Source organism: Moschus berezovskii, chromosome 15 (genome assembly GCF_049115385.1).
Source record: "Moschus berezovskii isolate FMDL1 chromosome 15, NW_MosBer_1.0, whole genome shotgun sequence".
NCBI lineage: Eukaryota > Metazoa > Chordata > Mammalia > Artiodactyla > Moschidae > Moschus > Moschus berezovskii.
The window spans coordinates 10,141,526-10,263,231 of NC_142474.1; the positions used below are offsets into that span (position 1 = coordinate 10,141,526).

The following is a 121,706-nucleotide window of genomic DNA, read 5'->3' on the forward strand; positions in this document are numbered from 1 at the left end:
AACTATCACAGTGGCTTAAGTCAGGGCCGCATCCTCAGTCTCTTATTACGGATCAGAAAACAAAGACCCAGGGAGGTCCACAGTCATACTTGAGTTTGTGTGGAGATGAGCTTTTTAGCTCAAATAAGGACCAATACAGGGTGTTCATGGGCTTTCCTGGTGGCTCAGATGGTAAAGAATCTGCCTGCAATGCAGCAGACCCAGGTTCAATCCCTGGGTTGGGAAGATCCCCTGGAGAAGAAAAATGGCTACCCACTTCATTATTCTTGCCTGGAGAATCTCATGGACAGAAGAGCCTGGTGGGCTACAGTCCATGGGGATGTAAAGAGTTGGACTGAACGACAAACACACACACACACACACAGACACGCACACACAGACACACACACACACACACAGACACACACAGTGTTCATACTGGAAAGTGGAGGTGGAAGGGACGCTGGTTGACTCATAAGGTACTTTTTGAGGCTCTCAAGAGTAAAGATCATCCCTGGTGGCTCAGACGGTAAAGTGTCTGCCTACAAAGCAGGAGACCTGGTTTGATCCCTGGCTCGGGAAGATCCCCTGGAGAAGGAAATGGCCACCCACTCCAGTACTTTTGCCTGGAAAATCCCGTGGACAGAGGAACCTGGTAGGCTACAGTCGATGGGGTCGCAAAGAGTAGGACACGACTGAGCGATTCACTTCTTATGGACTAATAATAACCATCCTTCATGTGTCTGGCACACTACAGTTAAAGTGATTTCACATCCTTTATCTCATATACTTCTCACAATAACCCTGCAAGAAAGCAGCAACAGTAATAAAATAGTGTAATGATTACTGGGCAGATTCAGGAAACTAGTCATAGTCAAAAAGTAGTGAATAAAAAAGAGCAGTGAGTCAGGGATTCGGACTCGGGCTTCCTAATACTGTAGTGCTCTCACCTGGCATCACATCCCACTGTCATCACTTTCTCTGCCAAACTTAACTCCCCAGGGATCGCTGGAGGAAGTGACTTTGAAATGTGGGTCCTGTTATGAATTTCTTCTTTCCTCCGGATTCTGGGCGCTGTGCTTAGGTGCTGGCTGGGATGGTCCTTGATGACTACCAGCCCTCTTATTTCAGGCCAACTAAGTCCTGTGCCTGAGTGTAGAAAGAATTTTCCAGAAAGTTTTAATAAGCTGAGAAGCTAACCTCATATGGCAGGAGCCTTTGAGATGAAAGGGACAGTGTCTTTCAGAATCATGACTGCTAGAAACGAGGAGTAGGACAAGGACAGATGTTGACTGGTGCTCTTGTTCCGCAGGAATAGGTTCAGAACCTTCAGGAAATCCGTGCATGGAGGAGGGACTGGGCACAGCTTGCTCGTGGAGTCAGATCTGGTCCGGATATTGGCCCTGCCACTTACCAGTTGCATGACCTTGGATGGGACCTGTTGGTCTCCAAGAAGCCCATCTCAGGGTCAACCTCCAACTGGGTTGGTAGCCAAAGCCCAGTTCTTCCTCCTTTCTTGGCTTGGTAAAACTCTTTCAGTTACGAGGGACAGAAACTGAACAAGGTGTCCTAAGTACAGGGGTTCCAGAGATTCAACTGAGGTCACCAGCTCCTCTCTGCCTGTTCTGCTTTCCTATGTTGGCTTGTTCTCAGGTGGGAAGGTATGAAAATTATTTGTATATGATGGGAGACTATGAGCATTACCATGTGGTTCAGAGGAAAGAATATGGGTTCTGAGGCCAGAGAGCCTTGGGCTTGAATCTCTTCTACTAGGAGCTGTGTGGTCTTAGTTGGATTTTTTTGCCTCTCTGAGCCTGTTCTTCACTTGTCTTGATCTAATAAACTCCTACAACTCAGAGTATTAATATCAAGTTCATGTGAAAATGCCTGGTACTGTAATATATTAACCCTCAAAATATACTTAGGAAAGAGAGCTCAGCAATTCCCTTCGGAGCTCGTGTTCTCCTTAGTAAAGCAACTCTGCACAGAGGGCACTAGGAAAGAAAGTAATTGCATGTCCAGAGATCACAAGTCAGGCTCATTCTTCTACTTGAGGCCCCAGCTGGGGTCAAGAAAACCCGAACAAGAACAGTGGGGTCAAGAAACCCAAATTTGAGTTCAGATTCAATGTGGCCGAATCTGGGGCCTCAGGTACATCATTCATCAAAGCAGGATGCTGGCTGAGACAAATGCTGAGGGATAAAGAGTAGCTACCCCGTACACATGCACGGGGCTGGGTGGTGACCCTCTGACGGCCTCTGTCTTATCGGGAATAAACACCCAAACCCCATCCCATTGACCACATGGCCCTGCATGCCCTTGTCTCACCCCTCTGACACCACTGCCACCTACCCTGTCCTTCGAACACTCTGTTCCAGGAACAGCGACTGTCCTTCTAGCAAGTCAAGCTTTTGTTCTTGCCTCAGGGTCTTAGGTCTTGTTCCTTCAGCTTGGAATGGGTATCGTTCATGCCTTCCACCTGGCTGGCTTCTTGTCATTCGTTTCAAAAGTCATCTTTTCCGGGGCAGGTGTAGATCCCTCTATGTAGAGCTGTATCTCCCTGCACCGCCATACCACACTGCTCTCAGCCTCATTACTCTGCTTTATCTTCTTTTTTTAAAATGAATTTTTTTTTTTTTTTTGCTGCATCAAGTCTTAGTTGCAGCACGTGGGCTCTTCCTTGAGGTGCACAGGCTTTTCTAACTAGAAAGAAGTTGCTTAGTTGCTCTGGGGCATGTAGGATCTTAGTTCCCGGACTAGGAATCAAACTCATGCCCCCTGCAGTGGAAGCATGGAGTCTTAACCTCTGGATCACCAGGGAAATCCCTTCTTTTTCATTTTGTATTAGTAAGTTCGGGATGTTATTACCTTCTCCAGAAAAGCTTCCTTGGACATTCTGGAAGAACTGATTGTGCCTCCTACCTCCTGTGTCTACAGGCTGTGTACTTCCTTCTGCCATAATATTTTCAATGTTGTGTGCTCGTGGGCTGGACCCACTCCCCGAGTGGCCTGCCAGAGCTGTGTCTGGTTCCATCCTTAAACCTCTGACAACTAGCTCAGTACCTGGCACGTGGCAGGTGTCCAACAAAAATTTACTCCCTACGCCACCTGCCTCTCCCCTAGCTTTGGATTCTAGAATAAACACAGCACAGAGTCAATGGTTCATAATACCATCCAGGCTACAGATGGAGGATGTTGTTTTTAAAAAAGAGAACAGTGTCTGGTCCAAAGGACAGTTTATTTAAAACAAAGGTGAGAAAGTGGAGGAAGGAGGGAGAACAATTCTAACAGAAGAGCACATAGGAAGCATCTCAATTAAAAGAAAAGGGCAAAGGAGGAGGCTTTATCTCATACATATACAAACTGCTGACCTCGATTGATTATTTACATCCCAACTTTACAAAATAGCATTTCAAGTCAGCACTTAAGCCAGTGTTATTAGTTTTTGTTACAAAAAGTTAAAGCTACAAACTTCACATTTTTAAGTTGTACGTCTGCAACAGCATTTAAGCTTTTTTTTTTTTCCCAAGTTGGTCCGAGTGCAAGCTGGTGGAAGAGATTTTCTTTCCCCCCCAAACACAAAAAAGTACATCAATTCCAAATACAATGACTATAATCCTGATGAAAACACAGACACAGTGCTTAAGAAGGGATGGGATGATAGGATGTGAACTGGGCAGGAACAATTTTCACGTAAAAAAAAGGAGCTGCAGTCTTTAGAGGCAACATGGTATGCTAGAAAGGGCACTGGAAGAAAAGACCTGGATATGAACTCTGGCTCTGCTGTATCCTAGTTACCTGACCTTGAGCAACAGACTTTACCTCTCAGAGCCTCAGTTTCCTTTTCTGTAAAATGAGGACAAAGATACCTGTATCTCTCAGAGATATTAAGTTTTAGTAGATGTTGGGCTGTTCAGATTATCTCCTTCTTCTTGAGTGAGATTTGGTACTTTGTATCTTTCAAGGAATTTGTCCGTTTTATTTAAGTTGTTCATAAAATTGTTATTAGCCTTTTAATATCTGGAGGGTCTATACTGGTGTCACCTCTCTCATTCCTGATACCAGTTAAGTGCTATTGAGTTTGAAATGGTATGATAAATTTCTGGCAGCAGGTGCTAAGTAAATGTTTCCCGGACCAGAAACCTACAGTTTCAAGGAATCAAGGCCATAGTTCTTAAGTTGCTTCAGAGTATTGGTTCTGTCTGTGTATATCTATTTATCCATCATACCAAACATTTATCCACCAGTCCATGTGTCTATCAACTGGTGGCTGGGAGAACAGACAAGGAAAATTAAAAAATAGAAACCTGTTGCAAAGTTACTGATGAAGCAATAAGGATATTCCTAGAGGATCTGAGATTTTTAAAAGACACAGTTAGGTCTGGGTCATTGTTTATTAGGGGAGAATAAGTGAGAGGCCCAGAGTCCCGTGGAAGCTGGAGTCACAAATAATTGAAGCTCAGGGCTCTACAGGAAGCCAGATGACCTATCATGAATTTAGTATCCAAGGAGAAAAATGACTAGGATTGACTTCTCTGCCTTCTTGGCATAAGAAAACAAACACACCTTGTCAGAAAATCTATCTCATCCAAAATAAATTGACTTCCGGCCAAAGGGCTCTGTCTAGCTCAACTGGAGAGCAATGCACTTTTTGGACCAGCATGTTGGATGCACGTAAGGAGCTGAAACGAAATAAACTTCAGATCAAGACTCATCACCCAAGAATATTTATGGGGAAAAACTGAACCTTCTTTTACTCGGATCCAGCTTAGGAAGGGAGAAAATGGGCATTCCCCTCCTGTCTGGCCAAGTACAAAATCCTTTAAAAAACAACAAGAAACAGAGACAGCGAGGGGGAGGAAAGGAGGGAGAGAGGGAACAGGCAGGACCGTTCGTGAGCACAGCAGACGGCGCAGGAAATTCACGCGCCATACTTTTTAACTCACTGAACTGTCAGACGACTGACTCAGTGGTTTCCCAACCTAAAAATGCCAGCTAGGGTTTTTCAGTCTGTGCAAGAAAAGTGGTCACTTCATTTTTAAGAAGGCTTGTTGGATAAACAACAGGGTCTCACTGTATAGCACAGGGAACTATATTCAATATCCTGTGATAAAATATAATGGGAAAGAGTATGAAAAAGGATGTGTAACTGAGTCACTTTACTATACAGCAGAAACTAACAAAACACTGTGTATCACCTATATGTGAATAAAATAAAATCTTAAAAAAGACTTGTGATTTTCCTATTCCCTGTAAATACTGGTCCTACGTGGTGATGCTATGAATCCTGATGCTATCACTTACGAGCTGTACCACCTAGGGAAAGAACTTATTTTCTCTCTGAACTTGCTTCATCCTCTATGAAATGGAGGTAAAATACTTAATTCAGAGAGTTACTGGGGAGGTTGGAGCTGACATAAAGAGCCTACCTACCTAGCTCAGTGCCTGGCATATAGTAAGTGGTCATGATTGCCAGCTGCCCTTTATTATTATAGCAGGATCCTCAAATTGTCCTCTGTTCTCTGTATCTGCCAAGTTGCTGCATAACTGGCCAAGCCCTGCAGACCAGCAATGGCCTCTTGCATTTTCAATAACTTGCTGTCATTGCAAAGAACAGAATCTGGCCACAGAAGAGGAACATCCCTGACTCTCCACTGATTCCCAGGTTTGGGCAGCAAGAGCAATTATGGGGTCAAATTACAGTATCCTTAGGTGCAACCCAGTCATGGCTCCCCTATCTGAGGGGAAGAGGTTCTAAAAAATAAAAAGGCAGTTGCCTTTCCCAACTGTCTGCTCTCAGCCGTGTGACTAAGTGACACGGGGCCTAGAGCCAAAGCTGCAGAGGGATGGCTCAGTGCTGTCTGCTGCAAAGCCCTCTGAGCTGCTTTAGGCTCTGCGTCTACCTGTGTGATGCTCGTGTGCTAGCCGGCAAATGCCGCAGAGCTGGTGGGATGGCTGAAATGGAATGATCTTGGTTCCCCGTGGGAATCTCTTCACAGCCAGTCGCCTACTGGAGACAAAGCCAGGCAGGTTCCGATTAGCAGGGGTCCCTGGAACAACTTTACCAGAACGGACATGAGAAGGGGCTGCTCAGCCCAGTGAAGCGGGAGTGAGGGGCCCCACCATCCAATTCCAGCGCTTCCTTTCATTTGCTTCGTGATGTGGGCCATGTCATTTCCCTGCTCTGGGCTGCCATCAGGCCAGATGTTATCTATATGGTCCCTTCCAGCTTTGGCATCCTACACATCTGGGTTGAGTCTCCTGGAAGACAAGTCTTAGTCTGATATTCATTTACCCTTTCCAGACCCCAAGCAGTAAAATGAAAAAAGAAAACAGTCACGTGTTTGAATGTGGGTCACAAAAGCAATGCCCCCTACCCCTGTCTGTAAGGAACGTGGAGCAAAATGCCATGGGTGTCATCTTCACGTGAATGACGAGAACTTGGAAAGCCTTTTCCCCTTTTGCGAACTGAATGCAGCCCCACTTTGCCGGGAGTTCCGGGTAGGCCTGTGCCCTTGCTTGGATCACGTCTCCTCTTAAGGCACTGGGCAGTGTCTGTGCTGTGACTCTAGGCAGTTGAGAGAGCAGAGGTGGATGAAGGGTGTTGAAACTGCAAAGGCCGAGCTCGCAAGGAGGGCGCCAGGCCTCTCCTGGGACTCAGAAAGCCAATGCAAACTGTCTTTCCCAGGACACCACCAACAGCTCTGGAAGCCAGGGGTGGCCCGCATAAGGCTGAAAGTGTGGTGAAGGAACTGGCCCCGACCTCGTCTGTTCAGCACAGCCCGGCCAGAAGGTGAGGCCGGCTCCAGGGGTGGAGGGCCCCCCGCAGCCTCCTGGTGTCCTCTGCCCTCGTGTTCCACAGTACCGTCATCTTACAGAAAAGAGGCAACTGTTTTAAAACTGTACCTGTACAGAGATGCCACCACACCACGTGGGGAATCTAGTTATAATTTATATATATATATGTGCATATTTATATATTTTTTTAAAAAAAGTCTTCCAGAAAGAACCACTGAAAGCTACTGGGAGAAGAAAAACAGACCACATGACACTTTCCCAGCTCTCACTCAACGAGGAGTCTCTGGTTCTGGGGTGGGAAAGTCTGAGGTTCAAAGTGCCCACATGAGTCCTGGGAAATGATATATACCTGTTCACTTCAAATACACACGGCGGGGCAGCGTGCTGACTGGCTCCGCAGCCCTGGCCGCTGGCGCACTTTCTTGGTTCCTGAGTTCACAGAGGGGGCTCTGGAGAGATGAGGGAGGCGAGCTGGAGGGGTGAGCGAGCCAGAGTTCACTGGCGGCCTGGAGCCGGGCCACCCTCAGAAGTTCTGCTGCCGCCGCTTCTTGGCCTCAATGGCATCCAGGATTGGCTGCCGCTTTGACTGGTACTTCTGCCGGATCTCCTCAATCTCCTGCTCCATCATGGGGTCCAGGGCCAGGAGCCTCTTCTGAAGGTCTTCCACCGTCCAACTCTTCAGCTATGAGAGAGGCAGACAGCATAGTCACAACAAGGCCCGGGTCAGTGGCTTCTGGAGACAACCTATCCTAGGAAGAGGTCTTCTTTTTTTCTTGGGCCACACCACTTGGCTTGTGGAATCTTAGTTCCCTGACCAGGGACTGACCAGCACCCTCGGCTTTGAACATTGGAACACCAGGGAAATCCCCCCAGGAAAGGATTCTAAGTGCTAATCTCTTTGATTTACTGTTCCTTGACCAGGAACCTAATGAGTAAGCCTTTCACCTCCCCTCTCTTGTAAGTTAATTACACTGGATTCATGGTCAGGGCACTAATATAACAGTAATTTCGTATATAATCAGCAGAATGGCTCCCTCCTAGTTCTCATCCTACCCATGAGATGAGTGTGTGCATGGTGGCCATGTCTCCCAGATGCTACACCAGGAGGACGGATGCTCTCCCCACCGTCCGCCTCCACACACTGTCTTGGCAGTGGCACACTGGTCATCGCTGGCATTTACTGGGGGCACCACTCTAAGTAAGCACTTTATAGGGATCATCTACTTAAGTGTCTCAGGAATACAGACACAAACCCTGAGTGTGGGTGGGGGGTGGGGGGTAGTTGGAGAAGCCCTGAAACTTCTAAGATGAACTTTCCATCAGGCAGAAAGGAAAAAAAAAAAAAGAGGACCTGACATTTACATTAATAACAAAGGTAAGTGTTTCCCCAGTGCTCTCCATGCACCAGACAGCGAGTGCTTGATGTATATCAATATTATACAACCATTAATTCAATCCTCAGGACAATCCTGTGATTTCAGTGTATTATTACCCCTACGTTACAGATGAACAAGCCAAGGAAGAGGGTGGCTCGACGACCTGCCCAATGTCTCATGGGCAAGAAGTGGCAAAGTTAAGGGACTTTCCTGGTCATCCAGGGGTTGGGACTTTGCTTCCAGTATAGTGGGGTGAGGGTTCGATCCCTGGCTGGGGAACTAGAATCCCACATGTTTCTCAACTAAAAAACCAAAACATATATTTTGGAAGCAACATTATAACAACTTCAATAAAGGCTTAAAAAAAACAGATGGTCCACATCAAAAAAATCTTTGGAAAAAAAGAAAAGAAGTGGCAGAGTCAAGATTCAAACCCAGAGTCCCTACTCTTAAGCAGCACTGGAAGAAGGCAGATTTGCAAAGCACAGGCTTGAGAACCCACTCCACCTGTGTTGGAAACGTGGTTCTGCCTTGTGCAGATGCTGTGGGACTCCGGCCAGTGACCAGTCTCTCCAGGGCTTCCTCCTCTACGGGAGTGGGACCACAGGGCCTCACCATGTTTATTGTAAGAATTAAATGAGACCGGGGTTGCTGGGTTACTGGCACAGCGCCCAGAGCCCTGTGTGCTTCAAGACGGCAGTGCGTGTGACAACACACACTCCTGGCCACGGCCGGGGGGCGGGGGGCACCATCTTCCACCTGCGTCTGCAGCTGTCAGGCACGTGCCCTTGCGGCTGTGGCTGTCCATGTGGAGCGTTCACTGCACCCGAGCGAGGCCAGGCCAGGCGGGCAGGGGCGGGAATGAATGCCAACATTCTCCACAGCAGGTGGTGAGAAATTCTGTGAGCTCACGGCCGGTTGACAGGCGCTGTGTTTCAGGAACTCAAAAGGTTCACTCAGGCGTCACAGGAGATTTATACACTCATCAGCTGCCCCGGCCCCTTCCTGAGGCCTCACCAGGGGAGGGGGGTCGAAAGGTGGCTGAAGGAGCCTCTTTCTGTCCCCTCTCCCTTTAGAGGGTGGAGTGGGAAGCGCTCCACTGGCCTCGGCAGAAATGGCTTAATGACCAGTCACCACAGGAATGTCCCTTGGCCCACTTCAGGGAGGTGGTCTGAGATGTGAGAAAAGCCTCATAGTTCAAGACGAAAGGTTCTTTGTGAGGCGAGAATGGAAAGACTTGAGAGGGTGGGGGAATGCTGGAAAGTCGGGCTGAAAAACTCCATCTTGCTTCCAGCCTCTGTGGCTTTATACCATCTCGGAGGTTGGTATTCTTGGCCCAGGGACACCCCAGAGAGTGATGCTTGCCTGATCTTTAGCTTTCTTGAGCCCTTCTCCAAAGAGAGGACACCTCAGACCTAAAACTGGATGTTACTAATAGCTCAGGACAGATCCTGACTCTGCACTGGCTGTGTCGCCTTGGACAAATAACTTGACCTCTTTGAGCCTCACTTTTCTCCTCTGGAAAACAAACAATACCAGTTCCTCCACCCTTGGGCTGAAATGAGAATTAGATGAGTTCATAATAGGTGTGGCGCTCACAGTGCAGGACTTCATTGTCACATGCATCTGGTGGATAGTTAGCATGTCACAAATGGAAGCTATCGATGTGATTAATAACTGTGACTGTTGCTGCTGTTATTATTATCATTATTATTCACAATATTATTAGAAAGTCTCTAACTTCCCATTGGTGACTAAACAACAAATCTCCTATCAACGAGCTGTTCCTACAATCTCTGATCCAAACCAGAGTCAAACGAGTGAAAATGAAACTATACTACTCTATTTTGCATTAACAGTGCCTAAAGGGCTGGGACTTCCCCACCATGCCTGTTAAAACAAGTCTTTATAGTTTAACAAAATAGTTTTCATCCATCCATTTACCAAACATTCACTGAATACCTACTATGGGCTAGGCACTGTCCAAGGCACAGAGGATAGATACTTCAGTGAAAAGAAAAACAATAACTCCCCAAACCACTGCCCTTGTGAAGCTTACATTTTAGTGAAGTGAGGCAGACATACGGCAAGTAACACAGTAAATTAGTAAATGACTCAGATTAGAAGGTGATACAAAAAAGAAAAGAAAAACATACGGTGAAGGAAGGGGAGTTGGGAACTGGGGTGGGAGGCTTACTTCTGGTCCATCCATTCGGACCCAGTGGCAGGACTTCCCTGGTGGTCCAGGGGCTAAGCCTGAGCTCCCAACGCAGGAGGCCCAGATTCAACCCCTGGTCAGGGAACTAGATCCCACATGCTGAAACTAAGACTGAAGATTCCTCATACGCTAAGACCCAGAGCAGCCAAGTAAATAAAAACAAACAAGTATTGAAAAGAAATGGAAAAGAAAAAAAGAAAGTTGTGGAACTGCACTGGCTTGCCAGCTTGTCCTGCCGCTTCAGGCAGCCCCTCCTTCCTCCAGGCCTCAGTTTCCCCACTTGTAAGAAAGGGCTGCCTAGACAATCTTAAAGGTCTTTTGAAATTCAGTGTTTCTCAAAGTACAACCCATGGGCCACCTGCATCATAGTCACTTGTTGAAAATATAGAATCCTGAGTCCACAGTCAGAGCTACTTCATCGGGCTCCCTGGGAGGGGAGGGGCAGGGCTTCAGACGCTAAAGATGCTCTTCAGGTGTTTCTTATAAGCCCTCAAGTGGGATAAACCCGATCCTACATCTCCCTTCTCGTTTTCCTGGCAGCAAAATTCTCAGTCATTGATGTGTGTCTCTGGTCGAGGCTTCTTCTAGATTTCCAATGTCTATGGGGATCTTTTGATCCTTGATTCTAATCTTTGGGCAACAACAAACACCCTGACTTTATCTCAGCCACCTTCAGTTGCTCTAATCCCCTTGGAGCTTAAAGCTACACCTGACCTATTAGAACACAGCCGGCCAGTCACACCATCCAGATACGGATTTTTCTGAAAATGAGCTCAAGAGAATGGCTTTATGGCCCGAGTATAGCATTTCACTGTCATGGTCCTTGGTGGCATAAATAAATTTCAAATGGATTTCCTGCAGTAAAAGAGCTGTGGCTCTACAGTTCTGCTGCAGCCAGCATCCTGAGAGAGTAAATGCTCACACTGACCACACAGGCAGCTTGAGGGGTTTTCACTAGCTAAACGGAGGGTCACCATTTAGCATCTCCTCTCTACCCTGCAACCCCCACAATTCTACCTTTGGACCAGAATTCTCCTCTGAACTCCAGACTCACACACCCCAATCAGATCCTGCCAGCAATCTCAGTCCCTCAACACATCCAGACCAAAAGTCTTGAGACCTACCCTTCCCTCATCTCCAAACCTCTTCTCCTTCTTCCCCAATCTTCCCCATCTCAGGAATGGTGCCTCCATCCTCCCAGGTCCCCAAAATCATCCCCGATTCCCCCATTTCTGTCACTACCTCTCTGCACACATCCAATCCTTCGATCTCTGAAATACTCGTATGACTCAAATCCAACCATTTTTTTCATCTCTGCCTTCAACCCTTCAATTCAGACCACCACCGTCTCCTAGCCACAAACAATTAAAAATACAGAAATGAGCTGCCCTTATGTTGCCTACTGCACTTAGAAAAAAATCCAACAATTCGCCAGGGTCTACAATGGCCCTACACCTCTGGCCTATCATCCCCTCCAACTTCCTTAGCTGCTGCTGCTCAGGACTGTCTAGCTAAGCTTTATTTCAGATTGTCAGATACACTTTTCTGGCCTCAAAGGCTATGCAGCTAATGATCCTTCTGCCTGGATGGCTTGTGCCCAGTTCTTCCTTATCCTTTAGGCAAAAGCTCAGGAGTGAAGTCCTCAGAGAACTCAAGCAAGCCTTCTTTGACCATCTCATCCGGAAAGGCTGCTGGAGGAGTGGGTGGGTTTAGGGGAAGGGCAGTGGCTTTGAGTGAGGTGGCCCTGGTTCCACGCGAGCTGTGCCCGTGTGAGCTGGACGGCCCTGGACAAGTCTCTACTACGTGTCTCACTTGTCTGCTTTCTCAAAGGAGGACAACAGGATGTCCCTGAGGGCAGCTGTGAGGCTCAGAGGGGCTGGTCAAGCGCAGAACATCATGTCTGCTGCACGGAAAGAAAGTGGGAGCCCACCTTAAATCCTTTTTTTTTTTTTCAAATGGACCAAATAGGTTAGTAAAAGAAATAGTGGCTGCTGTTGTAAGAACGGAGCTTGGTGAGCTCAGTGTGGTACAGGACACACACCCAACTCACAGACGCGTCTCCAGTGAACTCGGTGCATGCGTGCGTGCGATTCAGTCGCACGATTCACGACGATTTTCAGTCGTGTTCGACTCTTTGTGACCCTAATGGACTGCAGCCTGCTAGGCTCCTCTGTCCAAGGGATTCTCTAGGCAAGAATACTGGAGTGGGCTGCCACGCCCTCCTCCAGGGGATCTTCCTGACCCAGGGATGGAACATGAGTCTCTTGTGTCTCCGGCATTGGCAAACAGGCTCATTATCACTAGCACCACCTGGGAAGTCCAAACTCTGTGGGAAAATCCCAAATCAGATGGGCCTGGCTTGTTTTTTCAGGGCCAGAGGACAGCCAAGTCCTCAGCTCCGCAGCATCAGGACGGATCCATGAGGCTGACGGGAAGTGACTTCTTCTCAAATGGCCCTGGCAACTCTGAGATTCTGAACAACACCGTGTCGACGTCAGTTGCACAAGTGGCCTCGAGAACAACCGAGAAGATCCGGCTGGTGTTTCACACGCAACAAGTCACAGAGATTACAATGACAATGAGCAGAGTCATTGCAATCAGCAGAGTCAGGCGAAACTAAACATATCAGCATGTACGGCAGATTCTTCCTGCCTTCGCAATGAGGCCCACAGTGAACACACAACCCAAGGTATAGGGTTTAGACTTATTTCTAAGTCCTCCTCTGTGGCTACTAGAAACTCTCACCTCAGAAATCTATCGTGAGAATGGTGTCACAATACGTCCCTAAAAAAGAAACTCAAGCACATCATCCTTTCAGGACAGGTAAGTCAGGCTGATGTCCTGGCACAGATGATGTTTTACTGCGGCCAAGAACCACAAAAGAACACACCTTCGGAATTTGCCAGAAGACAAGGAAGCTTGACGGAGGCTAAAAGTTGGAGGAAGCTATCAGGATACCACTTCATACTTTTTAAAAAAAAAAATTAATTTATTTATTTGGTTGTGCTGGGTCTTAGTTGTGAAAGGTGGGTCTTCGATCACTGCGGCATGTGGGATCTAGTTCTCTGACGGGGGATGGAACCCAGGCCTCCTACAACGGGAGTGCAGAGTATCAGCCACTGGACTGCAAGGGAAGCCCCTACTCCATATCTTTAACACCCTCCCCTAGATGGTTAGCCAAAGTGCAACAGAGGAAACGTATAAACATAAGGCAAAAGGCATTGAAGACACTGATTTAGGTCCACAGGTATCCTTTCTTCATGCGACCTTGTCTCCATCTAGAGGTGGATTTAAGACTGGGGACTGGGGACTTTGGTAAGATAAGATTTCTGGGTGATGCAGTCACCTCCTAGCAGGTGAGTGAGAAGATAGTGATGCACAAGAGCAAGGATGCTAACAAGCAAATGACAGCTTGTGTGGATTACGTAAGCACTGGGCCATTCAATTTCAAAAGATCTTGCTCCTTAAATAAGCCTTGTGAGAATTTTAATGACTGACTGCCTCTGATGCAAATTTCTGTCATGCCAAATCACACTTCCACCTTATAAAATCTTCCTCATGCCTCTCCAATAAGGAAGAAAAGTGGCGAAACTGTTACCAGTAAATTATTTCTGCAATCCCATTCTGAGTTTATGATGACTTCGAATCAATACGTGGAACTGTTACCAGAATTCTAACCAAAGAAGATATGACTGCACGTGTATAAAATATTTACTAAGATGACTGGAATGAAATGCAGACTTTGAGCCTGGGTGAAACAAAGAAATCTGGCTCCATGCAGGGATGGTGATATAATGACAAGAGCTTTGATAGGGGTCGGAAGACTGGCCTCAGATAACCCGTGGATTGCATCCAAAGAGCCTCCCACTCAGAGAGGGCTCAGTATGAACTGTGTGTGTGCGAGTGAAGGATGTAATTTGACGAACGGTATAAACAAAAAGTGGGCTTTCCAGGTGGCTCAGCGGTAAAGAATCTGCCTGTAATACAGGAGATCTGGGCTTGATCCCTGGATCAGGACGATTCCCCTGGAGAAGGAACTGGCAACCCACTCCAGTATTCTTGCCTGGAGAATTCCATGGACCGAGAAGCCTGGTGGGCTACCGTCCATAGGGTTGCAAAGAGTTGGATATGACTTAGAGACTAAACAATAACAAAATAAAAAGTTAATGTTTCTTTAAATAATGGGGTTTTACTATAGTATACAGTACTTGCATTCTCTTAGTTATTTGTGATTTACTCAGTCTCTCTTAAACTTCCATGACAAAATGGAATTTTGAAGTAGTACTTTCACATGCTTAGAACTTATCCCAACTCTGTTCTGGCATGAACTTTCACAGCTTACTCTGAAAATCATAGTGCACCTGCTTTTTCTTGTTGTTTTGGTTTGGTTTTGTGAGTTTTATAATAGCTGTTGGCCAAAGGTAGTCAGGTTTTGACCAAACCCAGATTTCCCCCGGACTTTATAAATGGGGCTTTTCACAGCAAAAACCCAAAAAGAAATTTCATACCCCAAATATAAAAGAATAATGGCTCTCAAGAGGCACTGCATTGCTAATATTTAACATTATAACTTTATAAAGATGCAGTGAGTACCAGCTCTGTGTCAGACAGTTGTGCTTGGCTTGGACTGGGCAGGAATGCGGGTGATAGAGGGATATGACCAAGGAAGGGTATACACAGGACAAAAAGTATACGGCAGGGTCCCTTCACACAAGAAGCAGAAATAAACGAGGTAGGTAAGTCACAGAACCAAGCTACAATATGAGGCATTACCGAGCAAGTGCCCAGTGACTGCTAATGAGAGCTGCTTCGAGTTCAGTGCTGTGTGCTCAGCCCTTTACATGCATCACCTCATGGGAGCCTCAGACAAGTCCACAGAATAAGGATCCATTTTACAGAGGTGGAAACTGAGACTGAGGGAATTTCTCCCCTGACCCCAGAACCAATAAATGTAAGTGATCAGGTTAGGACATGAACTCTTGCTTGTCTGAGGGCAAAGCCAAGCCAACTCGGCATCAAGGCAACATGTACTCCAGTTAAGAGAAGGAAGAATCCCCGTGGACAGGGTCTCTGAAAGACTTTGTCTTTATACATTTATTGTGCACAGAAAGGGCACTAACTGAATTGCAGAACTTTCAAAACTGAAATGCAAATCTTATTTCAAGTCACTATCACACCTGAGGTAAAGGGAGCTAATAAAATTAGGTTGAGTAAATGAAGGGATGAGTGAGTCCCTGTGTCAGTATCACTAATAGCTACTGAAAATTCCTTCGGGTACCACAGTCTTTCAAGCCTCCAGTCTTCTGCAGAACAGAATTCTGTCTTCAGTTTAGGGAATGCCCATTCAACCTTGCAGACCAGCTCAACCCCCTATGCGTGTCTCTCTCCAATTCCCTTTTTCTTTTACTAAAGTGAGAGCTGTTTAAGAGTGGGAACTACATCTATTTTCAGAGAGTCAGGACAGCATAAGAGAGTTCTCAATGAATATTTAATAAAGAAACAGATCCTTCAATCTTGAAGCTTTTGCATGAAAATGATACTGACTTTTTACTGGGTTCCAGCAATTACTAGTAAGACACTGGGCTTTTCAGAAGCCTTGAAAATGTGGAATCAATAAATAAGCCTGAGTATAATGTAAGAGTGTTAAATAAGGTTATGTCGATTATTCCAGACTGAGTCAATGCAGGCCGAAATCAAAATGAACAGTTCATCCACTCTCATGATTGTAGTAAAGTTACAAGAGAAAATGGACAGAAAAACCCACGCTGGTCTTGATTGCTAATGACTGCTCTTTTAAGAAAAACTCTACTTTCAGAGTATATTGAGACATATACATTACCATATGTAAAAGAGATAACCGATGCGAGTTTGATGCATAACGTAGGGCACCCAAAACCAGTGCTCTGTGACAACCTGGTGGGATAGGGTCGGGGGGGAGGTGGGAGGGGGGCTCACAGGACAGAGGGGATGCATGTATACCCATGGCCAATTCATACTCTTGTATGGCAGAAACTATTACAATATTGTAAAGTAATCATCCTCCAATTAAAACAAATAAATATATTTTTTAAAAGAGTAGCTCTAAATTGATTTATAGATTGCACACTGAAGGAAGCCAAACTATAAAAGGGAAACTTTCAGGAAGTTAGCAAACAAATAGCCTTCTGGAATAATGAAATGTTATAACTGTCGATGTCTAAAGGAGGAAGAGTACAGGAACAGAGCTCAATACGATGCCCCTGATGTTTGAAAGCACTGAAGGGAGACATCAACAGCACCATCATTCTTGTGAGGCTATGAATCTTTCAGAGAATACGAAAACAAGCACCGACTGCACCGAGCAGCTGCTGTTTTAATGCAGCTGAATAATCCGGGAAAGGAGCCAGCGAGTCACACGAGAATCCCTACTGGTTGTGCCTTTGGACACTTTTTGGGGCTGGAAATTTCCAAGGTAACAAAAAGTCCAGGCTATTTTTCTCTCTTATCTTGCCAAATAAAAGAAGCTCAAAGAATCCTAAAGCAAACTCTGAAGACTGAAATATAAATTAATCTCACTTTATTTCATAAAGGTAGTCTCCAAAGGTATCTTCAGAGATAAATAAGACCCAATCTAAATACACCAAAATAACAACATTTACAGAAAACTGGTAAAGAAGGAAAGTAAAAGCTCTCTGGGTAAGCTACTTTGCAGGCCTGAGTGTTTTCAGCGTGGGCTTTCTCAAAGTGGGAAAACTTATAAGTGAACAGCACTCAATTTCTGAAAACCTCCATGAGCCTTACTGCTGGGTGCTCCCCTATAATGAAGGATCAGAGATTTATAACCCAAATACCCACAAGCAAAGAAAGTGAAGTCGCTCAGTCGTGTCCGACTATTTGCAACCCCATGGACTGTACCCCGCCAGGGGCCTCTGTCCATGGAATTTTCCAGGCAAGAGTACTGGAGTGGGTTGCCATTTCCTTCTCCAGGGGATCTTCCTGACCCAGGGATCAAACCCGGGTCTCCCGCATTGCAGGCAGATGCTTTACCATCTGAGTCACGAAGGAAGCCCACCCACAAGGAAACACTCTCTCAATATCCTTTGATAAAAGGACTCTGCAACAAAAGCAGTTAAGTTCTATCTGCAAGGCATGTCAGCATCTTTCTGCAATGGCCATCCAGTTTTGGAACCTAAATTCCTTGCAAAATTCTTGTCAAAAAGAAAAAAATTAGGTCTAGATAGATAGAGATGTGTCTGTGTGTGTGTGTGTGTAAAATACTTTTTTATTCTGCCAAACCACAAAACTGCTAAACAGGGATTTTTACCATTTTCTTTTCTTTTTCTGATTTAAGACTTTTTTTTACAAAGTCATCTTTTTTTAGAAAACTTAAATCAGAAAAATAAGAGTATTAATATGTATGTGTCCCAGATGCTTTGAGACAGTCCTTTATTCTTCTCCACCAGTTTAATCATTATGGATAATCAAATGTGATTTAATTTATGCCATGGTAATACTTTTCAAATGTGTATAAATTCAGAAACCAGAAAGCACTCTTTGTAAAGACCATGTGTCCTAGTTTTTTGGTTCAGAAATAGTGATCACCATATTCTTAGCAGTAAGCTCATCCAAGCTCAGAGTTAAAAACCACTTAACTCCTCTGGTGTAAAACTGTTCTTTAAACTGTGTGTCCTAAATATTTTCTATAATGAGCAAGCAGCATAAAGAAAGAAACTATCTCCAACCTGGGGTCTGGCATAAAATTTGGAATCATTAATGACAGGGAGCGGGGAGAATGGTGCTAATACCATGATGTACAGGCTAATATGCTTCCCTTGTGGCTCCGCTGGTAAAGAAACTGTCTGCAATGCAGGAGACCTGGGTACGATCCCTGGGTTGGGAAGATCTCCTGGAGAAGGGAAAGGCTACCCACTCCAGTATTCTGGCCTGGAGAATCCCATGGACTGTATAGTCCACGGGGTCACAAAGAGTCAGACACACTCTGACATTCACTCACTATACAACATACGCTAATGTGGCATGGGAAAGTCTATTTCATGATTCAGATGATGCTGACAGGTGTCTATAAACGGAGTCTTTGTACATCCGCATTTTCTTAAACTTTTTTCCCCTGGTGAAATAGATCTGACTGTTAATAGCACAAGTACATGGTTAGTACTGCTTTTGACTTGATAGTATTTCTTTGAAAAAGAACAGGGAAAGTGTATCAGTTACCAATTTACTGCCTCTCAGCTCCGAAAGCACCCTTCTCTGCCATAAACAAATGCACTTAAAGCACTTCTCTCCTTTCAAGCATGTGTGATGTTAAGCTTTCCCAGGAGAGGCTGGAGGGACAGTGCAAGCAGGAGGCGGCTCCCCTGAGTGCCCAGCACTGGGGCAGGCCGTGTGGACGGGAGGTCAGTTAGTGGAGTGTGGCTCACTCACAGCGCAGGACCTGGATCCTGTGTTACCTTGCAGCCTCAGCCTGGCCATAATCTTTTGGCAGTCTGTCAATGTGGACACCAGTGCCTCCACTGGCTCTGAAGGTCTCGTGGTCCCTCTGGTACCCAGACCCCCAGTGTACATCCACGGCACTGGCTGCCGCTTGCCTGCTCCTTGCCTGCACTCCGGAGGGCCATCTATGGCTTTCCCAGAGCTCAGGCACCAGCTTGGGTCTAGCTAAACCAGCAAACTGCTCTGCTATGCCACGGGCTGAACCCTGCCTTCTCTCCCGAGGTCTGAACCCCTGGTAGTTTGTCCTTCCTTGGCAACACTCCCTCAGCCTGTGAACCACAGAGAGTTTTCTTACACCTTGCAGTTTCTCATTTGTCACAGGTAGCAACTCTTTGTATTTTTTCCTAATTCTTACTGGAGTATAGTTGATTTATTAATACAGTGCTGTGCGTTTCAGGTGTATGGCAAAGTGAATCAGTTATACATATATAAACACAGACACACACACACACACACACTTTTTTAGATTCTTTTCCCATATAGGTCATTACACCGTACTGAGTCGAGTTCCCAGTGCTCTACAGTAGGTCCTTACTAGTTATCTATTTTATATACAGCAGTGTCTATACATCAATCCCAATCTCCCAATTTATCCCTCCCTTCTTGGTGCCCTGGTAACCATAAGGTTGTTTTCTGTAAGTCTATTTCTGTTTTGTAGACAAGTTCATTTTTACTGTGTTTTAGAGGGATGAGTCCTGGTATTAAACCTCCCCTGTGAAACCTACTATGTGGCTCCTGCTCCTAACTGGACCCAGGCTGCCACCGGGAGGAAGGGCGTCGCTGAGGACAACACAAGCACGCGCCGGCCCACAGATGGAAAAACGCCCGCAATGCCAACCCCAGAGAAAAATTTCCATGTGAAAAATGCCCAGACAATTTCAAATCCACAAGAGCCAAGTATGCTTATTTACAGCCCAGATGAGGAACTAAAACACTCTCACTTCCTCCCACTGAAAACTGTGCTAATGATGAATAGGAAAACAATCTGTGGTTTAGCCAGACAACTGAAAGCTACTCAGTGGCCCAAAGGAGTGACTCCAGGTACGTGCAGCCACGTGGATGGATCGCAAAAAGGAATGCTCAGTCAAAGAACCCAACACAGAAGACTGCACACGGAATGACTCCACCCAGACAGTGTCACAGAAAAGATAAAACTAGCAGGACAAAAGACGGGGCGCGAGGGAAACTCCTGGAGGCGATGGAAGTGTTCCATGTCCTGATATGGTTGTGTTTACACCGCTGTATACATCTGTCACAACTCTGCAAACTGCACACTGACAAACCAGTTTTATGGTATAGCCTCAATAAACCTGATCTTATAAAGCAAAAAACTAAATACATATAAAGAACTGTGGGGGACTTCCTTGGCAGTCCAGTGGTTAAGACTCTGCATTTCCAATGCAGAGAGCATGGATTCAATCACTGGTTGGGGAACTAAGATCCCACATCTACACAGAGTGGCCAAAAAAAAAAAAATTTTTTTAATTAAAAAAAAAAAAAACAAAACTGTGGAAGGTAGTTCATATAATACTTACAGGGAATTTTATACCTTACATGGATAGATTACAGAGATGATTTAAAATTATTACATTTAATTATCCAGTTAGAGAATAAAAAGCCCATGAAAAAACCACAGAAAGTAGATACAGGTAATATAAAATTATGAATTCAAAAGTTAAAGCTGAACGACAAGGATCTCCCAAACCAAAAGCTGATTCTTTCAAAAGACTAAAAGAAAAAAAAAAAAACAAAAACCAAAGAAAACTGCTGACAAGTTTAATCAAAAAAAAAAGAGGGAACAAAACTACTGGGAATGAAAAGCAAGCTGGACTACGGATTCTATAAATTTTTAAATCTAAACCTTTATGTCAAAAAATCCAAAAACTTATACTAAACCAAGATTTCCAGGTGGGGAAAAAAAATACCATAGATTTACCTGGAATCAAACCAAAAAGACCATGGACTAAGAAATCTGGACTGCAAGGATACAGGATGAACTGAATTCCAGTTCTCCCAACAAGGCAGATTACTGGCAGAACTCCTGAAACTTCCTCCTATGAAAGAAGGGAAATCTCCAGGGGTCAGAATCATTGTTATATTAATAACACTAATCCTATCTTCTCATAATACTAACAGTGCAGTTTCTGGTAAATCAAGAAAATATAAAGGACAATAGAATAGAAGGATAAACAGAAGTCCCCACCACCCACCCGCCCTGGTTGCCTTGGTGAGAGGGTAGGATATAAGGAAACTAGTATATAATGATTATAGTAATAATTACAACTATATAAGCCAGTATTTTTAAAACATTATTCTTAGCTTGTCACTGTATCAAAAAAGTGTATTGTCTCATTTGATTGTCACTAAATCTTACAGTTGTGATTATACAGCTGTATCTTATACCTGATTGTATAGATAATCTGAGGTATGCAGAATGACATACTTTGTCTGAGGTTACAGTCAGCAGGGGACAGAGACCCAGACTGACTGGCTTTCTCCATCTGTAAAATGGAAAATCCAGATAATCCCAACTAACCTCTTGGAAAGGTTTTGCGAGGAATAACCAAAATGAATACGTGGGTAGAAGTCACCTGAGGACAAAATTCTGGCCGAAATAAAAAACACAGCATCTTCGGGGGGACCTTTTAAAGCAACAGTATGTATATTTTCCAACTATGAAACCCTCTCTTCTCAGAAATGACCAGAAATGGTCAAAAAGGGACTTCCCTGGTGGCCCAGCGGTTAAGACTCCATGCTCCCAATGCAGGGGGCATGGGTTCAATCAATGGTCAGAGAACTAGCTCCCACATGCGGCAACTAAGACCCAGCACAGCCAAATAAATAAAAGTTAAAAAATCAAGGAAAAGACAACCCACAGAATAGAGAATAAAATTAAAAAAAGAAAAAAAAGCAGGCAAGAAAACGCCAGATGATGTCTCTTGTTGGAGACGTGGTAGGACTAGCACACATGCCCTTTAAGGCCCCTTCCCATTCCGAAAGCCCAACACTCTTCCAGCTGACACGGGGCCAGAAGAGCTTATGGAGGGAGACACGGCTTCCAGGAATTCAAGACACAGGCCATTTGTTGCCTGCACTTTCAGTGAAGACCAGTGGACATGACCTCAAGACAGCCCTTCCTAGAGCCTGACATTGTCAATACACTGTTCATGGGTCTTAGGATCTGTTTCTGCTCTTCTGTTCTAAGTCATCGAGATCTAAATTATTTCTTACTCCTGTTCTCACTGCCACTACCCAAGTTCATGGAACCCATGGTCTGGACTCTGCTCTTTGGCTCACCATGTGGCTGAGATAAAAAACCATCCTATGTTGTGATAGCTGAAAATAACTGGCCATGAAGACTGAACTTAAAAGAAAGAAGTGCCAAGCAGACAGGGCTCAGGCCATCTCACAATCAAAGGCAATGAGAAGCAGTGTCAAGCTCACACAGGCTGATATCATTCTTTATGTGTGTATGTGTGTGTGTACAGCCACTCAGTCAGTCATGTCCGACTCTGTGCGACCCCAGGGACTGTAGCCCACCAGGTTCCTCTGTCCATGGGATTTTCCAGGCAAGAATACTGGAGTGGGTTGTCATCTCCTACTCCAGGGGCTCTTCCCAACGCAGCGATTGAAACTGCATCTTTTGTATCATATATACATATCCCCTCTTTTTTGGATTTCCTTCCCACTTAGGTCATCACAGAGCACGGAATTCCCTGTGCTACACAGTAGGTTCTCACTAGTTATCTATTTTATACATAGTAGTGTATATATGTCAATCCCAATCTCCCAGTTCATCCCACCACCCGCCATCCCCCCACCCCAGGCTGAGAGCATTCTAAGTAACTCTCTGGGGTCACAAGCCACAGTGCTGAAGCCTTGCTCTTGGAGCCATGTCAATAACCAAGTTAAAACCAAGCTTCCCTCAGCTGCACGATTCCCCAGCAGAACAAGGCCGCTGTGACTCAAGACAAAGACGACATTCATCTGCCATGTGGTTTCTCAAAGCATATCTAAACAGCAGGTTGCCTGGGCAATTTTGGATACATATTTCTTTTTCCGACTGCTGTTCTTGGCTGGTTTTCTGACAGTAAAAAGTACAAGATCTCATTATATTCCCGTGTACAAATGAATTCAGCCTTAACATACTTTAAGCCCAGCTTTACAGGAAAAATAAGAAATCTGAAACAAAAATAGTATACCTTGTCAGGAACAATTTAGGACAGTCTTCTCACCAGGAGCTTCTCAGCATGGTTACCCCAGTAAAGACCATTAACGTGCAACTGGTGTTTATCCTGGCTGGCTCCGGGCACTCACACAGCACTGCAGGGTAGGAGGCCAGAGTACTAATCACGGTGTCCCTTCACCTTTCTTTCAGCACAGGATTATGAACAGAAGGTCATCAGAGGAAGGTTATCAAGCACACAAGCATGGAGTCAGTCCAGGACAGAGAGATGGCGGCAAGAGATGGCGCTACACAGAGAGCAGCATCCGAGGCTTAAAATCCTGGCTTCACTCACACACTCCCCAGACACACCACCACCAACAAAAGCAAACAGGAAGCCTCAATTCCTAAACCTCTCACTGACAAGAAGGAAGCCTGGCTTAGTAAGTTCGAATGATCTCAAAGCAACCTGTGTGCGTGCGAAGGCGCTTCCGTCCTGTGTCTGTGTGACCTCAGGGACTGTACGCCGCCAGGCTTCTCTGTCCATGGGATTCTCTAGACAGGAATACTGGGGTGGGTAGCCATTCCCTTCTCCCGGGAATCTTCCCGACCCAGGGACTGAACCTGGGTCTCTTATGTCTCCTGCATTGTCAGTTGGGTTATCACTAGTGCCACCTGGGAAGCTCCTCAAAGCAACCTAACTTCAACCAAAAAAGCTCCCAATACTGAACATCAAATGAAAGGAGAATGAGGAAGTTAATCAAAATAGCATGCGGGGGACTTCCCTGGCGTTTCAGTGGCTAAGACTCCATGCTCCCCATACAGGGGGTCTGGGTGCAAACCCTGGTCAGGGAACTAGATCCCACATGCTGTAACTGAGAGCTCACATTCTGTAATGAAGACTGATGATCCCAGGTGCTACACAGCCAAGTAACTAAATAAATATTTCAAAAAATAAATAAATCACAAGAAGTGGTGAACTATCACATAACCATCAGAATGATAATTTTATAGGTGTGTCTAATGATACAAAAAAGTGTCTGAGATGTTAAGGGGAAAAAAATCAAGATGCAATATTATATACACAAAATGATTTCAGCTGTGTACAATATGTAAGTATAAGAAACTGGAAACAAATACATTAAAATGTGAACTGGGATTATTGCTGGGGGTGGTGGAACCATGGAAGAAATTTCCTTCTCTAAGCTTTTCAAGTTCTAAACGTTATACAATGGGCATGTATTCTTTTTATACCTTAAAGGCAGGAAAACCACATAGCAACATCCAGAAGAGCAAACCAGCACTAAAACAGAAGATAAGAAATAGCATTTATTAAGGGCTTAGTACAGGCCAGGCAGCTGTCCTCAGGGCTTCACGTGCATTAGCACATTTGCTTTTACAACAAGCCTATGAGATGAGTATGGCTTCTATCCACATCTGATAAGGAGACTGAGGGTTAGCCAGGTGGCGTAATAGATGGGTAAGACAGGACATGAAGCCGTACAGCATGGCTGGTGGTTTTAACCAAGACTTACACTACCTCTCGAACACAACAGCAGAATCTGCCCTTTGGTGTGCAAGCTGGACCCAAGAACAAGGCATCGATGATAAAAAGCTTCTTGGAAAGACAGTATCATAAAGGAGGTGAATGACTACAGAAGAGGAATCTGCCCAGAGGCCAAGATCCTTGGGTTTGAGTTTTCAAACTGGAAGAACTAAAAGCACTTTCCAATTAAAGTTTTAAAGAGAACTGATGTGAAAGAGTGAATCATCACTGTAGGTGAAAATAAACCAGCACAACAAATCCAACCCACAGCTGAGCTCTACAGGAGAGAGCTGGGACCGCCGTCAAAGAAAGACCTCAGGCAGCTACCCATCAAACTGATTAAACAAACAAACAAACGCATTTTCAGTTGGTGCTAGCTGGCCCCAGTGTTGTGACTGTGTCGATCACAACAAACTGGAGAATTCTTCAAGAGATGGGAATACCAGACCATCTTATCTGCCTCCTGAGAAATCTGTATGCAGGTCAAGAAGCAACAGTTAGAACTGGACATGGAACTATGGACTGGTTCCAAATTGGGAAAGGAGTACAACAAGGCTGTATATAGCCACTGTGCTTATTTAACTTAGATGCAGAGTATATCATGAGAAATACTGAGCTGGATGAAGCACAAGCTGGAATCAAGATTGCTGGGAGAAATATCAATAACCTCAGAAATGCAGATGACACTACCCTTACGGCAGAAAGAGAAGAGGAGATGAAGAGCCTCTTGCTGAAAGTGAAAGAGGAGAGTGAAAAAGCTGGATTAAAACTCAACATTCAGAAAACTAAGATCATGGCATCCAGTCCCATCACCTCATGGCAAATAGATGGGGAAACAGTGACAGACTTTATTTTCTTGGGCTCCAAAATCACTGCAGATGGTGACTGTGGCCATGAAATTAAAAGACACTTGCTCCTTGGCAGAAAGGCTATGACAAATGTAGACAGCATATTAAAATGCAGAGACATTACTTTGCTGACAAAGTTCCATCTAGTCAAAGCTATGGTTTTTCCAGTAGTCATGTATGGATGCGAGAGTTGGACTATAAATAAAGCTGAGCACCAAAAAATTGATGCTTCTGAACTGTGGTGTTGGAGAAGACTCCTGAGAGCCCCTTGAACCACAAGGAGATCCAACCAGTCCATCCTAAAGGAGATCAGTCCTGGGTGTTCATTGGAAGGACTGATGTTGAAGCTGAAGCTCCAATACTTTGGCCACCTCATGCAAAGAGCTGACTCATTTGAAAAGACCCTGATGCTGGGAAAGACTGAAGGCAGGAGAAGAAGGGGACAACAGAGGATGAGATGGTTGGATGGCATCACTGACTTGATGGACGTAAGTTTGAGCAAGCTCCGGGAGTTGGTGATGAACAGGGAGGCCTGATGCTGCAGTCCATGAGGTTGCAAAGCGTTCACTGAGAAACTGAACTGATAGTGGTAGAGAACCCACCTGCCAATGCAGGAGACGTAAGAGATGTGGGTTCAAACCCCGGGTCAGGAAGATCCTCTGGAGGAGGGCATGGCAACCCACTCCAGTATTCTTACCTGGAGAATCCCACAGACAGAGAAGCCTGGAAGGCTGCGGTATGTGGGGTTGCAAAGAGTCGGAAATGACTGAAGCGACTTAGCACCCTTAAGTTATAATTACTAAAGTTTGGACAAAGAGGACCTGAATTTGCACTCCAAATATGAAGTACCTAGCAACAAGGGGCAATGACTCTTAAAGACTAGAGAATAGAAAGAAACTTAAGAGAAAAAGAAAAAAGCATTGTACTTGATGCCAAATTATATAACCTGCAACCAGCCTAAGAGGATCCCGACTCTTTTTTCAGTCCAGCACTGAAGGCCTTTTGGTCAGAAATAATCAGTTTTGCTTGGCAAAAAAGGCATCAAGACACAGAAGTGCTCTGGATCAAATTCTGTAGAATCAGCCTCTTTGAGATGCATTAAAGTTAATGCCAAAACCAATATGGTGTTCTGTTCACAGCTCCTTTCTAGAGACTTTAAAAGCAGAAAAATATTTAAACTCAAAGTCTGAAGTGGAAACTTGCTATCTGTAGAAACAAAGCCACTTCAAGAGCTATGAGACAGCATTGAGATTTGGTAATTCCAAATTCACCATGTATAATAAAAATATTGGTTGTTAGGGAAATTGGCTACTGTTTAGAAAAACATGAAACTGGACTGCAACCTTAGTCTTCATACCAAGACACACCCTGACAAGAGAAATACTGAAAAAGAAAAATGTATACATTCTAAAATATTTTTATAATGCTGGTGTCTGAAAAACTTCTGAACACGGCATTAAATTCCAGAAACCACAAAGGAAAAGCTGCTAAATGAAAATACATAGAATTAAAAATACCCGAACAGACACCTTACATAAAGTTTTTTAAAACTAGGAAAATATCTTTATTTAAAAATTCATAACTCACTTGATATATGAAGAACTCTTTGGAATCAATAGGAAAATAAAAACTCTACTGAGAAATAACACAGTGACAATTTAGACACCAAAACGATAGGGGAATGTGCCCATCTGTATCACAATCTCAAATTTATAAGGTTTGACGCTCAAGTGTTCTACTTGTAAGAATTACTTCTAAGGATATACATATCGTGCAAAGAGGTTCATTAAAGCACGCTTCATTTCAAAAAGCTGGAAGCTACTTCGAGGTCCGTGATTTATTTAGGGATTACTTAAATCAGAGGTTACAAACGCAGCTGTTTTCAGAAGCCAGTACAGCCAAAGAATATTACCTCAATGGGCCAGTTTTAACACAAGGAAGCAGGAAGTGGTGAGATCCGGGGTGAACTGGAGAGTGCAGACCCTTTTGGGTAATCGAAATGGTAAAAATTTGGATTTTTTTTATTGGCTCTCCCTTCCCCAGTCTCCACGGCCCCTCGGGGTCCGATGTCTGATCCACGGCACGTACAGCAGCCTGGTCTCTCTGAGACACACCCAGGAGGATCCCCTCACTGTAAATGTGGGATGCTCCTCTACCCCATCACACTGGAGAGGCCACTAAAGAATTCACTGATGCAGCATCCCTGGCTCCCAGAAGCAGATAAAACCCTGAAGGTCACTGTCTACACGTTTCCTTGAGGCTATGGTCAGTTCTGCCTTGTTCAACAGTCCCAGGTACAGAAGGAAGACAGGGGGAGGGGAAGGCAGGGATGGGGGGAAGGCCAGTAGTCAGGGAAGAAGGCTTTCTTGTGGGATTTTCATTTTTCATAAGAAGAAAACAGACGGGAGGAGAGGTCGTGCGAATGAAAAAAAGGCGAAGTCCTCCGAATCACATACCTTCTATGGAAGTGTCCCTAAAACTGCACACACTAATCAAATACCAGGAAATCAGGCACGATTTCTGAAAATTCTTGCACGAAGTGCTGAGTTCACAGCACCACTGTTACGTGCTCCTTCAGCCATAAACTTCTGGGCGGCTGTTGTCCTCATTAACCAAGCTGGCACAGGAAAGGGCTGCCACGGATAATATGACATGATGTGTGGTATTTTTCTCTCAAGATCTTAATTCATCCCAGGAACCGGTTTAACTAAACTCATCCCAGAACGGTTGCAGATTATAATTTCAGTCTTGGCAGACATAGAAAACATCCACCTGAATGTGGAATGGAACATTTCTTCCCAGAGAAAATAACCTACCGCTTGGTCCTGCCCCATCTGGGGTAAGAACCCTTGGGAGGGGACAGCCAATTCCTTGATTTTACTGCATTTCAAATACCACTTCCTTAAGATCTGTTAAATTCCCAAAGAGGTACATCAAATGGAGATGAGTGGCTGCCACGTTGTTAGGGAACGGTGTGGGGAGGGTGTACCTGTAAAAGCCAACAGGAGCGATCCTTGCGGTGACAGAACTGTTCTTTCATCCCTGACGGATGCTCGTCTCTCGTCTGGATGGATGAATCTAGATATCCTCATCGTGAAACTGTGCTACGGTTTTTCAAAATGTTACCACCGGGGAAACTGGTAGAGAGAAGGAGCAGGGGTCCCCAGCCTTTTTGGCACCAGGAAGTGCCAGAAAGTGCTTCCTGATTTCGTGGAAGACAAGCTTTTCATGGACCAGGAGGGGTGGGATATGGTTTGGGGATGATTCAGTTACATTACATTTATTGTGCACTTTGTTCCTATTTTTATTATATCAACCACACCTCAGATTATCAACCATGAGATCTCAGTGGTGGTTGGGGAGTCCTGGTATAGAGTACACAGGATCTCCCTGTATTATTTCACGGAACTGTCTGTGAATCTACAGTTATCTCAAAATAAAACTCTCTATTCCTTTTTAAAAAGGGACATCCAACTCTGACGGCTACAAAATCCTAGAACAGTCTTTACTGCGACTGTGCTTAGTAAAGAGTGAACCGAAGTGATGGGTGGGTCTGTAAAGTCGATCTGAGTTTGCTCTTCCTCCCGCAGCTGCCCACCTGCTGATCTGACGTGTGCAGTCTGAACTCAGGTGACAGATTCCAGAAACGGCTCTGGGTCTCTCTTTATCTCATTCATTCTCTCTCACACTCACTCACACACACATACACGTTCACGTGAGCTATTTCATATGAACAACCACACCCATCCGGATTAAAACTGTCCTGAAAAAGAACACCGAAGTGAGAACTTTCTAGGTTCTACAGCTTCCAGGCAGGCACAGAAAGGGAGTGATCTCATCAGAGAAGACATACAAGGTCTGTAGGAATTGGTTAAGTTTGATATTCAAACCCCGTGCACAACAGAGTTTCAACAGAATTAAGCTCATTTCAGGTGTTAAGCAGGGCTTCCCTAATAGCTCAGTTGGTTAAGAATCTGCCTGCAGTGCGGGAGACCTGGGTTCGATCCCTGGGTTGGGATGATCCCCTGGAAAAGGGAAAGGCTACCCACTCCAGTATTCTGGCCTGGAGAATTCCATGGACAGTCCAAGGGTCGCAAACAGTCAGACACGAATGAATGACTTTCACACAGATGTTAAGTAAATACTTCAAGGCAAACCCCATTTAACTAGGAGGCGGAAACTGCAGCAGCAAGGCCCTGGACAGAACTGTGAGGTGAGTTTGGGGCAACATACCTCATCGTCTTTAATGCTTTCCCTCTGGTAGTTCATCTCTCCCACCAACGTCTTACAAATCAATATAAAATTTACTAAATGCCTACTATGTGTGAAGCATTCATTTAAACAGTTTAAAAGCCTTTTCTAATTTAATCCTCCCAATAACCCTGAGGTAAACATGATTAGTGATTTGAGGTTAAGAGACTTGCCCAGAGCTACAGATCTCATCAATAGTGAAGCCAGGATTGAATCCAGGTGTGTCTGGCTCTCGGTCCGTATGTTATCCTGCTTCCTGGTTTCATGTTGGTCTCCAGAGTATCCAGAGCACCTCCACGCAAAAGGACAGGAGGGACAAAAGCCTGACATATACTGAGCATCTTTTATATGCCTTACACAGACTCCCTCTTTCTGGCTCAAATAACCCCTTCAACAGGTATTCGTTATCTCAGTTTTCAAGATTAGCAAGCAAAGCCTGAGAGAATCTGAGGGCTCTTGAAGACTTTTTCATCTCACTTTTACTTAGCAGATGAAGAAACAAGAGCCCCAGAAAGATTAGGTGGCTTGCTGAAGGACACAAAGCGGGTTACTGTCACAGCCGAGGTCTGGCTGCCAACCCACCGCTCTCTTTCACCACATCGAAGCTCTCACTCTGAAAGGAACCGACATTATTAATAATAGAGCAGGAATGCCAGGCACTTTGCTAGATGCTTTACACGCTCTCTCCAACTCTGAGGGAGGGGTTTCCCAACACTGCTGTTCCAATCAATGCTTTCTACTAACATGGGCCACAGAGGGGGACCTCGACTTAAATGTCACACATCAGTTTTACAAGGTGGTTAACATGATCCTCTACACACAGACAAATGGATATCACAGGAAGAAAGTACGAAAAGACTTGGAAATCTGTCACAGAAGGCACAAAGGGTCTAAACAATGTGATCAAATGATGCTTTCTGAGGGCCTGAGTGCACCGACAGTTTGCCAAGGGCTGGGCCCCACCGAGAAAGACAATTCAGCCCCTGAATCAATGAACACTCACCACCCACACCTGTGTGATGCTTCTTGCCACAGAAGCCTGTTATTCTGAAAAAAGCAATGGTCTTGACATCAGAAAATCTAAACTGATAGCCTAACTTCACCAACCATGAATCAGGTGCCCTGGGTGGGGGGAGGGGGAGAGGGAGGGGGAGGCACATTAGTGAGAGTGTCTGGGCCTCTCTATCAACGAGGGGGAAGAGCTGGCATCTTCTGGGCCAAGGTGCTGTGAGAGGCGAATGGACCAAGACACCTGAGGGACCTGACATGGGATAAACACCCAGTTACTGCTATTATCAGTTCTTCTCAAATTCTACAACTTGAAGAGAGCACATGTCCCTGACAGTAAAACTGAAAAGGAGACAAACAGGGAAATGGGGAGGTATTAGTCCAAGGGCGCCAAGCTCAGGTATACAAGATAAGTATGCCTTACAAACCTACTACCAGGCTCCAACAGTGCCCACAGCGAACAATCTTGATACACCGAAAAATGTGCCAAGACGGCAGTTCCTCCATTAGGCGTTCGTATCGAAAACACAAAGATTATACAATAAAGTAAATTCAGAAGGTGGGAAGGAAAAGAAGACAAAATGATGAACAGCCAATATGATTATTAGAGTGGGAGGCACAAACTGTTGGGTGTTAAAACAGGCTACTAGGAGGTATTACACAACCTGGGGATATAGCCAACATTTTCTAATAACTGTAAATGCAGTGGAACTTTTAATAACTGCATTAAAATCTTTTAATTAATAAAAAGTTAGTAAAAATATTCAGTCTCTACCACTAAGGTAAGAAGAGTAAATTTACAGAAAAGTTAACACTGAAGAGATAACAGGGTTATGAGGGAGGAAAAATTTGGGAATAAGTGCTTGAGTGAGACCGAAAGGCACCGGAGGGCATATCAACTGTTTGCTGTAGCCATTAAGACTCCTCTACAATTGATACCTTTGTTTTCACAGAGGTTATATTTTGTCAAAACTCAATAACAATGTCTTTTTATAGTTAGCATGACATTTCCTGAACAACAGCATGATTACTGTAACACTCACAGTTACAAAGTAAATAATAAAGAACATCAAGAGAAGGGAAAAATCACACTGTCCTGACAAGGGGAATTAGTTATGTAAATAATGAAATGCAAAGCTTGTCAATCTGCATGCACTCTGAATAAGCAAGAAAAAAATTCAAGTCAAGAATAAATACTCTTCTAATATTACAAAATTCCCAGTAAGATGTGATAGATCTGAAACCATTCTTCCTGGTCACTAGAACCTCCATCAGGTATTATTTGAAAGAGGATTCTTTCACCTGCTTTGTAAAGCTAAGTAAGTACGTAGTATGTCATTGGGTAAAGAAGCCGCCTGCCAACACAGGAGACGCAGGTTCAGTCCCCAGGTTGGGAAGATCCCCTGGTGGAGGAAATGGCACCCCACTCCATTGCCTGGAAATGTATTATTGCCTGGAAAATTCTAAGGACAGAGAAGCCTGGTAGCTTACAGTCCTTGGGGTCACAAAGAGTCAGACATGACTGAGCATGCATGCATGCATGTCCGTGGAGCTCACAATTAGCTTGTTTTGTTTCCTGTAAGAAAATACCCAAGAGTAAACAGAGGGATGGAGAAGGCAATGGCAACCCACTCCAGTACTCTTGCCTGGAGAAACCCATGGACGGAGGAGCCTGGTGGGCTGCAGTCCATGGGGTCTCTAAGAGTAGGACATGACTGAGCAACTTCACTTTCACTTGTCACTTTCATGCGTTGGAGAAGGAAGTGGCAACCCACTCCAGTCTTCTTGCTTGGAGAATCCCAGGGACGGCAGAGCCTGGTGGGCTGCTGTCTATGGGGTCGCATAGAGTCGGACACGACTGAAGCAACTTAGCAGCAGCAGCAGCAGCAAACAGAGGGAGGAAGCAACCTGGGAGTTTTGGTTCGAGACTTGATTTTGGCATTAAGTAGGAAAGCTGTCTTTTAGAGTCTGGATTTCAGATATTCAAACTACAACAAGAATAAAAAAAAACTTATCTTGCCCCCTCAGAGGTACCCTGAAAGAATTGCCAAGTTAAAGAGGAAAATATGAATGCACCTTCAACTGTATTAAATGTTGTATTAACAAAAGTGATGATAATATTACCGTTATGAGCAATAGATGCATTCCAGAAGTCTGGGCTTAACTGCCTCTTTGGTCTTCTCTCTGCATTATCTTTTTTTATTCAAAGACATAGCTTTTTTTACAAAGATAAACAGTAAAATAATAACAATAATCACTAACAGCAATATACAATGAACCAAAAGCAAACATAAACAACCTTACAATCCTCTGCTAATAGAATTCTATCACTGTTCTAAAAATAAACATGATTCAAAAACCCCAACAGACAGTCATGTGATCCTTCCTCTAACCCTGGAGGAAAAGCAGGACAGGTGAAATTACATTTGATTTTTACAGACTGCAATCCTGAAACACAAGCCTGAAAGAGAAAACTCACCCATCCTAGTTCCCAGCTAAAGCCAGGGCCATTCAACCCTCTTCTGACATACTTTGCTATTCATTCTCCTGGACTAGGAGAGTTACAAGGCACACTTATTTTCAAGGAATCTCACTTCACATAATGTCCAACTTCCAGGCTGATGAAATAATGGTATCAGTAATTTGACACAGCTGGCAACCTCTCAGTATCATAAGGCAATTCTTCCACCCAGGAAGCTGGGCACACAAGCAGAGACACGGTGACATCTACTGGTGAAAGTGTGCACTGCAGTGGAAGCTGAGTGCTTCAAGATTTGAAAAAGATCAGTAATGTTAATAGCGGTGGGTACAAAGCAAAAAACACATGGAATAGAGAAGTAGGGGAAAGCCAGCAAGCACTGGGATGTTCTAAAAATGTGACTCATGACCACTTTGGGTAATCACTTTTGGTAAAAATTCTGACTCCTTTCTTTTAGAGCAGTTTTAAATCAGTCTCTTTGGGAGCAAGTTTTCTTTGGGAATGTATCTCTGGTTTAATAATGAAAGTCAATGGTAAATCACTGGGGAAAGGAGTTTAGGTCACTGAAATATACTCCATGGGTGATGTTTCAAGAAAGGAGGGGAGAAGGGAGGTAAAGAGAAGGAAGTTAACATTTATGAAATGCCGATTGTGTTGAAGGCACTTTATAAGCATTACCATGCTTAATTCTCACTGCCACATGAAAGTTATCCTATAGATAATAGTATTATCTCCGTTTTACAGTGAGGAAACTGAGGCACAGAGAGAAGAAACTAGCCCCAAACTACTCAATAAATGGTAAAGTCAGGGTTAGAAACCTAAAGGTCTGACCGTATGATTTGAACACTCCAGGCAGGCACACCACCTCAACCAAAATCATCACCTACTACCCACAGGCATAATACATTTCCTTAGAAACAGACACCATTTCACATCTAAATGCATGTGAAGTCTAACACTTTCCCTGTCCAAAAACTTGGATGTCGAGAGCAATCAATAACACACAATGAGTTGTGTCTTTACAATACAATAAACTGCCATTGATCAGCCTTCTCCTCCCTCACTGAATCATCTTCTCAATGCTGTCAATATTTCCTTATGCCGTCAGCTCACATCTCAATATCATTAGCATCGAATTCCAATGGTGAGATGAAGAAAGGAAAAGAAAGACACGCTTTCTACTCAGAATTATTGGGGCTTGGAGAGAACATGTCATCAAAGACAAAACATTCTCAATTCTGTTGTATTTTGCTTGAGTGATGAAAAAGCACCGGGATTTTTACGTAAATGTGGTCATATCTGGGGAGGGAAATGATATAAGTACTACATCTCAGGGAATGAGAAAAGTCCTGCATTATCTTCCTTCTTTCAAAGGCACTAGGCTACAAAAGCAAATACTACGTTCAGAATTCTAACAGAGTGTCTTTGGATGGGGGTGAGAAAACTGGCATAAACCTTTTCCCTGTCTTTCTCAACATTTCATGTCCCAGGAATATAGATTACTGACCTGCTGAGAGTCCATGTGAGAAAAAAATGGGAGGGGAAGTGGAGAAGACAGACTGAAGAAAAGATCTGACAGTTCAAAGGAAGAAGAGTGAAAAAAGATAGGTCCAAGTACACAAGACCACAATTCAATGTCATGGCTGTGCATTCAGCAGAAGAAAAAAAAAAAGATTTACACTCAACTGAAAATAGAAAACTCTAGTTTCTAGGTTAATAACTAATTCCCATTTTTAAGTATTTGAAAGCTTCTGATTGAGGACAAGTAAATGATACTAAACTTATAGTTGTTTTTCTTTTCTGACTTCAGACTTAGCAACATTAAAGTAACTAACCAAATCTGGCTTCAGGTGTATTGAGATTCAAACTAAAGAAATTTCAGGTTCTGATTACAGCAAGTGGGAATCCCAGACCTCCGGGAATTCCTTCAGTTCTTAATACCAACCTGGCAACATTCAATGTTTGCTGGGACACTGATTATGCACGCTCCTGTGACACAGGTGTTATGACTAAATTAGAATTTCATTAGTTTATATCACCAGCCCCTGACTGTAGCAGAGAGATATCACCGAATCAATCTATTCACTGTTAGTAAAAGACAACATAACTACAAAAGAGAAAAAAAAAGTTACAGAGATTTAAAGTATGTGACTTGCTTCTCAAACCTGAAAGGCTACAGCTATTAAATACCTTAAAAAACAAAGGTAGCAATTATAAAAAGTTTTGATCTCTGTTTATGAACAGGTTTACAAAGTGATCAACTTGAAAACCACTACAAACAACCTAAATGTCTAGCAACAGAGGACTGGCTGGATAAACTATGGTACCTCTTCACAATATAATGCTAAAACATCAGGAAAACCGAAATAAGGACTATCCCTATATACTGCTGTGCAGTGATTCCTAGGACACAGATTTTAGGGAAAACAGAGGCAGATGACACTGTGTATCTTTATCTAAGACTGGGATATCTTATGTGCATCTACTTATCTAAGAATGGAAGTACAAATATCCATGTATTTGTATACAGCTGGCCCTCAGGGGATCACCCATGGACACAGAACTCAGAGATACAGAGTGTGGACTCTAGGACATCGGCATCCTCGGATTTTGCCATCAGCACCTAGGGACCAATCCCCCACTGATGCTGAGAGATGACTCTGTGTGTGTGTCTGTGTGTCTGCGTGTGTCTGCGTGTATGTGTCCGTGTGTGTCTGTGTGTGTGTCCGTGTGTGTGTGTGTGTGTAACTTAAATGAAACAACTGAAAGGAGACAATAAACTAGAGAGGATGGGGACAGAAGCCAAATCTGAGTAATTCTGTTTTGTAGTTTGTCTTTGGAACCAATTAGTTTGTGTAATTATAAAGTGAAACAATAAAAAACAATCTAAAAACAGAAAGCAAATGAGAAAATAGCATGAGATGACTGAGGAAAACTGAACACCGGCAAGGTATTATAGCTTTAGAGAATTATTGTTCTCAATTTTAAAAATGCAACAAGAATTCAGTTGCAGATGAAAATAAGTTTTTTTGTCAGTATCAAATTCTGCCACTTTTGACTGATTAAATTACTTCCCATTTGCCACGTCTGGGTAAAATAATTCATTTCAAAATAGCAATTGCCTTCACAGGAAGAAAGAGAATATCTTCTTTATAACTAAATACTGCCTTCTGGGAAATCAGAAAATCTCTGAAAGACCACTGAGGGGAACATGGCAGCTTGTCTGACATCATCATGGTTATGTTTTTTTAAAGAGATCTTTTATAGATTCATATGGAAGAATTTAAAAATGAAATATGCCTGGAATTTGCTTCAGAATAACCATGCAGCAGGGGTGATGAATAATAGAAGAGGAGGATTAGAGGAAATAAGAAGAGCCAGGAGTTGATGGCTGTTACAGCCGAGTGACAGGAGCTTCATTAGAGCCTGTCTTACCAATGGAGGCAGGGGTATTTGAGGATATGCATTTGCCTGTCTTACCAATGGAGGCAGGGGTATTTGAGGATATGCACTTTAAAAACTCATCTTGAAACAAATGGACAATAAATCCAAAGATAGAAAGTTTTAGGAGTGTTTCTTTTATTTCCATAAAATGGCAGATAAAGTTTCAACTTGTAGACACTTGGGTTCCCAGAAGACATTAAGAAGCATCGTTAGGAGTATTAATTTAAACATGAGTAAATCAAACATTTCTGCCACCACATCAATCATGACTTTAAATTATAAATAAGACAGCAATAATTCTCATCGCTCACCAAATGGCTAATTTCTAAAGCGTGCAGTCAAAAGAAAAAAGTGCCACCCAATAAACATGTGTAACTGACTACATCCTGACCGTTCAGGAAAGCTTAATAGAAGCCCAAAGAGATCTCTACTCAACAATCTGATCTGAAGGCCTGAGCCAGGAAAGAATGCTTAAGACAGTCTCATAAAATCAGAGGTTTTTGACCCCCCCAGGGAAAAAGTCAGGGCTAAAATGTATCCTTCACTACCACAGAAAGCCATCCAAATGGTTTATAACTATGCTCAGAACCCAAACAATCAATCTTGTTCAGGTTCTGTTGATCAAATTAATTTTGAATTAACAGTCTGGTGGTTTTGTATCCTGCTGGACCCATTATCAGACAACGTCAGAGGCTGTTAGCTCTTAGTGCTGCGTTGGATTCTATTTTTAATTTTCCTGATACATCAAGGAAAAAAATCGAAGAGGGTGCTAAGTATTTCCAGAAAAACAAAAAGGGGGCACACTGGGCACTAATTTTCTTCACCTGAAGGGCACACCATTGCCCCCCGGCCCCTTCCTCACACACCCACACCTGCGTTCTGAACATCACGACTTATGACTTCTGTCCATTCCACACCCCTTCGGCCTCCACACACACACACTTCCCTCCCTCTCTGTGTGTCTCAGCCTGCAGGGCCCTCTCCCTCCTCCAGCTGCAGAATTCCTATTCATCTCTCAAAACACACTTCAAATGAGATTTCTTGATGCTGTCCTTAGTTCTTTTTCCTGAGGTTCTTGCTCCCTCTTCTGGGCTCCTACAGCATTTTTTTATAAGTACTTTATGAACAGAGTCCCTTGGACTGCAAGGAGATCCAACCAGTCCATCCTAAAGGAAATCAGTCCTGGGTGTTCATTGGAAGGACTGATGTTGAAGCTGAAACTCCAATATTTTGGCCACCTGATGTGAAGAACTGACTCATTTGAGAAGACCCTGATGCTGGGAAAGATTGAGGGCAGGAGGAGAAGGGGACAACAGGGGATGAGATGGCTGGATGGCATCACAGACTCAATGGACATGAGTTTGAGTGAACTCCAGGAGTTGGTGATGGACAGGGAGGCCTGGCGTGTTGCGGTTCATGGGGTCGCAAAGAGTCGGACACTGAGCGACTGAACTATGAACAGAATTTACCAGAAGAGCCTAGAGAGAGGCCAAAACAAGGTTAAGAGGATAGGCTCTGGAGCCGAATCCTTGCTCAGTCACTTACAATCTGTACAACTTTCATCAATGACTTACTCCTTTTAAGCCTCAGTGTTCTCATCCATAAAATGGCAATAATATTGCCTATCACCTGGAATGGTTATGAGAACTGAGCTAATGTTTATAAAGGACCTTAGACCCATGCCTGGCACACAGTAAGTTCTCAAGGAATGTAAGCTATTATCAGCACAAGGTATCGAAATTATTTGATTACCTTTTTATGCTACACTATGTGCTTTCTCAGGGTAATGACTATATTTGTTGAATTAATTCAATTAATTAACTGAATTAATTAATGGCATTAAAGAATTATTACTATTATTAATTTTTAAGAATTAAGAGAATCAATTAATTCAGAGACTATCTCTGAGGTTGATTGAAAAGTCCATACTAACTATAAGCTAGGTGATTGCTAGGTGTTAGGGATATGAAGATGAATAAAATTCCCAGCCATCAAGGATCTTACAGTCTTGGCTACTCACACATAAGAGGACTCGGTGTACGCAGACTGAATGAGTATGTGGGGTCCAACTACTATCAACTCTTTTTTTAAAGAATAAGTCATAAGAGATCTGGAAACATTATGTGAATAAACAGGAAACTTATCTTAGACCTTATACACCAAGAGCTGATAATCAGCAATCTTTGCAAAGTTACTAAGATTGAAAAGTACCACGGTTCATCTAGGTCTGCGGAAGCTCCGGCTAACTCCATTTAGACTAAAACCAGGAAGACCTCAGAAGAATTTAAAAAAGACATACCTCACTCTATTTTTTAAATTTAAGCAAGTAAAACGTTCGTATGGCAATACATTCTCACTGTAGGAACAGTTAAAACTGAAGGTCCTCTCCTCAAAGTAGTGACTCTAACCAAATAGTTTCATATCCTTTTTACCTGTACAGCTGCAAGTGTGCCTAACAGAAATCGGCAGCACAGTTTGTGGTTTTTAAAAAGTTTATACAAATGATGTCACACTGTTTGCATTATTCTGCACTTTATCATTACTACACACAAAACTTCCTCTGTAGCCGCAGGTGTCTTTCTCAGCTCTGTCCTCTGCACGGCCTTCTCTTACACTATCTCTCACTGTGCTCCTTTGAAATAAAAATAGCCACTATTCTCTGAACTGGCGGATTATCTGACTTAAGGTCTGTTTCCCTCCACAGTCAACTCCAGGAAAGCCTGGGCTGGTCTGTCTTGTTCACCCCCCTTGGTACTGAGCCTCCTTAGATGAAAATACTAGTGTGTTTTTGGAAGATCCATGAGCCAAACTGGGTTTAAGTTGACAGCCTTTTGTGGCTTTTATGATGGCAAATGGGAGGGTTTGAATTCTCATAAAAGCAACATTCATTTCCAAAAATGCATGTGTTTACAGACTATGAAACAAATTTTAGAGAATACTGCATTTACAAGTACATTTTATTTATACTTTAGTCACTATCATGTCTCAAAAATTAAAGGAAATCTTTGTTGCTTTTTCAGCGTGCTAAACAAGGCAACTTAATTTTAAAAATGCAACAAGAATTCAGTTGCAGATGAAAATAAGTTTTTTTGTCAGTATCAAATTCTGCCACTTTTGACTGATTAAATTACTTCCCATTTGCCATGTCTGGGTAAAATAATTCATTTCAAAATAGCAATTGCCTTCACAGGAAGAAAGAGAATATCTTCTTTATAACTAAATACTGCCTGCTGGGAAATCAGAAAATCTCTGAAAGACCATTGCGGGGAACATGGCAGCTTGTCTGACACACACCCCTCTCTCTAAGCTTAGTGAGGTTACTCTGAACACTTTCTTCACTCAATGGATTGGCTCTTTCTTTGCCAGATGTCATTTTATATTTCCTTTTCTAAAATATTTATTTTTTTGGCTGCACCAGGTCTTAGTTGCTACATGTGAACTCTTCATTGCAGCACATGGGACCTCACTCCCTGGCCAGGGATCGAGTCCAGACTCCCGCACTGGAAGCACGGAGTCTTAGCCAGGGGACCACCAGGGAAGTCCCTGCCAGGTGTCACTGTCACACATACATTTCTCTGATTTTAGGTACTGCTTTGGTTCCTCCAGTAAGAGTACAGGAGACTCAACAGGGGAGTAGAAAGGAAATTTAAAAATCTTGTAATGTTGTTAAAATATGGATTCATCCTGATTTCTGAATTTTTATAGCACCTAGTAGGAAAGAAGGGCTTCCCTTGTGGCTCAGCTGGTAAAGAATCCGCCTGCAATGAGGGAGACCTGGGTTCGATCCCTGGGTTGGGAAGATCCCCTGGAGAAGGGAAAGGCAACCCACTCCAGTATTCTGGCCCGGAGAATTCCACGGACTGTATAGTCCACGGGGTCGCAAAGAGCTGAACACAACTGAGTGACTTTCAATAGGGAAGAAAAAAGAAATTTATATGCATTGAGCAGGTTAGGATCATGCATAAGGTAGGTTAAAACACAGATTAACAGGCGCTGTCCCCAGAGCCTCTGAGTGTGTCAGGGATGGGGTCTGAGAAGCTGCATTTCCAACAAGTTTCCAGGTGATGCTGACACTGCTTGTTTGGGAATTGCACTTTGAGAAACACTATTTTAGACTACTGAGTTTCCCTGGTGGCTCAGATGGTAAAGGATCTGCCTGCAATGCAGGAGACCCGGGTTTGATCCCTGGGTTGGGAATATCCCCTGGAGAAGGGAATGGCAACCCACTCCAGTATTCTTGCCTGGAGAATTCCATGGACAGAGGACTATTATTTTAAGTACTTGATTACTTAGATTATTATTTTAAGTACTTGATTTGGGATTCAGGCCATACAGCACGAGTACGGAGGCAGTAAGAATAGTTTTCATCTGATCTTTGGAACGTTTTGGTGTAGTAGCTTATGTATGGAAGAAGAAGTGGTAGTCACTCAGTTGTGTCCGACTCTCTGTGACCCCATGGACTGTAGCTCTCCGGGCTCCTCTGTCCATGGAATTCTTCAGGCAAGAATACTGGAGTGGGGAGCCACTCCCTTCTCCAGGGGATCTTCCCAACCCAGGGATCGAACCTGAGTCTCCTGCACTGCAGGTGGAGTCTTTACCATCCGGGCCACTAGGGAAGCCCAGCTCAAGTACATCCTACCTCAATTTTCTCTCACTGCTTAGTCTGAAATTCTCTTAGAAGGAAATTCTCTTGAAATTTCCAAGGTAACATTAGAATAAAATTTTTTATGTCAGGATGGGGTGACTCAGACACAATGTGGACATATACAAATCCAAATGATTTAGACCAGGAGTCCCCAGATAAATGGCTTAGACGCCAGACAGGTCAGAAACTTAATACAAGTGAAAGAAGTCGATAGGATCTTGAGGAGATCTGGAGTGATCAGATCTGAAGAAAGCAGCCTCTACTCAGCTCCAGACAACCTATCAATCAAAAATGGATCCTGGCTCTAAAAAAGAACACATCTGAGTCAGTTCTAATGAGGTGGATGAAACTGGAGCCTATTACATACAGTGAAGTAAGTCAGAAAGAGAAACACCAACATCAAAACCAATTCACCAATACACCAACGCATATATATGGAATTTAGAAAGACGGTAATGACGACCCTATATGCAAGACAGCAAAGAGACACAGATGTAAAGAACAGACTTCTGTACTATGTGGGAGAAGGTGACGTGGGATGATTTGAGAGAACAGCATTGAAACATGGATATTACCATAAGTAATACAGATGACCAGCGCAAGTTTGATGCATGAAGCAGGGCACTCAAAGCTGGTGCTCTGGGACAACCCAGAGGGATGGGGTGGGAGGGAGGTAGGAGGGGGGTTCAGGATGGGGAGCACATGTGCACCCATCGCTGATTCATGTCAATGTATGGCAAAACCCACCACAACAGTATAAAGTAATTAGCCTCCACTTAAAATACATAAATTAATTTTTTAAAGTGTATCTTGGACTTCCCTGGTAGTCCAGTGGTTAAGAACCCACCTGCCAACACAGGGCACATAGGTTCTATCCTTGGTCCTGGAAGATCCCACATGTCCTGGAGCATGCAAACTCTTCACTGCAGCGCAACTATTGAGTCCACTCTCTAGGGCCAGAAAGCCGCAGCGACCGAAGTCAGCACACCTGAAGCCCGGGCTCCACGACAGAAGAAGCCACCACGATGAGAAGCCCACTCGCCGCAACGAGAGGAAGCCTGCACGCAGCAACAAAGATTCGGTGCAGCCAAAAATGCAAAACAAAGTTTTTTAAACAATGTAGGTCCGGGGTTTTCCTGGTGGCTCAGCGGTAAAGAGTTCCCCTGCAAGTTTAGGAGATAGGTCCAATCCCTGATCCGGGAAGATCCCACAAGCCTCGAAGCAAATAAGCCCGTGCATCACGACTACTGAGTCTGTGCTCTAGAGCCCGGGAGCCCACGCACTGCAACCGAAGTCCAAGTGTCCTAGGGCCCGTGCTTGGCAACAAGAGAAGCCACGGCAATGCCTGCGCACTGCAACTAGAGTAGCCCCTGCTTTCCACAACTAGAGAAAAGCCTGCACAGCAAGGAAGTCCCAGCACAACCAAAAAGTTAATAAAAAAAAAAAGAAATTTTTTTTAATGTAGGTCTTTTATGGTCAGCTCTTCCAAGTTTTCAAAATAAGCTGGAGTTCCAACATTTTATGTAGAAGCTCTCAATTTTCAAACACAGGCAACTAATTTAAAATGTTTAAACACTGCATAGGGCACACAAAAAGGTATGTGAGCTGGATGATGCCAAGTAACTTCTGGTAGGTCTCAGAACCTTCCTCCTGCACCAGCCAGGAAGAATACATGTTGGGCAATGTTCTAATCTAGTCACTGTGCTAATAGGCACACTCACCCCAGTGGTCATCTGCTTCCCCAGTAAAAAGCTCTCTCTCTCTAAAGACCTACTAAAGCCCCTGTGCGTGAGTAGCTTGCCCATCCAAATAAATTCTCTGCCAGTGATCTGAGTTTGGGAAAACGATAGCAGAGAGAAATGAGTTTTTCAAACACAGGAACTGCTGATCCCAAATTAATGATTAAAGTGACCGGAATCTCAGGATCACTAACTAGACCTGGGGACTCCAGATCTGAGGATTCTCAAGCATCCCATCACAACGGTGATGTGACTTGGCACCTGGAAATTGTTTCACTCACTGAGAAAATCAGTCCTTTCAAAGATGTCCAAGACAACTGCAGAGGCAAGACGGAATCTCAAACCTGATGATTCAAGTCTCATGGGTCTACTCTGATTAATGATGGCAGCCTGGAACACTGTCTTAAGAAGGATTCTGAAGCTGAATCCTGACACAGTGGAAAACCATGAATGCCAAAGACCTAGAAGAGAGAAATGGCAGCAGCCGGGCCTCTTTTGTATAACAGGTACACTTGTGCTCACCAAATTTAGCTTAACTATAGTGTATCAATAGAGCAATCAATATAATATTTTCAAAACATAAGTAGGATCAAGTCACATCTTGCCAGTAGCTTTCCATTTTACTCCGAGTAAAAGCTGAAGTTATTACGATTACACAAAAAGCCCTATGCTATCTGACTCCTCGTTGTACCTCTGACCTCATTTCCCGCTACAGCGTGGCCCCTTGATGCCATTCCAGATGTACCCTTCACTTCACCATTCTGCCAACACACCAAGCAAGTCGCTGCCGCGGGACTTTACACTTGCTATTCCAGCCACTTCGGATGGTCGCAAAGTTATCTTCTTACCAATGAGACATTCCTCAACTCATTATTTAAAACTGCTACATAGTCACACACACACACACAGTCCCCTGCCCCTCCTATCCCCTTCCCTTCCCCACCAATCTCCCTCTCCTGCTCCACACTTTCTACAACACTTATCACTTCCAACACACTATTTCACTTTCTGATTTTTCTTCTTCTACAATGAACCTCCATGAGGAATGAGTTTCTGATGGTTCTGTTCACCCCTAGACCCTCAGCAAAGTGTCAGGCACATACTGGAACCCAAAGAGCTAATACATAAATGAATGAAAAAACAGATAATAGCAGATGATGAATAAACAAACAGATGATAAAAACAATGGAACCTGGGTCCTAACATGGGTTCAGGGACTAATAGGTTAAGTAACTTCAGGTGAGTTATTCTGGTCCTCACAAGATTGTTATCCTTAGTTGTATAAATTCTGACATTCCTGCTACTCTACAAAAGCAGAAACTATGTTATGGAAGAACGACACCATTTCCTCTGGGCCAGTTAGTAAGACAGGAGAAAGCCAGGACTGGAAAGTCTCCCCAAGTCCAGACAGAATGCCCAAACTAAGCTCTTACAAACAACAACAAAATTATGATAGAATTGACAAATATAAAAACTAAATAATCCTAAAGAGAAAATTCTAGAAAAGGAATGCAGACCCTTTAGCTTATTTTTTTCCACTTTTTTTTTTTTTTACTGACTCTACTCATTAAATCTCTGCAAACATTAACAAGTGTCTGTGGTTGAGGGAGAATGTTCCACAGCAGAAAAAGGAAAAACACACCCAGTTTTCATAGGAAACTTTGGAATGATTTAATATTCATCCTCAGAGAAAATTCAGAATAATCCTCTCAGAGAGCCTAATATTAGGATAATGGTTAACCAAACAACAAAGACGCAATAAAGCAGCACTCATTTCCCTCCAGTCTAATTCTTAAATATAAAATCACAATCCCAGATAGACTATGAAAGACGGTGCATCTTCATCGGATGAGTGAATATTTCTTTTACTGTTAAAAATTTCAAACTCAACTAAACGAAAAATGGCAAGTGAGGAAATAATTGTTAAAGCTGCTTTGGATGGTCAAAAAAAAAATGCCGCTAATTGGGGGTCCTTGGAACAGCTCAAATGTCAGTCAAAATGTTGTCTCAAGACCCTGGAGGCCCTCGGGACAGGAGCTGCTGCCAGGGGCATTTAGAAGAGGTATGAGCTGCATAAGAAAATGCTCAAGCATTTTGTACTTTGAGAGAAACAGAACTGGATGTGTGATCTTTCAAACAGCTCTCCCCAGCAGACATGACCATCTGCTTCCAACTCTACTTACGAATTCATAGTCTCCATCCTGGGGAACTTTCCAATCTGAAGAGTTCTGCAGTGGGCCAGGGACACTCTTGCCGAAGCTGTTGATCTGATTTTCCTTTTCTTTTTGTTCGAAGTATTCAAGGAACGACGGTCTGGCAGGCTGCATGGTCTCGTCCCTCCCTGAAAACCAAGGCAAACACAAGGTGAAATATACTATCTCAGATCTCAGACAAGTTCGGTAAATGGATCTGTCTCCAGGTGGGCTACTGTTATGGAATCAGTGGCTTTTTGTTAAATAATCCTTTAATGTTCTAGTGAAAAGTATAGGAAAATGCACCCAAAAAATTCTCATTCATAGTACGTTTCATAGGATTTCAGACGATTCATGGCCCCCCTCTGGGTCCCTTTCTCTAAATGGAAAGACTTGGTGATGCAATGACTGAGTCAGCTGCAAGCCATAGTTTTAGGATCCCTGATATCAGGCAGAGTTTCTATAACATTTAGACTGAAGAGAGAGACACAAGCCAAAATATTTATTGTCTACGTATATAACATGCTCCATAGGCATTAGAGTCAAGAAGGGGGGATGATACCACAGACTGATTGATTTCCCTTGGCAATCTCATGATCTAATTTGATGAATGAGAAAAATAGGAGAAAAGAAAAAGAAAATCTAAGTATGTCACAATACACTCCATGAAATATTATATAACTTTCAAAACACTGTTTACAAATGGCTTAAGATAAAGTTAAGAAGGAAATATAAGATACAATATTATATATACAGTACAATCTCAACCCTGTAAAATTACATACATAGGAGAAAAACATGACTAGAAAAAAACATTACTAAAGTGTTAACAGGATTTGTCTCTGACAGCATGATTATAGGTGATTTTATTGAATTCTTTTAAATATTTTTTCCTTGATCCAAAGTTTTTTCAATTTATCTTTAATTGGAAGATAATTGCTTTACAATGCTGTGTTGGTTTCTGCCTTGTAACAAAGTGAATCAGACATACCTGTACCTATATCCCACCCCAACCTCCCTCCCACCCCACCCCACTCCTCGAGGTCGTCACAGGGCACGGGGTTGAGCTCCCTGTGCTATACAGCAGCTTCCCACTAGCTGTGTGTTTCACATGTGGGATGCGTGTTTCAGTGCTTCTCTCGCAAATGGTCCCACCTTCTCCTTCCCCCGCTGTGTCCACAAATCTGTTCTCTGAGTCTGCATCTCTACCCCTGTGCTGCAAACAGGTTCCTCTGTACCGTTTTTCTAGATTCCATATACATGGGTTAATATACAATATTTGTTTTTCTCTTTCTGACTTACTTCACTCTGTAAAGAAGATCGTATAGGATATTAAATAGAGTTGACTCTAAGAGTTACATGTGCCCAGGAGATGGCAAGATCATGTAAGACAGGTGGTCGGGGAAGACTGGTCGAAGGACTTAGGTTAGCAGTCCCGTAGCAGGGCAGCTTACAGAGCAGAATCAGTGGTTATGCAACAGCAGTTACCATATGAGAGCAGAATACAACAGTTACTCAGTAGAACTAGTAACAATCGCAGAAAAAGCAACTTTACCTGGAATGACTTAAAAACCTAGTTAGCTGAAGGTACCTATTTCACAGCAATCTAATACTGGGAAGCACAGAAGCTTTTTTTTTCCCCCCAGTACTTTGCATGTGGATTTATACTGCCTTTTCCCCCAGAAACCAGGAAAAAAGACTAGAAGGTTCAGAGCTATGAGAAGTGAACAGGTAGGGGCCCAGAACACAAAGAACAGCACGTGTTTCTCCCCAAGCACCCTTGTTCCCTGCAGTCTTATTTCCTGACATCTGCTCAGTCCCAGTTTCAAGCCAGCACCCTGACTGCCTCTCAGATGTCTGTCCTACTTACCATCACCATTGCCAAGTTCAACAGCAGCCAGTCCCAGATTTGCCCACTTCCAGATGCTACCAGTAGCTTACTTCACTGTTGCCCCCTCATTCATTAGGGATTAAACACGATATTTGCTAGGATCAGTCAATAATTGTGCTCAATGTCTGTTTTGTCTGTTCTAGGTATGATGTTAAGTGCTTTTTACACTTACTTTTTAATTTTTTATACACTTTTAAAGTTAAATTTAAGATATTATTTCATAATATAGTTCTGAAGGAACTGCAACAAAATAAAACTTGTAAAAATGGGGGTGTTTTGGATTTTCCAACAAGTTAGGACATAAAGTTCTTTTGATCAATCCTTTCCTATGGAGATCACCAGAGGAGAAGTTTGGCTCAGAGACAACTCTGTAGCAAGTCTACCCATAATCCTACAAATAAAAATGGGTGTTTAGAGGGCCTCCTTGAACCAAGCAACTGCAGCAGTGCTATAGGTGGCTGACACAGGCAGTAAGCAGGGTACTTTTATACAAAATATCTTGGAACTTCCTTGGTGGTCCAGTGGTTAAGACTCTGTGCTTCTTATGCCGGGGGGATGGGTTTCTTCTCTGGTCAGGGGAACTAAGATACCGTATGCCACACATTGCAGCAAAAAACAAACAACCAAAAAAAAAAAGCACTGGTTCAGACTAGCTGAAGAGAACAGAATAACCAGAACAAGGCAGAAAGCCTAAATGTATATCAAACAACTGGGCAGCTGTTTGGGGAAAGACTACATTGTAACCACACCTCCTATCTTGAACCAGGAAAACTCCAAATGAAAAAGAGCTCTAATTATAAAAATGGAAACCATAAGTACTAGAAGAAAACATGTGTAAATGCAATGTATTTAAAACCTGGAAACACAGAGAAGCCTCGACAACATGGTCTTAGATGAAGCCTTCAGAAGTCAGCCCCAGCTGATCACTAAGTTTTTGAGGTGGTTTGTTACACAGCAATAACTGCCGATTCAGTATCTGAGATCTATCTCCATCTCTTTCCATCACCCCCCACACACATCGAACTATACCTACAAGAGGAATTCCAAACTTTGGGAACTCAGGTTCAAATGCAACTAACATTGACTGAATGTTTTCTAAGTTTCAGGCCCTTGACTTGATGCTTCCACAGGATGTTGCCATCCAAACTTCAGGAACACCATGTAAATAAAGTAGGAGGGAAGACAATTTGCCCTTGTCAGCACCTACCGAGTGCTACATGATATATCATTTTCCTTTGTCCTCCCATCTTTTGAGAACCCAGGTCGGAAAGATCCCCTGGAGAAGGAACTGGCAACCCACTCCAGTATTCATGCCTGGGAAATACCATGGACAGAAGAGCCTAGCAGGCTACAGTCCATGGGGTCAGAAGAGTCGGATACGACTTAGCAACTAAACCACCACCACCACTATCATTCCCACTTTCTAGATGAGAAATTTGCCTAAGGTTATACAAGGATAGGATCTGAACCCTGATCATCAGGCTTCAAGGCTGACTCTCATATTGTAAATGCTCTAAAATAAAAATGAAAATTCTTGACGTGTCCGAACTGCCATTAGGTTGAGTGTAGAAAGACTGGGGGAATGGAATTTTCCCAGTAACCTTATCTCTGGACTCTTCTTTCAGCACTCCTGAGTGAGACCATCAGGCACGCTGGACAACAGCCTGAGGACATTGAAAGGTGTCAGAGAACTGCTTCCCACTGAGTAAAGACAATGCTGTCCCCAGGGCTTCTGCCAGCTGGTGGGCTCTGTGTTTCAATGTGAGCTGTGGTATTTTTCTCAGGTGTATCCCAGGAAATGAAGATGTTCCACTGAATGATAATACCAGAAACCTGAAGCCACTGGGAGAATGGACTCAATAGAAAAGTCAAACTTGGAAAATAGCCATGTCTTGCTCTGATTCTTTCATCTGATGCAAGGAAAGCCTGAATTCCTCCATTATGACTGGCCTGTTTCTCTTTGTAAGCAGCACCTGGTAAGCTAAATGGACAATCTATTAAAGTCCACAAATGGACAAATTCATAAGCAACTGTATCTTACATTTAGTTTTCTTTGAAAAAATATGTGAAAGCAGAAGGACACAACAATCCAAAAATCATCAGCTGATGAGGGAAATAATAAAATGTGACATCTATATATAGACACAGTATTATCTGGAGATAAAAAAAATAAATACAGACACATGGTACAACATACAGGAACCCTGAAAACAGGATGCTGAATGAAAGGAGCCAGTCACAAAAAAATCACATTCTATGATTCTATTTATATGAAATGTTCAGAATAAGCAAATCTGTAGAGACAAAAAGTAGTTTAGCGGTTGCCTAGGGTTATTGGGGCAGTGATTATTGATGGATACAGAGTCTCTTTAGAGGGTGATCAAAATGTTCAAAAATTAGATTCTGAACAAAATCAGGTATATCCATACAAATGGAATATTATTCAGCTATGAAAAGGAATGAACTATTGATATACGCTACAACACTGACGCACCCTGAACACATAAACTAGGTCAAAGAAGCCAGATACAAAGGCTGCGTTTTGCATGATTCCATTTATATAACATTTTCAGAACAGGCAAATCCTTCAGAGACAGAAAGCAGATCAATGGTTGCCTTGGGATGGGGGAAAAGGGTAACAAGAAATGACTACTAACAGGATATTGGTTCAGGGGATAACAAAAATGTATGGAATTCAACAGTGGTTATGATTGCACAACCCTGCTAAAACATTCTTAAAAACCACAGAACTGTAACCTTAAAATGGTGAAATTTATATGTGAATTATAGCTCAATTAAAAAATCATAAATTAAAAAAATTAGGCCATGGTGAGTCCATAAAAAATTAGACTCAAAGTGTACAGTTCACTGAACTGTACACTTTAAATGAGTGAATTATATATCAATAACTCAATTAAAAGAACCGAAGGACCCCTTTTCTCTATTTACTTATATTTCTGGATTTACATGAACTATAACACAATGCCAAGGCAGTCATAACTGGGAAGAAGCTTGACCAAAGACTGAGGCCCTTCTCTTCCTTTGGAATGACCATCTATTAGACATTAAACTTCATGCCCTTCCATTTAAAATGCTCATTTTTAAGACTGTCACTAAGTAAACCACAATGGTCAGTCTACTTTTTCCTTAATTTCTACAGTCCCTCTTTTCTACCTGGTTTAAACTACAGAACTGGAAAAAAGTCTACATTTTCTTCTCTGTTTCATGCATGAATATTTATAAGAAAACAACTCAAGTAAATCTCTCAAATGTTTCCTTCTAGCATGGAATAATATACATTATAGGGTTATTGTTTTGTTTTTAATCTAACTTTCATTATGTGTGTGGTTTTTGGTTTCAAGACTGGGGCACCTAAGTGCTTTACATGTATTAACCCATCTAATGGCACAAGTTATTATCCAAGTTTCTGTATGTGGCCATAAATATTCCTTTGAATGTTCTTTGAAACCACTAAGAATTGCCAGAATGATAAGTTACAAGGTTCCCTGGAGTCCAACCCAAATAACTCTTCTAGGAACCAGTTTTGGTAATTGCCTCTATGTAAACTGACTTCTGGGCAATGATGCTCTGGTTCTTTAAGTTTAGTATGCTGCTGCTGCTGCCGCCATATATCTATTCAAAGAGATCTAAATCCAGATTTCAAGGTGTCACTGACTAGAGCAATAGAGGCGGCATACCCAAAAAGATACAAATGGTTCACAGATGAGAATGATCCACTGTGGTTATTGCAACAATTTCCTAATTGGTCTCATTGTTCCTAGTCTTTTCAAACTCCGTATCATCCAACTGAATCTCCTTTTAAAAAAACCCTTTGCTATACCACTTTTCTGATCAAAATATCTTTATACTACCCTATTACCAACAAGATCAAGTTCAAACTTCTTACTCTGGCATTCAAGGTCCTCCAATATCTGGGCAACACCCACCTACTTCAGCCAAACTGAATGTTTAATATATAACATACCCCTCCTTTCTGAGTCTGCACCTGCTTGGAATATCATTCTCCCATCGCTCTGTATATCTAAGTTCTCACAAATACTTTAACACTGTTCTGAATCACTTATCCAGTATTTGGCTTAACATTACTACTTGCCTCTGCAAAGGTCCTCCTTAACAAAGTGATGTCAACATAAATACCACTATCAGAAGCACCTAGGGTAAAGCTCCAGATATATAAGGAATCAGAAAGAACGGTAAGAACATAGTAGGCACTCTATACACGTTAGATAACGATAATGACAAATGTCATCACCCCCTTTCAACCTACAAATTCCTGGTTGGCCACAAACGACTCATTTGGTTTTTTGTACACTACACAGTAAGGGCACATAGTGAATATACAATAAATATTATTTGGTCAGGATTAAATATTTCTTTTTAACAAATACTGGTTCCAAGTTGATATTTTTTAGAGCAAAAACATTTAAGAGAATCATCTACTCTTTCTTTGGGACCCATTTAATTTGATCATAATGCATCTCCGTCTTCTTGCTGAACAAGGGTAAGCAGGTCAGTAAGCTTAGAGCACCAAGAAACTATATTCCCCTAATTGATCAAAACTGATTTATCGGCCTCTTAGACATAAGAACCAAAGTATATCTTTTGGACTTTTCCCTTTGATCTTCACTATGACTACCCTCTTTTGGAAAATAGATTTTTCCCCCCATAACTATTCTTGGCTCTCCTTTTACCAACTTAACTCTAGTGGAGCAGCACCTTATCTTCCCCAAAATATAGGCCTTGAGCCCTTCAGCCACGTCACACTGAGATCCAGTACTTTCATACCCTGATATGTGGTCTGGCATTAGGGGTTTGAACGAATTTTCAGGCACCACGTGTCTGTGCTTTCTGGCTCATCCCACAAGAATCAAGAAGGTTTCCAAAGATAAAAGTGAGACAGACATCTGGACATAATTAGAAAAACTGCACAAACAATTAGGATTTAGTCTCCGCTCTGGCAGGATGACCTTGAATTACTTGTTCAAAAATTATTTGTGAGAACAGTCTAAAGACCAAGATTTCTGCTCTTCTGTTGTGAATCCCACCCTAGAGGGAGCTTCTGATAAATGCTCAGTGAATGCCAGAGATTTATCTTTCAGGGATGGAAAAAAAATCAAGTTGGGTAATAAATCCCACAGTATTAAGATAACCTTTTGAAACTTCAAAAAGGCTCACAAGTATCCAAAATCTAGCCTCTAAAATCTACAGTCTTATATTTGGAGGTACTACTTAACAGATTCTCAAAACATCTGTTACCTTGTTGCCAAGGAATTAAAATTAATCTCTCTTTCTTTCCCCCAGTCTCCCCTCCTTCCCTCCCCACTCCACATTTTAAAAACATTACTGAAATGGACAAGTGACGTTAAAGATCAATCAGCTTCAAGCCAGTGCCACAGAAGTGGCACTTACAAAATACCATTAATGCCAAGAGTAAAAACGAAAAAAACATGACTAGCAAGAGAAAAGGAATTACAATGCAGAAAAGTAGCTCTGGTTGAAGGAATTTCTGAAGGTCCAACAAAAAAAACCCACCATCATACACTAAAAACAACCCCCCCCAACTGTCATACACTATCAAATACTATACTACTTACTATTTTTAAGCTTTTCTATGCTACGCATTTTAAATATGTATTTCTTACCATCTTAATCTGACAAAATAGGAACATTCATGCTCCACTTTTTCAGACTAGGAAACTGAGGCTCCAAAAAGGAAGTAACTTGCCAAAGCTTGATAAAGTTTATAAGATTCTGAGCAAAGTTTCAAACCAATGACTCTGATTCCAAAAATTAATATTCCCTCTATTACTCCTTTTTCTTTCTCCTACCCTTACTGGGAGATATGTTTCTAACCAAACTACATGTTTTAGCTTTTAGCTTTGATACTTACAAGCACACTAATGCTATCTGAAACTCTCATATGATGCTGTGCATGACAAAGATATATGGACTGTATTTTTGAGAATACAAATATTCTCTGATGATAGTTTTAAACAATCTGAAGGGATCTGAAATCAGACAGTAAGGTCACTGTAGTAAAGAAGCTTTAAAACAAATTCTGTAGTACTTTATGTTCTATTTACCATCCTTGCAAACATTAAAATCTGAGTCAGAGAAAATGAGATACAGAACACACAAGGGAGGCAATGTTATAACAGTCCTCTTCAAAAAAACTGCAGGTGGAAAGAAAATAGGCTGTGAGTCAAGAATTCCATCTAATGGAGCTCTGAAATTAGCATCTGATGGATGGTGTTGAAATAAAATCATTTCAACAAGATCCTGACTTTGGTTTTAACATGAGGAAACTCACAATAATAGGTGCCTTCACGAGACCTAGGACTTTCTGGGAAACTATGAATACATAAAGCTTTTATCACATAATACTATCACAGCAGTTTACCCAAAACACAGTTCTGAGCTGCTCTAAGTTAATAATGCCATGATGCTTTAGAATTCCATTTCGGGACTTCGTTGGTGGTCCAATGGTTAAGATTTTGCCTTCCAATGCAGGGCCTGTGGGTTTAATTCGTGGTAAGGGAGCTTAGTAAAGTCCCATATGCCTCACAAACAAAAAACCATAACATAAAACAGAAGCAATAGTGTAACAAATTCAATAAAACCTTTAAAAATGACCCATAGCAAAAATATCTTTAAAAAATAAAATTCTATTTTGAAGAGATTAAAGAACCTCTTAATGAGGGTGAAAGAGGAGAGTGAAAAATCTGACTTAAAACTCAACATTCAAAAAACTAAGATCATGGCATTCGGTCCCACCACTTCTTGGCAAATAGATGGGGAAAAAGTGGATACAGTGACAGATTTTATTTTCTTGTGGTCCAAAATCAATGTAGACGGTGACTGCAGCCATGAAATTAAAAGATGCTTGTTCCTTAGAAGAAAAGTTATGTCAAGAGAGCATATTAAATAGCGTATTAAAAAGCAGAGACATCACTTTCCCAACAAAAGTCCATATAATCAAAATTATGGTTTTTCCATGTACAGATGTGAGAGTTGGACCATAAAGAAGGCTGAGCACTGAAGAACTGATGCTTTTGAACTGTGGTGCAAGAGAAGACTCTTGAGAATCCCTTGGACAGCAAAGAGATCAAACCAGTCAATCCTAAAAGAAATCAACCCTGAATATTCATTAGAAGGACTGATGCCGAAGCTGAAGCTCCTATACTTTGGCCACCTGATGTGAAGAGCCGACTCATTGGAAAAGACCCTGATTCTGGGAAAGACTGAGGGCAGAAGGAGAAGGGGGCGACAGAGGACGAGATGGTTGAATGGCATCACTGACTCAGTGGACGTGAGTTTGAGCAAACTCCAGGAGATGGTGATAGACAGGGAGGCCTGGTGTGCTGCAGTTCATGTGGTCTCAAAGAGTCGGACACGACTTAAAAGCCTGAACAACCACCACCACAAGAGATTAGAATGCAATTAGAAATTTAAGTTTCAAATAGAAATCATCCAGTCCCTCCCTTTATTTCACTGAGTCTAGTTTAAAAGGCTTGCGTCAGTGAAATAATCTTTTAATTCAGTGGTCCAAGTTCTGCCTAACCAGTGGCCTAATCAGCCTAGAGATAAGGAGAGGAACCGGCCACCATGTATCTCCTGGGAATGCAGTGAAGACAAGAAAACCATTTATCACAGCCAATGAGTCTTGGAAGGGAGAACCACTGCGTGTCAAATCTTTAGCACATGAGGTACATATTTTAAGGGGTCATCCTTTGGCCTGTCATTTCCTCATCTGGGACAAAAGCATTAACTGCTAAACTACAAATTTATGCCAATCAGGCTCAAGTTGCTCCAAGTTGTTATCTCTGCCTCTGAAAAAAAAATTTTGTTATTTTCAAAGATACTTAAAAGTATTATTAAAGTATACAACACAGTTTATGTGAAAAAATACTTTTAATATGTTTTAAAAGCTTGGATTCTTTCTCTACTTCTTATATAGAAGTAGAAATTCTCATTTGAGTTCCTAATTATAATATCCTATTTGATCATGATGAAGTAAAACACAAGAAATTCTCTTCCTTTAAGAAAAGATGCTAGCTTGAGGATGAAATGGTGAAGCCGTTTTCCTGCATATTAAGACACACCAAAAAAACCCCTCACATATAACAAAATCTCATTATCTTCATAGCATGACTAATGATCTCCAGTGCCCAATATATTACTTTGAATGACATATATTAATAATATAACTGAATCACTTTGCTGTACTGTATACTTGAAACTAACATGACACTGTAAAACACCTATACCTCAATTTAACAAATGGACACTAATTTTTTTCAATAAGAGGACTGCTAATTTTTTTTTAATTAACATTTTTATAAACCTGTGGGATATGCTTTTCTGAAGTACATATTTCTATCAATATTAAAGACAGTTGTAATACCTGAATCAATAGAAACCAACAACCTCTAGATATTATTTTATTAGGAAACTCTTAAGTGAAACACTTTCCAACCTGTATCTCAAATTAAGCCTCCTGAGATTTATTTCTAAAAACTGAAAATCATGAGTTAAAAATCACGTAATGTTTTCTGCTGATGTACCAGATGTGCCAAACCTTCAAGGTTACAAAGACTATCCAGATAACCTTCACTCAGACTCCTCAAATGTTAACATCTTACTACATTTGTGTTACCATCCTTCAATCAACCTAGCTGCTGCTGCTGCTGCTAAGTCACTTCAGTCGTGTCCGACTCTGTGTGACCCCATAGACAGAAGCCCACCAGGCTCCCCTGTCCCTGGGATTCTCCAGGCAAGAACACTGGAGTGGGTTGCCATTTCCTTCTCCAATGCATGAAAGTGAAAAGTGAAAGTGAAGTCGCTCAGTCGTGTCCGACCCTTAGCGACCCCATGGACTGCAGCCTACCAGACTCCTCCATCCATGGGATTTTCTAGGCAATAGTACTGGAGTTCAACCTAGCTAGCTAGCTATAAAACCTTATCACAGTTGTGAGTCTTGATAACCCAAAAATACCAACATCACAAAAGTCTTAAGTTTGAAGATCCTAGAAACAGGTGTCAAAAGGTAAGAAAGGCAGGCTTTTCACAATTTTTAACAAGATGCCCTATTATCACAGAAGCAATGAGGATAGAAGCCAAAGGCTTGCAATCTAGGGTGACTTTAGACAAGACGCTGAACTTTTAACTTGAACTTCCTCATTATGTATGGCAGGAAGTTCATAACTGATAAACCCATATCTCAGGGAAGTTATGAAAATCAAATATAAAAGGAACAATTCCCAGGAAGAGTTAACAATTCTAAATCTATATGCATCGGACAGTGCAACCTCAAAATACAAAAGACCTCTCCCAAAAATATAAATCTCAAAATTAACAAAAATAAATAGACAAATCACAACCACAGAGTAACAATTTAACATATCTCCCTCAGAAACCAAAAGATCAAATATCAAGAATTAGTTGTGAATAACTATATTTGAAGACAATTAACAAGCTAAATCCACCAGATACATATAGATTCCTACAAGCAATTTGAAAACACACATTCTTTCTAAAGCACGCAAACAACATTTAGCAAAAATTACCGACATACTAGGTCAAATGTGTTCATTAGCCATAATTCTCTGAAATTGAAAATTAAAAATAAGTAGTTTAAAAAATTCATACAATTTGGTTTTTAAAAAGCACTTCTGAATAATTCAAGAGTTAAAAAAGAAATATGTAAGAAGCACAAAGCACCACAAACTGGGAAAAAATGTTTACAGTGTCCCATATATGAAACCCGTGGGATGCAGAGAAAACTGAACTTCAAGAAAAAATTACAATGTTAGCTGAATACATTAGTAAGCAAGAAAACTGTTCAACCAAAAAAACGAACAATAAAATTTATTACCAACTTTGATTAAAAAAGAAATCTCTTAAACTAGAAGTAGACAACATCTTCTTTAACTTGATAATATACCAGATCCACTACAATGACTTAGTGGAAATTATTAGAAGAAATTTCTTTAAGATAAGGAATCAGACAAGAAAGGCTGCTATCACCTCTATTTTTAGAGGTCTTAGTAAGACAAAAATATATTAAGTATAAAGATCAAAAGGAAAAACTAAGAATGCAATTCACAGACAATTAGATTGTCTTCATTAAAAAAAAAAACCTATTAGAACAAATACAATAATCTACAAAAATTAATTCAACAAAAAGATCTAAAATATCTTTATGGATATAATTATAAAGCTATCTAAGAATAGACGATATAAACCAAACAGATGAGAAGATAAATTATGTTCACGAATAGGAAGAATTAACATCATAAAGATGGCCATTCTGCCTAATTAATCTATGTATTCAATGCAATTCAGTCAATATCCCAGAGGTATTTTACAAAATTTCACAGACTGATACTAAAATTTGCATGGAAGAATAATATAAATTTCAATAGTAACCTGTAATTGAAAAGAAAAACAAGTAGGAAAGAATTTATTTTTCATAGATAGTCAAGGAAGGCCTGAGAAGGTAACAGGACCAAAGATCTGAATGGAGGAAAAAGCAAATCTTTCACATGGAAGAAATAAAATTAGATGACTATAGCTCATATTGCAAATTTTAAAAAATATCTGATCCACTATTAAAGTCCTAAATGTGGACAGTAAAACTTTATAATCTTTAGGAAAAAAAAAAAAGGAGACAATTTTTAAGACATTTGAGTAGCAAAGAATTTCTCTCAGTTGAAATATTGTTGGCACATGACATTATTTTAGTTTCAGATGTATTACATAATGATTTGACATTTGCATACATTATTAAATCATCACCATGCATTGTCTAGTAAACGTCTTGGTTACCAAAAGAGTAGGAGGAGTGATAAATGAGGAGTCTTGGATTAACATATACACACTACTACATATAAAATAGATAATCAACAAGGACCTACTATATACAGCACAGCGAACCTTCCTCGATATTCTGTAGGAACCTACAGGAAAAGAATCTGAAAAAGAATGGATGTATGTATAACTGAATCACTTTGCCATACACCTGAAACTAACACAACACTATAAATCAACTATACGCCAAAATAAAATTAATTAAAAAAAATACATTATGAAGAATTTCTTAAAGAAGGCACAAAAAAAGTATGGTATAAGAAAATTCTGACAAATGTGACTTCATGGAAACAGAAGTTGCTTTCTAAGAAAAGATCCTGAAAAATTAAAAGCACAAGTCACTAACTGCGAAAAAAAATTTACAATGCATATAACAGATGAAAATTAGTATCCAACACCAAAGAACCACTGCAAACCAGTAACAAAAAAAGAAAGGAAAAAAAAAAGGGCAACATCTACTCTCAAAGAAAGTATTGGATTTGTAAAGTCAATATAGAAATAAATTAGAGGAAAACTAAAGTGGCTACACAAGAAAAGATATAAACTGTCATTGTTAATGTTTCTTATGATACATAAAATAACTTTTCCCAAGTCAGTTTCTGCAGAAGAATTTGAAGTTTTTTAAACATATATTCAGTTACTTTGTTAGGGTCACTTTGGCTGATGATAGTTTCAAAACTATATTCGTGGTACCATGCTGCAGAAAGAACACCTCAGTTCTGGTTAAGGTCTACTGAGAAATCTGGGAAAAGAGAGGAAAAGTTTAAACTACTTTGAGACGTTCCGATCGACTTTGGTCTTACTTGAATTTTGCCAAGCATGAGGTATTCAAACTCCTACCTAAATAAAATAAAGACATCGCCCTAGTGTTGCTAGAGTTACTTAAAATAGATGTTAAAATAAATAAATCACAGTCTTGATCTAGAATGAAGCCTTCCACAGAAAGGGGATTTGTGGACACAAGTGAGAATACCATTTAAACTCATACCCTATGACAGGGCTCCCTCTACTGGTGCAGAGGGCAGGGACACTGACACAGAGCCCTTTCAAGTCATCTCAATGTGAACTTCACACCATGGGGGCAAAAGTCGTTATGTAAAAAAAAAAGACCCCACTGACACAGACACACAGAAGAAGTCTACCCAAATCCCCAAACTGGCATTTTATCCAGACAGGGGTTTTCAAAGTAGTGTGGGCCATGATTTACCTTTGTGGTTGTGAAAGGTTGTTCTCTCATAAAGCAATCATATCACACCCCGCTTCAACCCTCCCTCCAACTGCAATCTGATTCTTTACAGTGGTCAGACATACACAACCAAGAATAATCCCTCAGATGTTAACAGAATCATCAGAGGCAGGTCCCCTTAGAAAACCTTGTGCTCTCTGCCTCTGGAAATCCTGGGGAAACATGTAGAGAGGTGAGTTACTCAAGCTACCAGCACACAAGCTGAGACCTCCCATCAGACGCCCTGGTCCTGTCCCTCCACAACTTAATGAAGGGGCTCTGCTGAGGGGCAGGGTCACATAATGGTTAAGAGCATGAGCCTGGAAATCAGACGCATCTGGCCTCAGGTCTTGGCTCTTCTGTTGCTCACTATGTAATCACGAGCAAGTTACTTAATCGCTTTGCAATTCAGTTTCTGCTGCTCTGAAAGGGGTGGAGGTGGCTATGAAAAACCACACAGCATGACTGCAATGATTAAAATATATGAGATGCTTACAAAGGATTAAGCACCACACCTGGTAGACATTAAGTGCCTAATCATTAATGATTATCATTACCAGTTTTAACGTCTATCCTCTTGGGTACAATTAATATATATAAAAAACACCATTTCTTGAAAAAAAAAAAAGAGGTATCTCTGGAATTTCTTCAGAAGCCAACACCAGTCTTAACATGAATCTTGATAGGTTTATATTATGGATCTAATGCACATTATGGTTTCCCCCGGTGGCTCAGGGGTAAAGAAACTGCCTGCGATTCAGGAGACATGGCAGGAGCCTCGGGTTTGATCCCTGGGTGGGGAAGATTCTCTGGAGAAGGAAATGGCAAACCACTCCAGTATTCTTACCTGGAAAACCCATGGACAGAGGAACCTGGCGGGCTACAGTCCAGGGGGTCACCAAGAGTAGGACACAACTGAATGTGCGCGTATGTGCATGTGCACACATACGCAATACCCATTAACACAAGGATAGGCTTCCAAAACAAACCAGAAGTTCAGTAGAATGCAAAGAGCATAGACTTTGGGACTAAGATTAAGAACCTTTATAGTTTTAGTCTCTCAGTCATGTCCAACTCTTTGAGACCCCACGGACCTGTAGCCCGCCAGGCTCCTCTGTCCAAGGGATTCTCCAGGCAAGAATATTGGAGTGGGTTGCCATTCCCTTATCCACAGACCCATGGATTGAACCTGTGTCTCCTGCATTGCAGGCAGATTCTTTACCATCTGAGCTATAGGGAAGTCCCATAGACTTGGGAGTTCTTTCAATTTCCAACTCCAGTGTTTACTAGTCATATGACTATAAGCAAATATTAGCTACTGAAAAAACCACAATGTCTGGGTCAGACAGTTGATTAGACATGACTCAAAAAAGAATTTTAGAATTAGAAGATAAATCCAAGGAAAACACTCAAAAAGTGGCACAGAGAGATTTAAAAGATGGAAACTATAAAAGGGAAATAGCTGGCTGTCCAAGGAAGAAACAAAGGATACAGATAATTGCTATGAATCCTTGTGGAATGCATACTGGTACAAGCCTTCTGGAGGACAATATGGCAAACATGTACATTATGTTGTTTAAATAATTATTCAAACAAAAATTGTTCCTAGGAAACATTAAAAGGAAGGCAAAACTTATATGTGGCATGTTTGTTCCCTGCAGAGTTATAACAGTGAAACACCAGACATAGCCAAAATGCCCAGCAATGAGGAAACGACAAAAAAACAGTTAAGTGTGATAAATATAAAAAGGACTATGCAAACAACATGGAAAATGTATATGCTTTTACAGCAGAAAATAATCAGAAAGTAGATCATATAGGCAAATTATTATAATATAGGAACTATACAGGCATATGGTCAAGAACAGGAGTTATCTGCTAGAATGAGAGGACTTAGGAGTGAACAAACTTCTTTTGTGAGAGGGCATTGATACTGTTAGAATACTGATGACATAAATAATATTTAATACAGCAAATGAGAATAGAGGCAATTGAAATATCAAACCTTTTCTAAGGTAGTAAATGAAAGCCTATTTATTATCACAAAATTTAAACTTGCAGGAACTTCAGTTCTGTATTAGTCATGAGTTCTATAATTTTTATAAACATGTGGACAAGTAGAACCATAAGGGACAAGGGAAAAAATAAGATTGATAACTCTGCTTTTATTGATTAGGGGCACAGAGGCCCATACAAGGAAAGAGAATTGTCCAACATAACACAGACAGTATCTGAGTCAGGCTTGGTTGGTCAGTCTCCTTTAAATGTTTAAAAATCAATTCTGAAGAAGTGGTCTAATGTCTGAGATTTGCTTTAAATTAATTCAGTTTGCTATTTTTTTGGCATAAGGCTGAAATATGATGGGCAGTGAGTTATTTTTGAAACTGGCTATATGTCCATAGAGGTTATGACATGATTCTGAAAATTAAAATTAAAAATATTTTAATTTTCCATAGTGAAAAGTTTCAACAACCCCTAAAGTAATGAGTAAAGATCTCAAAATAAGTGGCAAATCTAACTTGTGTCTCAAAAATTGAATTATACAACCTGAAACAGATTGTGAACAAAGTTTATTTAACATCACTTAGCTGTGACTATTAAGGCTTTTAAGTGGGTTTTTCCCTCATGGCTATAATAAAAGATGCATGTTTCTCATTAGACATGCTAACACTGTCCAAGTTCAGAAACTGAACAAACAACCCACTGAATTAATGAGCACTTAAAATATGACAATTACATTTGGAACAAAATGAATTCTTTAAATTAAAAAAGGCAGATTTTCCATAACACGTGCATGCACAACACACATTAATGGGTCAGCCAAGTTATATTACATAGAGATTATAATCATCTTCACAATTAAAGCCCTTAAAACAAGGAGACAATACAGCATTTAGAGTCAATGAAAAGAACCAGGAGTCAGCAGCTCATCACTGCAAAACAAATCAACTTAACAAATCACACAGGCTAGCTACTTAAAGAGCAAAAGAAAAACCAAATTCAGTACACAACACTCACTTGACAATTCCCGGAACACCAAATCTTTCATCCAGGGGATGAAATACACCCTAAGAACATGAAAATATTCTTATAAACTCTATGTGAAGCAAAAGCAGGGAGTGAAAATGTTTTTGTAAACTCTTTGTGAAGTTGCTCAGTTGTGTTCGACTCTTTGCAACCCCATGGACTGTAGCCTACCAGGCTCCTCAGTCCATAGGATTTTCCAGGCAAGGATACTGAAGTGGATTGCCATTTCCTTCTCCAGGGTATCTTCCCGACCTAGGGATAGAACCCGGGTCTTCCACGTTGCAGACAGACACTTTACCATCTAAGCCACCAGGGAAGCCCATCAACTCTTTGTAAATATCCATTTTTAAGGCCATAAACAACAGTATAAGGACTAAGAAGAAGGAAGAAAAATAAAGATTCTTAAGGCAATGCAGACTTCGAAGTCCTGTTGATAATTTACAGGATACACTATGATATCAGCAGTATTTTTGGTGGTATTTTTTTCCTGTGAGAATAACTCTAGAAAATAACTTGGAAAATAAATACAATTGAAAGTACCTATTTATAATCCCTTTACCTACTTTTAATATTTGGTTGATTTTTCTCTAGCCTTTTTTTTTCAGTCTTTTTTCATGCACATATTAACATTGTTAATTTCTCTTTTTACTTTTATAAAGTTGGAATATTAATTCGCCTAGATCTTCAATTATTTTCTTGGGCCAAATTCCTAGAAATGGAATTTACTGAGTCAAAGGTTTGCATTTTTTAAACTCTTGATACGCACTACATTCCAGAAAAGTCAGAGCAATTTACACATCCATCGGCAGTGTGACTACTCTTTCACCATCTGTATAATTCTGACCCAAAGTCAAACACAGGTGATGAGCCTGGGCCCCAAACTCGAAAAAAGAAAACAAGAAAACCTTTTCTCTTCAGAAACAAAGGGCTGATTATAAATACACAGACCTGGAAGGTGAAAATTCGCGGGGGCTGCCTGAGAACCAAAGCCCTGGAACAGTCTGTTCCAGCTCCAACAAACCAGCTGCGGTTTCCCTGAACTCACTGCCTTTTGGACTCTGTGGACCCGGCTTCCTCTGCTGGCATCTCTCTACCCACCCTACTCGCTGCCAACCTCCCTGCCTTTTCCCTCCAGGAATTTGTCAGTAATCCTCAGCCTAAATTAAATACCCTTCCACTCTTCTTTGCCAACACCCTCAGATTACCTCTGCCTTAAAGCCCATTTTATACGCTGAAGTGTAATTAAACGGTCTGTCTCCCAGACTAGACAACAACTTCTTTCAGGGCACGGACTGTTCCTTCATTCTCTGCTGTATCCTCAGCATCTAGCAAAGTACCTGGGATATAGCAGTAGGCACTGAAGAGAAGTTTACTGAATGAATGAATCATTCACAAAGCAGCAGGTCTAAAGCACTGGTCAGAGAACTTTTCCTGTCTGTAAAGGATCAGACAGCAAGCATTTCAGGCTTTGGGGGCCACCTGGTCTCATTCACAACTGCTCAGCTGTCTTTGGAGTGCAGAAGTGGTCATGGATAATAAGAAAAGGGATGGACATGGTTGTATTCCAAGAAAACTTAACTGCCGAAGCCAGGTGGCAGGCCGGATTTGGCCTGTGGACCATAGTTTGCCAAATAATCCCTGATTTAGAAGTTTAAAACTCAAAGTTTTAAAAGATGAAGTAAAAAAAAATGATGAAAAGACCATAGATATTTAATGATTTAAACCTACACAGAGTTTAGGCTACACTGTATGTTTAGAACTCAACTCAATTATTATTATTACCACTTTGTACTCCCAAATTCCCATCCTCTGTGATGGGAAGAGAAAGGGGAAAAGAAAAGAACTCAAAGGAGAGAGGAGGATGGCCCCCTTCAACGGGAACTGAGCACAGGCATAAGGCCTCAGTCACAGGCCGAATAAAAAGGATCAGCAGCATTAGAGATGTGTTTAAACCAGAAGTGACTGATAGGACTCTTCACTTTGTACACTCATCCTTAAGATATTGACTGAGAATTCATAAACCTGATTTAGACACACAGACTAAAGATCATGAAAACAGACTGAAGATAATCCGTATGCTAAATAGCTCAGAGTTTCACTACGTTCTGAATTAAGCATCAAAACGATGTATGCGAGTGGCCGCTGAGGCGCCTTCAGCCACGCGGCCGAGGCGCACGCTGAGGGAGCCGGTCGCGGGGTTGCGCGCGCATGGAGGCGGCACCGGAGGCCGCCTGAGGGCAGCCGGGAGAGCGGAGCGACTACCTCGCGCCTCCGTCGAGCCGCCTCGAGCCCGCGGCACCCAGCGGCTGCGGGCCGCGGAGCCGGCGCGGCCATGGCGACGGGGACTCAGCAGAAGGAGAACACGTTGCTTCACCTCTTCGCCGGCGGGCCTGTCCCTCCTCTTGTTGCTTTTCCCAATCATAGATGCCGCTGCTGTTTCATTTTTATTGAACTGCCTGTTTGGCCGGTACTGTGCTCTAACCAAGTGCAAGAACATAGAGTACACAGCTCCTGCCTTCCGGCCTGTGATACAAGGTAGACAGTGTGGGGGCACGGTTGGTGCTATTTTCACTTGTCCACTAGAAGTCATTAAGACAAGGTTGCAGTCTTCAAGATTAGCTCTTCGGACAGTCTATTATCCTCAGGTTCATCTGGGGACCATCAGCGGAGCTGGGGTGGTGAGACAAACGTCAGTGACGCCTGGACTCTTACAGGTTCTGAAGTCAATCTTGGAGAAGGAGGGACCAAAGTCACTTTTTAGAGGCTTGGGTCCAAATTTGGTTGGAGTTGCACCATCAAGGGCTGTGTACTTCGCCTGCTACTCCAAAGCCAAAGAACAGTTCAATGGCGTCTTCGTGCCAAACAGCAACATCGTGCACATTTTCTCAGCTGGTTCTGCAGCTTTTGTCACGAATTCCTTAATGAACCCTATATGGATGGTTAAAACCCGGATGCAGCTAGAACGGAAAGTGCGAGGCTCCAAGCAGATGAACACGCTCCAGTGTGCCCGCTACGTTTACCAGACGGAAGGCATCCGCGGCTTCTACAGGGGATTAACTGCCTCGTATGCTGGGATTTCAGAAACCATCATCTGTTTTGCTATTTATGAAAGTTTAAAGAAGTATCTGAAAGAAGCTCCGTTAGCCTCTTCTACAAATGGAACTGAGAAAAATTCCACAAATTTTTTTGGACTCATGGCAGCTGCTGCTATTTCTAAGGGATGCGCCTCCTGTGTCGCTTACCCCCACGGTAGGTCCTGCCTGGCCTTCCAGTGCGGTCCAGTGGCCATTGGTGTGTGTTAGTGCCTCTTCCAGGCCTCTGGGGTTCAAATGGAGATGCAGGTACCTGCGGGTGATGCAAGGTAGCTGAGTCCCAGTACAGCCAGCTTCAGCTCATGTGTGCAGGTCACGCGGGCGGTGGGAGCTCTGCTTTCCTTGGCTCCACCTGATTGTGGCCAGCACTTGGCAGAATGTGAGTCCTGTGTTGTGGAACATCTGATGTTTTCAAAGAAACAAAAAAATCTGGATTTTGTTTAAAATTCCTCAACTTTAAAAAAAATGATATGGGAGCCAAGCTTTTAAGAAAAAAAATTCTCTCGGTTTCCACCTTGAATGGAGTGCTGAGGAAAGCTACTTTGGAAGTCATCAGGACGCGGCTCCGGGAGGAGGGCACAAAGTACAAGTCTTTCATCCAAACTGCTCGGCTGGTCTTCCGGGAAGAAGGTTACCTGGCCTTTTATAGAGGACTCTTTGCCCAGCTCATCCGGCAGATACCAAACACTGCCATTGTGTTGTCTACCTACGAGTTAATTGTGTACCTGTTAGAAGACCATGCTTAGTAACAGGCCAGAAAACTGTGCTCTAGAAGAATAAAACTGAGAAACCCTAGAGAGGTTTTTTTTTTTCCATTGACATGTAGAATGTTTGAGACCGAAACAGGAAAGCCATAGAATATCTGGCTTGCATCACCTGTTGGACATTTCCTTTTGGATTCATGCTTTCTGGAAGGTTTAAATTCATTAACGTTAACAGTTAATTATAACTACTTTTGGTTGGTGTTTGTGTTTGTTTTGTTTTTTTAACTTAATACAGGATTAAGCAGCCAGTAAATTAAATCACGGTATTTAATTTCCGTAAAAAAAAAAAATAAAAAAAAAAAAAAAAAAAAACAAAACGATGTATGCACTACTCTAGAAGTAAAATGTATAACGATATACAAAGGAGAAGAGGGAGAAGCAAAGAAGAGATACAAATGACCAAGAACTACACGAAAGTATGCTCCAAAGCATTAGTCAACGGGGAAATGTAAATTAAAACCACTAGGAAACAGCACATCACACCGGCTAGACTGTCTACATTGACAAAGACCACCCACACCACGTGCTGGACCAGACGTAGAACCACTGGAACTAGTGATTCGGGCCAAATGAGCAGTCACCTAATCGCTTAAATCAACACGGAACACTATAAATTAAAAATAAAATAAACAATCACTTTGGGAGGAAAAAAGAAAAAACATCGTATGTGCTTGCCTCTGCAGATCAAGGAAAAGAAGAAAGAAAAAAAAATGATGACATTCAACAAGAGAATGGCCGTTCAGGTCCGAAAGTCAATCCTCTCTGCTGCTGTTTTCCTGCCTCTGACTGCAGAAGCCAGCTTCCTCCCTCCTCGAACCCTCCACTGCTGTCCCAAGGCTCCAACGCTCTCGCTCCTTAGAGAGTAACCAGAGTGGAGCCTCAAGACTGAGTCCATGTGGACCGTGAGAGCCTGCTTTCTCTGGAATGCACCAGATCTGCCTGTGAAGTTAGTCTGTTTAATCAGAGCCTTACTTTTCATCGTGCCTTCCTCTTCCTCGTCCTCCGTGTTGATCACCATGGTGCCCAGCTGGGACGGCAACGTGTCATCATGCTCGATCATCGTATTGGCCCCGTCACTCATGCTGCTGGCTACTCGGACGGTGCCCATCTCATCCCCTGCTGCTCGGACCATTGTGCCAGAATCTAGCTCATCCTCCTCCTGGAAAAGGAGGAAATCTCAAATGAGGGCTAATTTGATTAAAAAGACTGAATTTTCTGAATTACTCTTATTCATCTTGCTGCAAATATTTCTGGATTTGAGGCTTATTCGTAGAACTAAGAACACTCTTTTAATTCAAGTATAGTTGGTGTGCAGTATTAAATATGTCGTTGCTTAGTCACTAAATTGTGTCTGACTTGCAATCCCATGGACTGTAGCCCACCAGGCTCCTCTGTCCATGGGATTTCCTGGACAAGAATACTGGAGAGGGTTGCGTTCTCCAGAGGATCTTCCTGACCAAGGGATCAAACCCATGTCTCCTTCATTGGCAGGTGGATTCTTTACCACTGAGTCACCATTATATACGTTACAGGTGTACAGTATATTGAGTCACAATTTCTAAAAGCTATACTCCATGAGAACACTCCTAGTCAATCAAAAAAGAACATACATATATCCATATGAGAGCTGAATATCTAACCTGCATATTTTTTTAACACTGCTCTAAGGAGCTAAGGTACACACCTTTGGAATCTCCCGGTTGTGAGAGAGTCTATCAGTGTAAAGTCTACATAGCTAGGATGGATACTAGATGCCCCAAAAGAGCACAGAAAAACCCAGTCTCAGACCTAAATGTTCTCTTTCCTGAACAAAAAGTTAAACTGAAGAAAAGATATGGAGGCAAAAGAATAAAACGTGGAACTGTCTCAGGAAGCACTGGGAGAAGAACAAACATACATCCAGCAAGCCCTGGTCCATGACAGGACACGGTGGGGCAAGGAGTGTCTCTAGCTCCAGGTTGATCCCACAACTCTGACTCATCTTACCTGGCTGAAAATCACAAAATGACAAGCATTAACGCCCAAGGCCCACTGCAACGCCTGCACTCACAGAGTTTTCTTCCTCATCCTGGTCCACCTCCCGCTGCTGGGCCTCCTGGCGTTTCAGCTTCACGTCCATGGCTTCATTAATCAAGTCCCGCAGTATGGACACTCCTTTGGCACTCTTGACAAACGGGTGCTTCAACAAGAAAGTTGAAGATGGTTATGTGACACTGGTGCCAAAATACTAGCCAGCACAGAGGAGGCCCTCTATAGTCTTCGCTGAATCAACCAGTGAATCTAATCGCTCTCTTTACTCTTTGGACAACAGCCAACCCTAACTCACACTCTAACCTGGTGCGAAGAACTGACTCATTTGAAAAGACCCTGATGCTGGGAAAGACTAGACGCAGGAGAAGGGGACGACAGAGGATGAGATGGTTGGATGGCATCACCAATTCGATGGACATGAGTTTGAGTAGACTCTGGGAGTTGGTGATGAACAGGGAAGCCTGGTGTGCTGCAGTCCGTGCGGTCACAAAGAGTCGGACACAACTGAGTGACTGAACTGAACTCACACTCGCTTTATAACTCTGAGCAGGTACGTTCAGTTTTGCCCATGTGTTTTTTGGCTTGGCTGGAATGTTTCCTCCATTTCTAGCAACTCTAGAGAATCTCAACAGGCTGGCATCGCCCCCCTAGAGGAAGCTCTGAAAATGTGTAGGGAGCTTACGGTTAAAATGTTTAGAGAACACAAGCCTCATGGGACACAGGATAGGGAACCGGGACACAAGCAATCTTGTTTAAAACACAGAAGAGTCCCGTACAAAAATAAACCATAGCATTCTTCACACCTTTCAAATGTCTCAGAGTACAACACACTTTGATACATGTACACTGACAAACTTTTTCAACAGATAAGCATAATCTGGTTAATTTGGGAGGTGATTTCGGAGAGGGCGGCATAAGTGAGCATAGAAATCACTGAATAGGTTACTCATTCATCCTGCTTATTCTTTCTATTCAATGTCCTATAGCATTTCCAACTATGTATCTGGGTAAAAAGGATTTGGCGGCTTCCCAAGTGGCTCAGTGGTAAAGGATCTGCCTGCCAGTGCAGAAAATCCAGGAGACTTGGGTTCGATCCCTGGGTTGGGAAGATCCCTTGGAGGAGGAAATGGCATCTCACTCCAGTTTTCTTGCCTGGAAAATCCCATGGACAGAGGAGCTTATAGGACTACAGTCCATGAGGTCGCAAAGAGTTGGACACAATTGAATGACTGAGCATGCATGCATATGCAAAAAGATTTTAGTGTCAAAAGGTAGTTACTGCAATACTAAAACTGGTCACAAATACATAACAGATGCAAGCCCAAGTATTATGCATCTGCAAAGGCACTGGAAACACTGGGATATTGTTGATTTTCCTCAGTAGAAAAAAGGACTTAAAACTTTGGGGATGTTTTTTTTTTCTGTACCATGTGGCTTGTGGGATCTTAGGTCTCCAACCAGGGATTGAACCCAGGCCTGTGGCAGTGAAAGAGCAGAGTCCTAACCACTGAACCACTAGGGAAGTCCTTTTTTTAAAATTTTTTTTTACTGAGGTATATAGTTAATTTACAGTGTTGCACTAATCTCTGATGTACAGCAAAGTGACTAAGTTATACACATACATTCTTTTTTTATATTCTTTTCCATTATGGTTTATCACAGAATACTGAATATAGTTCCTTGTGCTATACAGTAGGAACTTGTTGATCATCCATCCTAGGCTTAAAGTTTCTAATATTAATACTATCTTACAATTTTGTTGTTTGCCTTTGTAACACAATAAAAAAAATTATGCTGTGAAAGTTACACAGGAAAATTCTTTTCTGGAAGGGTGGGGGTTGCTGTTGTTTTCCAAACTTGTTCTAACATTGTCCCCAGTGTTTATCTGCAATCCATTCTCTGTTCCCCAACACCCATCAGAAGATATGGGCTCCAAGGTCTTTGCAAGAACTCTAGAAGTGGACAGGATGCCTCAACGTGTGGTGAGATTGAAATATGGGAGATATCTTTTCTGTAAAACTGTATCAGTACCTCATCCAGCCAGGAAAAGAATTTGCCACTACTCAGGAAAGGGACCCAGCTCATCTGCAAGAGTAACTATTTCCTTGTTCTCTCCACTGGGCAAGTCCATAAATTCATTTCCCTCCTCTTACACAAATCAGTCTGCTCTGTTATTACTTGACATTAGACTTCTGTTAGAATCCACCCACTCATTTTCCTGCGTTTCTTGAATGGAACGGTTTCTGTTCTTCTTACTGCTCTTAAATTTAAACTCATTCATGATGTTAGGTACAGGTGTCTGATTACTTCATTATGTCTCTTGAGTTGAAAAGCTGGAGCAGTTCTATATTGACACATATATTACTTTATTATAAATAATTCTATTTCTCCATCATATCACAGATATTACATGGATTCTTTTTAAATTATGGGCACAAGTGGATTTCAGTATCTATCAGGTTTATTCCAAAAAGATAAGTATTAAAAAATTTGTATTGGTAAGGCAGCAATGGATCTGACATGATTGAAAAACACTGGCCTAGCTCAATAATAATAGATATATGTCAAATTCATAATATATTATCGTTAATATGTGAAAATGTTACTCAAAGTCACACATATTGTATCAGTTAATCTTCACAACCAACTTATGGGGCAGGTACTTGATCTCTACTGTATAGATGAGAAAACTAAACAGAGAGGTTATGTTACTTGCCCAAGGTCCCAGAGCTAGCAAACAGGAAGCCAGGATTGAAACCTGGGCAGTCAGGCTCCAGAATCCAAGCTCCGAAATATTAAGCAAGGAAGTGTGAAAGTGTTAGTCGCTCAGTTGTGTCTTTTTTGTGACCCCATGGACTGTAGCCCACCAGGCTCCTCTGTTCATGGAATTCTCCAGGCAAGAATAATGGAGTGGGTTTGCCATTCCCTTCTTCAGGGGATCTTCTCGACCTAGGAATTAAACCCAGGTCTCCCGCACTGCAGGCAGATTCTTTACTGAGCCAACTAAGCATTCTGCCTACCAAATTCCACCCATCCTTCAAGGCCCAAGGTCAGAAGTTACCTCCTCCAGGAAAGCAGTCCTGGCATTACCAGTTCAAAATGGTGGACCTACCACTGATCCCAGTCCTTTGCCACAAGTGGGTATGGCACTCCTGCTTTGGAATCCAAAAGACTCAGCTCCTAAGCCTGGCTTTGCTATTTGCCAACCAAGTGGCTCTAAGTGAGCTAACCTCTCCAAATCTGTTTTCTCATCTATAAAAGTAAAATAACACTCCTCCCACACAGGGTGTATGTGCTGATTAAATGGCACAACATGTAAAGCATCTAGCACACAGCAGGTGCTCAATAAAGGCCGATTCCTGTTCTCTAATCCCAGGCTATATAGCCCTGTATTTTCTTGCATGATTGTCCTGTTCAGTGATTTAACATTCTTTTCTGTCTCTTCTAAGCAGTTACATTCAAACCTCACAGGAGGCAAGGAATATCTTACAGCTCTTCACCATCTCCATGTGGGTGGGTCAACGGCATCTTGGATGGACAACCTGTGAATGAAACAGAGACAGAGGCAGCATCCCAGGGTGAGTCATACCTGGAGGAGTTGAGTGGCTGTGGCTCTCTGCTCAGGGCTCTTGACAAGACACTGCTTCACAAAATCCATGAAGCTATCTGACCACAGTTCTGGCTTTCGGAATGTGGGGGGTGGGTTGGTAGGAATCATGAAGATGGCCTGGTTGGAAAGGAAAAAAAAACCATGTGGAAAAATAAAAGTGATACTCCAATAAAAATATGACTAGACATAATTTTGAAGTTTGATAAAATGATTTTCCTCTTCTCCTCTACAAGCCCATCCTAATTACAACGAAAATCTAAGTATCTCAAAGGAGGAAGTATGACCATTAGAGCAGGAGTCCCCAAGAACCAGGCTGCACAGCAGGAGGTGAGCAGTGGGCAGATGAACGAGGCTTCATCTGAATTTACAGCCGCTCCCCATCACTCACGTTACCACCTGAGCTCCACATCTTGTCAGAACAGCGGCAACATAAGAAATGTAATGTGTTTGAATCATTCTGAAACCCACACCCACCCCAACCAGAGTGTGGAAAAATTACCTTCCATGAAACCGGTCCCTGGTGCCAAAAACGTTGGGAACTGCTGCATTAGAGAATCTGATGCAGCTCTCCTGCTCCCTCCCCCTCTTTTCTCCCTCCCCGTCTTGTATATGTATTCTTGTCCCCTAAACAATAAACAGTCAATCCTAAAGGAAATCAGTCCTGAATATTCATTGGAAGGACTGATGCTGAAGCTGAAGCTCCAACACTTTGGTCACCTGATGCGCAGAATTTGACTCATTGGAAAAGATCCTGACACTGGGAAAGATTGAAGGTGGGAGGAGAAGGGGACGACAGAGGATGAGATGGTTGGATGGCATCACCAACTCAATGGGACATGAGTTTGAGCAAGCTCCAGGAATTGGTGATGGACAGGTAAGGCTGGTGTGCTATAGCCCACGGGGTCGCAAAGAGTCGGACAGGAATGAGTGACCAAACTGAACTGAAACAATATCCAGCGAGCTCTGTTTGTTTTTTGCTGACCATGTTGCCTTTCAAAGTGAAAAGGCGAGCTCTAAGAGCATCAATATCCTGAACATGACCTCAGCTGTCAAATGTCTCTCCTTCTGGAAAGTTACCCCCACCACTGGATGCAAGTGGTGACTGCAAGGAGGTCATAAAACCAGAAGTCCCCCCAAATCACAAGGGATTCATCAACCTCCAAGCCACGCCAACTCTACATACTTGAAAATTAAAAACTGGCCCACTACATTGCACTGAAATTCTATGATTTCAAAAAAGAAAACTACAGGAGATATTGCAAGTTCCATTCCAGACTGCTGCGGTAAAGAGAATATCACAATAAAGCAAGTCACATGAATTGTTTTGGTTTCCCAGTGCATATGACAGTTAGGCTTACCCTATTCTGTAGTCTATTAAGCATGCACTAGTATTATATCTAAAGAAACAATGCATATACCTTAGTTAAAAATTACTTTATTGCTAAAAAATGCTAACCTTCAACTGAGCCTTCAGGGAGTTATTTTGCAATAGTAACAACAAAGATCATTGATCACAGATCACCATAACAAACATAATCATCATGAAGAGGCCTAAAATATTGTGAGAATTACCAAAATGTCACACAGAGAGATGAAGTGAGCAAATGCTGTTGGAAAAATGGCACTGACAGACTTTCTTGACATAGTGTTGCCACAAACCTTCAATTTGTAAAAATCCAATAAGGTAAAGTGCAATAACATAAGGTACGCTTGTAAAATTATTTATTGAGTTTCCAACAGAAAAGTTACAGATTAAAAAAAAATAAAACTCTTTGCAATAGGCAGCTTAAATTACGTTATTTGAATCTAAAAATAAAGTAAATCTTTCCATCATTCTCCATTTCTGTCCCCCCAAAAAGAGAGGTGCTTACCTTTGGGCATGTGAATAACTTAAAAAAACAAAAACAAAAAACTGTTAAGTCTATTAACAGAAGGACTGCTTAATCAGAGACGAGGAGGAACTGAGTTGGGTGGTATGGAAAAGACTCTGGAGCCTCTGAGGAAGGCAGGGATCAAGGTCTTGTAACAGTGCTGTGATGGTGTTCCAGAGATGGGGAAAGTCAGGAAAACGCTTAATGTAGAAACACTGAAGGAGTGTCAACGGAGATAACCTGTGGGCTCTTCACATTCCAGAACTGGATGGAGGTCAGGGAGCACAGAGCCTCTAGAAATCACACATGTAAATCCCTACCCAGGCCAGGCAGGAAGAAGACAACAAATGAATCAGGTTGAGTGTTAGCAATATGAGTCAAAAAGAATAATCTGCTTTCCTCTTAAGGCTAGTATAAGAAAAACAGAGAAAACACGGCAATACATTATAACTGATATGGGTGAACAGGGAACTGTGGAGGGCAGTGCAAAGCCCATGCCCTGTATAAAGGAGAGGACTGTTTCTCAGCTCCAACTAATGTTGTTATGTTAAAATGTGAACACTTGGGGACTTCCCTGGTGGTCCAGTGATTTATACTCCGTGCTTCCAGGGCAGGGGGTGTGGGTTCAATCCCTGGTTAGGGAACTAATATTCCACATGCTGTGGAACATGGTCAAAAATTTAAAAATAAATTAAAAAAAATTTTTTAATATGTGAGTGCTTGAATTACTAAAAACATATACACTGCACAAGTCAAACCAATCAAGTCCTGCCAGAGGGATATCAATACACAACCTCTAGAATGAACAGGGGTGGATTACATTTGACTTAATTAGTGATTACAACCAGTAGAAGTATATCAGCTGAAGTCTAGATTGACATTTATCAATTATTCACAATTAATTCATTTACTGTTTGGTACCTAACCAAGAAACTCATTTAACTCAGTTTTTCATTATCACCAGTAACTGACCGTCCAGCTGGTTTTCTGTCCATTGGCTTACCCTCATCGGATGGATATCAGCATATGGAGGCTTTCCTTCAGCCATTTCTATGGCTGTTATTCCCAATGACCAGATGTCTGCCACGCAGTTGTACCCAATTTCCTGGATCACTTCTGGAGCCATCCAAAAAGGTGTTCCTATCACTGTATTTCGCTTGGCCATGGTATCCTGAAACAGAAAGGAGAGAAATCAACATTAACCATTGAAACTGTTGAGAAAGAGTCCCTTCTAACAACAGTAATTGTCATGGGCTTGAAATACATACACAAACCATACTCAAACACGATCAAGTAAGTCACAGAACAAATTCAAATGACGCTGAAACATAAAAGATTCTCAATCAATTATTAAAACACAAAAATAACTATCAACCAGTTAATGAAACACTAAAATGAGATTGACAAAAATTAAAAAGATTACTAATAACGCATATGGATAATAGCATAAAAAAAAAATCAGGTATCAAAATATAACGATAAAGGAACACAAGTTGGTACAATGTTTTAGTAGGCAATTCAGCAATATTTATTAACTTTAAATGTCCATATCCTTTGATTGAAATCTATTTCTAGAAATGTATCCCATGTATAAGTTATCCCATGATCGATGCACAAGTATTGCAAAAATAATTATAATAGAAGGCCTGGAAAAAGGGCATCTGTCTATTCATTTGTAAAACAATACACTTGAATTCCTAACTTATACTTTCAGCAAAGTAAGTTCAAATAGGTTAAAATTTTAAATGTAAAGAACAAAATCCAAAAAGCACTCAAGGAAAGTACAGATGAATAGTTATATAAGGTTGGAGCAGAAAAGGACTTTTAAAACATGACATCATGAAGATGGGAGTATTTTTCAAATTGATTTATGATTCAGCACAACCTCAACACAATTCAGTTCAATCCCAACCAAAATCTAAACGAAGTCCCACTGTTTATTCTTGTTTTTATTGCTTGTGTGTTTAGTGTCATATCCAAAAAATCATTGCCAAGACCAATGTCAAGGAGCTTTTCCCCTATGTGTCCTTCTAGGAGTTTTGGGGTTTCAGACCTTATATTTATTTTAATCCATTTTGAGTTAATTTTTGTGAGTGGTATAAGAAACAGGTCTAGTTTTACTCTTCTGCATGTGAGTGTCAGGTTTTCCCAAAGAACATTTATTAGAGACCATCTTTTCCTCGTTGAGCACTCTTAGCTCCCCTGTCAAATATTAACTGACGGTATAAGCATGGGTTTATTTCTGGGTTCTTGATTCCATTCCATTGGTCAACGTGTGTATTTTTATGCCAATACTATACTCTGTTGATAACTTTAGCTTTGTAACATAGTTTGAAATCAAGTATGAAGCCTCCAGCTTTGTTCTTCTTTCTCAGGACTGGTTTGGATATATGGGGCCTTTTCTAGTTCCATGTGAATTTCAAGACTGTTATTTTCTATTCCTGTGAAAACCATCAATTACTAAAAACAACTGATACTTTAAATTTATAATATATTTTACACAGCACCAGAAGAATTTTTCTTTTCAATTTGGTTTCCTTATTAAGATTGTAATTTGGATAATACTGTTTGGTATTGTTTACTTATGTGTTAACAACAAAATCTTTTGAAGGGCCCACAAATCACGATATGGAGTAAGTTCCTGAAGTTGCTGGGTTTTTTTTTAAATAACATCGAAGCAATTTTTTATTTTTCATTTAAATTTTTTAAAACTAAAAAATATATATGATACAGCTCTAAACAAACTATACATGCATATAGTTTTCTACTACCCAAGAAACCTGATATATGACACTGCAGGAAATTTTTGTATACATCTGTCGAGAACTCTGTTTTCTACACATATTTCACACATCGTATGTATTTTACAAAATCAGATAATTTCAGACTTCTTGTTTTGAAAGCATAGTGTTTTTCCTTGCCATATACTACTGAGGTAGGAGGAAAATCAAGAGCCTGTGTTCTGGAACCAAATGAGGAGAATGCTTTCAGTAAAGCAGCTGCCAGGTGCCACCTAGAGGGTGAATGAGATGACATTATGTCTTATTCAAGGAAAGCTGGTTAGATTTAGCTTTCATTCCTTTTGTAAATATGATGATGTAGACCAAAAGAATTTAAACATCCACTCTATCATTTCTTGTTTTAGCTTTTATTTTTTTCAAGCTAAACAGAGTTAAACTATGGGACCTGAGCCCCAGGAAAGGATCTAAAATAACCTACCAGCTCATTTGTAACCTATTGGCACATTCTTCAATTTTTTAAAACACAATTATATCAAATATTACATTTTTAAATAAATAATGAAAAAGAACAGTTCTCAAGAAAGACCTGAAAGTTACCAACACAAGTAACACTTTCACTTACTGTAAGTTGACCTGCTACCCCAAAATCTGCAAGTTTTGCATGACCTTCTGTATTGAGCAAAATATTTCCTGCTTTGATATCTCGGTGTATTTTTCTCATAAAATGAAGATATTCCAGTCCCTTAAGTGTTGACTGTAATATTGTAGCTATTTCATCTTCTGTTAACTGAAAAAATGAGAAATTAAAATTCTATTAGTTTACATCAGCACATTTGAAAAAGGAGAAAAAATTTTGATCCAAACTCCTCTCCTAGATTATAAATAAGATCTCATTCAATGTGTAAAATAGCATGAGACAGCTTATAGTACCATTGCTATGCTGACCACTCCCAAAGTTATATTTCCAGGCCAGATCTCTCCCCAAAAATCAGATTTATATATCTCCCCACACCACACCTCCAGCTGAATACCTAACAAGCATCATAAACATAACATGTCAAAATCAAATTCTTTATTTTTACCACCACCCTACCCCTTTCCATACCACCCACCTACTCTATTCTTCCCACGGTCTTCTCTCCCTCAGTAAAAGGCAATTTTTAATTCTTCTACCTGCTCTGGTCAAAAATCTTGACGTCATCCTTGACTTTTCTCTATCTTCAAACTATATGCAATTATATCCTCTGGGTTCACCCTGATTCAAGTCACCATCATGCCTTGCCTGAATTATTCTAATAATCTCCTAACTGGTCTCACTGCTTCTGCCCTTAACCTTATATAATTTATATTCCACACAGCAGCCATAACGAACCTTTTAAAATGTAAGCCAGGGACTTCCCTGGTGTTTCAGTCCATAAGACTCTGCTCTCCCAACAAAGGGAGCCTGGGTTCGTTTCGATCCCTGGTCAGGGAACTAGATCCCACATGCTGCAACTAAGATTCAGCTCAATATCTGCTCAAAATCCCCATGGCTTCCTAAGTCACTCAGAATGAGAGCTAGTCCTCACTAAGGCCTCACCTTATCTGGCTCCCAGCTACCTTCATCTTCTATCACTTTCTACCTCTTCATCCTGTTTCAGCCACGTAGGCTTCCCTGCTGTTCCTCAGACACTCTAAACACACTCCCACTTCTGGGCCCTTTTACCTGTTCGCTCTGCCTGCAGTGCCCTTCAACCAGATTTCTGGATGAGATGGTTCCTTACGTCACTGTCTCTGCTCAAACGTCACCTCATTAGGAAATCAGAGAGGCCTTTGCTAGCTCCCTCCACTCCTAGATCATTCTCTATCCCCTTATCCTACTTATAGCTTAATGCAACATTATCATCATCTCACATACTATACATAATCTGAATACCTATTCATGTGACGTCTTCCCTATTACACACATGAACTTCATTTTAAAATGCCTTTGATTATGTTACTACTGAATTCCAGCACCAAGAAAGCCTCCTGGCACATAGCAGGTCCTGAAAAAAATATCTGTTAAATGATGATGAATAAATGTAAGCAAAAATGCAGGAGACTGACACAGAATACCTGATCAGTCCAATGCTGACTCTGTGCTGATCCCAGCCCAGTCCTAAACAAACTCAATCAACAGACTCTGAATCAGTCCCCCTCATGACAAACAACCCACATTTAGAAGAGAATAGGCAGTGGTGCAAAAAATATGTGATTTGGGTTTAGAAAGATCTAGTCTTTAGCCTTGGTTCTACTTTCTCGTTATGACTTAAGCAAGTTATCCAGTAATGTCTCTGAATCTCAGTTTCTCAATCTAGAAAAATAGGCAAATCACCTGTTTTTCAAGAGTGTCACAAAAATCAAACGATACAGTAAGGCATGGAAGAATTCATGGGGTTTAATAACTAGAAAATGCACTTCTCCAAGAGCAGGGACATTGTTCTATGGCTACTGGATCCCGAAGGCCTAGATTTGTGTTCTAGAAATATTTACTAAATGAATAAACAGCTTACACAACTGAACCGCACCTAGAAACCATGACCCCTAGCTCTTCTCCCAGCCATCACAGTAACAGCAAACTACCTTTCACAGAGAGGAGTCTGATGAGGAGGACTCGTTGGAAGTTAACCTGTGAACATCTGGGCAGCAGGAGAAAACCCATCAACTTTAAACACTCAGAACTCACTGCTGGGCTTTCCTGGCGGCTCAGTGCTGGAGAATCTGCCCACCAAGGCAGGAGACACAGGATCAGTCCCTGATACAGGAAGATCCCACATGCCATGGGGCAACCAAGTCCATGCACCACAACTACTGGGCCTGTGCTCTAGAGCACGAGAGCCGAAACTACTAAAGCCCATGCGCCTTCGAGCCCGTGCTCCGCAACAAGAAAAGCCACCGCAGCGAGACGCTCCTGCACTGCAACCAGAAAGTAGCCCCCACTTGCTGCAACGAAAGAAAAGTCAGCACAGCCAAAAACCAGAAAAGAACTCATGACCTAACTGAGATTCGATAGTCATTTTCCCCCCAGTAAGAAATAAGTAAAGCACTTCACCGGACTAGGCTGGTTGGTATCAAAACTGCCACATGTAGTGGACATCAAAAAGCAGAGCGGGGAAGAAGCACGGAAAGGGGGAGCTGAAACAGTCATCTGCCTAAATTCACGAGTAGGAGAGTGTACACGAATACAGAGCAGAGACGAGAAGACAGTGTGACAGAGCAGCGCACCGCAAGATTCCAGAAGGTAAACTTACCGTTTTATTTCGTAATCGAATGATATCAGACACAGAACCAGCCCCACAGTACTCCATCACGATCCACAAGTCTGTGTTCTTAAAGTAACTGCCGTAATATTTGACTACATGAGGGCTAGGGAGAGAGACAATACCAATTAGTGGAACAACCTTCAAACATCCCTATGAATTCATGCTGTAAAATACATGAAAATCCATTTCTCAGCTCAAAAGATCAATTATTCATATTTGAGGTTAAAATGGGCACCCTCTTGGTAAGAAATCAAAATAGTATTGACTTCTGGAGGGCAATAAATAACAGCCGTGTAAAAACTGTGTCGGTCCCTTAACCCAGCATTTGTAAGTCCACAATTCACCCTAAGAAAAGAATCACAGATTTCAAAAAGAAAGAGTTACCATAGTCACAGAACTGCTTAAAAAAGTGAAAATTTAGATACCATTTAAATATCTGACATTAGGGAGTTTATTTAAGAAATAATGATATATCCATATAAAGGAATAACCATGAATCCATGAAAATGTAAATAGAAGAATACTTGATGAGAAGACTCTGTCTACCAAAAACAAACAAAAGATGCAGGTTACATAACAGAGAGCACGGTAAAACTCCAAAAAGACATACAGAAGGACATGTATACCAAGGAGAATTTAACAATGATTACCTCTCCAAAGGGAAACGTGGTTTTCCTTTCTTATTTGCATTTTTCTAAGAAGTCACATATACTTTGTAATAAGGAAAAATAAAACTACACTACAATCTACTGTAAGGGAAAAATATTCAGAATCAGACCTGAAATATAGAGTCTTGAGGAAAGATTTCAGGAAAAAGTCAAAATCCCTTTAAAATAAAATTTGAAAGAAAAAAAAAAAGAATGTGCCTTCTGAAGCTACCAGCTTTAACCAGCTAGATCATTATCAGGGCTAAGTAATATTGCACAATATAGTAACAGAAGAGGCTAAAACCAACTTGGCTGGTTTAACTCTCAAAATTCCAAATGCCCCTTCATCCTTGGGAAATATGCGAAAATGACAGAATATCAGCAACACACACACACATATGCAAAATGAATATTAATGAAGAAATGGATGGATAAATCTCTTAAGATACAGATTACCACATCTGTGCTCCCGTCTTTGAATTTCTATAATACTTATTGTCTCCATAAGGCAATTACTGTCAGGTATTTACTGTTGGAATATATCCTATACAATCATGTATCATCAGTTAGATTTTCCCGGACATATATAAGCCGAGTCTGTCCAACTACAGTCTGCAAACTCCAAGAGGACAAGCGTGCTGCCCTGTGTTTCTCTGTATTCCTTATGATGTTTAGCAGGGCAGGCGCCTTGAAATCTCTCATCTTTAGAGACGTGCGCACACTGTGTTTGAAACATAGCTCTTATACAGCCTATCAGAAGTGGCAAAGTCCAACTTGCCCATGGGAAAGAGCTGCTATCATATATCTTATGCACAAGACAAAAGAAATTGCTACCAAAAAGAAAAGAAAAAAAAAAAAAAACTGCTACCTTACTCTGGTCCCACCAAACAGGAAAAAGCAGGGCTTTAGCCAGTTGAGAGTAACCACAAAAGTATCATAAAAAAAGAAAAGGGGACTTTCTTGGTGGGCCAGTGGTTAAGGCTGTGTCTTCCAATGCAGGGGATGCAGGTTCAATCCCTAGTCAGGGAACTAAGATCCACGGGGAACATGCTTCATGGCCAAAGCACCAAAACATAAAACAGAAGCAGTATTGTAACAAATTCAATAAAGATTTTATAAACATGGTCTAGGACTTCCCTGGTGGCTCAGATGGTAAAGAATCTGGCTGGACTGCGTGAGACCTGGGTTCAATTCCTGGATCAGGAAGATGCCCTGGAGAAGGAAATGGAAACCCACTCCAGTATTCTTGCCTGGAGAATTCTATGGACAGAGGAGTCAGGCGGGCTACAGTCCACGGGGTTGCAAAGAGGCAGACACAACTGAGCAACTAACACTTCGAAAACATCGTCTATATAAAAAAATCTTTAACAAAATTATTCCTGAAAAGGAAAAAAAGAAAGGTAGGGAGAAGAGAAGTGACTGCATTCACAAGTCTACAAGACTTAAGGGCTCCTGGGCAAAATGCCTAGCAGGTAGCCCCATCTATCTTAAGCTTTACCAACAGGAGAGACTGAGTTGATCAGCTGACCCAAAGAGCTTCAGAAGGATGAAGACAGCCTTGGGCTGCAAGATTTTCTCATTCCCAACTCCCAAGAGCTGCCCCAGCCCCTCAGTTTGCGTTTCTCAATCTGAACTGAGGAAGCCTGCTCCCTGGCAGTGACCCCACCATGTTGTCATGGAAATTCGGGGCAAACCACGTGTATTTCTGCGGTCGCCTGCTGGCCCGACTTCCTGCTTGCAGCATTTGACAAATCTTAGTTCCTCAAAAATAAAACACTTAACTACTCTCAGCTGGAATAGTTTCTTAAACTTGTGAAGGAAGGGACAGAACAGTATAAACAAGTGTTCTCTTTTTATAGGACCGTTTGCTGTTCTAAGGTTTCTGGAAGTAAAAGCATTTGAACTCTCTCTTCTGAGCTGTCTGCAGAAATGTTTTCTCAGTAGGAAGTAAGAGAGATCACTATCAGGAAAAAAAAAAGGCTAGCCAGCACCACCTTCTGCCTCTTTGCCTCTTCTTCCTAGTTTTGAAAAGGGCTAAACTGAAACAAAACAAAACAATGCATAAATAGAAACTCTAAAAGTTTAGCTGCTGAAACACACAAACTTTTTCCTCATTTTTCTGAAAAGAAACGTGTAGTAAGTCCACTAAACTCTCCCTTTTGCCAAATATCTAAGTCAATGCAATTCTAGGAGTCAAACTCTAAATAATCACAGCAAATTCAAAACTGTTATTATCTCCAGAGCAATACCATAAGCCTTTACCTGTCACATTGCTGCATGATAGAGATTTCTTTGATTATCTCCTGCAGGTCTGATTCCACAGGAACTTGCTTAATAGCAACAATCTGACCAGTCTCTTTATGAATAGCTTTGTACACGCTGCCATAGGACCTGTAATTGGGGGGACAAGGATACTTACAAAGTCAAAACAAGCCAAGAGATTAAAAAGTGCTTAAACACAAACAACTCACCATTCTAATTTACATCCCCAGGTGCCCAAGACATATATACTTAGCTACACTTGCAAAACTGAGATAGCTAAAGTATTGATACTTCGGGAAAAAACTCTCCTTAAGAGAACTACCATCTTATAAATTTCCCATTTAAAGTTTATTGAATGTATGAGCATGAAATAACAAGGACAGTAGCTACCACATCTGCTGTCTGCTGGAAGCAGCATCCTCTGAGGTTCACCCTTACAGAAAAGCCATGAAAGGGTCATTATCTCTATTTTACAGGCAAATGAGAAAAGGTTCAGAGAAGTTACACGACTTGCCCAAGGTTACATTAAGTGATAAATAAGCAGTCAGTCCAGGATATGAATCCAGGTGTGTCAGAACACAAAGCCTATATTCTCTCTACATTTGTATTAGGGCAAAAAAAGAAACATGGGGGGTCTTCCTTTTCTTGTACTCATTCTAGTATCACAAGGTCTTTTATTTCCTGCTGCTCTTACTTGCAATAATATTTAAAACATTAGGAAATTTTTACTCCTCTTTAATTCTTTTTATCTTTCGCTTCATCTTCCCTTAAGAGTTTATTATCAAGATAAATAAAAGGTTGGGTAGCCTTCCAATTTGGGGACTATAAGAGCAATACATTTAGAATCTAAAGACCCAGGACTGAAGTCCTATCACCACTACTTATCCGGATTATTACAATATTACGTATCAGACATATTATTAACCTTGTACCTCAATTTTCTCACCTGTAAAATGACAACAACATTACAAGAGAATTGTGATGGTTAAATACCATTATCATTATCTTATGTAGATTATATTTTCACTTAAATTCTGGGTGGCTGTCAGTGAAATAATGAGCAAATTGTCTCATAGTTTCCAAACACACCTGTTTCTTCATACTCCCTTGGTGAAAAGAAAGATCAAAATAACAGTGTACCTAATACTTCAAAGTAGCTGAGTGCTTGAGCTAACAAAAGGCTACTCAAGGATTGTTTCAATGTGGAAGTTACACAAAAATTCTTTTTAAAGTCTATGCAAAGCACATAAAAAATTTCCATTCCATCAGACTCTTTCATTGGCAAAACTAATATAATAATATTTAAATGTTGCCTAAAACTTATTTTTTTGCAAGGGTAAGAGAACCACTGACCATGTGTGGAAGATCCTCTTCTTCCTTGGCCACTGGAAAAAGCTGCCATCATATATCTTACGCACAAGACAAAAGAAACTGCTACCAAAGAACAAAACAAAAAAAAAAACCTGCTACCTTACTCTGGTCCCTTCAATCAAGAAAAAGAAGGGTTTTAGCCAGTTGAGAGTAACCACAAAAGTACAATGAAAAAAAGAAAGGAGACTTCATTGGTGGGCCAGTGGTTACGACTGTGTCTTCCAATGCAGGGGATGCAGGTTCAATCCCCAGTCAGGGAACTAAGACCCACAGGAAACATGACTTGCCTAAAATCTTCCTTGATAAGATAACCCCAAGATTTGTGACCAAATCTTTGTGACCAAATGCTTGGTCCCAGGAGATAAAGGCTGCTGGTCCAAGCCAGTCCCAGGATTCTGATCCCTTTCTGCCAGGGACTGAACTAGCAGTAAGTAGAAGACCTAGTACAGACCAGTGAAATTTGAGAGGAATTCTTTTGAAGGGTTCCTGGGAAAGACTTTCTTCCCTGATAAAAAAAGAAGCGAACAAGGTGGCCCATTTTTACCTGCCACTTCCTTTTCCTGCTTCTAAAGTGGCCATCTTGATACTGTGAGACTTACACAAATGATAAATCATTATCAAACACCTAGCCATTCTGGAATCTTTCACCCCCAGATTTTTCTGCTAGTTATTTGCATTTGCCTTTACTGGTTAGTCACTGTTAGTTGGGTAGTCTGTAACTTTCATCCAAATTTATTCTTGATACCCTAGGTCAGGGGTCCCCAACTCCCTGTTAGGAACCAGACTGCACAGCAGGTGAGTGGTGGAGGGCAAGTGCATGAGTGAAGCTTCATCTGTATTTGCAGCCGCTCCCCACTGCACACATGACCACCTAAGCTCTGCTTCCCGTCAGATCAGCAGTGGCATTAGATTCTCACAAGAGCACAAATCCTAACCTAAAATCAAGGCAGAAGAGCCTGAGATTGCCACAGAATAGAAGTAAAGTGAATAATAAATGCAATATGCATAACTCATTCCCCTCACTCCTGGTCCCTGGGTCCCTGGTGCCAAAACTGTTGGGGACCACTGCCCTAGGTCCCATATGTGTAAAGAAGTTCTTTATTTCATCTTCACTTTGGAATGAGTTTTGCTGGATATAGAATTCTTCTTTGACAACAGCTTTCTCTCAGCACTTGTACTGTAGTTTATCAGCTTCTATTGTTGTAGAGAAGTCAATTGTCATCAGGTTATCATTTTTCACGGGTAATCTTGGGCAATCTCTCCCGCAGTTTTTAAGACTGCCTCTTTATCCATCACATTCTGTAATTTTACTATAACTAGAAGTCGATTTATTCGGCACTTCATAAACTTCTTCAATCTGAAGGCATAGGTCTTTCTTCAAGTCTGAAAATTTCTTAGTATTATCTCTTTATTTCCTGTTTCTTCCAACTTTCTTCTAGAGTTCCTATTGGACCTATAGTGGACCATGTCAAGCCATGCTGTCTCCCTAGTTTCCAACATTGCATTTCTGTCCTGCATTTTGTGATCAGTCTCATTTCTAGCTTTCAACTCACAAATTCTCTTTTCAGTTTGTCCATTTGACAGCTTTTGCAATTTACTGGGCATCAGAACTTCAATTATTGTAGTTTTCATTGTCAAGCCCCTCAACTGTTTTTCATGGGGCTGTTCATGTTAATAATTTTGTGTTTGTCTTTTAAGGATTTTATTCCCTCCTTTTATCTTTTTGAAAATTGTAAACAAACATGAAATTCCATTTCAGATTGCTCCATTATTTCTATTTCCTTGGGTGGGAATTTCCTACTTGTTACGTCCGTTGATTATTTAATGGCAGTGGATTTCCTCATATGGGTTTCATTTTACTTTGAATGATTCTTTTCTATACAGTGCTCACTGTTCTTGAGCATTTCATGACATCATCATGGTTTCACAATTCCCTTAGCTCAGTTATCAAGGCTGTACAATTTAAACTAGGTCTTACACTAGGATTTAGGGTTTTCAGCCCTCAAAACACCATACCTGAATATACTCCAGGCCCAGTTTCTACAGTCAGAACAGTCCCTCTTTTTCCCCAGGCCACAGGCAACTGATACAAAAACTTCCTGCAGGAAGCCCAATCTCCTGACAACACGACATGCTTTATCCTCCTATTACTATGACAGCTATCTTTTCTATCCCTGGTCTATAGCTGGCTATGTATCCTTATATTTAAAAAACTAATTTTCATTCATTATTCTTATATATTTGAAATGGAAAGGAGAGGTTCCTGCATGCACTGAGAAATCTTTACTAGAACACCCTCCACACCTCACTATGCCACCTTGACAGCCAAGAAAACTCCAAGAGTTCATATGAACAATTAAGATTCACAATTCCAGACTGTACTTAGACTATAATTTAGAAGGCTTCAAAAAAAAAAAAAGGCTTCAGCAAGAACCCCTTGCTGAAGGTAAGTCCAAGACCTGACTCTCTAATAAAAAAAAAAAAAACTACACTGACTCAATGAATTTTAACTGGCAGAGAACAAAACAAATACCATAAAGGAGGTGCTTCACACAAGCTCTGCAAGTCAAGGGTCAATGCAGACAAATAGAAATTATACTGTATCTGAGGCCAAATTAACCAGGTGTCAGTTTTAACCATATCACTCATTAGTTATGAAACCATGGGCAAAATGTTTTTGCTCTTATCCCCTGATTAAAAACTTAAATGAGTCAATGGGTAAAACTTTAAATACAGTAGAAGGAAGAAAGGTGAAAGCTCTAATTCAAAACACTTTTTGAGGGCTGTCCATCCATTCGGGTTTGGAGCTTTGGCCCTGCTCTGCCACAGATCCACAATTTCCTCAAAACAGAGAATGGCAGCAGTCTTGGGAATCCGATACAATCCTTTAGCCAGAGCTCATTACATAAGGCCCAAGTCCATGAGAGTTCACAACCCATTCATTTTCCAGACCATGGCATGGTCTTTTGTGTTCAGGAAGGAAGTGCAGTTCAGGTCTTCCTTCGGGATTCTGCTGATTAAATGAAGCTTGCTCAGGCTCATTTAGTCAGGATGACAGAAATCCAAGCACATGTGGTAACATTTAAAACATCAATATGATGATAATATGCGAAGATCTGAAGCTTTGTTTTCTTTCTGGTAGATTTATAGGGAAATTTCCAAGGTCCTTAAAGAAGACATCCACAGATCTAAAATGTAATTTAAAATAATCATAATTAGCTTAGTTTCTCCTTACATTGTATTTCTGATCACTCTCTGTCTATAGTTTTCTGCTGACATTACTCAAACCCAATCCACCCAAACAGAGCTCCCTTCAAGAACATCTAACTATACTTTAAGACTTAAGATTTAACTTTGACTGGGCAAGATAAGATCTGAAAAATGCTTCAATTGATATATTTAAAAATAAAATAACAGTTGCCATTTCAGTTCAGTTCAGTCCAGTCGCTCAGTCGTGCCCGACTCTCTGCAACCCCATGAATCACAGCACGCCAGGCTTCCCTGTCCATCACTAATTCCTGGAGTTCATTCAAACTCATGTCCATCGAGGCGGTGATGCCATCCAGCCATCTCATTCTCTGTCGTCCCCTTTTCCTCCCGCCCCCAACCTTTCCCAGCATCAGAGTCTTTTCCAGTTAGTCAACTCGTCGCTGCCATTTACTGAGCCCTTATTAAGTGACAAGCTCTGTACTATGTACTTTAGTCTCATTCTCTCATGTAATACTCAACATAATCCTATGAGGGAGATGTTAATATCCTCACTTCATAGCTGAAGCTTGTGAAGCTTCAAGATGTTCATCAACCTTCAGAGTCTATGTTCTTACTACTGTAACACACTTGCATTAAAAATAAAACAAGTCAGTTACATACCTAGTCAATTATGCCTACCATTCTTATTTTAAGTATAACCTATGAGCATGGTTAGATTAAGGGCCTTGGACTCACTACATGGAGGAATATACCGAGGATATCAAGCTACAGTTGAAAATGGAAGGCAAAAGACATAGAGGGACTGGATTTTCTTTCCCCATACCTTTAAGGATGCCAAGTCAACCTGTAGTTTCAGATTCATCATGTACTTGTCTTTCAGTAGCGCAGCTGTTGTCATCTTTTACTTCCCTTCTCTGCTTGATTTCTTGCTTGATTCCAAAGGGGACTTTTCCAGTTTTACAAAAAGATGATGACTAATGTTTTTCACAAAGAGGTAATCCATGAAATCCTATTCCATGTAACCCAGGATTGGGTTTCGCATTTGTTATCTATATTAGGCGTAAATAACACTGACTCCAAAGTAAACGTGTGACATATAAAAGCTGATGGTAAAGAACAAACACTAATGAGACAACAGGCATTCTTACAAGTTAACATTTCAGGTCTTCTCTTGGACCAGAATTACTTCCAAGAGATTTTACATAATATACAAACACACACCCACACATTTACATGCTTATATATGCATAAACTACCTCTGAAAAATACATAAAAAACTGCTATACTGGTTGCTTCTGGGTGGCTGAGAGAGATAAGAGGCAGATTTTTTTCAGGCCATTTTGTATGCCTTTCAAATCCTGAACCATGTGACTTGATTACCTATTCAAAAATAAACAACGAAAACTTATGAAATGGTGTCTAATATTTTAATGTCTTGGTCACTACAGAAAAATAAATAAATATACAAATATCAAAAGTATAAAAAACTATGATGTAACCTTTATTGTATCATGAAAGACAATAATGGTCACTATCTATTACTAAGTATCATTCTACTCGTATTCTATAAACTCATTCACAAATCTATGTTTCAAGAAGTCCTCCAGTTCCCAGCCTGAGATCCTAGATCTCTTGAAGTTGTAAAGGTAGTGACAGTCCTGGATTTATTTTCTGTATTTCCCAAAGTGGCACTAACTAAAATGCTGAATTCCTTTAAAAAAAAAAAAAATGAAATGAGTTATTGCATATCTCTCAGAGGCTATGAACAGAAAATTAAAGTATGTCTGATTAATAAAATTTCTTGAACAAAGTATAAACTAATTAGTGTTATCTGTTAAATAATCATGCATACCACAGATCTTATAAGAGAAAACAACAGATGTCCATTGTACTGAAAAGACCAGGAATCACTAACTCTTGTCTATGGAAGTGATTGGGGAATGAGAGAAAGGGCTGTAAATTTACGTTCCACCCCACCCAGAGCAAGGCTGATATGCAATATTCCCCTTTCTTTTCCTTAGCTTTACAAATTATTGCATGAGAAAGGTTCACATCCTGCTGCGGGTTGGAGCAGGAAAAAGACTGAAACCTACTAGTCCATCTACATTTTTCTGGGCACTCACCCTTCTCCAAGTTTCTCTAAGACATCAAACACTTCTTCCGGTTGTTTAGTTAAACTATCTTCATCCAACTTTTTCAGCTGCCTATGAATGAAGAAATTTAAGTATAAAACACATTGTACTTACCAGCAACTTGCAAGAACACAAAACACATTATTTACTTTACAATTAGCATCTGAGGAATTTCTCTGCAAAGCCTACACTGGTAAATGCCAATAAAGGCAAGCTAAACTGATGCTAAAGCTGAAACTCCAATACTTTGGCCACCTCACGCGAAGAGTTGACTCACTGGAAAAGACTCTGATGCTAGGAGGGATTGGGGGCGGGAGGAGAAGGGGACGACCGAGAACGAGATGGGTGGATGGCATCACCGACTCGATGGACATGAGTTTGGGTGAACTCCGGGAGTTGGTGATGGACAGGGAGGCCTGGTGTTCTGTGATTCATGGGGTCGCGAAGAGTCGGCCACGACTGAACTGAACTGAAGAGACCTTTAAGGGAAGCTGAAGGGCTGGTCTGTGGAAATGTTACTTGTGTCCCGGGTCACCTTCATGAGCAGAATCAGTACCGGAGTGTAAAGAGCTACCATGAGGCTGACTTCAGTTCCATAGGTGTAAGAATTTTCTAACAATAAAAGTTGCTCTGAAATGGTTTAGACTGCAATTAAGAAGTCCCTAGATTCCCATCACTGGAGCATCAAGACAGAAAACGAGTCCTTGTGTAGCTGAAATGCAGTAGAGTAGATTTAAGCATTAGCTAGAATCCGTTTAAATCTTGAGATTCCATCAACTAAGATGGCATAACTCTCTGTTCAGAAAAGATGCTTAATGCAAGCTTAGTAATGAACTGAAACATGGTCTTAGATTGGAGGCCAACGAAGATGGAGAAGAATCTTGCTCCCCATTAGCAAGATTTTGGCACTTATTTTTGTTGAAACACACGGATTCTGTAAGGTATCACAGAACGGAGAGTGGAGCGTATATGCTCGGCTGTGCTCAAAAGTGAAAACAGAACCAGACAGCTGGATGTTTCAAAGAGCCTCACCAAGACTCTCCTGGGGTGACTGCGGACCTGACTACTCCCCCAAATCAAAGATCTTGCACACAACTTCCATATAATTCAGATTTTTCTATGACAAACCATGATCAACATAGGAGGTTATAAATTAAGCATAGGGTGTTTTTCTTTTTCAATTGAGAACTGTGAAAATTATTAAGTCTTAGATGAGCTGTCTGCTAAGGAGCATTTGTGTGCGTGCACTACACCATGGTTTCCTGAAACTACAACGGACAACAAAGAAAGGAGAGCTCAGGAAGTGGTGAAATATGGAAGCAGTCCACTGGAAATTTCTTTGTAAAGAAAAATGTTTAAACTAGCGGGACAATACCAGCTTTTACAAGGAAAGATGAACTAAAATACACACGCACACAAATGTGTACCTTCCTAGAGAAAATGGCAAAGCCATAAGAGAGGCCAAAAAAAGCCCCACACACCTGAACACATCAAGTGTACGTACCTTCCAGTAAATGCTGACCTCAAGAAGGCAATCTTAACAGGATTTTATAAATATCAAAGACCAGTGAAAGGGAGAACTGCTCGAGGTCAATAATTGCCATGACTTGAAAATTAACCAAAGAAACAACCACACTGACCTTTGAAAATCAAAAGGTCCCAAAAATTAAATTCCAATGACATCACAAAAACTCCCAGGTCCAAAACAAAAAGGGTGGAAGTGAAACTTCAATGTCAGAAGTGAAATTTCTATGAACCCAGAAATCAGAATGAACATCTCACAATGGGGGTGGGGGGGCGGGAGTGGGTAAAGCATTGATTTATAACTGTATAAACAATGGACAATACCTCTTTTCTCAAGTATAAAGTTTTACAAACAGCTTATGTAAAGGAAGATCAGATGTGTTCCTTTGAAGCGGTGGCTTTGTGGTTTATAAAGAGCAAAACTCACTATTTCAACAATTAGAGACCACGGCATAACAAAGGAAACGGCCACTGCCATGAGATAGCTGCAGGGCTCTGATAATACTTTGACAGACAAACTTTATATGACTGTTCAGATGCTCCTTTAAAACAATCTAGGTGGGGTTTTATTTGCTTTGGGCTTAAAGGATCTTATCATCTCTGGTGCCTGAACCTAGAGATGGTCTATAAGAACATTTGCTAATGGACTAATGCATGTAATGATGAGAATCATAAACCTTTCTCAGCACTCTTCATGAGGTTTCAAAATTAAACAGAAGTTTGCCCCGAGAAAGTATTACTGTGCTATCAACAAATAACAATTCTATGGAAAGTCTTTTGACAAGGGACTCAATGATTACATGAGTCTTCATGGAAGAAGCACTCTAAGCAAACAGCCCCACTTGGATGATTCAGCCCTTTCGACTGTACTTCCCCAGGTCCTGGGTAGTTTCAGTGCTTGTTCATAACTGAACAGGCCGAGCCAACACAGCCTCCAAGGACCAGACACCAGGGGATGTTCCACTCCTAAATCAGTCGCGCGGGTGGTCAGGATCCCAGAAATGCACTCTACACCTCCACCACACTATTAGCGGCTAATGGCAACTCACTTCCTAAAATCATAAACTTCTGAAAAATAAACAGAAAGTGAAAAAACGTGAAACTCCCATGCAATCTGTCAACTTTATCATTTCTCTCATGTTGTTGGTTCTTGTTGAGTTGCTCAGTCACGTCTGACTCTTTGCGACCCATGGACTGTAGCCCGCCAGGCTCCTCTGTCCACGGGATTCTCCCAGGCAAGAATACTGGAGCAGGTTGCCATTTCCTTCTCCAGGGGATCTTCCCGACCCAGGGATCAAACCCACGTCTCCCGCGCTGGCAGCTGGGCTCTTTACCATTGTCCTTCTCTTACTCACACACAAACAGCAAACTCAGGAACACAAAGAGCACTTCCTACCCTGGGATTGCTTTCCCTTACTGGAAACACGTGCCATCTGAATCTCTGAAAAGACACCAGTACCTTCCCAAACACAAACAAGGGTGCTCATGAAGTCATTACTCACTGGTCTGGCTAGCTCCCAAACCTCTTTCTCCCACCTTAGAACTTTTCTAAGGTCCATTTTATTTATATATACCTATAAATGGCAACCCACTCCAGTGTTCTTGCCTGGAGAATCCCAGGGACGGGGGAGCCTGGTGGGCTGCCGTCTATGGGGTAGCACAGAGTCGGACACGACTGAAGCGACTTAGCAGCAGCAGCAGCAGCAACATTCTCCTTCCACACAGAATTCGTTATGGGTTACAACAAATATGTAAGATAATTGGATGGAGCTTTTCGATGGAAATAAAATATATGTGCCCACCCCAACCTCCTCAAACTCATGTTAAAATCTTAATGCTCAATATCTCAGAATGTGACTGTATTTAGAGATGGGGCCTTTAAAGAGCTAACTAAGGTAAAAATGAGGTCACATGGGTGGGCCCTCATCCAACATGACTGGTGTCTTCGTAAGAGGAGATGAGGACATAGGCACAGAGGGAGGACCGTGTGAAGACACAGGAAGGAGGCAGCCATCTGCAAGCCAAGGAGCGAGGCCTCCAAAAAACAACCCGGCTGATGCCTAGACCTCAGACTTCTAGCCTCCAGAACTGTGAGAAAATAACTTTCTGTTAACTCACACCATCTGTGAGATCAACATGGCAGTCCTAACAAACTAATATCACTGGTAATAAAGTTAACTGGCTGAAAGGCAGTTCACTAGCTATGAGGAGCAGGAAAGCACCTGTCATTCAAGAATTCAACCCTGCAGAGGATGGGATGATTTCAGAGAACAGCATCATCGAAGCATATACATTACCACATGTAAAACAGATAACGGATGAAGCAGGGCACCCAAAGCGGGTGCTCTGTGACAACCTGGGGGAACAGGGTGGAGAGGGAGATGGGAGAGGGGTTCAGGATGGAGGGGACACATGTACACCTGTGGCCAATTCATACTGATGTATGGCAGAAACTATCACAATATTGTAATTATCCTCCAATTAAAACAAATTCAAATATAAAAAAGAATTCAACCCTGCAACACTTTTCTCTTGCACATTTAATAAAATTTTTAAAATCCAAAAGGCACAGAAATGAATGTGTCAAAAACCAAAACGGTTTACTTTTTTGCCCAAGATTGTACAGCATAAAGTAAAAGCAGAAACAAAACTCAGATTCCTAATCCTCTCTTCAATTAAACCAGCACGCCCAGGAAAGAACGAACATATTTCAGAAGGAAATATAACCAGTGTCCATTTATAGTTGGATCTACGGTGCAACAGCAAATACCTGCTAACATACACAAGGCCCTGTGAAACAAGGGTACTCCCAGAGAGGAATCAGAGTGATACAGCTAAGAGCACGGACTTTGGACCAGACTGCCTGGATTAAAATCCCAGCTCTGTCACCTAGTAACTGTGCAACTTCTGCCCAATCGCTAACCTCTCTGGGCCTCAGTTTCATCACCTGTAAAACAAAGATACAGGTGATAAGATGGTCAAACGAGTCAACAGTTAAGCTGAACCATATGAAACTATTTTTATACATCAAAAGTGGTCAAATATCAGCAAATTCATATGGTTCAATGACAGACATGGAAAGCACTGAGAATATCTGGCACCCAGTAAGTGCTAGATGGAAGCAATGATCGTTTTATTTCAGACTCGGCGCACTACAGTAGGGTGACTTACGAGTCCGTCCCAACCAGCTATTTGCCTTCTGCAGTGTTTGTGCACTTCAAAGAAAGCCAAGGGCACAGGCCCAGCTGTGGAACCCTTCCCTTCACCTCTCCACTGCCCCACACTCCCACACACTGAACACTTCCTACTTTAGAGCTCATTCTGCTACAGGAAGTCAGAGGGCTCTGTGAAATCGAAGCAAACTTCATGGCACCTCAAGCTGTACTCTCCGTTTTTCTCCAGATGTGGCAGAGTGATTGAAAACCCCCGGGGTCCACAGAGCAAATCACTGACACAGCCGCAACCAACTCAGGTCTGACTATCTAGGATCAGCCACTCCCCCTGATCTTGACTTACAACAATTCCAGGGAGCAGTAGGATTTGGAGCTGATACAAAACAATAGAGACCTGAAAAAAGGGCACAGTCTGGCTGAGTCCAGCAAGCCAGAGCTAGAGCGAAAGAAAAGAAACACACAGGACTGTCTCTCAACTCTTCTGGGCCTCAGTTTGCCCATCTTGAAAACGGTCTCTTATTTCTCTACCTCCCAGTGTGGGAGCGAGGAAGATTAGGAAGATCCTGGATATCAGAGAGGAAAGATGCCATCATCTAGAGAGGGGACACTACCAAAAACATCTAAATCGCTGCGCTTCACGAAACCTCCCTTACTAGACCGTCCACCTTGCACGGCACACCTTCCGCCTCAGGCAGCAGAGCTTCTCCCCTCAACAGACCCTCCCCACTGCACCTCTGGTGGGACTCCCTCGCTTAGAAAGTCTGCCCAGGTCTGCTCTCTGCTGGTTCCCGCCCCGCCCCTTGGCCAGACCCCCCTCGTAGGTCCTCATCTGGCTTCAGCATCCTCCGTACCTCAGTGAGTCCCTTCTAGACAGGCTTCACCCAGCGGCCCCCGCCCTCAGCAGGTGCTCTCCCCAACTTGTGTCCAGTGCCCCAGCAGCTGCCCTCCCCACCTGTCCCCCACCTTCCGCCAGGATGTCCGCCTCGGCAAGCGATCTCTCTAACCAGCCCCACGTTTATCCCCCGGGGCCGGACCCCCACCGGTCAGAGGTTCCCCCATCCAGCAGGTGCCCCTTCAGCCGGATCACCTCGCCCCGCAGCTCCGTCCCCTCCAAGGGGGCTCGCACGCCTGGGTCTCCCCTCCGCCGGTCCCCGTCTTTCCCTCCCTCCACCCCCTTCTTCTTAGCCAGCGGTCCCTCACCGGCGCGGCGGGTTCCTAAGCTGCACCGTAGCCATGGCGCTGCCAGCAGCCGCCCAGACCCGCTCACTGCTCCATCCTCCCCCGGGACCTCCTCGATCCCGCCCAGCAGACCCTCCCACACTTCCGCTTTCCGCCCCTACCGGAAGCCGCGTGCCGCGCGGGAGCGGGGCGGGGCCGCGAGGGCTGGCTCCGGGTCACGTGGCGCGGACACCGGTCACGTGGCGCGCTGGGGCGCGGACCCGGAACCGCGGAGGCTCCTCCCGCGAGGGAATTTCAGTCGGGTCTCGAGATTTGGCGTCCTTGTCTCTCTGCGACACTTCGCCCAAGAAACTCGGTCTGAGACCCGAGAACTCAGCTCTGCCTCGGGCCCTGCCCACCTCGTTTCTCAGACACAGATACTGAGACTTCCTGCGAAGAACCGGCTTAATAAAAAACTGTCTATTCTTAACCACCCAAGTTTACACTGTTGCTGGGAAGCGCAGCTGCAGGTATCGCTGGAGCTATTTGTGGTTTTCTGCCGTTCTTCCGTGGCTGAATTCTTGTACCAGGTGGACGCTGGAACGTGCATAACGTCTCCTTGGGTGTCACGGAGCATCAGCCTGCAAACTGCCCCACCCTCATAAGAGCCTTACCTTTGAGTCAGCTTGCGGACATAAAAATAGCCAAGGTTTATTAAGCTGTTGGGGCTTCCCAGATGGCGCTAGTGGTAAAGAACCCCGCCTGCCGGTGCAGGAGACGTGAGAGACTCGGGTTACATCTCTGGGTGGAGAAGATCCTCTGAAGAAGCGAATGGCAACCCACTCCAGTAGTCCTGCCTGGAGAATCCCATGACCAGAGGAGCCCGGCAAGCTACAATCCATAGAGTCACAAAGAGCTGGACACGACTGAAGCGATTTAGCACACATTAAGCTCTTACCGTGTACTTGCCATTTTATATCATCTCATTTAATCTTTACATCAAGCCTGTAACTATCCCAGTCTTATCTATTATTTTCCACTGCTTATCATGTTCTCGATACTCTACTACTAACTCAAAATGGCAACCCACTCCAGTATTCTTGCCTGGAGAATCCCATGGACAGAGGAGCCTAGCAGGCTTCTCTGTCCATGGGGTCGCAAGAGTCGGACACGACTTAGCGACTAAACTACTACTACTACTACTTCACTTTGTAGTTTTAAAACAGTCCGTGGGGTCGCTAAGGGTCGGACACGACTGAGCGACTTCACTTTCACTTTTCACTTTCACACATTGGAGAAGGAAATGGCAACCCACTCCAGTGTTCTTGCCTGGAGAATCCCAGGGATGGGGAAGCCTGGTGGGCTTCCGTCTATGGGGTCACACAGAGTCGGACACGACTGAAGTGACTTAGCAGCAGCAGCAGCATGGTAGGTAATATTACTCTCGTAAGGCCGGAGAGGTGAGTTCACATAGCTAAAAGTATAGGTTTGGGGATTTAAATCCAGATGGATAGAATTCCAGAGCCTGCACCACCAAACTGGACAACCACTTGGACTCTCTCGGGCATGAGAGAGAAAGTTTCAGCTCCACTCAGAACTCCTATGGAAACTCATAAACAACAATGGAAATTCATAAATCCTCAGTTGCTACCACCATCAGTGAGTATTAAGAAAATGGAAAAGTCCAGTTTGCTTGTAGAGAAAGTTACTCAAAGCAGCCTCTGGTATGCCATCTACAAAACTTTAACACCTGAGCAAACCACCTTTCAGGGTCATCAGGTATGGACCACCACATGTTAAAAACAGCATAATGGGGTCATTCTCCTGACACATGAGGAAAATATTTACTGAGACTCTACTAGGTGCTGGGCACAATTCTAAGCTATCACTTAAACTTCAAAACCCTATGACATAGGAGTTATCTTCATAATGCTGCTTCCTGGTGTCAGTCAGGGGCAGTCAGCATTTGGACAAGTCTATCCAAAATGGCTCACTCACATGGCTGACAAGTTCCTACAGGTTGTTGTCTGGGAGCCCACTAGGTGATCAAGGATTGGGGGTGGGGGTGGGGGGGTGGATTCCACTTTTCTTGAGCCTCACAGAATAAAGACTGAGTTCCAAAGTATATTTCTGGAAAGAGGAGGAAGGTGTCATGCCATTCTATGGCACAGAGTTGGCAGGTACATAATGTCATTTCCACTGTTGAAGGGGCAACTGAAAGACACTCGTGAATTAAAGGTGAGTGAACATAAGATTCCATCTCTTTTTAGGGGATCAAGGTTCTAGAAGAGCATGGAGAACTGGGAATATTGTTTCAGCCATTTGGGGGAAATACAACTTGTCACACGTGTACTTGTCTGGCATACTACTTGTCTGGTTTAACAGTATATATTCCATTTCAAGCAGTTGAAGAAGAATCTAAATGGTGGCTTAAGGCATCATACATTTGTTGGGCTGCACTCCTTATGTCTGCAGGCCTGTGTGTGCCAAGCCTCAAGACCAAAGAAAGAGCCCACAGTCAGCAACAGAGACATCAGTGGCTTAATAGATGGAGGATGTTACACATCTGAAGCAAGGTCCTGGAGTGACACCCCACCATGTGCAGTGCATGGCAGGCGGGACACAGTGGCTGTCTTTGCTCCCCAGCTGGGAAACGGGGAATTACCAGTTATAGAGGAATTAATCTCAGGTGGGCTCATTAGTTCCCAGGGAAATCAGCAAAGGGGCTAGCCAGTCACCACCCCTTTGGTAAGCTGTCATTAGCTGGGGCTTGGGACAGGTAAATAGGAAGGTCAGTCATGTAAGTAGGGTGTAGGGGAAGCATGCTCTGTTTGGGTAGGGGATGTACAGAGAACAACATTTGAGTGGCCCAACTGTATCACATTTCTTGTTTATTACTAAGAAGTCCAGGAGTCATGTGTAGGGTTGATTGACTGGCACAACAAGGTCGATTTCATCATTCCCCCCCGGCCGAATTCAGCAGGTTGGCTTTTCATACTTGTGCTTATTGACTCAGATGCAAAATGGCTGCCACAACTCCAGGTATCATATCCTTAACCAACAGAAAAACAGCACAAAAGGCTATTTGAAGTCCTGTATCTCTTACCTGGGAAGGAAACCTTTCCCATAAGTACCCAGCATACATCTTTCTATCTCATTGGCTAGATCAGGGTCACATGCTCACCCCTTGCCCAATCATTGGTAAAAGAATGAGATTATTGTGATTGCTTTAGAGAAATCTTGATTCATCTTCTAGGCTCAGAGAATCTCAGGCAAAATTATGAAAGTAAAAATGGAAGTTGTTTAGATATCATTTGTGTGTGTGTATATGAGTGATCTGCTTTCCCCAGATCACTAAGTGTTCTTTCTTTGCTTTTGTATTGGGCCTATGCTGGGCTGAGAGGATTCAGATGAAAGAGCTACCCAGCCCTCAGAAAGTTTAAGGTCTGGTTGGGTTATGAGTTTACACAAATCATTACAGTTGACCCTTGAAGAGCATGGGTTTTAGCTGCATGGGTCCATGTGGATTTTTTAAAATAAATGTGTACTACAGTGTTACACAATTAGGTTGTTTGGATCCCAGGATGCAGAACCTCAGACAAAGACGGACAACTTAAAGGTACATATGGATTCAGTTGTGCAGGAATTGATGTCCCTAACCATCAGTTGTGTAACTAAATACCTGACGGCAGAGACTAGGTTTTTGTTGACAAAACTTAACAAGTGCATGTTGCATGCCAGATCTAACAGGGCCTAGGGAGAGAAAGGTAAGACCTACTCACTGCCTTTAAAGACCTCACAGTCTAAGAAACACTGTAAACTGATGTGAAATAAAATACATATTTTATGGCAAGACAATATTTTTTTTTTTTGCTGTGCTACATGGCATGTGGGAGTTTAGTTCCTGGACAAGGGATCAAACCCGCGCCCTCTGTGTTGGAAGCACGGAGTCTTGACCACTGAACCACCAAGGAGGTCCCGTGAGAAGAAAAACTTGAACGTAAACGTTTTTCTCTGACCTTTGGCCTCCTCTGTCCCCTCTATTGTGCATTATGTATCTGCATTACACACCAACCAAACCTTCCCATTGGCAGAAATACCTGCTCAACCATAAAGAGCAACATGCTGCTAGCATCAAGAGAACTCCTTAAAGGACAACGTTCCTTCTTGATCTTGTAAGGGCTCACGATGACAGTTGCCTTGTCTCAAAAAACCTATATGACTGTGCCCTGACTTCTAATGTGTGGAAAAGTTTTCAGAACTGAGATGCTGGTCCCTGGTTACAATCCTCCAACTTGGCTCAAGTAAAATTTTCCATTTATTAGATTGACTATTGATTAATTTTCATCAACTGACAATCACAGAATAAGAGCTAAATTAGGAATAAAACCTGGGAGCAGTAGGAGCAGAGGAGGGAGATTATAAAGGAGATGATGTTTGAGTTGACTTTTGGCTCAGTGAGGATTAGGCAAGAGAAAAAAAAGTGGAAAAGAATTCCAGGAAGAAGACAGCATAAGCAAAGGTGAGGAAGCAAGGGAAACAGCATAATGTGCACAGGTAGCAACAAGCAGCTTAAAAAAAACATGGAGTAGTAAGTGGGACATAGAGTGAAGTCAGAGGAGGCTGATGATAAGCTAATTTCCCTCAGCGATTTACATCAACCTATCAGTGCATTCATTTATAAAATCACTATAGATAACTAGGTGCCAGTTTCCGGCCCAAGTGCCTTTGCAATTGCTAACCCCCTGTCTGAAACAGCATTCCCTACAATATTCTCAGGTCTCAGCTCAATTATTAGTCTCTGGGCGATGCCTTCCCCATCCCTCTTATTTAAAACGTCTCCACGTGGTCACCTTCTATGGCACTACTGTTTTGTTTTCCTTAGAGCGCCATCACATTAATGAAATTATCGTCTTCATGTGCACATGAGGTGACTGAATGTCAGGCCCCAGTGGAATGTACACGTAGGCGAGCAGTGACCTGTTAGAGTTTCACTTGCAGGGTTCTATCACGGCAAGACGCCCACCACAGCGGCAGACTCCCAGCGCGCTGGAACCCGACTGAGCGTGCGTGGGGGGCGGAGACTAGGCGCCTCCGGTCCGCAGGCCCCGCCCCTGCCCCGCCACGCCCACTCTCCGCCAGGGTGGGTGGCCGGCCGGCGAGGCTGCTCGCCGCTTCCGCCCGCGCGGCGTTGCACCCCTCTTGGCGCCGGGAGTTGCAGCGCCTCCCCGGTTTACCGGCCCAGCGCCAGGATGGCCCCCATACTCCCGGAGTCCGTGGAGCAGCTCCGCGCCACCGGCAACCAGAGCTTCCGCAACGGCCAGTTCGCCGAGGCCGCCACACTCTACAGCCGCGCGCTGCGGGTGTTGCAGGAACAAGGTGCGACCCCGCTCCCCCGCTCCCCGTTTCCCCGCCAGACCTGCTTCCCCCGCTCGCCGCCCCCGGCCCCAGCCACCCGGACCCCGCTCTGGCCCGCTCGGCCTGGGGCTTCCGTTTGCCCCGCGGCTGCCCGGCCCACCGGGTCTTCCCAGCACTCGCCCAGCCCTTCCCCCTCCCCCAACTTCGGCATCCTACGAGAAACTCCTTGGCCTTTCTTTCCGCCTTTATTATTATTGTAACTTGGCTTTATTACTGGCCCTTTTTTAATGGCACAACAGGAACACATTTTCATATTAATAGCTCTTTTATCACTTTTTATAGTGGTAAAAAACGACATCAAAATTAACCTTTTGTAGACTCACTGGAAAAGACTCTGATGCTGGGAAAGGTTGGGGGCGGGAGGAGAAGGGGCCGACCGAGAATGAGATGGCTGGATGGCATCACCGACTCTGTGGACATGAGTTTGACTGAACTCCGGGAGTTGGTGATGGACAGGGAGGCCCGGCGTGCTGTGATTCATGGGGTCGCGGAGAGTCGGACACGACTGAGCGACTGAACTGAACTGAACATTGTTGTGCAACAGATCTCTGGAACTTTCTCATCTTGCAGCACGGAAACGTCGTACCCACTAAACTCTGATTCCCCCCTCCGCCCGTGGTTGTGTCAATGATTTTTACTACTTTAGGTATTTCAAATGAATGGGATAATACAATATTTGTCTTTTGTGACTGAATAGTATCTTTGACGTTATAAACAGTGTTGTAGCATGTGACAGGCTTTCGTTCATTTTTAAGGCTGCCTGATAATTCCATCGTGTAGATATACCATATTGTCTTATCCGTTCATCCGTTAATGGACATTTGAATTGTTTTCACCTCTTGGCTATGATGAACATGAGTGTGCAAGAATCTCCCAAGATCTTGCTTTAATTTCTTTTGAATATATACCCAGAAGTGGGATTGCTGGATTAGATCATAATTGTATTTTTAATTTGCGGGAAAGGAGGGGGCCACCCAACTGTTTTCCATAATAACTGTACCATTTTACATTCCCACCCACGGGGCACAATAATTCCAACTACTCAGCATCCTTACCAACACATGTTATTTTTTCTTCATTTGATAGTGACCACCCTGATAAGTTGCCTTTTTTCTGTCTTGTTGGACCCCATTCTAATATTCAAGCCTCATTCTGATCCCTGAGGCAACTCTCATTTTCCTCAACTGGACAGTCTTTAATTAACATTTGTTAAGCACCTGTATGTAATGAGTGTGTAATAAGACAGAGAAGGTCCTTTCTGTCAAGTGCCATTCTTTCTTGTTAGTGAGGAGGCCCCAGATGTGATCTTAATTCATTGACTGGGGGATTTTTGCAGAAACACTTGGGGCTGGTCGTTTGTTCTGTAAGTGATATTGATGTTTTTGGTCAGTAATGTTTGGGTAACAAGAAACATGGGCTTCCCTGGTGGCTCAGATGGTAAAGAATCTGCCTGCAATGCAGGAGACCCAGGTTCCATCCCTGAGAGAAGATCCCCTGGAATAGGACATGGCAACCCATTCCAGTATTCTTGCCTGGAGAATTCCTTGGACAGAAGAGCCTGGTGGGCTACAGTCCATGGGTCGCAAAGAGTCGGACACAACTGAGCAGCTAACACTTTGGACTTTCAACAAGAAACATATTAGTATATCTCCAGTCAATAATGTGTTAAGCTAATGCATATTAAACGAGAACTATGTGGAAATGATCTGGGCTGTGAAGAAGACAAATGTGGTAGTGTGGTAGATTTGACAAGGGAGCTCCTTTATGAACAAATGCAAGGTCAAGGACAACTTCTTAGAAGAAGTGACATTTGAGGTGATACCGGAATAGTCAGAAGAAGCCAGCTGCATGAAATTTTGAGTGCTGAGCGCCCCAGGTGAAAGTCGCTCAGTCATGTCTGACTCTTTGCAACCACATGGACTATACAGTTCATGGAATTCTCCAGGCCAGAATACTGGAGTGGGTAGCCTTTCCCTTCTCCAGGAGATCTTCTCAACCCAGGAGTCGAACCCAGTTCTCCCTCATTGCAGGCAGATTCTTTACCAGCTGAGCCACAGGGGATGCCCCAGGTGAAGAAGGCCGTAATTAACAAAGGCCCCAGACAGCAGTACCCTACTGTATTCCAGGACTCAGAGAGTATGGGAGCCAATGGAGGGAGTTGCAAGACTTGATCAGTTCCAAAGACAGGCATTTTACACGGTAGTTCAGGGGAAGGAGTTTGGATTTTATTCCCTCATGGGAAGCTGCTGGAGTTTTCAACAGAGGAGTAACGTGTTTTTACCAGTCCTCCCGGCCTCTGGCTCAGTTCAGCCAACAAAGCCCTCAGCCCAAGGCCTCTCTGAAGTGGCTTATCCCAGAACCTCAGTAGAATTCCTTTTCTGTGGTCCCTCTTTCCCATTGCTTTCCTTCTCTCTCTCATTTCCTTGGCTAACATTTGTTGAGTACTTGTAGACATGATAGACTTTCTCCCTTTTTTATATCTTCCCACTAACTTATGGGTAAGATGCTTTATAGATGACGGTTCCAGAAGACTTAAATCCCTTCTTCTGGGTGACACATTGAAATCAGAGGCAGAATTTGAGCAGGGGTTTCTCCAATTCCCAAGTCCAAGTCCATTTTGCTGGACTTCTTCCCAAAGCCTCTCCTAATTCCAGTCGATTTTGTTTGAATTTTTGCTGTTTCAAGCCACTTTTTTGCCCCACCCCCATCTTTTTTTTTTTGCCTAGAACCTTTCTCTGTAGGCCCACCTCATCTCAACTTGGTAAAGTTGCTTTTTTTTTTTTTTGCATCCTACCCCAGCTGCCTGGAAAAACTTGGCTTTTTGTAGGGATTTATTCTAGGCCCCAAGAAGAGCCATGCATGATATCTCTTCTCAGTTTAGCAGGGGACCAGAATTTGGTTCTGATCCTGCTACTAATTTTCTAGGTAATTTATGGGAAAGTTCCTTGATTTCTCTGATCAATTTCCCTGATCTTGAAAGGAGAGTAGGGAGCAACCTAACACAGCGAACCTTCCAGCCAGTCTGTGAAATGATATCTTCATCTGATAGGTAAGCACATGTGATCGGAGGGGATTGAATGACTTGCGCAGGGTCACAGACTGGATCTGGGGGTCTGATGTCCTTTCTGCCACACCACTGCTGTTTTCTGAGCAACCATGCTCTGGTGACTTGAGATGGGTAGCAAGGTTTGAATATTTGCACTTGCTCCTCAAGGGCCAGGATGTCTTTTACTTATCTCTGTACTTTTGCTGTCTCCCTTGGGGTCCGGCAACAAAAGGGAAGACAAGATAATTTTATTATGTTTGGTATTGAATGAAGCAGGTTTTGTATCAGTGTGGTAACATGATAATTAGCGAAGAAGGTAAGCCGCAGGAGAGGCAATATGATGCTACTTAGGAAAAGTTATTTAAAGGATATTGTGTCTTGCGTGTGAATACCTATGTAATAAAGATGGACACACATGAGAATGTGACATACCCACTTTAGGACTGTGGCAACTTTGGGGGACCCAGTGAGAGAGTAGAGATATTTAGTCATAGTGAAACCAAAAAGGTGAGAGGACTTCCCTGGTGGTCCAGTGGTTAAGCCTCATGCTTCCACTGCAGGGGGCGCAGGTTTGATCTGTGATTGGTACGCAGCCAAAAATAAATGAACCAAAAAACCCGAAAAAGGGGAAGTAAATATTAATAAAACATATGCTGAGTTTAGTGATGGATAGCAAGTATCTATTATACTGTTGTCTGTATGTTTTGAGAGCTTCTCTGGTGGCTCAGAGGTTAAAGCGTCTGCCTCCAATGCGGAAGACCCGCGTTCGATCCCTGGGTCGGGAAGATCCCCTGGAGAAGGAAACGGTAACCCACTCCAGTATTCTTGCCTGGAGAATCCCATGGATGGAGAAGCCTGGTAGGCTACAGTCCACGGGGTCGCAAAGAGTCGGACACGACTGAGCGACTGCACGGAACTGAACTGTATGTTTTACCATTTTCAAAGGAGAGTTTGTTTTCTGTTCTTCTGAGCATGTGTCTGGGAATGGAATCCCTGGGTCAACAGTTAATAGTTTCCATATTTTATTTTCATTATGGCCCTTGCTAGTGGTTGAAAAATTATTTTTGAAAATGAAAATCATCATGGCCATAATAAAGGGCTTGAGCCTCTGAGATTCCTGAGGATAAAGATGGTCTTTAGGGAAACATCTGTGATAATTCCCCTCCCCACGGGATAGCTTGCGCTTTTCCCCTGATTAAGCTCTCCATAGTCCTGCAAGACTCGGAGATCTTTTCCCTGGCGAAGTCCTCTCTGATTTGACCAGGTAGAATTAGTCTGTTTTTTGTGTCCCCACAAAACTGTGACAGGGAGGCCTGGCGTGCTGTGATTCATGGGGTCGCAAAGAGTCGGACACGACTGAGCAACTGAACTGAACAACACTTGTTCAGTCCATTTATCATAGCATTTATCAGATTTTTGTCTCTTTTTTTTTCTTTATTGGGTTTATGTGCGTCTTGTAATAAAATTAACATACACACACACCCCCCAGTAGTTACACTGTGGATTTCTTTGAGCTATTTCATTTTGATCTCTGGCCTGGTTAACAAGCTCAGTGCATGGCTGAGTTGATGAGCAGATGCTCAGTCCCTGTGGATAGCAGGAAGCTTGGTGCTCTTGCTCGCTGGCCAGTCCATCAGACCAACATGCATAATGGGGTTGCAGTCGTCTCTGCTGCCCTTGACTACACCCCAGAGAGCTTAAGGTGTGGAATGCACCCCCGATGTCCCAAGGCATGCATCTCCCAAGCTGTTAACCGTGCATTTTCTGCTTCTACCGGGGCAGGTTCTTCGGACCCAGAAAAAGAAAGTGTTCTCTACTCTAACCGAGCAGCCTGCCACTTGAAGGACGGGAACTGCGTCGATTGCATCAAGGACTGCACTTCGTGAGCGGGCGGGGCTGCCCCTGGGGTGCGGGGTCCCGGGCGGGGAGACTGGGCTTCTCCGTCCCCACCAGTTGCCTCTAATAGTAGGAAATGTCACTCAGGGTCAGCTGGTCACCGAAAAGAGGAAGCTCTCCTGGGTCCTTGTGGGCCCTGGTTTGGGTCCCTGGAGCCTCATCTCTGCTGCTGAAAGGAGTCGGGCGGACAGTTAGAGGAAGGCCTTTAGTCTTTGTGAGATGTAGAACCTGGGCATGACCTAGAGTTGCAGACCAGTGACTGGCATGCTCAGGTTGTTTTCTGGGACCAACGTGGGTGAGATGAGAGAGGGAGAGAAAGAGGGATGGTGGTGAATAGATAGCCTTGAAAGGAGAAAATGGTATCCGTCACCGACCAGGTACAGAGCATGTTGAACCATGTTTCACGCTTCTTCTTGAAGCCAGTCTGAGATTGCCTTCATGGTCGTCACTGAACTAGCACTTGCATCTGGTGTGTCCTCGGGAGTCTGATATCCTGGGATGTCGCCTTAGCTTCAGGCCCTGGTGGTGGGTGGGAGAGGAGGAGAGGGGTGAGCACGCTCGTGGAGCCTCTGCTCGGCTGATTTGTACCAGGCCCTGTGCTAGGTCTGCTTTGTGGAGTGCTCATGAGTGCTCTATGGTGTAAGTTTGCCACCCTGCCCAGGCTGGCGCTGGATTGTGGAGGTCAAGTGATGTGCCTGGGGTCTCATGGTTAGTGGGGCAGAGGTGGAATTGAGACACCGCTCCATCTGACTCCAAAGCCTGTTTGTTATTCCCACTCGGCCACACTCTAGAAAACAGAGAGGCATGAAAGCTATGAGGCACTCATTCTTGATTTCAGAGGGATCGCAACTATGAAAATTGATGCACACACACACATTTTCTGGTGGTAGTGTTTTTCTGTCCTCCTTCCCTTCTCCACTTCAGTCTGAGTTGAAAAGTCCCTCTTCTGAGACTTGACAGCCTTCACAGCATCTCTCACCAGAAACGACCTCCCGTGCACTGAATGCTGCTGATGACCCGGACCAGAAGAAACTGTGGGAGGGTTGGGGGGGGAGCCCCAGGGACTCAGCAGCCCAGTGACATCTCTGCCTCCTGTCCTAGAGCACTGGCCCTGGTTCCCTTCAGCATGAAGCCCCTACTGCGGCGCGCATCGGCCTACGAGGCCCTGGAGAAGTACCCTCTGGCCTACGTGGACTACGTGACTGTGCTGCAGATTGATGACAGCGTGAAGTCAGCCTTGGAAGGCAGCAGCAGGTGAGCCCAAGCCACTGAGGCCATCTCTCTGGGATGTCCTGTCCTGTCCTCTCCGATTGGCTTGGAACCTTTGCTTTGGGCATCCTCTGGGGCAAACCCTGTGGTTTAGGCTCAGAAACTTCTAATGAGCACGTGCAGAAAGTGTGGAAGTACGATCTGCTGTCGTATTTTAGCAGGTTTCTAAGCTTATACTGCAAGGAGATCCAACCAGTCCATTCTAAAGGAGATCAATCCTGGGTGTTCATTGGAAGGACTGATGCTAAAGCTGAAACTCCAGTACTTTGGCCACCTCATGCGACGAGTTGACTCACTGGAAAAGACTCTGATGCTGGGAAAGGTTGGGGGCGGGAGGAGAAGGGGACGACAGAGAATGAGATGGCTGGATGGCATCACCGACTCTGTGGACATGAGTTTGAGTGAACTCCGGGAGTTGGTGATGGACAGGGAGGCCTGGCGTGCTGTGATTCGTGGGGTCGCGGAGAGTCGGACATGACTGAGCGACTGAAATGAACTGAAGGAGTTAGAATTACTGAGTTTGTGGGGGGTTTTTTGGGTTTTTTGTTATTGTTCTTTTGCCTAGATGCTCAAATGCATTCACACAGTAATAATTAAGCTCTGTCTAAGCCAGATTCAGTGGGAAATGCCAAAATAAAAAAGAAATACAGACCCCGCTTGCTTCAGAGAGCTTCGTGGAGTGGGGAAAGGAAGACAACAGTGCGAGCAGCTGTGACCCCAGGCTGCGGGGCTGTCCTTTGTGGATATGGTTCAGTGTATTGTACTGTGATCCCTTCACAAGGCCCCGCAGGTGAAATTCTTTCTGTCAGCAGTTGTCTTTGATCTCAGGACGCCCTCATTTGGGTAACTGATCACATCTCCCCCCTTTGCGTGGTATCTGTTCAGTGCATCGTGGTATCTGTTCAGTGCATCGTTTCTGGCCTGACTTATTTTCTCTGTGCTTCCTCTCCGTCTCTATCATTCAGCAAAATTTGCCACTTCTGTGCCAGACTTTGCACTCAGGCCCGGGCTGAGGCGGAGACAGACCTCTTCCCACCCTGGCAGAGCTCCCAGTCTCCTGGAGAACAGCAGTCAGTCACAGGCAAACTTCGACAGTGTGATGAGGGCTGTGGTGGGACGTCCCTGACAGCCAGTGGGGGTCCAGAGAGGGCTTTTCGGAGGAGGTGCGCCGAGACAGAAATGCGTGGCTGTCTGGGCCCGGGGCCAGCAGGGGACTGGGCAGCACGTGCACCGGGAGTGAGCCGAGGGGTTCGGGGAGTGGAGAGAAGCCCGCGGCTCATGGTGCGGCAGGCGAGGCACCCAGGTGAGGACGGGGGACGAGGCCTGGTCACACGCCTGGCCTCCAGGGGCTTGGACTTAATCCGAACACAGTGAGGCTTCGTGAAAGGTCTTCAGCCGGGGAGGCATCCTGAGCAGATTTGAAGGAAAAGCTGGCTGGCTGCCTGCCGTGTTGACCATGAAGAAGAGAATAGGGAGGGGGTGGGCGGTAATCCAAAAGATGGTGGAAAGGGGCCAATTCAGGGGAAATCTAGGCAGCATTTCAACAAGTTTTGGTGGTTTGAGGGTGGGGAGAAGGGAAGAACAGAAGAGGTGTCCAGGTGGTTGACACGGTGAGGTGGCGCCGACCATGGGGCTGGAGACTAGAGATGCAAGGAGGCCGGCTCAATGTTTACATGCATTTGGAGCAAAGGAGAAAAATACAGGTTGCACATAGAGATTTGAAGGTCACCAGCCTAGAGGTGGCTTGAGGTTTTGGGAGAAAAATGGGGTACTATCACAAGTAGGGGCTGGGGGAGCTTTGAAGAATCCCGACGTTTGAGGGGCACAGCGATCTGTGCAGCAGAAGGAAGCTTAGAGCGTTTAGTGTCACAAAGGCAGGCGTGTTTCCAGAAGGATGAAGACGTCATTCGTATCAGGTGTTGCAGTCAGCGTAAGTGCACTAAGGGTTTCAGAATGAAGTCACTGGTGATTCTGATGGAATCAGTCCACTGGGGTCAGAAGCAGATGGCAGTGGATTAAAGGAATGTGCCCTCTGGGCAGAGGGCTGTCCAGGAAGGAGGAGTTCAATGCTGGTAGAGAGAAAGACCAATAGAGAGAAGTCGGTAGAGAGAAGGATCCAGGTGTGGGAGAGGGTGGTGCTGGCCAAGTGTGGCCTGAGAGAGGCAGGGAGCAGTGGATCCCGAGTGCAGGTGGAGGGGTTGGCCTCGTCACCGCTTCTGTAGCGATGGAGAAGTAGGAAGTGTGCCAGGCAGGGAGGTTTGTGTTCAGGGTGTGAGGAAGTCCAAGGAGGAAGGTTAAGGAGCATCAGATGGAGGAGGGCAGAGGTGTGAAGTAGGTTTGGGCGGAAAAGGAAAACATTTCTGGAGGCTGAGCCAGAGACCGTGAGTTTGTAGTGATAGCAGTCTGTGAGCTCCTCCTTGTAGTAACACAGGAACATGGTTGTAGGAGCAGAAGTTACCATTGGCTTCATCTGCTCACACAGTACATACCTCTGGGTCCCACTGGGTGCCAGGTGCTGTGCTGAGTGCTGGAGATCCGTTAACAAAACCAGCATGTTCCCTGAGCCTAGAAGCAGAGAGTGGGGAGTGGAGGGGTTTGTCCCAGGGTGGGGTGGGGAGACCTGAACATGAGGATCGAGAGAGGCAGTGTGGCATGTGGTAAGGATGAAGGTGTGGGAGGGGCAGGTCTCAGGCCCTGCCAGCCTAATGTGGTGGGAACCACTGAAAGGTTTTAAAATTTGAGAATGATGTAGGATTTGCATTTAAAAATCTCTGAGCATTAATCAGATGTCAGATGTTTCCATGGCCTTGTAAATAGATCTGTCATCATTGTTGTTTTGTCACTAATTCATGTCGGACTCTTTTGCAACCCCACGGACTATACCCGACCAGGATCCTCTGTCCGTGGGATTTCCCAAGCAAGGGTATTAGAGTGGGTCGCCATTTCCTTCACCAAGAGATCTTCATGACCCAGGGGTCAAACCTGTGTTCTCCTGCATTAGCAGACAGATTCTTTACCACTGAGCCACCAGGGAAGCTCAAATAGATTAAGAAAACATAAAATGTGGGAAGGAGGTTGAGGAGGGAGGGGACCTATGTACACCTGTGGTTAATTCGTGTTGATATATGACAGAGATGAAACCAATGTTGTAAAATAATCCAGTCAATTAAAAATAAATATAATTTCTTGAAAACATGGGGTCCATTCTTGGGGACATATCTGGTTCCTCGGGGGTAAGGTTCAATTACCTTAACAAGCACCAGATCCCTCTCTTTGAAGTTAACGGTGTGAACAGTCAAGGGCCAGGCAGGGAGGGAGTGTCATGGTGGCTGACCTGAAAAGACCCTTATGGGTGGCAGGCTTCTGCTCCTTTCCTGCTGCAAGTAAGAAGGGTACAAAGTGATGGTTCAAACCAGGGGAAGATGATAACTGGCTCTCGTACACCTCTCTTGGGCTTATGAGAGAAAGAATACCTTCTTGACCCAGCTGGAAACCTTTCTGTCATCCTGCCTGCCTTTCCAGAATGACCAGAACTCTCATGGACTCCTTTGGGCCCGAGTGGCGCCTGAAGCTGCCCTCCATTCCCTTGGTGCCTGTTTCATCTCAGAAGAGGTGGGAGTGTCTGCCTTTGGAAAACCACAAAGAGGCATCTAAAAGCAAATCCAAAGAAACCACAAGCGCGAAGAGCAGAGGTAAGCTGTGACTTCCTACCCAGAGAGAGTTGCAGTCTCCCCAGAGCCACATTCTTTAATCCTATAAAAACTAGCCTCGTTTAAGATGAGTTATTTTTAAAGCCCTATAGACAAAGTAAAAACACAAGAAGCCATCACCCCTTAGGGACGGTCTCCTCGGCGCTGCAGTGGGCAATGGGAAAGCCAGCCCCACCGGTGTAAGGGTAAGATGATGTGAGGCACAGTGAGCTCCCAGCCTGGCACCCAGTTATCTGGCGTTAGTTCCCTTCTCATTCTTTGGGATGTGTCATTTAGGATGTTTTTGGTTGCAGGAAAAATAATAAAAAGAACATATTGGCTCATAACAAAAAGGGCCTTCAGGCAAGGCTTGCTCCAGCAGCTCACTGCAGCATCAGACTCCATTTCTCTGTCATTCTCTCAACTCTTTTCTCTAGGATGTGTCAGCTTTGTCTTCAGGCAGTCTTTCCTCCTGAGCAGTACAATAGCGGTAGTGGTTCTCTGCCTCACATCTGCATGCCATGCCTCATGACCAAGAGGGAGAGAAAGAGAGGGTTTCTTCCCCTAAAATCCCTGGCTCTTCTTTTCTTAATATACTCTAGCCTATAAACACAGGCCATTCCCTTAACTAGTCCCTGTGACCAGGGCCTGAGATTTTGTGATGAGCTCAGCCTGACACCATCTGCTCCATCTCCATAGCGAGAGGAATTCACACACTTATTAGTCTCTGGAAGGGAATGACAAGGGAAGGGAGATCAAGGCCAGGTAGCCCCAAACAGGAGACCTCAGCTCTGTGAAACAGAGAGGACCTTCCCTGGGCAGGGGCGACTGGAAACTTACAAGGCTCCAGGGAGTTCTCCCAGCCCAGCAGGCTCGGTATTGAAGATGGGAGGCTCAGGGGGGCAGGGCTGCAGCCTGGTCTAGGGTGTACAGGAGGACAGGGATTCTCCCCTTCCCAACAGGAAACCTCTCTGGCCATGGGCAGCATTCAGTCCCAGAATGAGAACATGAGCCGCTAATGAACTTGATGGCTTTAGTGTACCTCCCCTTTATGTCACTGTTGTGAAGTCACAGCCATGTGTGGCCTGGAGAGGCCCTCTCAGAAAGGTCCCAGCCCAGTGAGAGACTGAGACACAGAGCAATTTGAAACACAGGAGGGAGAACGGATGCTTCAGAGTCTCTGATGTTTGAGGAATTCAAATTGGGAACTGATGTCCGGGTGCTGGGGGAAGTTGGGGAAAGTCTCATGGAGGAGACAGGTTGAGCTGGACCTTAAAAACCAAGTTCTTCAGGTGAGAAGGGAAGGGAGTTTTCAGCTGAGACAGTGGAAGGAGTTAGAGAATGAGGTAGGGGGGTGTCACATGGTGCAGCGTAGGGTGCGTTGCAGAATCAAGGTGAAGCTGAGGAGGTGATGCTGTGTACATTGCAACCCACTGGCTCTGCTTCTAGAAAACCTCGTGCATGTGCCCACAAAGAGATGGGTACAAGGTGTTCAGAGCAGAAAGCTGGTAAGAGCAAAAAGCAAAATAACCCAAGTCCCTGTAAATGGAACAGATGAAACACTTGCGTCGCAGCAGTGAGCGTAAGAGTGAAGCAGCTAGCTATGGGTGTGAAAATCCCAGGAATGTAATTTTGAGGGAAAAGAATACCAGGTCGTAGCAGAATACATACAATTATGTACTCCTTTATTTGAAGTTCCCAGACAAAGTAAAGAGTAAATAGTTTCTAGATACTATCATATATATGTAGTTAAAGCAACCCAAAAAAGCTTTGGTGGGGAGGTCACGTTGTATTTCAGAAACCAGCACAACGTTGTAAACAATTACCCTCCAGTTAAAAAGTTTTTAAAAGAATAGGGTGGGGGCACAGAATTGAGGAAAATGGTTTCCTCCAGGGGTGGATTGCCCGGCGGGGAGAGGCTCATAGGACTTCAAAGGTGTTAGTAAACGTTCTGTTTCTTAAGATGAGGGATGAGTTCAAGGGTATTAGTTTTATTCCTGAAACCTTACCCTTGTCGTAAATATTCAGTATTTTATGAGGGGAGTTTTTAAAAATTGACAAAGTAGATGATACGGGAGCTGAGGCTGGAATAATTCATCAGGGCCGTGCAGTGAAGTGAAGCCCCAGGGCTCCAGGGAGCAATTTGGAGCTCGCCTTGTTCTCGTTATGTCTCCTGGAGGCTGGGACAGAGCTCAGGTGTCGGGTTGGGGAGAACACCGCCAGACTCAGACCAGAACAGCTGAGGAGTAGGGGCTCCTTTGCCCTTTTCTGGAAGCCCAAGAGCTCCACTCTTCTGTTTAACCAGATGCTTGTTTATTTAAATACTTCCTCACTTACTTTCCTGCTTTAAGTTTATACGGTGCTGTGGCCTTTCTCCTGTTTTCTCCCCATTGCATCCTGACAGTCGCCCAGGGTGGAGTAGGTATCGCCCCACACGTGTTGGTGAGCAAACTGAGGTCCAGAAGCAGTAGATCCCACAGGACTTGCAGCTCCTGAGCGGCAGTGCTGAGGCCACAACCTGGTTACTGTGTATGCGTCACTGTGTGTGTAGAAGTGTGTCCGCGTCAGGAGCCCCCAACCTCTTCTGAATGAAAATCTGTGTTTTTCCCAGAAGCCTTGGCTCGGGGGGACTCCTGACTCGGGAAGGGTGCTCTGCACAGTGCAGGAGACCTCAGGGGACAGAGCGCTGTAGACGGCTTAGAAGAGGCGCTGCCCAAGAGAGCTCCTCAGGCTGAGCTGGGCACCCGCTCCATGGTTTTTTCCTCTTCTGAATTTGTATCTAGTGTCTTCTGCTGGGGATGTGGAGAGAGCCAGAGCTCTGAAGGAGGAAGGCAATGAGCTTGTAAAGAAGGGGAACCATAAGCAAGCAATTGAGAAGTACAGTGAGAGCCTCTGGTTTAGTAACTTGGAATCCGCCACGTACAGCAACAGGTACCTTTCACACGGCTGGCCTGGGGGATTTCAGGACACCGGACATTCTCCTGCAGTCTTCTCACGGACTGTGATGGGCTCTGCATCCTGGCATTTAGTCAATACAGGCAGACCTTGGAGCTGTCTCAGGGTCGGCTCCAGACCACCGCAGTAAAGCGAATATCGGGAGAAAGGGAGTCACACAAGTTTTGGGGTTTCCCTGTGCATAGAAGAGTTACGTTTACACTCTGCTGTAGTCTGTTAAATGTGCAATAGCATCGTGTCTAAAAAAACAACGTACATGCCTTAATTTAAAAATACTTAATGGCTACAAATTGCCAACCACCAGTCGTCATCATAACATCAAAAATCACTGATCACAGATCACTGTGACTAGTATACTAATAATGAAATAGTTTGAAATATTGTGAGAATGACCCAAATGTGAAACAGATACAAAGTGAGCAAATGCTGCTGGAAAAATGGCACCCATAGACAGACTTGCTCAATGTAGGGTTGCACAAGTCTTCAGTTTTGGTGTCTTCAAAGTATCTGTGAAGCACAGTGAAATGAGATATGCCTGTATGTTACATCTCAGAACGTGTGTTCACACTCCCTTTAGTCACCATGAGATGGGCATTGCCAGTGGCATTCACTCTCTTAAACGGGTAGAAACTGGGATTTCCCACAGGGAGCCTGGACTTTGTTTCAGCCCATTCCAGAATTTTCACTCACCAGGTAACCTTAGGATGTAAGTAAAAGCTCTGGGCTTGCTGTGCAAACACGACCCCAACACAAGTCTCAAAGCCTCTGCACCTTCCCCGACTCTCACTGCATGGCGTCTCTAAGACCCTCTGTTTATAAATTCTGTTGGTCTGTCTGTGAGCACCTGGGTAGAACCCAGGGAATTACCTGACCTGAGCAAGAGAGAGGGTCTAGTTGAGCCTGAGGTGTTGGATTCATAGGGCTGTAGAAAGGCCTTCATCCTGAGCTGTCGCCAGTGGTCAGCGACCCTTCCCACCAGCAGTGAGGGCCTGGGAGCCAGGGCAACATCCCTTCATCGAGTGTGAGTACCTGCTCTGCAGCAGCCCTCAAAGGTGTTGGTAGCAGGTGCTGTTCCTGTCTTAATGTCGAGTAAACCGAGGCTTAGATGGAAGGGCTTTGCCTCAGCTCACCCAGCCAATAAATGGTGGAGATGGAATTGGAACCTGGCTCCAGTGAGATCTGTTCATTTTACTGTCAGAGGCTTAAAACATTCAGCAAGGGACCAGATCTGCTCTAAACATTTCCTATAAAACATTAATAAATCTTGTGAGTCTGTTTTCCCTTCCCAGTCAACATTCTCACATTACTCTTAAGTTCAGAGATCTCGGATCTCCTATAGGCTAACTGCTCCTTATCCAGAACTCTTGGGATAAAATGTGTTTCAGATTTTAGAAAGGGATGATAGTGCATATAATGAATTGTCTAACACTCCAGCAATGTCTGGGCAGCTTGCTGAAGTTAATCACTAACATTTCTGCAGTGAAACGTGGAAATTCCACGATCACACAGAATAGTATCTAGAAAGTCGAAGCAGCCGAATGTCAGTTGAGGTCATTTTTTCTGCCAAATGATTTTAAAAGGGAACCTTTAGTTTCACAGCATGGATCTTGGCATTTTGGACCTGTGGTTTTATTGGCTGATTGGACCCAAGGCTGCCCCAGTCAACCAGGCGCACTTGGGATCAAGGACTGCAGCCCATTTGTCCATGTTTATGCAGGAGCATCTTCTAACTTCTCTTTCTGTGGACTCTGTCCTTGCTCACCTTATGTTGCTAGAGATCTCTGTCAGCCCATTTTCCTGGATTTTTACCACATTCAGGACAATGTTTTGTTTAAATACTGGTTTTTATGCAAATGTGTCCATGCCACACCGTTTTAACTACTATTGCTTTGTAATATATCTTGTAGGGCTGATATCTTCATTAGTTTTCGTAACCAGAGCATTGCTGACTATTTTGTCAGCTTTGATCTTCTAGCTCAGCCTTGGGCTCACTGATAAATTTCAATCCATTGAGCTTTTGGTTGTAATTACATTGATTTTATAAATTTAATTTATAAGACTGAAAACCTGTTCAGTCGCTCAGTCGTGTCCAACTCTTTGCGACCCCATAAATCACAGCATCTGTCCACATGGTTGACTATACCATATTCCAGGTGCCATTTTAATGCTCTGCCCCTTGTATATGCATCTGTATGGTGCATCAGCTTAGGCTTCGGTTCTCTCTGTGCGTTGACATCTGAGTGGGTGTCACCATCAGGTACTTGGCACCTACAGTTTGCCAGGTCCTGAATGGACCTCCAGAAGAGTCTCATTGAGTACTCACAGCAATTCTTCAGGTTAGGTCATGGACCCATTTTACCTAAGAAAACGGGCTGAAGATGAAAGTTTGGGTTCCTTTTCACTCATTCATCTTGTCTCTCAGGCTCCTACTTTGTAATGAAAACCCTTCTCATTGGATACAGAATATTCAGTTTACCAAAAGTCACAGGTGATTATTTTATAGGCCAAAGTTACGCATTTTTAACACCTTAAATATGATCTGTGGCATTCATGTGGAATCATTTTCATGATAACAGTTACATTCAGAAGTCACCAGATAGTACCTAATGCTTACACTGTGGTGCTTCTACTTGCCAGAAACTTGGCTTATTCTTTAAATTGCTAGAGTCCATTGGGAGAACATGTCAGTTTCCTTAGAATTCTTGTGTGTTCAAATTAAGATCAGGGCCTATACTTTGGCTACCTCATGCGACGAGTTGACTCACTGGAAAAGACTCTGATGCTAGGAAAGGTTGGGGGCAGGAGGAGAAGGGGACGACCGAGAATGAGATGGTTGGATGGCATCACCGACTCGATGGACATGAGTTTGAGTGAACTCCGGGAGTTGGTGATGGACAGGGAGGCCTGGCGTGCTGTGATTCATGGGATCGCGGAGAGTCAGACACGACTGAGCGACTGAACTGAACTACTGTTCTAAAATTTAGTGGCCTACAATAGCCATTTTGTTTTGCTCATGAGTTGTGAACCAGGAGTTCAGGAAGGGCAGTTCTTCGACTCAGGGTCTCATTCAGGGTCAACAAGAAGGGTGCTGGGACTGGAGTCATTTAAAGGCTTCTCCTGGGCTTCCCTGGTGGCTCAGACAGTAAAGAATCTGCCTGCAATGCAGGAAACGTGGGTTCCATCCCTGGCTTGAGAAGCTCCCCTGGAGGAGGGCATGGCAACCCATTCCAGTATTCTTGCCTGGAAAATTCCATGGATGGAGGAGCCTGGTAGGCTGCAGTCCATGGGGTCGCAAAGAGTTGGACACGACTGAGGGACGAAGCACAACACAGCGGTTTCTCCTCCATATCTGGCACCAGGCTTGGGGTGACTGACATGGCTGGGAATGGAACTGACAGAGCAAGCTGGAGCATTTTTTCTCCTCTCCTGGCAGTCTGTTCACTTGTGCCAGCTTGAGCTTCCTCACAGCATGGTGGCCTCTGGGTAGTCGGCTTCTCACAGGAGCAGCTAAAGGCTCCAAGCGTGAGTGTTCCCAGAGCGCAGGCAGGCGCTCCAAGACCTCCGAGGCCTGGTCTTGGGACTCTCACTGTGTCCTTTGCTCTGTGCTCCTCTGGTCAGAGCAGTCGTAGAACCTGCCTAAATTCAGGAAGAAAAGTGTTGATACACAGGACCTCTTCTGTGGGAAGAATGCCACAGAACTTGTGCTGCTTTTATTTAGTTTTTATTTATTTGGCTACACCAGGTCCTAATTGTGGCATGTGAGATCTAGTTCCCTGATCAAGGACCAAACCCTGGTCCCCTGCATCGGAAATGTGGCACCCTAGCTACTGGATCACTCTGTGTCTGCTTTAAAATTGATACAGGAGAAGCTTTTCCTAAGTTAATTTACAAGTCCTATGCAGTCTTAACGAAAATACTAGAATTATTTTTTACATTCTTCCACGATAATAATTCCATGAGAAATAATGGAATAATGGTAATAATTCCATGAGGAAAAAATAATAAAAGAATTTAGTATATGATAAATTGTGAGAAAAGGAGGAAGTATCCAATAAATGGTGTTGGATTGGCTGGAAAGAATTAAAAAGAAACTTGAACCTCCATCCTCACTCCTTATTTTAAAATAAAATCTAAATGGATCAGTTTCAAATGGAAGAAGTAAAACCATTAAGTTCTAAAACAACATGTGGGTTAATTATCTTGCAGTGGGGAAAGTATTATATGGGATGATGGTGGAGGGTGACCCACATAAATCATTAAATAAGTTGGATAAGTTTTATTTCATAAGATTTAAAAATCTTCTGTAAAGATGCTCAGTTTAGGGGCTTCCCTGGTGGTACAGTGGGTAGGACTCCATGTTCCCAATGCAGGGGACCTAGGTTCAATTCCTAGTTAGGGAACTGGATTCTGTGTGCCACAGCTGGGAACCAGCACAACCAAAATAAATAAAAAAATAAAATTATAAAAGTATTCAGCTTAACTGTATTTAAAGCAATTACATTAAAACACTGTTTTCTTCCATACTGGCAGAACTTAAAGGCTGAGCCCCAGGGTTGGTACAGTTGCTGGAAAATGGGTTCTGTTAGTAACTGTTCTTAAGTACAGTTGACCCTTGAAAAAGTCGGCTGTCAGGAGCACTGACCCTCCTCTCAGTCAAAAAATCTCTATATTTTACAGTCAGCCTCTCATACCTGCAGTTCTGCTGCATTCATGAAGTCAGCCAAATGCAGATGATGTAATGCTGCAGTATTTGTTACTGAAAAAAAATTCTGCACATAAGTAGACCTGCACAGTTCAAACCTGTGTTGCTAAGGTCAGCTGCTTTATTTGGGAAGCATTTTGGTAATAGTCAAAATTTCAAATGCACGTACCTTTTGATGCAGCAGTCCCTCCTAAGACTGATGCACAAGAATGTTCATAGCAGCATCATTTATTATTGACTGGAAATAGTGAAATATGTCTCCTGATAAGGAGTTAATAAATTAGGATACAGACAAGTGAATCTTCCATAGCCACTGAAAACAGTATCTGTTTCATTTTTAGTCACTGGGGAAGAGGACTAAAATTGAGTAAGAAGGATACAAGTATGTACTTCTCCCCCACTGATGCAGAATATAAGAATGATGCAAAATAGAAGTTGGAAGAATTGTATATCCAACACCCATATACTTCCCAAGTAAAATTTATAAACAGTTACAGAAACAACTTCAGTTACAGTGTTGTGTAATACTGTTACACATACAGCTGTCACAACCACACTGTTGTGTGGTTGGTCACTATGGCCACCTGTTGATCCGTCTTCTTTACACCTCACCCCTAACATGTCAGTGTGCATATAATTAATTAGAGCCTAGTATTTATATGGCTTTCCTGGTGGCTCAGATGGTAAAGAATCTGCCTGCAATGCAGAAGACCCAGGTTCAGTCCTTGGGTTGGGAAGATCCTCTAGAGAAGGGAATGGCAACCCATTCCAGTGTTCTTGCCTGGAAAATTCCATGGACAGAGGAGCCTGGCAGGTTATAGTTCTTGGGGTTGCAAAAAGTCAGATATGGTTGAGCAACTAACATTTTGATTTATGTTTTTTTCTTAAGGTAGATAATTTCTTGTCAAGGGGAAGGTTTCCAGAAACCTTTTCTTGCTTGAAAGAGTTAAGCATGGGAGCGTGAGGTGGATGATAGCTCTGAACACAGTCAGGATCTCAAGTTGTTCAAACCCGGATCAAGTCCCGGGTCTGCACGTCAGTAGTGGAGGAAGCCTGGGGAGTCGCTTTACCCCTCTGAGCCGCTCTCCTCTGTAGAAGCGGGCTGGGTGGCTCTGAGAACTGAGGAAGGTATGGAGCACCCAGCACGGTGTTCAGGGCGCTCCTCAGAGTTGGTGGCCCCGAGGGAGCAGCTGACAGCCCGGTCTTTGCCCGCAGGGCGCTCTGCCATCTGGAGCTGAAGCAGTACCAGGAGGCGGTCAAGGACTGCACAGAAGCCCTCAGGCTGGACGGAAAGAACGTGAAGGCGTTCTACCGCCGGGCTCAAGCCTACAAGGCTCTCAAGGTAAAGAGATCCTGTCCAGAGGCACCAAAGAGCCACAACCAATCATGCCGTGGCACTTCCAGAGCATGGTCCAGGTGAGGGGGGGGCCTGCCACGTCCCTCCTCGTCCAGGGGCCCCAGGTGCTCCTGACAGGCCTCCGGGCTCCATCCCTGCAGCCTCTCGTCTCCTCTCAGGACTGCGACTTCAGGTCCCACAGCCTCTCTGTCCTCTCAGGACTGCAGGTCCCACAGCCTCTGTCTCCTCTCAGGACTACAGGTCCATATAGCCTCTCTCTCCTCTCAGGACTTCAGATCCAGCTTTGCAGACATCGACAGCCTCCTGAAGATAGAGCCTAGGAATGGCCCTGCGCGGAGGTTGCGGCAGGAGGTTAACCGGAACTTAAACTGAAATCCCAGAAGGGCAGCAGGACACGTGTCTGCCTGAGCACCTTCCGTGCCTGCTCCCCGGACCTGGCGGGCCCCAGTTGGGCTCCAAAGCCCCCCCTTCCCTCAGAGACAGGATGGCCTCCCACCCCTCAGGAGGCTCCGCCTGTTCACTTGAAGCTTAATGTAGTCAGAAAGCAGGTGTATTGTTGGAAAAGCCTCCCCCTGTTCTGCACTCCCGTGTGCTGTGGACGGCGGGCAGGCCGCACGGACGGGTGCTCGTCACCAGCGTGCCCATTCTGCCCCAGACCCAGCACTGCCCTTCCGGTGTCACCAGGTCCTCTGACCCCAGCCCATCTGGGCGCTCAGAAAGCTGACAGTCCCATGGGACACAGGCCGGTGTGGGAGGGGGACTGGAAAACCCTGGCCCGCCTATACCCACAGCAGCCCATTGAGCTGGTTCTCCAAGGCTGCCGACCCCTCCCCTGTTCTTGGCACAGCACTCCCATGTTCTGAGCCCCAGTGCCTTTTGGCCGAGCCTCCTGACAGGGATGCAGAACCTGTCCCTTTGGCCGGCGTTTGTCTGTGGCTCTGCACTGCTGTCACCCACATAAAAATACCTAAATTCATTCAAGAGCCCAGAGGTGTGGCTGCTGCTCCTGAAGGTGGGATGGGGAGAAACCTCCTTGAAGTCCGTGTCCTTCCCTTCCCGGCAGGGACTTGCCTTTTGACTCCCACAGTGGCCCCACTAGGCTTCTTCGTTCTTTGTAATACGCTGAAGTTAAGCTGACCTGACAGACTGAGCTGCTGCGTTAACATCCTCTGCACGAGTGTCTGTCGTACCTTCATTTATGGTTCTTCAGCTTTGGTTCACTTGGGAACTTCGCAGTAATAAAAAACTCGTTATGGAGCATTCATCCTTTGATCAGATTTACTGGGGTGTGTCTGCACGGGCCAGGCCCTACTCATAGTGCTGGGGAAACCAGTCAACGAAAGACAGGGTCCGCACTCCGAAAGCGGACAGTCCCCTCGGACACACAGTGAGTGAAACCGCAGCAGCTTTAGTGTTGTAAATGAGCAGTCACGTTTTCCCCTCCAACTAGGGAGATTTGACCCTGTGGAGGAAAAGGTCCCTGAAGAAGTCCCTGAGGAAGCCTGAGTTGAGTTCTGACATGGGGGTGGGGAGGGTCAGTGGGTGCAGAGCAGAGGGAAGAGCCATCCAGGCAGGCGAATGGCGCTGGCGGGGAGGGTCACAAAACGTGTGGGTGGGGCTGGGAGCGCCCGAGGACCAGCCTGAACAAAGGGCTCCCCTCCACCACCCGTCTTCCTGGGCTTGTCTTATTGTCCTCAGTTAAATCATTTTCATCTTACTGGAGACATTTTGACTCCATTAAAACCGAGCAGACAGGGTCTACTGCCTGCTCCCCCATCATGCTCAGTGCTGGGCAGTACTCAGCTCTCAGGAAGAGGGTTCCATCCTCTCCGAGGGCAGAGTCTGAGCAACCAGATCTCCAGGCTGAAGCAGATCTGAGTCATAGCAAGGCAACTCCGTGGGCCTGGCCCAGGGACCATTTCAAATCGGGCGGCTGCACCCCCCTTTTCTCCCTGCCTCTTAAGCAGGCCTGACTCTTCCTCTAATTTTAGGCAGGCTCAGTGGTAACATCTAGTCACAAGTGACTCCCTTCTTGAAGTCCTCATATTAGTATCTTGATTTACTATTGGAAACATTGGAGCATAAACGTTACAGCAGCATAAATCAACAACCTGGGAGGGTATCCTGAGACCTTTCTACAGGAGTGGAGTTGCCACGCAACCCCTTAACCAGCCAGCCCAGAGCAAAGAAGCGGTTGGTGCTTCCAGAGTGTTCTGCCCTGCAGGCTGCTCAAGCCAGGCGTCCAGAACCCCCACGCACGTCCCACTTGTGGCACTTCATTGCCCTGTGATAA

General features: G+C 43.3%; 3 protein-coding genes across 3 annotated transcripts; 2 read left to right on the forward strand and 1 right to left on the reverse strand.

Moving 5' to 3' along the window:
- Positions 1-3,198: 3,198 nt before the first annotated feature.
- Positions 3,199-95,233, reverse strand: STK4 (serine/threonine kinase 4). The gene is made up of 11 exons (XM_055437684.2): positions 95,124-95,233; positions 89,218-89,298; positions 82,514-82,642; positions 79,593-79,707; positions 76,943-77,107; positions 74,583-74,750; positions 71,688-71,825; positions 68,118-68,246; positions 67,040-67,226; positions 45,170-45,327; positions 3,199-7,459 (listed from the first exon to the last, which is right to left on the reverse strand). Exons 1-11 carry the CDS (start codon positions 95,156-95,158, stop codon positions 7,301-7,303), a joined length of 1,464 nt encoding a protein of 487 aa, XP_055293659.1. The 5' UTR covers positions 95,159-95,233; the 3' UTR covers positions 3,199-7,300.
- LOC148775337 (solute carrier family 25 member 33-like) lies at positions 64,345-66,098 on the forward strand. Its single transcript, XM_088843743.1, has 3 exons — positions 64,345-64,603; positions 64,755-65,460; positions 65,841-66,098. The coding sequence occupies exons 1-3, from the start codon at positions 64,544-64,546 to the stop codon at positions 66,047-66,049; spliced, it is 975 nt and encodes a 324-aa protein (XP_088699869.1). The 5' UTR covers positions 64,345-64,543; the 3' UTR covers positions 66,050-66,098.
- A 4,956-nt stretch (positions 95,234-100,189) lies between the features above and the next one.
- TOMM34 (translocase of outer mitochondrial membrane 34) lies at positions 100,190-120,677 on the forward strand. The gene is made up of 7 exons (XM_055437668.2): positions 100,190-100,460; positions 105,328-105,427; positions 106,543-106,695; positions 110,233-110,402; positions 113,183-113,330; positions 119,272-119,398; positions 119,681-120,677. Exons 1-7 carry the CDS (start codon positions 100,334-100,336, stop codon positions 119,783-119,785), a joined length of 930 nt encoding a protein of 309 aa, XP_055293643.2. The 5' UTR covers positions 100,190-100,333; the 3' UTR covers positions 119,786-120,677.
- The last annotated feature ends 1,029 nt before the right edge of the window (positions 120,678-121,706 follow it).

Bases quoted from the DNA above. Each gene is read 5' to 3' on its own strand.
- TOMM34 (XM_055437668.2), top strand. From the start codon at position 100,334: ATGGCCCCCATACTCCCGGAGTCCGTGGAGCAGCTCCGCGCCACCGGC. The intron at 113,331-119,271 runs GTACCTTTCACA...CTTTGCCCGCAG, and splicing joins TCCGCCACGTACAGCAACAG to GGCGCTCTGCCATCTGGAGC. The intron at 119,399-119,680 runs GTAAAGAGATCC...CTCTCCTCTCAG, and splicing joins AAGCCTACAAGGCTCTCAAG to GACTTCAGATCCAGCTTTGC.
- STK4 (XM_055437684.2), bottom strand. From the start codon at position 95,158: ATGGCTACGGTGCAGCTTAGGAACCCGCCGCGCCG. The intron at 77,108-79,592 runs GTAAGTTTACCT...TCATTTTTTCAG, and splicing joins TTCGATTACGAAATAAAACG to TTAACAGAAGATGAAATAGC. The intron at 74,751-76,942 runs GTAAGTGAAAGT...TTTCTGTTTCAG, and splicing joins GGGTAGCAGGTCAACTTACA to GATACCATGGCCAAGCGAAA.
- LOC148775337 (XM_088843743.1), top strand. From the start codon at position 64,544: ATGGCGACGGGGACTCAGCAGAAGGAGAACACGTTGCTTCACCTCTTC. The intron at 64,604-64,754 runs GTCCCTCCTCTT...CAAGGTAGACAG, and splicing joins ACCTCTTCGCCGGCGGGCCT to TGTGGGGGCACGGTTGGTGC. The intron at 65,461-65,840 runs GTAGGTCCTGCC...TGCTGAGGAAAG, and splicing joins CTGTGTCGCTTACCCCCACG to CTACTTTGGAAGTCATCAGG.